The 102,472-nt window shown below is 58.9% G+C and overlaps 2 protein-coding genes and 1 long non-coding RNA gene across 7 annotated transcripts; 1 reads left to right on the top strand and 2 right to left on the bottom strand.

The window, feature by feature from the left end:
- Window positions 1–3,253: 3,253 nt before the first annotated feature.
- Nacc2 (NACC family member 2) lies at window positions 3,254–71,750 on the bottom strand. 4 transcript variants are annotated; one of them, XM_063244172.1, is made up of 6 exons: window positions 70,444–71,750; window positions 31,559–32,505; window positions 10,502–10,666; window positions 9,304–9,409; window positions 8,823–8,920; window positions 3,254–7,832 (listed from the first exon to the last, which is right to left on the bottom strand). In XM_063244172.1, exons 1-6 carry the CDS (start codon window positions 70,986–70,988, stop codon window positions 7,318–7,320), a joined length of 2,376 nt encoding a protein of 791 aa, XP_063100242.1. In that variant the 5' UTR covers window positions 70,989–71,750; the 3' UTR covers window positions 3,254–7,317. The 4 variants fall into 4 exon arrangements, with proteins under 4 accessions (XP_063100242.1, XP_003473164.1, XP_063100243.1 ...); XM_003473116.5 differs by lacking the exon at window positions 70,444–71,750 and adding an exon at window positions 54,881–55,015; XM_063244173.1 differs by lacking the exon at window positions 70,444–71,750 and adding an exon at window positions 48,725–49,370.
- LOC134474986 (uncharacterized) lies at window positions 53,751–67,225 on the top strand. The gene is made up of 3 exons (XR_010045965.1): window positions 53,751–54,046; window positions 56,201–56,342; window positions 59,463–67,225. It is a non-coding gene; the product is annotated as an uncharacterized LOC134474986 (long non-coding RNA).
- Tmem250 (transmembrane protein 250) lies at window positions 67,234–70,631 on the bottom strand. 2 transcript variants are annotated; one of them, XM_063244174.1, is made up of 3 exons: window positions 70,444–70,583; window positions 69,592–69,669; window positions 67,234–69,287 (listed from the first exon to the last, which is right to left on the bottom strand). In XM_063244174.1, exon 3 carries the CDS (start codon window positions 69,235–69,237, stop codon window positions 68,743–68,745), a length of 495 nt encoding a protein of 164 aa, XP_063100244.1. In that variant the 5' UTR covers window positions 69,238–69,287; window positions 69,592–69,669; window positions 70,444–70,583; the 3' UTR covers window positions 67,234–68,742. The 2 variants fall into 2 exon arrangements, with proteins under 2 accessions (XP_063100244.1, XP_005005156.1); XM_005005099.4 differs by lacking the exon at window positions 69,592–69,669 and having other exon boundaries at window positions 70,444–70,631.
- Window positions 71,751–102,472: the final 30,722 nt, after the last annotated feature.

Here is a 102,472-nt window from a genome sequence, read left to right on the forward strand (position 1 = left end):
TGAAGACGGCTGCGAGGCTTCGGTATCCAGTACCCAGAGACTCGGGACCCCCGAGTTCACCTTTCTCACTGTGCTGTCCACACCCTCACCCATGCGGCCCCTGTGCACACGTCTACACCCTACAAGGTTGCAGCTCGGTATGCCCTCTGGAGGACCCTGGCCCGGGCTGCTGGGTCTCACAAAGAACACAGAATGACAGAAGAGTGCAGAGCCCTGGGCCCACCCCTGCCCTTCAGAACCAGATATGCATCCTAGCAGGGTGTGCAGTGTTGGCAATCAGTGATCTGAACTTGGGGAAACTGAGGCATGGAGCCAGGCAGGCTCACGAAGAGCCAGCATCACGAAGGTGCTCCAGGGTCATCTGGGTGCTGCCTCTGCACACTCTCCCGGTGATTCCGGTGACAGTGGTGCATCCAGGAGATTGAGTGTGGCCTGCAGGATGTGAGGCTCCCTGTTCTGGGGAAGAAGGCACAAGCCCAGGCCACCACTGCCACCTCCCCTGGCTTCAGACCCAGCATAAGGTGAGGCTGACAACCCCAGCCCTCCTGCTGCCCAAATGTGGGTTCTTCTGTGTGCTGTGGGCCAGGAAGACTGGGAGTTGTCTAACACAAGTTGTCCTGGGGTGCAACTTTTGGGAAGCAGACCATGTAGGGAAAGAGGCTCCTCTGCAGCGTGGGGAGCGAAGATCCCTGGTGTCGCCCTGGCACAACTGGCGTCTCCAGCACTCCTTGTAGCCAGCTGGGTCATGCGCCACACACAGGGGAAGTGGGGGGGAGGTGCTGGGGACAAAGACCAGGACAGGGGGAGATGGAGGCTGAGGTCTGGGGCGTGCCCTGGGACCTCTCTCCCAGGCGGGGCCTTCACCTGCATGCTTGAGGGATGTCTGCCCTCTGTGCCCCACTGGGCCAAGGGAAGTGGACCTGGGCTGTCCCCCTGCCCCCAGTTGCCATGGTGGATACACAGAAGGGGCACAGACAGACGTCTCCTCCTTCGATCACTGCTGTCCCACATTACCTGATGGACCAGGATAGAGACAGGCACAGCCCTGCCTGCTCAGCTGCCCCTTCTGGAACTCTCTACAGCAAAGGCAGCATGGCCCATCCCCCATCCATGCCTGGAGCTGTCTGCCAGTGAGGCCCCAGGAGACTGGGACCAGCTCTCAAGGCCATATCTCTGCTCTAGGGGTGCTGGCATCCCCACTGTCTCTGCCTGAGTGCCCCCTAAGATCCCAAACTGTCACCTGCAGCTAAGCCCCTGGAAAGGAGGCTGGGGACACTATGCTGAGGGACCCTGGACCACCCAGAGTGGCCTCTCAGACAGCTGGGTCCTGCAGGGCTAGGAGGACCCCACCACAAAGACCCCCAGGGGAAGGCAGACCCCAGTTCCAGGTCTACACCCCAGGTGGCTGCATGCTTTGAATTTCCCATGCCGCTATCCCAGGCCCCTTCTGTCCCCTCTCAGGTACTTAAGGATGCCAGACTTAGGGAGTGTAATGGCTTGGGCCCCTGTGGGCAGGGACTAAGCTGCTCCAGACCCTCTTATTCTCTGAGGGCTGCAGCCCACCAGACTCAGGGTCCACCACCTGCCACCCCCTCCCACCGTCCTGGCTGGGGTAGGACAGTGGTTCCCGGGCCCTGAGATCTGGGCCTGCAGGCAGAGTGGACAAGGCAGGCTCCTACTGCCACCCCAACCCCCTCACCTCCAGTGGTCCCTCAGTGGCCTGTGACCACTCACCTGGCCTCCCAAAGGGAGGACGTGAGGCAGGGCGGATGGGCCCTGCCCCTCGCTCAGCTCTGCCTCTCCCTAGGAGGGCTCAGGCTCATCAGTGTGGATTCTCTGTCTCCTGGGTGGGTGAGGAGCTGTGGCCGAGGGTGGAACCTGAGGGAGGGGCCACCAGCAGGATGACCTGCTCTGTGGGGCCACACTGGGCTCCGTTCCAGAGGCTCTGAGCCCCTAGGTCCTGCTGATTGCCCCCCTCCCAGCAACCAGGGTGAAGGGCAGGAGGCGTTGTGTCCACAGTCAGACTGAGGGAAGAGGTGGGCACAGAGCTTGGGTGGCAACTGTCAGCACCCATTTCTGCAAAGCCAGGAAGACTGGGAGCTTGTTTAGGGTGGGCCAAGTGGTTCCAGAGCTGGGATTCCTGGGTCCCAGCTGAGATACCCTCAGACTGGCCCTACCCCCAGTTACCTGGGCCTCAGCTGTCCTGGCTGCCGGGGGCTTGGAACCCACCAGGGTGGGGTCTCCCGAGCTCCCTGCCTGCTGGGTGAGGGTTAGAGCCCACCTGGCCCAGTGAGATACGCCTGTGTGGGCAGCCTAATAGGACATGGATGCACTCACCTGAGCCCTGGGGCTGGGTAGAGGACAGGCAGGCTTGGGGGTGCCATTGGCACCCAGGACTTGGCTTTCTGGGTAGAGACACTGTGATGTTGGAGTCCTATAGGGGGGGGGGCTCAGGTGACCCTGTCCCAGCATCTCTGTTCTCTTGGGGCAGGGTCATGCAACGCAGAGGCCCTGAGCTGAAACATCTCTCCTCTGCCCCAAGTGTCTGCAGTGTGGGCTCCTGCTCCAGTGGACCCTCTCCTGGGGACCCAAAGCATGCCACCTCCCTGGGGATGGGAAATGGCTCTGGGAGGGCTCAGGACAGTGGCAGAAAGGACCTGGACCCAGCCCCAGCCCCAGGCCTCAGGCCCCAGGTCCCAGGCCCCAGGCCCCAGGCCCCAGGCCCCAGGCCCCAGGCGGGTGATATCCAAAGTGCAAGAAGCCCAGGACCTACGGCGAGACCTAAGCCTAGAGACCTAGCTCCAGGCTCTGAGGACTCTCTGGAGAGACAGAGTGGGCACCAGCCTGGCCTTGGGGCTTGGTCACACCAGGAAGGCTCTGCCCACCTCAAGGAGTCCCCCTCCACCTGGGGTGGCAGGGCAGCCAGAGGATGGCACTGTCTTACTTTATAGACAGTACAACCATGAGCCCCTGGCGTCCCTGGGGGCCATGGGCACACCCCCAGAGCCTCCCACCCACCTGTCTGCTTCCCCTGTGGTCACTAGGGAGAGGTCAGACAGCCTTGGACCCCAGTCAGATCCCTCTGTCTGAGCCAGCCTGGGGATGGCCCTTTCTTGCCCCTGAAGGGCTGCAGCGGCCTGGATCCCAAAACAGGGACCCTCTGGCATGCGTGGCCACAGGCGCTACCACCCAGTCCGTCTTTGACTTCTGCACATTCTCCCTGGCCTCACTGGCCAAGCAAAGCCCAGAACCATGGGTTTGAACTGACTTTATTATTTTGTAAATGTGAATTTTACAAAGCGCTTTACAATTAACGGTGACATCTTTGCCCGGCAGTCATGGCCTTCCACCTTCCCCTGATTGCACGCACATGCGGTGCTCATTTAGTTACTGATACAATGTTGTCAGCCATGGCTACAAAGTTAACAGTCTGGTCACTACGATAACAGCACAGAAAGGGAGGAGGAAGGACACAGGAAGGACAAAACAAAGGCTTCCTCCTCCTCAAAGGAAAATGAAAAGCCAGCATCCTTAGTGGCTGAACCTAAGTCAGTGGTTCTGTGAAGCCCTCCTTACAGCACAGGAACATCTCCTTTATTAACTTATTTTTTAACAGTCGTGAGTTACAGTACTGCTCTAACCCCTAACAGATCCTGTAAAACAACCATCTCCTTTTTAAGTCTCCGCTCCAAACATCCTGTCGGGAGGATGAATGTTCTATTTGCACCCAGAGCCATCTGAATGTTCAAGTCAAAAATATTTATACATTTTATACTTAGTTCTGGATACTTTTTTTGTCTGCTAAAAATAGTATTGCAAGTTTTGGCTTCTTCTGACATAAAAATCACAATCGTGTGCAAAATACTAACGGAGGAGGCAACTGATCAGAACACAGGCAGGCTGTCCAATTGAAGGCTTTAGATCCTACATCAGCTCCCATTTCTTTTCTTTACTCAACAGAACAAAACAAAACGAAACAAATAAAAGCAAAACACCTTTGCCATTTGAAAACCATCTGGAGGTGCACGCCCGCACCTCAGAGCCGGCCCCACGGCTGAGCCGCTGCGGTGCCACTGAAGCGGTAAAGTGAGGCGGCCGCGCGCTCCCAACGGCAGAGGACGGCAGACAGGCGTCTTCTGAGAGCTAGCGGCCCTGCCCACTCCCACAGAGACCTGCGTGGGAAGGGACCCGACAGGACACGGCAGGGCGGGGCTTGCAGTGCCAGCTGCTAAGTGAGTAACCTCAGCCACACCAAAGTCCCCTCCAGGGGATGCCCGACCGCAACAGCCAACTGCTTTCAGGTCTGCCGGTCCGCTGACTCTACACACAAACACTGTGGAGAGCTGGCAGGGAGGAAGGGCAGGACCACCCAGCCTGTCTCCCCGGCCCCCCACCCAGCAGCCACCCAGTGTGGCACACCTGAGTGAAGCCCTGCCGCTGCCTCGAACAGCTGCATCCACATTCAGGGGCAACGTGAGACACCAAGTCAGATGCAAACTGAAGCAATCACGAAGAACATGGGTCCGCAGACCCGGAGCAGGAAACAACAGAATTCAAGTACCGAGGCGCGCCAGCCAGGCAGGCAGACGGCCCCACGGAGCTCACAGTATCTGTCCCGTCTCTGGTCCCTTCCTCTGGACCTTTTGCACTTGTCCCAGCTGCCTCCTGGGCCACCCCTCTGGGAGGGAGGGGAAGGGAAGGCGGGACCGTGGCTGGACCCCAGGCCGGCACCCGCCTCAGCAGCTCCAACTCAGTCAGTCCAACTGTCCTCCCGGAAAGGCGCCAATATAACTTAGCTCTATAATAGACTCTATATGTTTATGCGTATTGCTAGTAGTCAAGCTTAGGAACAGGGGTGCAGGCATCTCTGAATACTGAGTGGCTCGCCTCTTGCCTACAGGGTCTGGGTGAGTTGGGTCACACTGGTGGGACAGGACGCCCGATTCTGGAATTAGTCATCTTGTAAACAAAGGAGGGGGGAAGGTCTGGGGTTCTTAATTGGTTTCCCTTGGGAAAAATGATCAAAAGATGCTAAGGCACTCTGGAAGGCCCCCGAGCCCAGGCCTGCTGCTCGCTGCCCACCTGCCTGCCTGCCGCCCCGCGGTACATTCAGGCTGTGGAGGGGGCACCCGGCAGGTACAATCATTGGCCATGCACGTCTGTGAACGCTCCCACCATGTCCACACGGGACACATTAGTGCAAAACGCTTGGCCTGGCCCGCCCAGGGCGCAGGGAGAGCCCAGAACCCATTCACATTGAAGTACTATTACTTAGTTTCACTTATAGTTCCTGCCTTCCTTACCCAGAACAACAAAACAGACGGCGATTATAATCGGCTGAGGGACGGGGTTGCCGGGACATTGTGCTAGCCCGAGCAGCGGGCACCCTCCCTGTGCTGGCCCAGGGTGTGGCCATGTCCACTGCGGAGTGGAGGCGGGGACAGAGCCCTCCTGTCAACAGCAGGAACAGATGGCCCCCTCTCCCAAAAGTCCCCAGGGATGGTCAAATTAAAGTGCACATTCAGGTGGGAGCTGGGGGCAGATGAAGGAAAACTCCAGAGGGCCGGGGTGCAGCTGGCCCTCAACCGCCATCTCCTCTGCCACCCCAGGTCCCTCCAGCATGGGCAAGGTGCAGTCCAGGTCCCCAGAGGCCCTGGGGACTCCAACCCAGCTGTGTTCCAGATGGGAAGGGGCAGCCCTGGGCTGGGGCTCCAGGCCTGGGCAGGAACTGTGAGTTTCTGCATCACCCACCACCCCAGGAATGCAGGCTCCTCGCGTCTCCCTAGGCTTGGGCCCCAAGGGCAGCAGGGAGGCCAGGTCTCTTTCTAGTACATCCCTAGTCACTGCCCATAGCCCCTACTCCCTCCAAAGCCACCAGAGCTTTCTGGGGAGCAGTCCCAGCCTCCCCAGGTCTCTCCACTGGGGAGGGCAGTGCCCACAGCAATGGGGAGCTAAGTGGGGGGCCTAAACCACACCCCGGCCCTTGCTGCAGACTGAAACCCAGCCCCCAACTGTACACATAGGAGGGGGCACCAGGAGCAAGCTCAGGGTGGAAGGAGGAACAGGAAACAGCAGATCCATCAGTTCTTGGAAGGGGGTCGTCCCTGGCCATACCAGGAGCTCTGCTGGGCTCTGCAGGCAGAGAGTCCTCAGGCAAGGGCTCAAGAAGGGACACTGGGGCAGGTGCCCAGGAGCACACTCCATCCCCTGCCCCTCGCTGCGTGCAAACTAAGCTTCTGATTCACAGTAAGCACTCCGGCTTCAAGCTGGCTGGAGGCCCCCATGGGACCTCCTCCTGTACCCCCACTGCCCCAACCAAGGCCTGAGCCTGCTGCCTGGCCTCTGTAGCCCCGGGCACCACAAAGGTGGCACAATGGGTCCAATATCACCAAGGGTGCTGCCCCATAGGGACTCCAGCCCTTGAGCTTAGCCTGTGTGAATCCCAGATGCATACCCTGGAGCCCCTTGGCCTCCAGGGGGAGGTGAGCAGGCCTGGCCCAAGGAGGGGTTTGCACTTGCCCCTGACCTGTGGTAGGCTGGGGATGGGACATCAGCCCCTCCCCAGTTTTTTGCTCTGTTGGGTCTAATAGTTTCCAAATCATATATGAAATAGATCTGAACCAAACAAAAACACCAAACAAGCAAAATCCCAGAGTGGCTGGGGCGTCAGAGGGGGGCCGCAGCTGTGCAGGACCCTCAGTGGCCTGGGTGGGGAGCTGTGGGCAAGTGGGGCCTCCGGGGGTGCTGAAGGGCTGCAGCACAGAGGGCTGGGGCGGAGCAAGGACGCTGCTGTGGGGAGAACACGCTGTCCTTCCTCCACCCTGTGCCATCACTGGTCCATGCCCACATACACGCACACACGCGTGCACACACTCACACACACATGCACGCTCATCCACGCAGATGGCATCTCAGGAAGAAGGAAAAGAGGATTTGGCCCTGGAGACCCTGCGCTGCCCCACGCTAAGAAATGGAGTGTCACCGCAGCTCCAGTTGCTGTCCCCTCCTCTTCCGGGTCAGGCAGAGCAGGAAGCTTGGGTGAGGTGGAGCAGGGCCAGGCAAGGGCAGGAGGCCTCCTGACCACCCTGGGCAGGAGGGAGCCCCAGCTCGTGCTCCCGGCGCGGTGGCCAGTGGTGACAGCCTAGCTGTTTACAGTATAGTGCATTTTCCTTCATCCGTTTTAAATACAGGCAGAATAAAATCACATTTTTGTCAGGCAGCAGTAGCAGTTCAGTAGGTAAGTGGCTTGATCACATTTGTTTGTATTAGTAATGCATGCAAGCAGCTTAGTACTTGTCCTCAGGGCCAGGCGCCCTCTTACAAAGTCCCCGCGTAGGCACCCTCGGGCCTCCTGCTGGCGGGGGTGCTGGCCGGTGTCTGGGGCCTGCTGGAGCTGGCGCTGCCCTGCTCAAAGGGCTGCGAGGGGCTCTGGCCATCAGTGGCCAGCGGCTCGGGGGCGGCCACCTCCTGGATGACCGACCCAGCTCCGTTGGCTTCCTCGCTGGCGTCAAAGGCAGGGTTGGCAGCGGCGCTCAGATCCACGCTCACCGCATCAGTTCTCAGGGCCACGATGGTGGCTGCGTCACTCCGCCGCTCCGTGAAGAGGCGCTGCTCAAACACCTGTGCGGCGGCAGGTGGGAACTCGGGGTCGAGAGGCAGGCTGGTGGCCGGGGCGCCCATGACGGTACGGTACATCTCCACACCCTCGGGCAGCATGGACTTGATCTTGGGCAGCCAGCGCTTGCGGACACGGCGGGCATTGGTGCACATGTCCGCAGCGATCACATTCATCTCGCTCTCCTTGAAGCTGGGGGCGAAGTTCTGACAGTACACTGCAGGGTGCGGCAGGGGCAGGGGCCCTGGTGAGCCTCACAGGACGGGACAGGATGGGCAGCCCAGGGGTCTGTGCCGTCTCCGTCCCGCTGCCTCTGGGGTCTACCCACTGCCTTTAGGGTCTACAGGGCCTCCCTCTAGGGTGCTCCTGATCCCCACTGCTCAGCCCCAGGGACCCTTCCCTGAGCTTTGGGGGTCTCTGGGCCTTCCACCCTGCCCCATGAGCTGACCGGAGAGTCCCCTTGAGGGGAGAATGAAGAGGAGTCAGCTTGTCCCAGGTCTGGGGAGCAGGAGGTGGCAGGCAAAGCCACCAATTTAAAAACCCTCCTTTCTCCCCAGGGACAGAGGCTGGGTCCAGGTCCCCTGTCACCACTGCACCAGGAGCAGCCACCACCCCAGTAGCCTCTCTAGTAGCATCCACACACCTCTCATCCCACATCTTCCTGGCCCGTTGTCACCCTGTGCCATGCGCCTGTAATTACGGACTGTCAAGGGCCCCTCTGCTACAAACAGGATTGGCCTTACCAGGGATCTTTTTAAAACGAGAAAATAAGGGTGTCTTTTGTGCAGATGTGCTCGGCCAGGCCACCCTGGAGAGTGGGCAGTGGTGGCTCTGTCCGCTACAGGGCCGTGGAGCTGAGGATGGCGGTGACCACTGAGACAGACTGGGCCCCACCACCCACCCTGGAGTGGGAGACAGGAGCCGGCCGAGCAGATGGCAAAGACTCAAAATAACCTCAACATGTAAATAAGGGGTTTTGTTCAAAAAGGAAAATTAGATCTATTTCACATATTAAAATAGTTTCGCAGCTGAATTCATCACACTTGGAATCCTACCAAGGACGTGAGCACCAGAGACCGGCTGGGCGATGTTCTTTTCCTCTCTGCTACCGGGGCTGACCTGGGGACCCCCTCACACCTTCCTCCAGCCAGAATCTGAACCCCCAGGGGCTCCCGAGACCCCCATACCCAGGACCCTGGCCACTCACGTTTCACAGCGTTCAGGACGCGGCTGTCCAGCGGCTTGCGGCTCGGGTCGCTGGTGGATGAGCGAATGCCAGTGCCACAGCTGTTAGCCAGCGTGTTCCTGTGGGGCGCAGAGGACAGAGCACAGTGACACCAGGGGCTGTGTGACCCAGAGCCGGACTGCCCCAAGGGCCCATTGAGTCAGGACCACAGCAGGGAACAGGCAGCTGCCCTCCACGGCTCTGGACAGGGTCCCCGCTCTCCAGCACAGGGCTAAGATGCTGACCCGGCCATCTGGAGCCCCATCTAAGGGGCCTCGACGCCTGAGCCAGCTCCATCGACAGGCAGAGGCTGCATTGACTCAGTGAGCTGGCCCTCCCCAGACCAGGTCACCTCCCTGGAGCGGCCCTTCAATCCTTGCACCAACAGGCTGCGTGGAAAGGTTGGGAGAGCAGAGCCCGACAGCCCTCGGGAGCAGCCTGTATCAGCCTAACCCCCACCTACCTGTCAAAGAAGGTGGCCAGGAGCCTCCGCAGCAGGACCTTGTGCTTCACCCCCGCACAGAGGTGGCAATTCATGAGCTGGCCGCGGGTGATGTAGACCCCAGAGCCTGCAGCCGGCAAACAGCAACGTGAGTCCCTGGGCCCAACACCTGGCGTGCAGGGTCCCACTGTGACCAGCAGTCTCACCCAGCCTGATGGTCCCTGCCTGCACCTGGGGTTCCTACCTTTCATGTGTGTCCCAAGCTCCTACCTTCTTTGCAGATTCCACAGAGCCTTGGAGGAGTGAGGTACATGATGGCAGGGCCCAGGGTCCACCCCACCACTGACCACCCCTGGCCATGTCCAGAGGAGACCCTGTCCCAGGCAGAGTGACACAGAGACCATGCAGTGCCACTGAGCCTGCAGAGACCCAGCTCTGCCTTGGGCACGTCACCAGAGGGTGGGCAGACGAGGGGCAGGGTGATGGGACTGGACTCGCCAGGAAGAGCAGGAGCTCTGGAAAGACCAGGGAGAAACCTCCAGGGTCACCCGAGCCTTGGCACTGCTGGAACCTTCCCTGACCTGTCTGGATCTTTCTTGGATCTGAGGGCGTGAGGATCGACTGTCTGGGAAAGCAGGGCAGTCATGTCCTTCCTCTGGGGGCCTGCTATCCTCTGGAGATGCCCGGCCTGCAGGCCTCAGGGCTGGCTCTGTCACCTAACGCTGCAGCCAAGGGCATGGCTTCCAGGGCCCCTGAGGCACCTGAGGACCCCTGTTCCCTGGCCTAGAGCAGCCACAACCAGCAGGGGCGGGGCTCAGGACCTCTGAGGCTCACAGCAGTGGACCTTGGGTGCGTGGGTGCAGCTCCCCAGGGCAGGCGGCCAGGGTGCCCAAGGTAGGACCCCAGTGCTTGAGGCTGTGCCCTGGGTACCCTGCCTACATGTGGACCTTTCTTCACAAACCATGGGACGAAACAGCCCCGTGGGCCGGCAGTGCCATAAACTTTGATTAAAAATTTACAGAGTGCTGTGGGGCTAGAGAAACAAGTATTTTCGCCCAGGCACCGGCGCAAGTGGGCTTGTGGGTGACGGTGTCACTGTTCTCACAGAAGGACACTGGGCAGGGAACTGCAGCCTGAGGCCATACCTGCCACCCTCTGAGAAGACAAGTTTGGGGCCTCTCTCTACATTATGTCTTCGTAAACACAGGGCGGGACTCACCTGCCACCAGCTCCAGTTTCTCCCCAGGGTCGCCCTCGGAGTAGAGCTTGGGGTGGCAGCGGTAGCCAATCTGGCTGATGAGGCTGGCGGGCAGCGCTACGAGGTCACGGCGGATGAGGACGCAGGAGCGACTCTCCAGAGGCACTGGCTCTGGCTTCTCTTGCACTGCAGCACATGACCAAGCGTTAGGGGCCACCCATCCCTGCCCGCCATAATCATGTATTTTCGTTTTCTTTTATTTGCAGCAGGAAGATTGAACCCAGGGCCCTCACACTGAGCCACACCTCCAGCCCTTTTTAGAAATCTTTTGAGATAGGGTCTTGCTAAGCCAGTGACTTAGCTCAAGCCTATGACCCTCCTGCTTCAGCCTCCCAGAGTGCTGAGACTGTAGGCATGCATCAAAACACCCTGCTCTGTAATGCTCCTGAGGCCCAGGACAGGCCCGCTCTATGGTAGCATGGTAGCCTCTCAAATCACCCTGTCCACGTCCCCCGCTGGCCTTGTCCTATCGCACAGCAGGTGGCAGTGAGGGCACCCACCGAGGCCCAGCAGCATACTGCTGAGAGTGGCAGGAGCCAGGAACAGGAGGTGCAACAGCCAGGTGGGTGGCATGGTGGCCGGAGACAGGGAAAGGGGGTCCCCAGGACAGGCAGAGCCATGGCTCTGCTGCTGGGAAACTGCCTTGAGAGTGGAGGTGGCAGGCTGGGTGGGGTGGGCCAGGTGGGGCTGGCACTGCCACCTGGGAGCCAGGTTACCTAGCTCCCGAAAGGCAGGGCAGCTCCAGGTAAGGGATGGGACCTCAGCCAGAGGAGGACACAACTCTGGGCCCAGGGTGGCCTAGCATGGAAACCGCTCTGTAAATATTTGTCAACAGCAGAGCCCAGCAGGGAGGGCACCATGGGTGACCCCAGCCTCCTGCTCTTACCGACATCCTAGATGCACCTGGACTGGACTGGATGGGCACAGAGACCCCCACCTCCGCTCTGCATGCTGTGCTCTGCACTGCCTGGCTGGGGGCCTGGATGTGCTGCAGCCCCTGAACCTGACCAACCCATTCTGGCTGGGTCCCCAGCAGGCTGCCATAGCCAGTATGGGGCCCTTGGGTCCCCACCGGCACGCACATCTCTCTTGTATTCCCCAGACACACAGGGGCAGCAGCCCCACACCCTGCTCTCACAGCTACCACAGCCACTACAGCCACCAGGCGGGCACTGCTGACCCTAAGGCTTGGGGTGCCCACATGGCACCCCCACACATACACATGGGGCACAATGCCACTTGAGGTTCCAGAGTCCCCAGGCTGGGGAAGGTCGTTGGGTCACCCAGGTGCAGGTCCTGCCCAGGGAGGGTGGGACCAGCTTACAGGATATGGTAGGTACTTGGACCCCCAGAACCCAGGGATCCTGCAGCTCCGAGTCCAGTGGGCCTCACCTTAGGAAGGCTCTGGATAGCTCAGGGGGCTGCTGTGGCGGAACAGGGTCCCCAGGGGGCAGATACCAGAGTGAGACTGGAGGGCCAACATCTGGATCATGAGGCACCTCACACAAGCCCAGCCCCAGGGAGTCACAGCTCCAGGACCCCCAGTCTCCAGGGACCCTCCAGCCTTTGAGCCCAGACTGCTCAGGGGGTGGGGGGCATCCGCAGCGGCAGACAGCAGCAGTGCAGCTATGACCTTCAACGGGTGCTGCTGGGCTTGGGCGGGAGGTCGCTCCGAATCCCAGGTGCAGACAGAGGCCAGGAGGTGGTGGCTACAGGACAAATGAAGGACGGGGGAAGAGTGGGGGGCAGAGCCACAGAGGAGGGGGCCTTTAAAGCCTGGAATTACTGGACTCGGGGAACACAGAAAACAATCTGATCAGATGATATTTTAAACATAATTACGCCCCCCGCCCCCAGCCTGCTGTGATTACACAGGCGCCGTGGCATTTACATAAAGAGTGTTCACCAACAGAAATAATTCCCCATCCACAACCACCTCGGCGCGAGATGTTTTTCCCAACAGCAGAAGTTGTTTGCGCTCCACGTGTACCCCCACCACAGCCCAGCCCAGCTCCCGGAGAGCAGAAACCGTCAGCATCAGAACCTGAAAAAGCCTCGGCTATTTCTGCCTTGCCGAGTGCTGGGTGCTGCAGCTAAAAATACCCCGGGCAGGGCAAAGCTGCTCAGCTGAGAGGTGCTCCCAACTCTGCAGCCAGCTCCCAGCTCTCCTGGGCCCCCAAACCGCCCGCCAGGGGCTGCCAGAGCAGGCAGCGGCTCCCATGGATGTGACGCCCAAGGACAGGCATAAGACAGGCTGGCCCTGGTCCACAAGGTGGCAAGCAACCCCACAGTCACAATGAGGTGCCCCCTGGATCCCCACAGCCTCCGGTCGCCCCGGGCCACCTGCTGTCAGCAGCCCCATCCATGAGACTCAGCTCCCAGGACATCAGGCAGGGAGGGCAGCTCACAGAGCAAAGGTGGCAGCCACCATCCACAAAGTGGGGTCAGCCTTACATCGTGGAAGGTCCAGCTGTGGCTCATAGAGGCACACAGGGCACCCACTATAGAGATCACAGGCGAACACAATGAAAACCAGAGTCAGGGGACAGAAGATGGACCCTCAGGGCTCCTGACCTGGGGACCCAGCAGGGAGGATGCTGGGCCTTCAGGGCCCACCTAGGTGGTAGATGCTGTAGGCAAACACTCGAGAAGGACTCGAACCTGAGACACTGAACTGAGCAAGCCAGCCAGCCTGATGCAGGGGGCAAACCTTGCAGACTCCACCTTGGGGGCTCCTGGGGCCATCAAACTAGAGAGAAGGGAAAAGCGGTACGGGGCTGGGGAGAGGGACCGCCTCAGGGGAGTTGATGGTGAGGGTGGGGACAGCTACACGCCCTTTACTGCTGGATGGAAACAGGTTTGAAGTCATTCTGTGCTGTGCAATAAAAACATGTTTGAAAAAAGAAGTCAAGGTGCAGCTCCATGGGAGAAGGGGTGCACAGCACACAGCAGGCTCTGGAAGGACGTGAGGTGCAGGTATGGACAGGACAGGCGGGACGGACCAGGCTCATCCCTGACCTCTGCTCCTGGTCCCCAGCTGGAGCACTGCGGAGCTCTGGACCCTCTCAGAGCACAGCTGGGGAAAGCAGGAGGCCCCAGTCAGGAGCCCGAAGCTGCTCCAGTGCAGGAGAGTCCCAGGTCCCAGCCAGGTAGCATTGCGGGGCAGCCCCCACCCATGGCCTCACACTGCGGGAGTAGCTGCAGAGGGTGGCAGCCTCCCTGAGGGACAGGAAGGGGTCGCTGGCTCCACAGTGGAGCCTGCTGTCCCTGCCAATGCAGTCACAAAGGAGCGTCTTGTCCCTAACCACAGGCAGGAACATGGCACGAGCCCAGGTTAGCAGGACACCACTGGCCAGGGCACTCGGATGCTAAGGTTCCCATGGAGCCGTAGTGATCAGAACCAGATGCCAGACACAGCAACAGTGTGGCAGAGGCTCAGGGAGACCTGCACAAGGGCATGGCCCGGGAAAAGGGGCCTGGCCTCCACGCAAAGCACGCACTCTTGGGAGAAAGGGTCAAGCTTAGATGTGGATGTGCACCCCAAAGCAAAGGCTCTAAAATGTTACACCGGTCATCCCAGCACTCTGAGAAGCTGAAGCAGGAGGATCACAAGTAAGCCCAGCCCTGGCAACTTAGTAACTCCACCAGACCTTGTCTGCAAATGAAAAAATCAGAAAAGGGTGGCCGTGCTCAGTGAAAAGGCCCTGGGTTCAGCTTCCAGTATTGAAAAGAGAGAAAGGGAGGGGGAGGCCTGTCACCTCAGCCAAGGAGGCCGAGGCAGGAAGGTAGCTCATTTGAGTTCTACATGGGCTTCTTAGTGAGTCTCCTGTCTTCCAAACAACACACCCGTGTGTGCAGAAGAGCTGGGGCTGCCACCTGGGGCAAAGGTCCTGAGTTCGAGTCCTAGTACTGAAAGAAAACAGAAGATGTGCCACCTAATTACCACTTTGAGACAAGTGAACAGACACCCATGGAGAAGTCGCAGGGTGTGGGGATAATTGGACCCAAGCCCACCCACACAGTGGTTGGGGCAGACACAGAGCAGGGGACAGGGAACCCCTATGGTGGGGCAGAAGGCTGAGCCTGTGGGGGGAGCAAGTAGGTCCTCACAAAGGCAGGCACACGCTGGGCACTGGAGCCACCACCGTGCGCCACCATGTGTGAAAGTGGGAGAGGAGCCCCTACAGCTCTGGGCCATACACAGAGGTCCCAGCACTACTCACCGTGTGCCCCCCACCCCAGCCTCCTCCTCACGGCTCAGGAGCTCAGATTCGAGATTTGCTGGGGGCCCGAGTGAGCAGCCCGCTCCCCGAGATGACAGGCAAGGATGGGGAGCAGGTCAGCAGCTGCCAGGGTCTGGGGTTGCACACAGGGCCCCGGCAGTGACTGGTCAGTCACCTGTCCCCAGGGCAGCCTGTGCTGCTCAGCTCAGCAGATGCACATCCAGCCGAGGACTGGGGCGCACACCTCACCACCCCCACCCGTTACCCAGCGACTTAGCCTGCTTTGTCCTGTGCCTCCTGATGGCTGTCAAAGTCACCTCATGTGACAAGGGCATCAGCAAGGCCACTGAAGCTTCGGGACATCCCTGCTCTGGGGGCGCTGCCCCCAAATGTGGTCCTAGTCCCGGTCTCCCTATTGTCCGGGGCTAGGCGTCCCGGACCTGGGCAGGATCCTCACTCAGTGCCCCAAGGAGGAAGCCGTGCACCTGTCAAAATGCAGACAGCCATGTGTACTAAGGGACAGAAACACCACTGGGGACTACACCGTGACACAGAAGTTGCCATGGCCATTTCATGGGCACCCAGCTGAGGGGAAACGCATCTCAGATGGAGCAAAACTGGGTGCACTGGGCACGACAAGCTTGGGCAGGCGACTGGGAGGCTGCAGTGCGGAAGTAGAGCCAGAGCTCCACACAAGTATCCCAGCCACTGCAGGCATCACGTTTAGGAGCAAGGGGTGTGGGGCCCCCCCAAGTTCCCTGAGAGCTGGTGCCAGGGTCCCACATGTGACCTAGGTTTCTCTGCAGCAGCCCACCTGCTCTCATCCTCCGACCACGATGCCTGTCCTGGCAGAGGCCTGGCCCCCAGTGCGGCTGCTGTGTCCCATGCATCTCTCGTCCTTGACTGGACTCTGTCCCAGCTACTGCTTTCATCCCAGCCTTCCTGCCTGGAATTTCCAGGGCCAGTCCCCCAGCATCCTGGTGACGCATGGGCAATGCCACTGTCACAGAGACTAGATGCAGCCTCCTTCTCCAGCTGTGGGCATGGTTAGCAATGCCAGGGGCCCTGGAGGCTGTGATGGCCCCAGGACACCAAGAGCCAGGGACAGGACATGGGCACAAGCACAGTGGGGATGGAGACAGGTTTCCAGGAATGGTATTTATCTCTGAGCTGCTCAGCACTCATGAGACCCTGGAGATAGCACTGTGGCAGCACAGAGTGGCCTCTCCAAAACAAGGGACCCTGGAGCCAGGACAGGACGGGGAGGCCCCGACAGGGATTTTCCCTGGGGAACCACAGAACACCAAGCAACACGCACCCAGGGCAAGATGAGAAAGGCCAAGAACCAGAGCAGTCAGTCTAAGTTTCGGGGTCTCCCACCTCAGAGACAAACCGCGTTTCGGGACCAGAGCCTGCAGCTGCCCCAGGGTCGCTCTCCCTGCTGACCGACCCTGACTACAGGACAGGGGACTGACCCAGGGCCTCTACACAGTGCCATACCCCAGCCCTTTTAACTTAACTTAATTTCTTTTTCCTGAGATACAGTCTCACTGGGTCACCAACTTTCCTGGGCTGGCCTCCAACATGTGATCCTCCTGCCTCAGCCTTCTGGAGTGCTAGGATTATAGGTCTGCACCCCAGCCCCCAGCTACACTACAGACTTTTAAGGAACAGCTCCCCGAGCCTGTTTAGCACTTATCAAATGTTTTCAAACGATGCCCAGCATCGATAAAATAATGCCAGAAGCACCAGGGAGCAGCCTTAAATGACAAAAATGAAAAAAAACCTAATTTACAAAAAGACATTAGATATGGACCCACAGACCAAATGATAAAAAACCAATTTACAAAAAGACATTAGATCAGACAATTAACAGACGCCAACTCTAAAATAACTGCCCAGAACATGTGCGGGAAATGTAGGTAACAAGACAGAGAACCCCCCAGGAAGCCAGAATCCATACACAAGCCCAGAGCTGGGACTCAGATGGTACAGTAACTGAGATGAGGACTCTGAAGAGTGGTTTGGGGAGAAATTAGCAGAGTAAATGAGAAGATTTGTGAACTGGAAATTAATTCAGGACAAAATATCCAGATGGAAGCAGAAAAAGGAAGAAAAGAAAAATGAAAGGGGCCAGGGAAGCGGGGCTTGGAGCAGGTGTGGAGCTGGGGACAGGGAGGGACCCGGCGTGGTAGGGGGACTGAGCACCCCAGCCACCAGGACCCGCAGCCCTGGGAGGGAAGGGTTCTCAGACAGGCAGACAAATGCGCAGATGAGTCCAAACACAGCCCCTCGGCCAGCGAGAAGCTCGGGATCACTGACGGCAGTAGAATGAAAGCCTGCTGCACAGTGGCGGCCCAGGCCCAGTCAAAGCCCCAACGCAAGGTCCTGTGGGGTGCAGCCTGGCATCGCTCACCCCCAAACCCACGGTAGGAGAACTCCTAACTGCAGAGGGAAAAGAACCCCACGGAAGAGCGAGGGACAAACAGCAAAGTGTGAAGTCGAGTGACTGGCACCCGGGACAGGAACGCCGGCTCGGCTTCCACAGAACAGACCAGGAATCAGGTCACCACTCTGACACACGGATCAGTGGATGCAATCCCCACGCCCTTCCGAGTCCCAACATCCCAGAACCTAAAAAATTCCTAAAATCCATGTGGATCCAGGGGAGGTGGTGAGAGTGGGGGGGAGGCCGCCCCACCCCAGACTTCAAACTGTGTCAGAGCTGCAGTGGCAAAATGGCCAGGGATGGCGCCAGCACAGGACAGAGATGCAAATCAGCAGGACAGGGTAAGGAGGCAGGAAGCACACACACGTGTCCGCCCGTCCTCTTTCTGAACAGCCCTTGGCAGCATGGGCAGCAACAAGAGCCAATGAAGGGACCTGCCGGGTTACAGCTTCTGGACAGCACAGGAAACCACCAAGAGTACAGAGGCAACCCGCAGGGCAGAGAGAGACAGAGACAGAACAGGCCAGGCACTACGGTGGTCCCAGCACTCAGGAGGCAGAAGCAGGAGCACAGCTTGAGCCCTGGGCTCGATTCATCAAGAGATAAACAGGAGGAACCGAAGTTGAAAACAGAAGATGGAAAGTGACCCACGCACTCCCACCCGGCCACGGGGGCACTGAGGCCAGAAGCACTGGCGGAGCTCTAGCGGCTACGTAAGGTCACCTAAAGGGCGTTGCTCCACAGCGCATTGCAGAGGTTCCCGCTGACCCACAGGAGGGCAGCAGAGGGCAGCTCTGCGCAGGTGTGGCTCTGCCCAGGTGTGGCTCTGCCCAGGTGTGGCTCTGCCCAGGTGTGGCTCTGCTCAGGTGTGGCTCACCCACCTTGGCCATCATGGTCTGCTACACAGACTCCACCTGGGCATGACTGAGCAGCATAGAGAACCTGTCAGGGCTGAGGAAGGTGCCTGCCTAGAGTGCGTGAGGTCCCAGTGCTGGGGAGCACTGCTGTACATTTACAGGCATGTGCACACCGCTGGCCAGGGAAATCGATGGTGTCAAAACCTATCTTGGGCCAGGGATTAGCCCTGTCGAGCATGAGGTCGTGAGTTTGATCCCCAGTACAAAAAGATGTATAGCTCAAAAACAAGAAAAACAAAACAAAACTGCGAAACTGCAAAACTGGAAGAGAACAGCAAGCCAACCTCAAAGAAAATAAGAACCAAAACATACACAAATAGCTACGAGAAAAGCCCAAACCTGGCTCTGGGAAAACATTTCACATAATGGAAATTCTCTGGGAATCTGAAGAGAGAAAAGCTGCTCGTGAAGGAGGACACCCAGCGGTGTGCAGATGCAGCTGCCCTGACAGACCACAAGGGACAAAGTCTGGCTGCTTGGGCACCGTGGTCTCTGTCACTTGTCCTTGTGCTTCGCTTTTTTCCTCCCCTAAAGTTGTTTTCTTCTTATTTTTTTGAGACAGGGTCTCATTCTGTAGCCCAGGCTGGCCTTGAACTCACAGTGATCCTCCTGCCTCAGCCTCCCGAGTGCGGGGATTATAGGTGTGCACCACTGCATTGAGTCAAAGCTCCAGACTCCATCATTGGCCCGTGGGTCAGGAGAACACAGTGTGCGGAAGCCACACCACGGTCCCTGTCATAGATGCTAAGATCACAAGTGCACACCACAGCAGAAAACGCTTGTGGAAAAAACACAGGTTTGTAAAACTGACCCAAGAAGAACCGGAAATTCTGGCCTGGTGCTGTCCCCATAAAGGAATCACAGTGACCGTCCCGAGAGACCCCCAGAGCCACACACAGCCAGCATCCAACTTGTGGACGACCCGCCCTGGGATGTGGTCAGCACGTCCCACGCAGCGAGTCTTCCTCATCTGTGACATGCAGCGTGTGCCGCTTTTGCCTCCCCCTAGCACCCCCACTCCATGCCAGCTCTGCTCCTCTTCTGCCCCAGACACCCCAGCTCTGAGCACTGAACCCTGTACACTACCCAGCGGTGGACACCAAACCGCTCCCACGATCTGCAGCCTCCAGGAATGCTAGGAAGGCAAGGTCTGGCAGCCACATCTGGGAAATTCGTGATTCCAACATTCAAAAGTCAGGACTTACTGGGCAAACCTTCTGACCACTACTAAAAACTTCTTCAAAGAAGAGAAATCCTGCCTGGTTCACGAGGCCAGAGAGCCCAGCCAAGGAGTCGGAAGGTACCACCCCCCACCTGTGGCCCCCAAACCCTGAAGACCCCTGCAAACAGGACAGAACTGGTGTGGGTGGCTCTGGCCCTGCTCTGAACTCCGTCCAGACCACACTGTGTGTGCCACAGCTGCTGCTGGGCAGGCACCCCTGCTCAGGCCCCAGTGCCCCTGAGCAGCACCTCTGGAATTGGGGCTCCGGGCACAGGCCAGCCTGAGAGGGGGTTCCAATCCGAACCTGAGGCAAGCAGGCTACCGCCCAACCGCTGTCAAATTTATCCAGGACACAGTGTTCAGTACCACTAGGCAACCATGGAGTGTAGGAAGAAACCCACAGGACCACGGCAGACATGGCCCACGCACCCTGAGGACCTTTCTGTCCACGGACACCACCACAAGGATCAAGGTTCCTTCCAGCCACGCTAGCTTTGCAACACACAGCTGCATTTGGAGAAAAAATATCCACCAGAATTTAGCTTCTTTATCCCGACATGGTGGTACACACCTGTAACCCCAGCACCAGGGAGGCTGAGGCAGGAGGATGGCTGTAAATCTGAGCCACTGCCTCAAACAAAAAAACAAAACTCAGCTTATTTACTGGGAAAAAGAACCTAATAATTTAGGAAAGGAATGACCCTTCCTCCATGTGATACCTGCATCACGGGGCCAGTAAAGTAGCTCAGTGGCACAGTGCCTGCCTGGAGAGCATAAGGTCCCGAGTTCGATTCCCAGTACAAAAAATAACATAAAATAATTAAATCCCGATAAGGCCTGGGGTAAATGCCTGATGGACTTCAAAAGATCAAATGCTTTTCCTGAGTTTGAGAAAGAGGCAAGGTTGGACATGAAGCAAAAAAGGAAATAAATCGGTTAAGGTTAGAAATAAAATTGTCACAGAAGGAACAATCCTAAACATGAAAGAGCCAGGAGAACCCACAGGTAAATTACTAAAATGAATCAGTACGTTTGGGAAGGCGACAAGATGGTAAGATGATCCAGTTCGGTTCCCTGTGACACTGTTGGTGACTTGTTGGATAACTGCTGTATAACTAACGCTGGACAAACGTGCAGGAGTAAATCTAGCTAACAGCCTGCAGCGAGCTGCGAATGTCACCAAGAGAAAGAGCCGACGGTGTGAGATGCAGCTTACCAGGACACACCAGCTGCAAGACCCTGATCCTGACCCCGGCAGGTGCATGCGTGACGAGGTGGTAAGGCCAAGGCAAGGCAGGGAGGAGCCCCGGGAGCCCCCCAGTGGAGTGGGGAGTGCAGGGCTCAGGGCACTCAGAGAGGTCGCGCTCTCTGCAGGTGATGGGCAGGTGGCAGGAAAGCAGAGTGCAGAGTGCCCTGGGCCCCGCACCACCACACTGGCATCATCCTGGATGCCCTGGGGCCTGAAACGCTGTCAGAGGGCAGCAGAGTCAGAATCTTCCCGCTGAGGAGGGAGTGGGCGAGAAGACCCAGGTGCCAGCTCCCTTGGGACCCTGCTGGGACGCACCTGCTCTTTTCTTCGGAACACAGTCTCCTGGTGCTTCCCTAACTGCCTTCAAAGTCCAAGCCCGAGCGATCCTCCTGCCTCAGCCTCCCGAATGGCTCAGACCACAGCAGCACCACCATGCCCAGATCATAGTTTGTTAATATATAAACTGTGGGCTCTGACTGCTGCAGGATTCTAAGACAAAGGCAGCTTGTATCCAAGCACACGCACCACCGAGAATGCGTTTGCCCAGGGGACCCCATCTGGATGTGTGGCTCAGCGCTGGGCACTTGCCTGGCACACACGGGGTTCAGGCTTGAACCCCAGCATCACCAAAACATAAAAATGAGGAGCATAAAATCAATCCTCCTCCTGCTGAAGGAAAAGGCATGATTCCCAGGCAGGGGAACAGAAAGGGTGGCAGCGCTGGAGTCCTTCTGCTGATGCGGCAGTAAGAAAATGCTTTCAAAAGAACCAGAAAACCTCCCCATGCTTGGTAAATAAATCAGTGGTAGACAGGGATTAAAAGAAATCTGCAGGCAGCCTCGGTGTGGGTGAATGGCCACCAAAGACTGCAGGCTCAGGCACGAAGCGTAGGGCTCCTGTGGCTCTGCCAGGGACCCAACCCTGATCCTCATCACATCACCAATGCGACACCACCAATACCCAGCCCAGGGGACCACAGCGACCCCAGTGGTCCTGCAGACAAGGTCTTCCACAGGGTCAGCACCTGGAACCGCAGGACCCAGAGCTACCTGGAAACTCGAGTTACAATAACAGGTGGGGAGGAAACAGCCGGGCTCTGGGATGACTGGAGACACACAGACCGCAGACTGAGGAGGAGAGAGACCCTTGGGTCCCACCGGACCTGAGTGCTTTTCGGCAGAGGCCACTCCTGCCCAGGGCTCTGCATGCAGTTTGCTCGCAAAAGCTTTAGAAAGTGCTGTGTGCAAGAGAAGGCCAGCCAAGGAGAGTGTGGCACTCACTCAGTGGACGTGGCAACACCTGCCTCTGCAACTTTGCCTTTTTTTTTTGAGACAGCCTCATCAGGTTGCCCAGGCTAACCCTCCTGCCTCGGCCTTGCCAGTACTGGGGATACAGGTAGGCACTGTACACTGTGCCCAGCTGTTTGTCCTGCAACTTTCCCTTAGTTTAAAATGACTTAAAAATAAAATGCGTTTTTTTCCTAAATACACAGGAGGACGTCACAGTATTCTTGAAGTGAGAAAGGATTTCTTTAAATAGAATACAGAAGCTGCTATTGAATTTTAAAAATAAACTTTACATCACAATTATACTTAAGGGGCAGGGAGGTAGCTCAGGGGCAGGGCATGTGCCTGGCACACACAGAAGTCTGGGTTCCATTACCGACACCAAAAAGATGAAAAGATCAGATTAAGAAAATGAAAAGTTGTGGAGCCAGAGGATTCAGAGCAGGCGGAGGTGTTCACAGCCTGGAAAGACAGGCGGCTCTTCCCAAAAAGTGGGCACTTCCCTTGGAGGACATCCGAAGACCAAGCACCTGTACAAGGATGCTCCGCACCATCACGTCAGCAAAGGTCTTAACATCTCACAAGCCCAGCGTCTGCTTATAAAGACCAGGTGTGGTGGCTCATGCCTGTAATCCCAGCACTCGGGAGGCTGAGGCAGGAAGATCGTTGTGAGTTCGAGACCAGCCTGGGCTACAAAGTGAGCTCAAGGCCAGCCTGAACTGCATAGCGAGACCCTGTCTCAAATACACACACACACACACACACACACACACACACACACACACAAAAAAAAAGGAGCAGGCCGTGGGGCGTGGAGGCACACGCCTGCGATCCCAGCACACAGGAGGCTGAGGCAGGAGGATTGCAGTGAGTTCCAGGCCAGGCTGGGCTGCGCAGGGAGTCCAAGACCAGTCTGAACTGCACAGCAAGACCCTGTCTCAAAAATGAAGTAAAAAAGAAATAAAATAAAAACAATCAGGAAGAGGACCATGAAAGTCAGCCTAGGAGGGGACGCAGTTTGCACAAACAGACCAAGCAGCAGCAAAGTGAGGGCATTCAAGACAGAGCCTGGAGGACCACATACAGGACAGGACCCCAGGGGGCAGTGGAAAGCACACAGAGGTGGACCTGTAGGAAGCAAGCACCCGAACACTGAGGAACACAGGACCTAGTGAGGGTGAAGAGGGGGCAGAGGCTCACGGTGAGTAACCAGCAGGGCAGTCACAGCGTGGCTGCCATCCACCTGTCTGTCAATCCAGGGAGACACACAGCAGCCTGAAGAGACAGAGGAGGAGCAGGGCCAAGGACTGGGGCCTCCAAGTGACCCAGCAGACAAGTGAACATAGTGTCACTGCCCCCAAAACAGGAAGGGGTGCTGACTCCACATCCAGTAAAAACATCCCTCGAACCCCAAGGCAACAGCAAACAGCGTGAGGATCACAGGTGGCCTCAGCAGCACATGCGGGGTGTCCAGCGAGGTTTCATGAAGAGGTGCCGGGAACACATTTTCCAACTTTTCTATCGCAACTTCTTCACAAAGGATGATGGGAAATTCCCAGGTGGAAAGAAAATGACCCCAGTGGAAAATCCACTGCCTACTGAGGACCCCGTGGGGCGCGGAGGATGCAGGAACATGGGCGGGCATTTTTTCTCATTTTTAAAAGAACTTTATTCATTCAGACAAACTCCTTAAAACAGAGAGTGAAAAGTCCAAAAAAGTCTCCAACTCCCCAGTTTGAACCTGACACAAAAATCAACTCAATGGGGCTGGGGGTTTAGCTCAGCGGCATAAGTGCCTGCCTTGCAGGTGTGTGGTCGTGAGTTTTATCCCCGTTACCGATAAAAAAGAAAAAGAAAAAAAAAATTGAACTCAAGGGACAGTGAAATACAGCTCTGAGGTACAGCACCTGCCTGGCAAGCACGAAGTCGTGAGTTCGATTCCCAGTACCGAAAACCAAAGTCAACTCAAAACGGGGCCACAGACAGATTGCAAACCTGATGCTGGGAAGAGGCAGACCCAGGGTGGCAAACACACGCGAGAGAGTTTGGTCAGACATCAGAGAAACAAACCAAAACCACAACCAACCGGCCCAGCAGAGCCACTCTGAGAAGAAAAAGGTGATGCATGAAGGCCCTGGGCTGCGTCTGTCCAGGCAACAGAAGGAAATGCTGTAAGCGAATGTTCCCGGTGGCTCAATGTGTAATCACCAAACTCTGCACCCTCCACTGGGCTGGGACACACACACCATCCAGAGGGGCCACTCACAGGACGAAGGGGAACATGGGACGAAAGAGACCAGAGTATGCTGAGGCTGAGGGAGCACAGGCCCGAAACAGCCCTGTGAGGGCAGAGGTGGCAGCCGGGACCCTGAAGTTTGGGGAGAGAGTGATGGCTGGGACGTGGTGAACGGCTCCTGGAGTGCCATGCAGTGAGACGCCTGTCTCAGGTACTCTCCCTCTGCTGACATCCAACGTCAAAGCAGGAAAGGTTTACTTAGCTCACCGTCTGTAGAGTTTCGGTTCATTATCACCTGGCTCCCGATCAGGGTGACATGGCAGAGGAGAAACAGCTCATGGCAGGCAGAAGGCAGCAAAGCAAGGAAAAGGGACCAGCAACCAGAGAGAAAGCAGCACCCTTTCTGTCTCTTGTATTTTAACCAGGCCACTGAGGCAGGCAGCACTCACACCCTTCGTCCCAGGGCCCTTGGTCCTAGCCCTGCACCATTAATGTATCCCCTTTGTGACAGTTACACACGCTGGATCCGCCCCCCCCACACACACACAAAGCCCCACCTGTGAGCACATGAGGCCTTGGGGGACCCCAGACACAGCCACCACAGAGGCTTGTGCACCACATGGGCTCCAAAAATTGGAATAACGTGATTCAGGCAAAGCACAGTAATACACGGTGAGGCTCATCACCTGTGAGGCCAAACTGAGGATGTCAGCCCGAGGACCACAGACTACCGGGGCCAGCAAAGGTGCACGCAGAGCCCCAAGCAGGAGCCAGGGAAGACGAGACCGGAGCCCAGCAGCACAGAAAGACAACTGGACACATGGCCCGGAAACACACAGCCCTATCAGCACTGTCCACAGGACGGACGCCTAGCACATGGGTGGTGGGAGACAAAGGGTGACAAGAGCAGCAGCAGGACAGGCGGGGAGAGGGCAGGTGGGGACAGGGCAGGCAGGTGATGACCAAAGAGGCTGCAGCAGCCCGGGTGGGTGGGTGGACGCATGCTTAGTCAGCACTGAGCAGGGTCCAGCCCACTGGGAGGGGGAAAGTGGGGAGGGGAGGGATGGGGAGGAGAGAGAGGGCAGCCGGCAGGCTAGGCTCCGAGATGCATAAATTTCGTAAAACACACAAATTACCATGACTGGAACAAGATGAAAGAGAGAGGCTGAGTAGCACTATATCTAAGTAATATTGGTAATTAAAGTAAATTGTAGTTGGTAATAATACTGGTAATTAAATTGGAAATTAAAAACCTTCCCACAATTAACAACCGCCAACTCCAGGCTCAAGTGGCTCCACTGGTAAACCAATTCCTTCACACTTGGGCTCCACGAGCAAGCCGGGGATGGGGTGCACGAGGCCCGGGGAACCCCGGAAACACAACAGGAACACGACGGGCAGCGCAGGCATTGACAACCTCCAGCCGACACTAGTGAATCAGACCCACGAGGTGGGGAACGCCCGCTGTGCAGACCACAGAGCCCCAGCAAAGCCAGATGGGGAGCGGGGTGCAGGGTGCGGAGGGCAGCAACGCCAGGGCCACAGCTGCATCGTACCCGGTGCTAAGGGTCTCTGTGCCCAAGCCTGAGGCCCAGCTCGCCTGCTCCTGCCGCCCCATCTGACCCAGAGCAGAGGCCCGGAAGTGACAGGACAAGGCTGGAAAGGAACCTGAGGAGCTGTCAGCACTGGCACGAAACCCAGAGGGGATAGGGACAATTCCGAGGGACAGCGCGAGGTCCACACAGCCAGCAGGAGCAAAATAGACGGTGAATGGTTTGGAGGTTTTGGCGGGGAGGATTTGGAAACAGGGCCTCACTACATAGTTCAGGCTGGTTCTGAACTCATGGCACTCCTCCTCCCTCAGCCTCCCGAGTGCTGACATTACCGGCATGAGCTACCACACCTGGCAGTTTACTATGGAAGAGACACTTTGCCACGGATCCCCTCACTTCTAACATGCTTAGCCTGGTGTCCGCACACTTCCCAAAGCAGCTCTGGAGTCCCTCTTCCCGGGCGTCTGCCGGGCAGGCAGGAGTGCTACTGCCCAGCGCCACCCAGCAGAAATGCAGCTCTTGAGCCACAGCGCACTTGACTCTTGAGCCTCATCCGCCTGCCATCGGTCGGGACACCAAGGGACTCTGTCTCCTCCCCAAAGTCACAATGACCAAGAAGGGAAACACTTGGAACCCACTCAGGACTCTGGGCGACTGGGACCTCAGGAAAGAGACTCCAGTGCTGCTGCAGGGAGCGGAAGGACCTTGGGGTTTACAGCAACGCTTCCCACCAGAGCATTCTCGGGAGTTTCCAGCTGCACCCACTCTCATGGCAGCCCTGGCACCCGGGTGCCGATGGTACGCACAGGGAGGGCTGATCACCTGGTGAGGCAGGGTGGGACAGGAGAGGAGGGGACATCAGCACTGTGCCCCGGGGTCCCATGGCTGGTCAGACTCCCAGCAGCCCGGGGTCTTCAGCCCGACACACTGCGCTGCTAGGTGACGTGGGATGTCATCCACGCTCCAGAATTTTACCCAGCAAGAAAGAAACAGTGCGTGGTTTCACCTTTCAACACTGTGATGCCACACCTGCAGCCCAGCACCACATTCCGCTGGCCCCAGCCCAGATCTGGCCACTAGTGGGAGGAGGGTGGGAATGGGGTCTCCTTGAAAGGTGACAAAAATGTTCTAATTGGACCCTGGTGACCCTGCACAGCTGTGAGCACAGGAGAACCGAAACTGCAGCATGCTATATGTGTGATGTGTGGTGTATGACACCTGTAGGCTCTGTCTCCGTGTAGCTGTGACACGTGACACGTATGAACGACATTACCCATTGAAAATGGGGAACCACCTGATGGGGGGTGCCGAGTCAAAGGGGCAAATCCAGCGCTACCCTGACGGACACCCCTGGGACCGGCCACCCAGTGGCAAGGACCTGGACAGAGGGGACACATGGGGCAGAGCAGAACCCAGACATCGCCATGGAAATGGATTCAGCATAGGCCATGGGCCAAAACCTAAGATCAAGGCACAGTCTGGGAGAGGAAGGCGCACAGGGCTTCAGACCTGGCCGAGAGAGCCCGGCAATGACACAAAACACCTACTGACTGCTCTCTGTCCAGATCTAAGACCTCTGGCCTTTGAAAGACACCACCAAGATCACACAAACCAGGTCATTCCATTAGGGACTTGTTTACAAATTAGCAAACTCAAACCCTTTCAAAAGAAACAAAAACCGGGCAAGAATATCTAAAGAGTCGGGCATGGTGGTACACGTCTATAATCCCAGCACTTGGGACACTGAGGCAGGAGGATCGCCACAAGCTCAGTCCAAGGCTGGCCTGGACTACACAGCGAGACCCCCGTCTCAAAAAACAAAAAGGATATTTGAAGAAAGCGTCACATTAGTTACTAACACAGGAAAAGACCATTCACAGATGAGCGCCAGGAAACAAAGCAGAAATCTAAGGCGGAACTGCACCTCCTGCACCACAGAGGAGCGGATGGAGTCGGCAGCAGTGACCACAGCGTGGCCAGGACGCCCAACGGCAGGCAGAGTCGGTCCACCTCTGTGCAGACGCATAGTAGACAGAAGTGAAAGGTGCCAGTGGACAGGGCCACTCCAGTGCCGGCACCAAGGCAGAGACCCAACCCACGGTGACCTGCCAGGAAACAGCCAGGGTCTGACACTGCATCTGTCATGGTGTGGTCCATCCACACCCAGGAGAATGCACAGCGTGGCCGGGAAGGACACCGCCCGTGGACGAACCCGGATCACAGAAGTGGCAGCAGACGGACTCCACGCGAAATGGCCCCAGTCGCCACGATGCTACCGTGAGTGGCTGGAGGCGGGCCTGAGGACAAGGCAGGGACACCTAGGCAGTACCAGGCTTGTCCCTACTGCAGCGCCCATCCTGACTGCTTCTAGCTTCCTGGCCTGCGCCTCCCATGGTGCTGGGGGGCTGCAGATGGCACCTGGCAAGAGGGGGCTGAGGTAGGCGAGGCTGGTGCACAGTGGGCACCCCTACCACGGTGCTGGAGAAGCCCCACTCTGAACACACACCTTACAGTCCACACCCAGGGCTGGTGACCTGCAGGCAAGGAAATGTCCCCGGGGTAACAGTGCCACAGGTCATCAGATCTCAACACAACCCTGGGCAGAGGGAGTTGGGTGCATGGGAGATGCATGGGAGCTGGGGAGGGGCAGGACCTGCAGGCCAGCCCAGGGCCACCCCGAGGGGCCATGGCCAGGGTCTGAGGGACCCTCGGGGCAGCTACGCAGTGCTGTGAAACAGGCAAGTAACCGCCACCTCCTCCAGCCAGCTGGCTGTGATGCAGGGTGTGGCCAGGCAGAAGGGGGAGCCACCACCCTGCAGTTTCACCCACCTGGGCTTGGGGCTCTTTGTGGGCCCCAGGTGTGGACGGTGGTAGCAAGGAAGGGACTGCATCCCCAGCTCCCCAAGCCCAGCTCCCTTCCCCCTCTCAGGGAAACCTGACAGTAGCCTGAGCTCTGAGTGCAGTCAGGAGTGGCCTCCAACCCGTGACCCGCCCACTGGTCAGTCAGGGGACCCTCCTGGACCCAGCTGCTCTATGCCAGGAGCGTGGGGAGCTGCCAGCAAGACCATTCCAAATAGAACCCTGCTGGCCACACAGCAGGGACAGCTCTTGTGTGGGAAGGGGCCACACCCAGGTGACCGCACAGGTGTCACCAGAAAGGACAGGCCGGGGAAGCACTGGCCGCTGTCTCCCTCTGGAATTCTGGGGCCACACAGTCTCAGCTCAGGGAGCAGAGCCAGGACATCAGGCACTGCGAGCTGGGACTGCTCTGCACACTGTCGGTCCAGCATTCGTGCACTGCACAGCAGGATGAGGCCACACACAGACCCTGAGTGGTCCTAACTTCCCCTAAGTCATAGCCAGTTCCAAGCTGGACACTGAGCTTGCAGGACAGCTGGAGGGAGACGTGCAAGGGGCAGAGGCAGAACTAGGATTGAAAGCCCCAAGCACAGGTGTGGGAAGGTGTCCAGGTGTGGCTGGCAGGGACGTGGACGTCCAGGCCCTGGAGACCCAGACCCAATGCTGCCGTTTCTGGAGGGAGCCAGCACTGGCCACACTGCCTCACCAGGGAAAAGCAGAGAAGGACGTCTGCGACCTCACTGCCCCTGTCTGGCGCCAGCCCCTGCAGCTGAGCACTGTCCCTGACTGGGGTGTCAGAGGGGCTACAGAGGTCCAACATCCATCTCAGGATGCCATGTCCTGATGGGTGTGTGATACATGTGTGCAATGTGTATTCACACGATGGTTGACCCCCAGGAAGAGCTCACTGGCAGCAGCCCGGAAGCTCTGGGCACCTTGGTGTCTGATGCCCATGATGCAACCCCAGCTATCTGTTCCTGAGATGCCCCCATCCTGTGCCCTGTGTGGGTGGGGACAGTGGAGGCCTCAGCAGAGGCACCAGGGTGACCCCCAGGGAGCCTCCTCACTCCAGTGGCAACACTGCCTCGGCCTCAGAGTCCTCTGGGGGAGAATAGGGCGAATCAAGGCACTAGCAGCACCAAGGTGAGATGAGAGCTAAGGAGGCAGAAAAGGAGATGCAAAGGCCTCGTGAGGCGGGCCAAGGCTATCGCCTTCACCTGCACACAGTGGGGCCTCTTGATGCCCTGGACACACCATCCACGGCACCCAGCAAGCACAGCTGCCTCGGATCACCACACCCAGGGTACCATGGGTGCTGGACGTAGACGCTAGGCCCTGCTGGCCAACGTCTCGGCTTACAGGTAGAAAATCGAGGCTGAAGGAGCAGGTACTACTCACAAGGGCCCCTGGGAGCTCCCCAGATCAGAGCTCAGAGACAGACAGGGGAGCCAGGGTACAGGAGCCAGCCTGGGGGCCAGGGCCGAGGACACGCTCTGCCCTGCTGGGCCTCCCCTTCCCCCAGCATACTCAGAGATGCCAGCGACGTCACTGCCAATAACCCAGATCTGAACCAAGAAATCTCACACCCTGCTCTGCCCCACTTACAGCTTGGTGACAAGAAGGGCTGGGGTGAGAGGAGTCGCCGGCCGGCACTGAATGTGTGGGGCAGAGCCAGGCCTCCAGATCTCTAATACCCACCTCGCATGCACATGGGTGAGGCTATGCCACCCACTCCTCTGGAAACCCACAGAGGCGCCCGGCAGGAATCCAGCTGACCAGAAACTGAGAACACGGGCATTGTGTGGAACCCCGACCTCTCACTCCGGCAGTGTCCACCATGCCCTGGGACAGGGCTGATCCAGAATATGACTGTCCGGTCCCCAGCCCAGACCCGACTCTGCAGGCACCCACCCATCCACAGCTACCACGGAGCTACCACGGAGGTCCTTAGGGATCCCAGGACACCCAGCGGCCAAGATCTGTAGCCCATAGAACCCCGAGCGCTGTGGTCTCAGGAGGAAGCTCTCGGCCTTCCTCTTCCTCCTGGGGTCCACAGGACCTGAGTGTGTGTCCACCATATCCAGGCCATCTCAGGAAGATGCCAGCCCCAACCCCGGCATAGGAAGAAAACAGCTCAGCCCAGCCTGAGGGCCACAGCCTCCCGTGCCACAGAATCCAAGCAACACCCAACATCCCCTTAAATCCTGCGGTAAAGCAGCCCAGGGGCATGGAGCAGGGCTGGTAGCTTCTCCACAGGCTCTAAGCGGCATAGGGTAGCCAGGGAGAAGCCTAGACCCTGCCACTCAGCCGTGGCCAATGCTCTAGAGGTGCCCATCAGTGCCAAGGCCCAGGCTGCGTGGGAGCTCCTACTGCCTCAGGTGGGGTGGGGCATCCCAGGAGGGTATGCGGACACATAGGGGCATGCCACACTGCACCTTTGTGTCCTCCAGAACAGTGCAGCCAGGGAGCTACTAGCAAGCAGAGTGAACCTAACAGTCTCCAGGGCAGCGTGCGACAGCCAGCACCTCAAACTAGGGCACCTTGGGCTTCTCGGTTCCGAAGGGGCACAGCCTCCTCAGCAAAGCAGAACCAGGGGCGCCCTCAGTGCCCAGCACCATCTGCCTGCCTGTCAGTGCCAGGCCCAGGGAGGCGGGCGCAGGGGAGTCTTGGCCCCAGGAAGATACCCAAGTTAGGACCTGGAGGGGACCAGGAATCTGAGGCTGAAGGTGGAGAGAGAGGCGGGAGATGCAGGGTCCTGAGCAACTCACACAGGGACACTCTGGCCTCAAGCAGCCAGTGGCTAGTCTGCAAACCTGACGACCACTGAGATGTCAGACAGGGTTCCCTGGCACGAGTGCCTGCAGCTGACAGAAGCCGGTCAGCCTCTCACACACACACACACACACACACACACACACACACACACACAAACACACAGCGTCCTGGCTCCTCCATGGTGGGACTCCTCCTGCCCGCCCTGGGGACGCCCTGCCCGCCATGCCCACCGTGGCCGGTGCATTGTACCTGCATAGTTGCCCATGGCCTTGATGTACATCTGGCCGTACTGCTCCTCCACCATGGTGTCGTAGGCCTCGTCGTCCTCCTCATCCTCCTCGTTGTGGTAGGATGTGGGGCTGTCGGTGGCAGGCAGGCTGCTGGCCCCTGGACTGGTCCGCTCCCCTTGGGAGTAGGGCACCTGCTGGATGCTGGGGATGAGGGTGGCCAGGTTGGGCACCCCATAGTAGGAGACACGGGGCAGCTTGAGCGGGGCTGCATTGGCAGCCACCGTGGCCCCCGAAGCCATGGCCATGCCGTCCCGGGGTCCCATCTCCAGTGGGCGCTTGGGGGCCAGCCCTGGGCCGGCGGCTGGCGGCAGCTCCATAGCTTCATGCTTCACACGGGTCAGCAGCGGGATGGGCACAGAAGGGGACACGACGTAGGGCGCGGTGGCGGCGGCAGCCGGCTGCAGCTGGTTGCAGGGGCTCTGGGGCTCGGAGCTGGCATCCTCCATGACGGCCGTCTGGGAGTCGCAGTGGGGCGAGCTCACCTTGAACATGAGGTCAGTGCCGCGCTCCACGATGTGCTGGATCTGCAGGAAGCCGGCCGTGTACATGACAACGAGCTGCTCACTGGCCGCCATGGTGAGCTTGCCCGTGTAGCAGAAGGACAGGATCTGCTGGAAGCAGGCAGGCGGCACAGTGCCCGGCAACTCGAACGCACTCTTGCTGTTGCCGCTGAACAGGTCACGGAAGTACAGGCTGCTGGCGGCCAGCACGGCCCGGTGCGCCTTGAAGGCCTGGCCCTTGACCACGATGGACACATCGCAATAGAGGCCCAGCAGCCGCTGCTCGTTCAGGCAGCCCAGCACGGTGTTCCCGAAGTTGGGGATCTCAATGTGCAGCATCTGAGACATGGCGGGCAGCGAGGCAGGCGGGCTAGACGCGGCGCGGGGCAGCCCAAGCGGGGCACATCTGCGAGGGAACAGAGTGGTCAGTCCCAGCCCACGCTCACCCACCTCAGGCCCAAGCCGCCCCCAACCCCTGCAAAGGGCAGAGAAGATATATTCTCCTCCTGCAATGGGGTCCCACATCAGACTCGGACTGGGGGGCCAGCTGGAGGCTCACTTGCCATCTGGCAGACCCCGGCTCTGCAGAAGGCACAAGACAGAGGCCTGGACATGCAGGGTCACAGGGAGGAAACAGGAGGGCAGCTCAAGTGACCTGGGGAGGGGCCAGGGCTGCAGCCAGCAGAGTTGCAGCAACTCCTCTCCAATGGAAAAGAGAAAAAGTTCAAGGCTGTCGAGGAGCCTCTGCTGCAGGGCCATCAGGGGCCATCCCGGTCCTCTGGAGGGGTTGCACTTCCAGTTTGCCTCCCCTCATCCTCCTGAGCCGCCTGACTCGGGACCTGGGGGGCTGCCCCTCCCTGCCTCTATTCCCTGCCCAGGGAGGGGCTGGGGCCAAGAGAGGCAGAGGTTGCAGGGACCCGTGGCCAACCCTTCACTCCTTTACCATGGCAGAGAGGCTCCGGGTGTGCAGTGCCCCCCAGGCTGGCCACTCCTGTTCCCAGCAGGAGCGACCCCAACCCAAGTCCCCAGCAAGCAGCCGGCAGGGAGCAGCGCTGGGCAGCTGGAGTTGGAGCCTGCTGCAGCCCGGTGCAGGGGCGTCTGCCCTCCCTCCCTGCCAACCTCCCACCGACCCGTCCCAGCCCAGGTAACCGAGGGGTCTCAGAGGGCGCCCCATGCACCCGGAGGTGGGGCGGGCAGCCACTGTTTATCAGGCGACAGTGTGAAGAAGAGGGCGGGGGCTGGCCAGAGAAGGCGCTAGCCCAACTCTGCAGGGGCCGCACAAAGGGCCGCTGTGTCCCGCAGGAGGAAAGTGTGGGTGGCCGCAGAGGCGCCGGCAGCCCAGGGGAGGAGGGCGGAGCCACCCGTGCGGGAGCCGGGCAGGTGGGCACCATGCTGAGGAGGCCCGCAGTGCCCATGCTGCGGACAAGTTGCTTGCCTGACCAGGGTAGGGAGGGGGGAGGCATGAAGGAGGACCTACCTTTAGCCGCTGCAGCCGCTCAGCCTGGCCGGCAGGCTCCCCACACGCCCGCCCGCCTGCCCGCCAGCCGTTCCCGGAATGCAGCAATGGAGCCGGAGCCCTGGGGCGGGGAGGGCGCGGGAGCTGGGGGGAGCTGGGTGCCCAGCTCGCGGCCGCAGCTCAGCTGCACCCAGGCCGGCGCTCCCGGGCAGCGCGCAGCATCTCAATGAGGCGGCCGGATGCGGACGAACACTCGGGCAGCTCCGGGAATGAATAGCTGCCTTTGATTCGGGAGCTGAAGTAAATGCCAGCTCCCAGCCCCGGCTTTAAAAACAGTGGCGCGTTGGTGCCAGAGGAATGCGCGGCCCCGGGTGTTGGTGCAAGACAGACTTTCGATGACTCATACAATGCAAACAAAGATGGCAGAAACACTGTACTGTACGCGGGGACGCTTGGCAGTGCCTCGGCAACTCCGCAGCCTGGAAATTTATAGTGCAGTTTTGCATATGAATTACCCAGTAAACTGTCTCCCGCCACCCAGTGCAGCCCGGTGTCAAAGCATTTAAACTATTCCAAACAGTCTGCAGGGCTGGCGGCTGCGCAGCCTCAACTCTTCCGGGGCTGCGGGAGGCTGGGCAAGGGGGCTGCATGGAGGGGGCACAGCTCGGTGAGAAAGGGGAGCAGCCACACCAGGGAGGGCGGAGGGGGGCAGGAAGGGGAGCACGTGTCCCCTGTCCATCACAGTCACAGTGGGGACAGCAGGCCGGCCGGTCCCGCCTCATGCCCCCATGCCCACCTGGCTCTGGGAGAAATGATCGCCCTGGCCCACATTCCTGGTCCCCAAGAGGAGGTGGACACCTGTATGCCCTGTGTCCTCAGGAACATCTGGCCGCCTTGGCCATTGGCTCTGTGTTGAAACTCTGCAGGGCCCACGCCCAGGGCCCCTGGTGCCCTTCTGGAGGGAGGGGATGGCCAGCAGTGCTGGGTCACATGGCCTGGGCTGCCTCAGTTTCCCTGTCTGACCACCAGATGTGACCCCTCAAAAGGAACACATTCCAGTCTGACATGTGACACTGTGGGCTCAAGGCTGGCAGGACGGGTAGCATGTCGGCCCTCACTCTAGTCCCTCCAGCCACTCAGGGCCCCATTTGCACCACAGGCTCTGCTCCAAGCCAGACATGGCTGAGCACGAGGCCCTCGGTGCTTTCTCTGCCTTCCAAGGCTGGGACACATGGATGACGTACGGGGACTGGAACAGGTGTGCGTGGAGTCGCCCGTACTCCACTGCTCGATGGAGACTTTGGGCTCAGCCAGCCAAGACCTCCCTGGAGCAGACCTTCCACTCCAGGTCCCTCTCAGCGCCAAGGCCAGGGCTCACCAGGGCAGGGCGGCCAACTAACTCTTGCTGGGGATGGTTGGGGGCTCAGTGCTGCCCAGTGATACCGTACAAGGACCCCCAAAGTCTGTAGACCATTTCACCCACCAGCAGGGCCTCCCAGGAGCCTCTGGCCTCTGCAGGGGGGTGGTAGGGACCCCAGGCCAAGGCCGTGACATGAGGTCCTTTGTACCAGAGCGGGGGGGGGGCTCCTCTGTGTGCAAGGGACCAGCTTATGCCCAGTGGATGCAGACACAGCCAGAGTTGGGGTGGGCCTGGGTCAGCCACTGGGCACACAATGGCCACAGGGCAGTGCTGGCTGGACCTACCGTGACCAGACAGGCAGATCTATGCTCACACCTCAGGGACCTGTGCCCCACGGTCCCGGCTTCCCCAGAGAATGGACCATTGTCCCCAGGAGATGACCAGGCTGCCCGGCTCCCCAGGGACCTAGGATAACTGGCGCTTCTGCAGCGCTGTCCCCAGGCCACCTGTGCTGGCAAGGATGCTGCCCGCGCCCGGCCACTGAGGACCGGACAGGAGCTGGTTTCAGGTTGCTTTCTTAGAAGCCTTGGTGGGGCAAGAACAAAGCTGAACTTTACAGAAAAGAATCAAGCAGGCTTGGCTGGGCTGCCCAGGCTGGGAAAGCAGGGCCCTTGGGACTGGTCCTGGTGCTGCAGCCGCCAGGTGGGGTCTGCGGCTCTGAGGTCCCTCACTGCTCCCTGCATGTGGCATTCACCACACTCCATGTGTGACCAGCACTCTCCTGTGACCCAGTTTCCCCTCCTCCTTGAGTCCCAAGCAAGGCCCTGTACTGGTTCCTCTCCACAATGAGACTCAGGCTTTGGGGAGTTTCAGAGGGAGTCTGAGACCTCAGTTTACCCCAGTTGTCTCGACAGCCACTGTACCGAGGACCCACCCGCTCCCAGTGCCCTTCAGAATGGAACCCACTTTGGGAAACCCATGAAAATAATCCAAATCCTTGAAAGTCCAGAGTCCATGGCAGCCAGCTTTGGGGTTCCCTCACCCCATAGGCACACACACAAAGGAAAAACTGGGTGACAGGAGGGTGGGGTCTCTGCATATAATTCCCAGGGAAAGCTGGGGTCTGAAGGGCCTGTGTGTGAGGGGGGCCAGGCCAGGAGTGGGGTCCCCCACACTGCAGAGCTAGGGCAGTGCCCACAACAGGGATACCCTACAGAGCTGTCCATAGGCAGGGTTCGAACAAGGACACAGATGCCCAGGCCTGGCTGCATGAGGCCCACAGACACCCACCTGCTGATCCCAGAGCCACCCCGGTACCCTGCTCTCCACGCCACCATGAAACTGAAGGGGCTCCTTCCACGGAATGCTGCCAGTGGGGAGAGGAAGGCGAGATCAATGAAATTAAATAAAATTACTTTGCAGGATTTAATTTCACCCACCTAATAAGAGGGTCTGGACCTCAGCAAGCGCAGCAGCACAGCCAGGAAGGCAGGCAGGGGGCTGCCTGGGTACCAGAAAAGTTTTACAGGGAGGGGGAGCCCCTCAGGCCCCAGGGCTCTGCCCCTGGGGAGGAAAACAGCCTGGAGTGCAAGGGACACTCCAGGTTCAAGGTGGCACCACCCGGGCTCGTCATCGAGTCAGAAGCTGCATCCAGCTCGCATCACAGCAGCAACCCCAGACAGGGGGAAAGCACAAGGATGGCAGTGCCCAAGCTGACCCCAGCTGTGGCCGGGTGTGCCCTGGTCCCCAGGAACTGGGCAGTGCAAGGTTAGGCCCCAGGGTTTGCACTGAACTTTGAAGCCACCCTGGGCTTCACTGCTAATGTGGGCCTGAGTACCACCTGCAGCCTCCCCCGGCGCATTGTACTGACCCCAGGTTCTCCAGCATCACATCACGAGACCCAAAGGGAGTACCTGCGCAGCCCATGTCTCCACCTGGGGCACCCAGCAGGGCCCTGGTCACAGACTCCTCAGTCCCCCACTAGATGTAGGGAAGCGGCCTGACCCATGGGGTGGGGGTCTCCACACTGCTGCCACAGCCCCACTGGGAGCAGGAGGACGGCCTGGCAGAGGTTCCCATCCTGCTGGGCCCAGCGGCCCCACTCGACGCAAGCCTGGACAGCAGCAGCCACAAAGCCGGTTTTAGCTACACCAACAAACGTTTGCCTGGATGCTCATGCGCTCGGGTTTTCTTTTCTTTTTTCTTTTTTTTTCTCTCCCCAGAAGGAGAGGGCATCGTGCCAGAATCTGCGAACTCAGAATTCTGCTTATCAGTCTCCCCCCTCCCAGGTTCCCAGAGAGAACACAGGTGGGGGAGGGGTACAAGCACACAGCATGGGTGGATGTCAGGGTCCCCCACTCAGCAACACTTGGCACCCAGGGTGCTCCTTGCAGTGAGGGCCACCCCACACCGGCTCCCAGGGAACCATCCCAGCAGGTGGCACCTGCAGGCATGGCACGAGCTGCCCCCATGACAGGCCGAACCCCTTGTCACACCTATGGCTCTGAGTGGGTCCACCAGCCCCCACCCCGCCCTACCCACCAAGCTCTGGAAAGGCTCTGCAGGCCCCAAAGGCCTCAGTGAGGTTAGAGCAGAGCGGCTTCTCCCTCCTCACCAGTATTTGTAATTTAAATAACAGGAGCTTGAAGAGTGTCTCCCTCGGGCACCACTTAATAACTCAAAAAGCCAGCGCCAGCCCCGCCTGCTGCACCAAGGCCCCTCCACCCGCCTTGGTCAGGTGGGGTCTCCCTGCTCCAGCCTGGACATCAGACACCACCACCGGGACACCGGACAGCAGCTTGTGAAAGGGCTAGGACCGGGTGGGCAGCTGACCAGGCGGCCTGCCTTCTATGGGCCCAGAGCTGCTGGGGCCTCAGCACGGGGGCCTGTGGGATAGCGGCCGCACAGCATGGCAGGAGGCAGGGGGGTGGTGTCCAGCACGTGCTGGGCCGTGGGTCGACTGGCTCTTGGCAGACAGCACTTCCCAGCACACCCATCTTTAATATTCACAGCGCTCCTCATCTGCATACCATGCCATAAATAGTCAGAGGCGAGGTAAGACACAAAGATCCCCTGCATTCCTAATTATGCTTAAAAACCTAATGTAAATCAGAGCGACACAGAAGTACCAAATCAGCGGCAGGTGGGGGCGACAGGGCAAGAAGAGGCCGCGTGCAGGGGTTACCCCCACCTCAGGCCCCGCCTCCGTGCCCTTGGTGAGGTGGCCAAGGGGACCCCAGCCTGTGATCTTGGACCCAACCCAGCTATGTGCTCCTGAGTGGGAGCCCATGAGGGCAGGGTGGAGCGCACACTGCAGGGCCCGATTCCTGACCCCGGGCAGCCCCAACCCATTCGGTGCCAGGCCCACTGGCTCAGGGGAAACAACAGGGACCTGTGGGCAGTGGCAATCAGGCCCAGGTCCTTGCACCTCAATTTTCAGATCCAGGCTGCTCGAGTGCCAGGACTTGACCACAAACTGCGAGACTCAATTCCCCAACCCCTACCCCACAGCACAGGCCATGGATAGCACTGGATACCTGAGTCAGCTCTGGCTGTGGGGACCACAGGACGGAAGGAACAAGAAGGGGAAGAGGTCAGACAGCACAGCCCAACCTGGGGTCTGCACAGTAGCACATGATACAAGGCCCTGGATGGCACAAAACACACTGCAGGGTGGGAGGTGCCCTGCTGGGGCTCCAGGGACCCCCAGTCCAGCTAACACCCAGAGAGCCCCATGCCAGGGCCAGGTAAGGGCAGCTCTGGCGCAGAGCTCACTCCAGAGCCAGGCCCAGGTGGAGCAGGAATCGAGGACACCCTGGGCCACCCCAGAAGGGGCAGAGACACATGGCTGTTCCAAGGGGCTGCAGTGACCCCCAGGCTGCCCTCCAGACCTCACATCATATGACCAGGAGACATGTGACAGGGGCAGCCTCAGACATAGCCCGGTCCTGAGTTCCCAGGGGAGTCCCCTCACAAATTGCACCCAACCCCGTGCCTGCTTTCCTGGGCACTCAGCAAGCATCCCAGGTCCAATCCTGGCACGGCCAAGACCCAGCCTCACTTCCCGGCCAGGGAGGTGCAGCATCTGCCCTTCTTAGGCCATGGGTAGGCTCTTGAGGCCCTGTCAGAGGCGCTGGCCCTGGTGACCCAGGGGCTGCCCACTTGCCGACAGGGAGGAAGGTGGGGAGACTCCTGCTGCCCGCATCTGCCCTGGCAACACGCCCAGAACTATTTTTAAACCCATTTACTAGAAATCCCACAAATTAAAGGAAATATGGATAATGTAGCAGAATGCTGGGGCCAAATAAATGCTGCACATAATCATTCTGGGGCTCCAGCATGGGCAGCTCAGCCACAGCCCAGCCTCCCGGGCTCTCACGACACCCAGGAATCCGGTGCGAGGGAAGCTGGGATCACAGCGGGTGTCCGGGGTTGTGCATGGCTCTGAACCCACAGGAGTGTCCAAGGTAATCAGGAGCACGAGAAATAACGACCATCAGTGTGGCGTCCACTTTTACAACCTGCCCGGCCTGGTGATTCCAAGGGCACTCAGCAGGGCCCAACAGCTCTCTCTGAAAGCAGGGCTGACCTGCAGCTCAGGCCCTGGCCAAGGCTACACTGGGGCAAGTCCCAGCCCAGGAAGGACGGCCACAGCCCCATTGGCTCAGGCAGGGCTGGCCCAGGCCCTCCTAGCCACCCATGGGTCTCACATCCAGGAGGCAGCTACCACCCCTGCACCCCACACAAACCAGAGTGCCAGTGGGTATTGGGTGCTGACACCAGGAGGCCTTGTGTGGGATCCCCAAGAATCAGACCCAAAGCTGGCTGTGGGGGCACATGCTGGTAATCCCAGGACTCTGGGAGGCTGAGGCAGGAAGATCACAAACTCAAGCCCAGTCCTAGTAACTTAGTGATTTGGCGAGACTTTGTCTCAAATAAAAAATAAACACAGGGCTGGGGCTACAGCCACTAGGTACAAGGGCTTTGTGCTTAAAACTTAATACTACAACGGACAAAACGAGTGGCCCAAAACAAGAGAGCAGAGGGAGTGTCTGTCCTGTCACCAGACACCTTGCCAGGGCTCCATAGTGCAAGGGAGGGCAGAAAGACAGACAGACAAGAGGTCATTCTCAGGCAGAAGGTGTAGAGGGCATGCTAGGTGGGCACTGTGTCCTGGAGGCCCTCAGAGCCCAGCAGTCCTGCCTGTCCTACCAAGCCCCGTGCCACCAGACCCCTGTGGGTCCCTGGCAGCCCCTCAGCCTGCACCCTCCTCTGCGCTCTGGACACCCCACAGCCAGCCAGCCTTGACGCTGGTCCCTCAGGCTGCATATGACCCTGGCCCACATCATAGTGTGAGGACAAGGGTCCCCAGCCCAGGACAGAGCCGAGACAAGGAACAAAACAGGACCCGGCCAGCCACCTCTGTGCCAGGGACCAAGGCCCAGCAGGGCACCTCCAGGCCAGCCTGCTCTCAACCAGGGCCACAGGAGGTCCTAAGCCACCTCCTGGGAGGAGGGAGGGAGGAGGACTGGCTGGGGTGACGGACAGGGAACTGTACCCTAGGCTCAGGCACATCCCAGGTGGCACCAGTGTACCTGACCCAGGCCTGACACAGCAGGGACAGAACAGAGAGGCCCGCTGGCTCGGGACGGGCAGGCAGGACAAGATGGGGTACACGGATCAGTGGAAAGGCACTCAGCTCCCAGGCAGCCCTCAGCTGGCCGTTTACCCAGGTTCTCTCAACCCATCACAGGCACCTCCACCTTTGTCCAACGAAACACGGAGATGTCCTTCATGGGGAAGATCATCCTGAGGGGACATGCTGGCCACCAGACCCTCACCCAGCCTCACTCTTGGGGAAAATCCGCTGTGTCCTGCCTCTACCCCCACACTGGGCACAGCTGCTGGTGCCCATCCTGTCACTCCAAGTTGGGTACACATGCTCAGGTCACCCTTCTGTCTGCAGTGCGGGCCTCATGCACCCCAAACAGTACACCACTAAGCTGCACCCAAGGCATCTTCCCTTCTTCCCCCACCAGATGCAGTCTCCATATGCTGCCAGACGGTTCTGGAACTCCTGAGTACAAGGGATCCTCCTGCCTCAGACTCCCGAAGTGCTGGGACTACGCCTGGGCACCCCATGCTCAGGGCTCCTGTTAACTTTCTAAACAGTCCACTCGGACAGGACACCCACAGGGGTGCAGCTGGCTGAACCCCAGCTCCTTGCTGGTCACAGTCATCAGTAGACTTTGGCTGTCACTGGCCTTCTGTGTCTCTGTTGTCCCCGCCCTAGCCTCTGTGCAGAGGCCAAGGCCGTCTGTCTCTCCACACCTGGCGTGCTCAAGGTCTGGGCTGTGTCCCTCTCCCCTCTTCCATTCAGGCTGGAGTGAGTGGCTGCCAGGCCCCTGTGAGCTAACAACTGTGCCTATACGGTGGCCAGGCTTGTGCAAACCTTGAGGGCGATGTGGGGAGACCCAGTCCTGACCACAGGGGCCACCCACTCCTGCACTGATGGGGCTAGAGAACCCCCATTCCCCTCCCACCTGCACTGGGTCTCCCGCCCCCGAAGGTGGGCTCCTCCCCACAGAGGGGTTTTTGCTCACTTAGACCTCAAAACCCCTTAATGGGCTGCTGGCTGGATGACAGATAAGACAAGGCTTTTAGACTGACTCTGAAATTCCCAGAACAAAGACACACCAGACTTCTGCTCAAACGGCTGGCGTTAGGGCAGGTGGTAACCACCGGCTCCAGCAGCGTTCATATGCATTAACACTCATCCCTGCGCTCTGGAAACACAGTCTAGCTCTGAGCAGCTCATCACAAAGTGAGCCAGGCCCATGTTCTACCCTCCTCACAGTTACACGGAAAGCTAAGGCAGGAGGGTCCTTGGGTGAGCCCAGAATTCGAGGCCAGCCCGAGCAGCACAGTGGTCCTTCTCCAAACAGGACAAAGCACTTGGGCCAAGAAAAGTGCTCTGGGCTCGGCCTCTCCCCTCCTGGAAAGCACAGTCACTCCAATGATATGAGGAGCCCCTGTCCTCCACCCCATCATGGTTCTGTCCCACACTGGCTGGAGGGGCCGGAGGGCATCGGTCAAGGGCAGGAAGAAGAAGCAGACAGCAAGAAGGAAACAGGGTCTGCGAGTCAAGCCAGCCCTACACAGAGACAGCGCCAAGGAGCCCACAAGAGATAGATGGTGGAAACCACCAACCCCAGGACTCAAGACGACACGCAGAAGCCATGTGGGACCAACCAGGGCGGGACAGAGCCAAACCAAGATTCCCGATCTCCGCCCAAAAAGCACCCAGCCCTGGGGTCAAACGCAGCACAGCAGCCACCTGAAATCTAAACCTAGGAAACCTCAGGCTTTTGTGAGATTAAATGAAAGATCCAAACAGATAGAAGTGCACAGTGGCGTCAGGGCTGTCTCCACCCTGGGGTCCCCCCACCTATCCTCCCCAAAGCTTATACGCCTGTACCTGGGGATCTCGGGGTGGCAGGATCTGCAGCTGTGACCCGGAAGCGGGGGTAGTGACTGGATTCTCTCACTGTATCCCAGCTAGGCCTGGGCGAGCAGTGGGAGGCACCACCCAAAGACTGGAGCCTGAGGAGCGTGAAGGTGCAGGGAAGCTGTCCACCCCAAGAACTGCCCCTGCTGCCATGCTGCCCACCCTGAAGCCGGATGACTGAAACCCTTCCTGGAATGGGCGGGTGCCACCGGCACTCCGTCTCAGCACTCTGTCTCAGCAGAGAGAGGGAAACCAAAGGCACATGGCATTCAGGGGCAGGAGCGCCCTAAACACTCCTCACATGGACAACAGACTTGGGGCGGGGCCACCACAACCCCAGCTGGCTTCTCACAGAAAGGGACACTCATGCCCACCCTCAGGCAGGCAGAGACACTGGGCTCTAGGATGGCTCCGCCAACCCCAGAGAGAGCAAAGCTGGAACATCCGGGGCTCCTGATTGCAAAATTACTATTGCTGCCAGGACAGTGGAGTCCAGACGCAAAGACCCGGATCAATGGGCTGCAGTGAGGAGTCTTAAATAAACTCTGTCCACAGTCAGCTGAAGCACAAGACACCTGGGCCATCGCAGGAGGCAAGCATTGTCCTCTCCTGATGCCCACTGGGCCACATGGGCACCCACACAGCACACAATAGCCCCACCACACAGTCTGCCTGGTGGGAATGAAATTATCAAACTGTTACAGGAAAACACAAGATAAACCTCTATGCCAGAGCTAAGCAATGGGTCCTTAGATACCAAAACCCAAAAGCACAAGAAAAAAAGAGCATCATTAGCTATAATCCCAGCACTCAGGAGGCTGAGGCAGGAGGACCATTTCGAGTTAGAGACCAGCTGGGCTACAATGTAAGCTCAAGGCCAGCCTGAACTGCATAGTGAGACCCTGTCTCAAAACAATAAAAACAACTAAAAAAAAATCTAGCAGCTAAACAATAAAAATATAAGCAGTCCAGTTTAAAACTGAGCAAACCATCTAGAGAGACATTCCTCCAAACATGTAATTCAAATGCCCAATGTGCACATGAAAAAATACTATCCTTGGGCACCAGGAAAACTGCAGCTGGCACCAAAATAAGTGGCTGAGGGTGCAGCTGAGCAGTAGAGTACACGCCTCACACGTACCAGGCCCCAGTTCCAGCCCGGACATAGGACGGTGGGAGGCAGGGAGAGGTCCGGGTCAAGCGGGCAGATAAGGACACAGCACTGGTTGAAACGTGAAGCTGGAACTTGGGCTGCCCAGGACAGGTGATTTACAGACATACAGAAGATCGCTGGCCCCCCAGAACCAGAAGTGGGGTTCAGAGGAGCAGAGGGAAGGGTGGCTGCTGCTAGATGGAATTTTCTGTGGAGTGATAGGAATGTTTTCAAATTGATCGTGGTGACAGCTGAGCAGCACCGAATATGCTAACACCCCCGAGCTGTACAGCGCGTGAATTACGACCCTAGGGGCACACTGCATGGTATGCTGTTTCCAAAAGGAAAAAAACACCCGTAAATCAAAAGGAAATTTTCAAAAATTCAAGTGGCCCACAGGAAGGCAGCAAAAATAAAAACCGAAAAGAGAACAAATCAAATTTTAAAAAAAGAAGGCAGGCTTCATCCCAGCCCCATCCCAGGAGTGCAAACGAACAGAGGGGCTAGCCAGTGCAGGCCAGGGCATCCAGCTGCACAGGACTGTGGGCTGTACTGCAGGAGACTGGGTGCAATGGAACCACAATATCCACAGCTCACAAAATCCACGACTCATGCTCCTGCCTGAGAAGCAATGAGAAACAAGTTATGTGAAAAGGCAAAGCGTCAATGGCTAAGACAACCAGAAAGAGAATTAAACAGTGGGCTGGGGCTTAGCGCAGCAGCACAAGTGCCTACCTGACCAGGTCATAAGTTCGATCACTGGTTCAAAAAGAAAAAAAAAAAAAGAAAAGAATCAAACAGGAGTCAGGGTGGGGCAGAACCCAGGGAACCCTGCAGGCTGGGCCAACATCCGCTGACTGACTCTCCCCAAGGCAGCAGCGGCTTCGCAGCAGGTGGCCCCGTGGCAGCTGTCCACCGCAGGTGACACACGGCTGGCCACACACCACAAAGGCAGTCGTTGGAACGGACCAAGATGCTAAATGGAAATCAGGAAAATACTAAGCTGCGGAATTTCCACTGGGGAAAAGCAGCCGTGGACAGGGCACCCAGACCGAGAGTGCCACGACCACACCTACCAGGCTGCGCAGGCTCACCACTGGCTGGCAGCACAGTCACAAGAACAGGGTGGAGCACCCCAGAGCAGGCAGGGGCACCAAGGCCCACCGCAGGCCTGTCCCAGCCATTACACAAGGGTTGCAAGAACATCACAAAGACCCTGTCTGTACCCAGCTTCGGGGAGGCAGATCTACCCCGAGGCTGAGGGGCTGCTCGGGGTGTTAGCCGGGCAGGCACCAGGCCCTGGGTTCTCTGTGAAATGAGAAGGTAAAAGGAATGAACACTTATGCCGGGTGCATGCATGTAAGTGGCTCGTAACTATGAGCACGGCACTCGGAAGGCTGAGGCAGGAGGATCACCAGGAGTTTGAAGTCAGCCTGGGTTACATAGTGAGGTCAAGGCCAGCCTGCATGGCATAGAGAGACCCAGTTCCAAGGTTAAATAAAACCTTTACCCTCTTAGAGCGCACCCCACTCCTTTTTGTGGCTAAATAATATTCCATATAGGGACCTAACCACAATGTGTGTCGAATCATTCACCCTGAGGTACTCAGGGCAACGCATGGATCTACAGTTACATGCAAAACGTCTAAAGAAACCAAAGGTAACTGTGCTGATCTGTGATGTGTCAATTTGAACCTTCCCCTAGTTTAACAGCCAACAGCAAGAGCAGTACCAACCAATGGGCGCTGTTGGAATCTGGAAGGATAGGAGCAGGCCACCGCTCACTACATGTGACCTTCTCTTTGGTAGCCCTGGGGACGAGACCCAGAGTGCGCCAGCCCGTGTATTTATTTTAGATAGGTTCCCACTAAGTCATTCTAGTCTCAAGCTTGGGAGCCTCCTGCCTCAGTCTGCCAGAGTGCTGGGGTCACAGCTGTATACCCCATACCCGGCACATTGCTGTGCTAAAGGTGCTCTTGGCTGTGTTTGAACACCTGCATCTGTGCACCAGCAGGATGCGAACAGCTGGTCTCAGGAGCCCACGTGTGCCTGGGGGGGGGGGGGCAGGGCGGGAAAGCTAGTGTCACACCCCGACCTGCCCCAGGCTCTCACAGCTAAAAACTCCAGTGCTCCTGAAGCAGGTCAGTTTCCTGCAGAGCTGTTTCTACAAGTGGTCCAAGATGGACATGCAGGGAGCTGACTCCAATCCACCACCTGGGCTCACATCACCAACGCACTGGGGGCCTCAAGTGGCACCTGGGACCTGGAAAGTGCACGGCCCACAGCTTGGCCCTCGGGCACCTGCGGCCAGCTCAGTCACAGGCTTCCTCCCGGAAGTGGTGACAGCACAGCTTTAGGCTCCAGGCCTCCGAGCCAGGCGCCCTCAGAGCTGGCTGCCCCACATACACACTCTGAGACTGAGACCGGGGCCAGGCACAGAGGCTCTGGGAAGACATCACTTCCCTTAGACGAGGCAAAATGCTCTGAACAGTGACTTCTTGTGTCTCCATGTGTGGCCAGAGTAGTGGCCAGGGCCTCAATGGGGCAGCTGGCCCATGTGCTGCTGGTCAGCAATACACACACCCACAGCCTGACCCTGAGCCTCCTCACAGTGCACATGGGGCCCGGGCCCCACTGGCACCTGTGCATGAGTGACAAGGACCGGAACCCAGACCACGTGTCCCTGGAGTCAGCACTCACAGGACCAGCAGGGACAGAGGCACTGTGGAAACTCTGAGCGGGTGCGGTCCCTAAGGAGCTGTCCACACCTGCGAGGGTCCCCTCCCTGCCCAGACGGGACCCCAGGGGACAGTGCTCCCAGCCACAGGCAGGACATGGAGACATGGGGACAGTCACAAGCTCTGGCCCCGCAGTCCCAGCACACAGCCCCACACCTGGCCTCCCCGCCTCATCTGGGGACCCCAAGAGCACAGGGGAGCCGCAGGGCACCTTGGGCAGGAGCACCTGTCCCCTGGGGGTGGACCGAATGCTGCAGCCGCCGCACCTCTGTGATTCCCTAACGGTTCCCAAGAGAGCGCTGAAGGTAAATATGTTAATTTGACTTCAATCATGGCTTTTTTTAAAGCACTCACTATATTAGTGTAGGGCACAGAGCCTGAACCGCTCAGGTGTGCGCACCTGCCCGCCGCTGGAGAGATCACAAGCTCCCGCTGAGGCTTCAGGGGTCAACAGGGAGAGATGGCACCAGCCTGGGGCCCCAGCTGGGGGGGGGGGTGCTGATAGGATTCCCACCAGGCCTGCCTGGTACCACAGGCGGGGCTGCAAGCAGCATCTCCAGACCACCAGGTGGGGCCCTCCTCAGAGCACCAAGCTCCAGACCAAGGGCCAGGTGGGCGGATCCTCAGGGCCAAAGCCCCACCCCCTCCAGAGGAGGCCGCCAATGGCCCAGGGACAAGGACCAGAAGCTCAGCCCACTCAGACAGTAAAAAGCAACCTGGCTCTCAGCCAAGCTTGGAAGCCATCCCAGAGGCCACCAAGAGCTGGGACGCCCCCCTCAGCACCCAGCCACTGCCACCCTGCCCTGCCCTGGCTGTCAGTACAGGTGCTAGGTGGGAGCAAGGAGCAGGGTCTAAGGTCCCCCACCCCCATTCTGCACAGGGGACAGAATCCTGCACAGGTTACCGGAATCCGAGGCTCAGAGGATGTGAGAGCGGCTGAGAGTCACCCAGAGAGAGCCATGCAGGCTGGGCCCACCCTCCTGCCCATCCCGCTCCTCACCCTACAGAGATGGGCTGCTCCCTTCAGTGGGCCTCAGAAATGGGCACTGCAGCACTAAAGATGGGCCCTGCCATGGGGATCCTGAGGCCGGGTGCTGGGGGGGGAGCCCCTGCTGCAGGCAGAGGGAGACCCCATGCCACAGGGCCAGTACAGAACCCAGGGCGGCCACTGCCCTGTAAAGACCAACACTCAACCAAGGGGTCCCCAGATGTAGGAACCACACCAGGGACCATGGATGCCCTCCACATCAGTGCCTGTCCCTCTGGGGCCCCCCAGGGCATCTGGAACCCCACAGAGAACCCCAGAAGCCCTCAGAGCGGCCCTACAGTAGGACCTTCAAAGCGCCAGCCCTGTCCCACAGTGCCAGGCTCCCACCCCACAGCCCCCAGAACTGAGGCCACCAGGACACCTTGGACACACACCTGCTTCCAGGTGCGCTTCAGGGAAAGGAGACGCAGACCACCGGACCCTGCCTGCTTTGGGGGCCACAGGCCTGGGCCAGCAGACCCCTGACGCCTCCCACCCCAACCAGGGAGTGTCACCTGGGCTGCAGGCTGAGGCTGCTGGGCCTCCACCTCAGACCACAGCTTGGTTAGTGTCTGGGTTATCTTCACAAAGCTATTTTCTAGTGTTGGAGACTGCTATGCTGCCCAGGCTCGCCTTAAACTCCTGAGGCTCATGTGACCTCCCTGCCTCAGCCTCCTGAGTACAGGGGCCACAGGCACAGCCATGGTGCCTAGCAGCACCCATATTTGCACGTGGGGTCTCTGCAGATGTGGTTAATCTGGCTGTGGTGGGTGCCTGCTAGGTTTAGGCTGGGCCCTTGTACCCCTGAGTGCAACACAGGAGATGGGCCTGGTGGCATCTGGGTCCTGGGACAGAGTCTCTTGTGTGAGATGCTTCCTGCTCATCACTGTCACTGACAGGAGGGGACTTGAGATGCGGGCACATGTGCAACCACACACGGCCTGCACACCTGCAGACCCACCACAACACGTATGTGCCACCAAGCAAGCCACAGATGGGGCATTCAGCCAAAGCGGGCTGGGTGCAGAGGCCAAGGCAGGCAAGGGACCACCCAGGCTCAGGCAGCAGAGGAGGCACAACCCACCCAACGGGGAGGAGGAAGCTGAGTACTAGCGGTATGTCTCATACCAGCACCTGGGAGGCTGAGGCAGGAGGACCACAAGTTCAACCCAGCCTGAGCAACTCGCCAAGACTTGGCCTCTAAGTAACAAACAAGAAAAAGCTGGAGACGCAGCTCAGTGCAAAGGCCCTGTGTTCAATCCTAGTGCCACATACAGATGAACCTGGAAGACATCAAGCCATGGGAAACCAGCCAGGCACAAAGCCCACCCTGGGTTCAGCACCCGTACCCTGAAGATCTCACACAACCTGATACTGCCACGCACCCTGAGTAGCAAACACCACACTGGCGTTGGCCGGAAGGGTCCCAGTCAAAGCACGGAGCCCCTGAAACGATTCTGCCAGCTCCTCCAGGTTGCGGTGACATCCTGGGGTGACAGTGGCTTTCAGGGAGCACAGGCTGTCACAGTGACCGGTGGCCCCAGCCCGAGGGACAGGTAGAGCACCGCAGGGCAACTTTCTCCCTGGAAAGCGTGACTACTGGTGCAGGAAACTGCCCTTCGAGCCGCCTGGGCGGCTTTTGTGCTTTTCTCAGCACTGAGTGGAAGTCACACCTGTCACAGCCGCTCGCTCCGCTCGACCCAGCACAGCTGGGAGAGACCTGGGCAGACTCCCCCGCCCACACACCTCACCTGAGCCCCTGAAACTGCCTGAGCCGGCTCTGGAGCCTCAGGTGTCCATGGCTTGGGACCCCCCCACCAAGGGGCTCCTAGAGCTGCCTGTTCTGACAGTGGACAGGTTACACACTGACCAGTTCCCTGCTGGCCACGCAGCCCAGGGCTTCCTATGACCCATGGCTATTGCTTTCCAGGTTGCTTCCTGTGATGGGGACACGCTGCTAAACTGGGTTACGATAATTAACACAATCCCGCCTCTCCGTCCCAAAACTTACATAAGCCAGTGGCCCCGTTTCCCACCATTACCCCCTCTCCCCACTCTGCTCCCCAGGAGGGGCCGCCCTCTATGGCACACCACCCCCACCAGGCCTGGCCGGAGCAGGGGAGCCACAGGGTCTCCCAAATTTCACCCTCTCAGACAGGCTGGGCCTCAGAGAACAGGGTCACTGCAGCCGCCACCAGTCCAGGATCCAGAGCTGGGGTCGCCCTGAATTGGGGCACAGGTGTCCTTGTGGGAAGGGGGATGTGGTTGGGGTGCAGCTCAGCATCAAGGGAAGGCTTAGGGAGCGCAGGGCCTGGGCTCTGTCTCCAGCACTAAGGACAGAAAAGAGGAGGAGAACTGGATGCAGACAGGAAGGGGACAGAGACCACCTGGGGTCACAGGCAGAGGCTGGCGGGCATGGATGGGGCCGCCTAGTGCTCCAGGACTGTCAGAGCTGCTGTCCGAGACGGGTTCGCACAGAGCCCCTAAGGTACAGCCCTGCAGGCCCCGCACTGCAGGAAAAAGTGGACTTGGCGAGTTTCCATACTACTCCTTGCTTGGTTTTTAGCCCAAGCCCTGGCAGCCAGCTCTCCAGGGTGAGTCCACCTGCCCTCCTCAATACCCAGGGCAGGACAGCACCTTGAGGTGCCTCCTTCCACATCTGCTAACTCCATGAGGTCCAGGGATGGGCACAGGAGACCACACTGGCCCTGGTGTGTCTGCTCCACTGCAATGGTGGTGACCATGTTTGGGGACCTTCGTAGACACAACTCCCAAGCCACAACTTCCTTCCAGTACTTGGGTTGGGCATTTTTGCCCCAAACTTGCCCTGTGTGGCGATGCTAGAGGAGCAATTGAAAGGAAGCCCTGGGGCAAGGGTTGCTGTGGGAACTGGCTCTCTGCCCAACCCAACCACACCCGACCCAACCCGTGCCCTGGCAGTACTGCCTGTGCCCCTGTGCCACCCACTGGGCTCAAGCTGAACCCACTCTTCCAGCAGCTACCTGGCCCCGGGAGCGACCAAGCCCGGTGCCCAGTGCGCAGGTGATGCCCACATACTAGGCTGGTCCCTCAAACACTTGGGGCTGGTGTGCACCCACTTGCAGCCAGGGCCATCATGACCAGAGGCATGACTGTCACCCCACACCACGGGGTGAGCCCTGCCTGCTGCCCCACAGTCTCCAGAGCCTAGGTCTTCAGATGGGGACCCAGGCTCGGCCCCAAGGACCCACAGGTCCCCAGCCCCAGCGAGTCGGCAGCCCCACCCTGGAGGATCCCAGAGGCAGGCAATTTGCATAATGTCCTCTGCAAGTTAATATCGGGCTCCGATAACGATCTCGCAGCGCGCAGGGCGCTAGGGCACTGTTACAACACTAAGTAATCATATTTTAAATTATGTTTCCCTTTATAGAAAGGTGTTGCAGAAACACAGACGCGAAGCCGAAGCCGTCTGCTGCAGCCACTGCCAACCACCTGACCAGCTGCTGGCACCTCCACTGCACCGGTGGCCGGGCCACCCCGCTCTGGGCCACTGCTCAGCACAGCACACCACCCTCAGGAACCTCACAGAGCACCCACCACCCCAGGGAAGGAGGGCCAATCAGGCCTCAGCCCAGGCTCACCCACAAACCCAGCGCCCACCAGGGGCCAGGTGAGCACACAGACCCAACACAGGGGCCCCTGACAACTGGGAACCCCACAGGCCTGGCTCCCTGGCCTCCACAGGTCAGAGGCAGGTTCAGGTCTCCAGCTGCATGCACCTCACCCATCTCAAGTCTTCCTGGCTGTAGCTCCTTCCTGGAGTTCCCCTGTCTGACACAACCTGCAGCCATGAGCCTGGAGGGACCCACACCCCACCCAGGATGGGGGACCCCGGTGCCCTGGCCAGCCCTGAGAGCCAGGTCTACAGACCCGCTGTCCTATTGGCCTTTCTCTGCCTTAGGAGCCAGGGCCAACCACTCAACCTCTATTTTCTTAAGAGCTTTTTTCTTTTTTATAAAAAAAAAAAAAATCCAATTATAGCACAAATCCCTCAGCAGGGGTCAGTGTGGAATAAGAATCGCCGACGTTAATGGACAGGCAGGATGAACATGAAGGGTCCAGCAGTTGTACGATGCAGCTTTCATTAACATTTTAATTGTAATGTATCTTTTTAATCTTCTCTCACCCTAATGGCTTTATATCAAAAAAAGAAAGAAAAAACTGCTGACAACAACAAAAAGTATCAATATACAGAATCTGACCACGGATGGACGCAGGGACCAAGAGGAGCAGGGGGAGCAGAGTGCCCCCTCCCCAGCACAAGGACAGGCAGGCGCCCGGGGGCCACCCCAAAACAGGACGGGGCGGGAAGTGAGAGGGCGCAGGGAGTGGGCAGGGCCCTCTGCCAGGGCTGTGGTAGGTGGGTAAGAGGAGGTGCTGGAGGCCATGCACAAGGGCCCCTCCTGGCTGCTGGAGGCGGGGACCCCACACTCCGTGGTCTCCGGGGGCCGAGGGCTGGGATGCTGATGGCCTGGCCTGACAGCAGCCATCCAGCCGGACACCTGGGCAGGGCCAGACACATACCGGCCTCTCATTCGTACAAGTGGAGATTTACAAAGTGTCCTTGGGACTCTCCTGAGAGTCCAGGAGATTTTTATTTTCAATCAATAATCATTCCTTGAGGCCTGGCTCTGCCGGATGGGATCCAAAGCTTGGCTCCAGGTCTGGCCACCCTGCAGGCTGCCACCCATCCTCCCCGGAGGCCAGAAAGCCCACCCCTACCCCACCCTGGCCAGCCCACCCCGTGTGAAGCCAGCTGCAGGCCGCTGCTCACCCCGGTGACTATATATGGGCACTTTTAGGCCCCTCAGTCTGGGCCCAGCCCTGCTTCTCAGGCACAGGGGCAGGCACTGGGCGGGCCTGGAGCTGGCGGCCCGTCCATGGCTATGTGCCCTGCTGGATGCCAGGGCCCAAGCAGAAGGGGAACAGAGCAGCCTTCCCACCAGGGCCTGGACCACCTCTAGGGAACAGAAGGCCTCCCCTTGAAGGGTTAGGTGCTGCCATGGACTCAGGGGCTAGCACCCCAACAGCACAGTCCCGCTGGGGCCCCACTTACTACAGCCACTGCAGACGCCCCACTACAGCAGGAGAGGGGGCACTGCCAATGGTCATTCAGCCCAGGAGAACACAACCCTGCTCCCGGCAGCTTAGCCTCCAGCTCCCTTGATCACGCTGGGTGCCCACAGCAGCCTGTGAGCTAACATCTTTCAGACCAGGAGGGTGCATGCTTGGAGGTCCACACCCCACAGGAAAAGGGTAGGACATCCCCAGCCACACACAGCTCTCTATTTGTCCCTCTGCCCACAGCCTGGAGAGCCCTGCACTCAGGTGCCACCTTCAGCCCCAAACTGGTGCCTGGGGGCAGATGAAGCCACAGCTGAGATAGCTCCAAGCAACCCAGTGGCTGCAGGTGACCCAGGATCCATGGCCAGTTGCAGAGCATACTTTGCAAATGACCTCATGGAGAGCTGGCCCAGAGAGCAAGAATTTGCTAAAAAGGAAACAGAGGTCGCCTGGGTCCCTGTTCCATCCCCTGCCACCTCCCTGGGTGTCTGTCCCAGCCTCCTCTTCAGTTAAGGGGAAGGAAACCCGAAGGCTTGGGGTGTGGTGTGGTGGTACCCAGGGCAGGACTGCTCACCCAGGCAGAGCGCACAGCGCCTGGAGAGGGACCGCTGTCCCTGCATGCCTGCCCCATACCAGGAATGTGCCTTGGTGGCGCCTGGCCCCGGGCCCCACCTTCGAGACTGTGGACCTCGGAAACCCACCATGACGCCATGGTGGGACCCCAGGAAGGTCCAGGCTGGGGAGCAGAGCTGGGACGGGGACTCCAGGGAGTGCAAGACAGAAGAGCCACTGGGGTGGAAGGATGGGGATAGGGCCGTGGCTGCAGGTGGTGGCAGGGCTGGTGGGTCAGAGGCCAGGGCACACCCGGTAAGCACGACATGTTGGTGCTTCCATCTCACACATCCTGGACCCAGGACCAAGCCAGAGATGATACCCCTCCCTGTCACCTGGTCGCCAATCAGGTGTGGACCCCCAGCCCAGGCTCAGGACCATTCTCCTTCAAGGGATAATATGGGCTCCATTCCAGGCCAAGAGAACAGAGGTTTGGAGAGTTTTGTCAAAAGTCTCAAACCTCTCACCAGCATGGCGGAGCGGGGCGTCCAAAACTCGACCGATTCCCAGTCCCTGGAGGGGCAGCTAGGTCCCAGGATCCAGGGTGAGGCCTGGGCTCCATGGACGCCTCCTCCCGGCCCATGCCCAGCATGCCCAGCCCTGAGTGTGACACCCAGGCGCTCCCTGGCCCCCGAGAGGTGACAAGTGATAGCTTGTTCCACTTTCTGTGCTAATTCCACCCAGCTGGCTGCGAGGGCAGGGCAGCTGCCGGCTGTCTCGTTTCCCTCACTTGGGCTCTGGCCGCACAGCCTGGATGCAGGAGGAATGCCCTGGGGGCCCCCAGGCCATGCCGCAGGGTCTCCAGACAGCAGGGGGCCACCATCAAGGAGCAAGGTGTTCCAGGCACTCAGGAAGCCTGCCGGACACAGGTGGGGCAGTACATTGGCTACCATACCACAGCAGTGACCCCTCCTGTCCCAGGAGGCCCTGCAGAGCTCCCTGGAAACCCCACCGAGCTGAGGAGCAGAGCAAGAGTCCCCAGGAGCTCACGGGTGAGAGAGCAAGGGGAACACAGGAAGGGGACCAAGGGGTCAAGGAGGATCAGGAGGAAGGGCGGGGCCAGCCCAGGATGGCAGCCCGTGGGGTGGGAGCTAGGGTTAGGGGGCATTGCCCACCTGGCCTTAGGGCTGCTCAGCCCAGCCCCTGCCCTTCCTGGCACTGGACAACTCAGCACAGCACCCACAGCGGGGGCGCCCATGGGGCCAGCTCGGAGATGCTAACAAATGTGCAAGGCCCAGGCGGCTAGGGTGCTGGCCCAGTTCCCAGAGGGGAGCAGCTCACCCCCTTCTAGCATATTTGGCTGCAGAGGGGCTGTGGGGGTCCCGCACCCCAAGAGAGCCGGGAGGAGAAATCAGGACCCCGCGGCCCGGCCTAAGCACAGCGTCCTGGCCACCTGGAGTGCCCAGGACTTCAACTCCAGCGGAGACGCTGACGCCGCCGCCGGGCCAGCCGGGGTCCGGGGTCCTCTGGGGATTGCGGTCCCGAGAAGGGAGGGGCAGGAGGGAGGGACAGGAGCGGTGACCGCGCCCCAAGGAGGGCCCGGGCCGAGGGGAGGGGGAGAGGAGAGGGAAGGGTCCGCCGCGGGGTTGGGGATGGGGTCCCGTCCCGGGCAGGCCGCGGGCGATCTCGAGGGTCCCCCAGAAAGCGGGGTCCCCGAGACGCGCCTCCCCCCGGGCCCTGAGCCCCGATGGGTCCGGCGTCTCCGGCCCAGGACGGCCGCACCCCGCGGCGGCGGCGTCCGGTTGCGCGGGGCGGGCACTGCGGCAGGCGCGGCGGCCAAGTTGGCGGCCCGGCCCGGGAGTTGCGGAAGTGCGGCGGGGCGGTACCTGCGGCGCCGGCCGGTCCCGCGGCGCTGCGGCTCCGCTCGGCCCCGACTCCTCGACCTCGCACCGGGCACCCGCGGCGGGCGGGCGGGGCGGCGGGGCGGCGCCGCGGGCCGTTTAAAGGGACAGCACGCCCGCCGCGCGCGCGCACTCGCCACCCGGTGGCCGGGCCGGGCCGGGCCGGGCCGGGTTGGGCCTGGCGGGACTGGGCGGGGCGCGGAGTGGGCGGGGCAGGGGGCCGAATCGAGAGGGCACCCCCTCCCCGCGGGACCCGAACTGCCGGCTGCGGGCGGCTCATGTTGCCTTCAGGCCCAGTGTGATCCAGGTGCTGACAGCGCCAGGCACCGTGCACCTCCCAGGGGCTCCGGGGCCGTCATGGTGGCCAGGGCACTGGGTTCCAAATAAGCACAAAACTAAAGCCACCTGCGAGCACAGGGGCCCAAAAGTCCTACAGTTGCCCTGCCAGCCTGCAGCCCCAGGAGGGACAGGTCAGGACAGGCCACATGCCCCGGGGTCCTCTCAGGAATTGGGGTAGCAGCAGGTCAGAGGGCATGAGCAAGGTCACCTGGAGAGGGAGGTGGGGCAGGCACAGTGAGCAAGGGGGTTGGGGCAGGTGAGCAGACGCTGGACCCGGACAGTGTGCCCAAGCTCAGTCCGGGTCCCTGGTCCCTGGTGGCCCTGGCCTGAGCTCCAGCGGGCTCTGCAGCTCTGCCTCCAGAAACCCAGTGGGCAGCCTGTGCTGCAGGGGAGGTGGAGACACTGGCCTCAGGCTGAGGCCACCTGCTCCCACAGGTGGAGGAAAGCTCCGAGGGGATGGGCCAGCACAGGTGCCCTTGGGGTTCAAAGCCAGAGGGCTGTCCATGCAGCCTCCCTCTCACCTCCACTGGGCCCCTGGGAAGAGGATCTCAGCTACTCCCCTGCTTCTATCAGGAGGCCAGGCCGGGCAGATAGCTACATGGACCCAGAACCAGTGAGACTGAGCAGGGCCCAACCAACTCCTGGCACATCTGGTTGCTTTTATTTTTACATTTTGTGTGTGTGTGTCAGAAATCAAACTCACGACCTTGTGCTTGCCAGGCAGGCACTTATGCCACTGAGCCGAATCGCGGCCTGTTACTTTTATTTTCTAAATACTAAAGAAATTCTTCTTTTTCTTTTTTTTTTTTTTTTTTTTAAGACAGGGTCTAGCTATGCAGGCCTTAAGTTCTGTGTAGCCAGGCTGACCTCAAACTCACAGCGATCCTCCTGCGTCAGCCTCCCGAGGGTAGGGATACAGACGTGCACCACCACACCCAGATCTTTTCTTTTTTAATGCTGGGCCAGGATGAACCCAAGGCCTGGGGCTGGCAGATGGAGCTGCACCCCCAGCCCCAGATTCTTCCTCCACGAAGGACACTCGGAAGCTCTGAAAATGTTTCCAAAGACAACAGTTCCAGAAAGCTGTTCCCAAGGACACTCAAGCCGGGTATGCATCGGGTGTCTGTGGTCTTGGCCCTAGGTGTGAGCATTCTCAGCGCGCACGGGATCTACTGCATCCCAGGCCAGGCTCTGGGGGCTGAGCCTGGGCACAGGACCTCCTTAATCTTTGCGAGGACTTCAGGTCCTGAGCTCCTTTGTTCCTGCTTTCCAGGTGGGATGAGGTGGGGGAACTCATGAGTTTTGGAAGCAGAACGGTGAGGCTGGCTCCCTGGGCAATGAAGCAGCCACCGGGGAAGGGACTGGAACTGGCTACGGCCTTCAGGGCCCCTCTTCCACCTGCTGGACAGGGCCGAGCACCACTCCTAGGTCCCACCCTTGCCCCGCCTGCATGAGGCTGAGGGTTCTATCTTCAGCATTGCAGAAACCAGAAAAGGACAGAGCAGCCACTGAGGCTCAGGAGCCTTCCCTGGCTAACAGCCAGTCCAGCCCACCCTCCAGCCCAGGCCGGAGCCCCTTTATCCAGCCTGGAAGAGAAGAGGAGGTCACCAGGAACCCCTGCAAACAAGCAGAGGTGGGGTCCAGAGATGGGGCCTGAGTGTGGGGCTGTGGGGCTTGGTGCCCAGCGCTGGAGGAGGCTTACACCTGAGCGGAGCCCGAGCACCCCAGCATTCCTCTCTACTGCCTGAGCCAATCTCCATGGGTGCTGCCACTGCCTCCCAGTCCAGTCACTGACCCCAGTCCTGCCCCCTCCATCTGGGGGCTGCTTCTCCCCTCTGCACTGCACCTGCACCCCACGGGCTTCTGCCTGAACCCGAGGCCCTGTACTCTGCTGCACACAGTCCCATGCAGCCAGGTGACCTTGAGGCGGACCTGGGCCAGCTCCTTGGCTGCTCCCACCTCCAAAGGTGAGATTGGGGCGTCCCTGCTCCTCCTCCAGAGGGCCTCAGTTGGTTCTCTCCACAGCAGGGAAACTGTGCTCGCCCAGCCCCGCGCAGGGCCTCTGGCTCCCATCCAAGGGGTCCTTGTTGGCCCAGTAAAAACACCTACCCCACCAGATGTAGTGACTTAGGGGAACAAAACTCCCACCTACTAGATGTCTGGTACGAGTTCGTGTTCTCTAAAATCGAAGAATGAATTTTAGGAAAAACAATGGTTAAGGGCAGAATATATTTATTGGAAGAAAGAAGTCTTCTGTCTGAGAGAGAAAGAAGGACTTCTGAGTGGGCTGCCATGGACTCTGTCTTTTCCAGGGACTTTTATAGAGCAAAACCATGAGGTTAAGGGCATCCAAGGAGGGGAAAACAAGCAGGGCATGAGGTGGGACAGAACTGTTATCAACCAATAAGATTAATTGCTCAGGTAAAATTGATTAAATCAGGGGCAGATGGGGAAGCAAGTCACATAACAGGCTTAAAGGGCAGTGACTCTTCGTATAGGGGCTGGGGCGGTGCTCCTGGCTTCCTCAAGGTGACCCACACCTACTTAGAATATCAATCCCTGATGCTTATACTGAGGGTGTGGTTGCATTTGTTTTGTCTTTTATCTTGAGCTCTGGCCCCAAGCAGAGGTGCCTGTTTCCTCTAGGTTGCACTCCCCTGGCCTTCTGCACTCCCTACAATATTTCTAACTAACTCAGCTGCCTATAACAATAGTGACCCATGCTTGTGATTCCAGCTACTCTGGAGGCTGAGGTAGGAGGATTCCAAGTCTGAAGCCAGGCTGGGGTGTGTGTAACTCAGTGGTAGACACTTTGCCTGGTACATGGCCACAAGTTCCATCCCCAATAACAAAAAACAAAACAAAAAAAAACCAAACACCTGCCCATACTGGGAAGGATGGAGACATGGTTCCTGCTCCCAGGAGGCTGAGGCAGAGCTGCTGCTAAGGCCCCAGCCGCACGGCACCCCGGTCTCCTGTCCTGGGCAGCCACTCTGGGCCTGGGCTCGAGGAAGCCCTGAGACGGGCTGATGACAATGCCACACTGAAGGCTCAGGACCAGCAGGGATACGGACTCAGCTCCTTCTCTGCCTCTGCCACCCTAAGGTGACATCCACATCTCGGGACCTGCTGTCTTGCAGCGTCGGCTCTGTGGCATTGGGCACAGGGACTGGGACCTCTCCCCATCCCCCATTCCACTGGGCCCCACAAGGACAAACACCAGCTCCCCTCCAGCACTGCTACAGCCACTGGACGCCTGAGACCCTGTACTATGTCAGCCAGCGAGTGCCAGTGTCCATGTCCCTTCCTGTGGGGCCCTCTGTGCCTGAGGCCAGGCCGAGATGGTTACAGTGCCCCTCCTGCCATTTAAGCACTGGGCTTGGTGCCCACTGCTCAGCGGCTGGCCTGGTACAGGGGGAAATGGCCTTTCTGCAGTGCCTGGGGCACAGGTGGCCCCACAGAGCCAGTGAGGATGGACACATGACACCCTCCTGCCAGTGACAGACCACCTGTGTGCCACCCTGCCCTGTTCCCCCCACTTTCTGGCTGTCACCCAGGTGAATGGCTGGGAACCCCAGCCAAGCTGCCCCGCTGTCTCAGGCCCAGTCAGGAGAGTGGGCCAGTCTCGAGTGCCAAGACCCTGTGGCCCAGGTATGGCGGGGCCATGTGCTGCAGGGCAACCTGTGGCTGTGGCCAGCAGGGAGGCCATCACTGCACAGAAGGAGAAAGGAAGATGAGGACCGCCCCCCCATCTGGCCGGTCTCCTGTGGAGCCATAGCCAGAACCTGCTGCTGTCCACAGCCTGCTGCCTGGCTGGGAGCCAGCTGTACACCTGGAGGTGTGGGTGAGCGAATGCCCAGAGGGGACAGGTGTAGCCACACAGCACCTCCCTTGGACGCAGGCGCCACCTCCAGCACGGCCCTTTCGGGATGAGCAGGGCCTGGGCCTGGTGCATGACTCAGATTCGGACCCGGATGCCCAGTGCTCTGTCCTGGCGGGGAGACAGACCTGGGAGAAACTGCCAAGGCTGCCGTTGCAGCACAGGCCTGGCCTCGCAGCACTCCTGGCCGAGGCAGGAGGGTTCCAAGTTTGACCCGAGCCTGGGCAAATCAGTGCCTTAGCAAGGCTTTGTCACAGAACTTTCACAAATGATTATTTAAAAGGAGCTGGGGACGTAGCCCAGTGCCCAGGTTCAATCCCCACTACAGGAAAAATTTTAAAAACGCAGGCAGCCTGTGATGTACATGCCCAGCTCGGGCAAGGCTGGGAAAGGAGAAAACACTGGAGCCACTGCCCAACAAGGACCTGGAGGACCTGGAGAACCTGGAACCCTGTGTGGCACAGCAGCCCCTCACACAGAGCAGATTGACATGCAGCTGGAGCCCCGAGGTGGGTGTGCACCCTGGACTGGGGGGCGGGTGAGGTGCTGTACACAGCTGCCCACAGCAGGGACATCGAGTGCTTAGTGGGGTCTGGGCACTGCTCAGGGAGACCAGCCGGACATGGGACAGTGGCTGTGGATGCCGCCTACGCAAGCCCCAGAGGGTTTCCAGGGCCAGAGTGTCCGTCAGAAGGGGCACACACTCAGGCCAGGCTGGGTACTGCTACGCTGTGGGCAGTGGCTCTGTGCCACAGGACTATGTGCCTGGAGGTGGCCGCGCTGGTGCCAGGTATGTAATGTTTCACTGCCATGCGGGCCCCTGCAGCCTGGATAGAGACACAGGCACCAGCTGGGGCCCCTGGGAGGACAGCAAGCTGTGGGTCCCTGTGTATCTTTCTGGGGTCCACAGGGGTGGGGACAGCTGAGAGGGGACCTGGAGTGGGGCTGGCAGGCAGGGCTGGGGGACATTGGTGCTCTGGGTGGCAGCTGGCCAGGGGCTGGCCCTCAGAGAGGAAGGAAGAGCAGAATACTGCTGCCCAAGTCTCAAGTGTCCAGGGCCCAGCTGACAGGATGGGTGCCCATGACAGGGGCAGTCTTGATGCTGAGGTTCTGGGGGACTAGCATCACCTCGGTCACCACTGCCCCAGATCCAGCTCCCAAAGGCCCTCGGCTGGTCTGAACCTCTTGGTGCCTGGCCAAGCTACTGACCGCTTCCTTCTGGGCAATTTCCATGCCCACAACGTGCCGGTCCCACATGGATGTCCCTGCCTCAGTGGCCGGTACTCTCCCTCCCCTGTACCCTCCCTCCCTCTCCTGTACCCCCTGCACCCCGTGAACAGAGCTCTGGAAACCCCAGCCTCACAGGCCTGTGCTGACCATGGCACACAGCAGCACGCTGGAGTCTGGGAGGTGCCCTGGGCACTGTAGGCTCCCTGCTGGATATCAGCTGTGGCACTGGGCCAAGGGGCACAGGGAGGCTGCTGAAGGCCCTGCAGACCTGGCCCCAAGGAGTGCAGCCATGGGCAGGAGTTGGGCCCTGTGCTGCTCTTCTTGCTGTCACCAGCACAGGACCCAGGTCCCTGTGCACCCGTGGGTCCTGTCAGGCCCTGGTCCCGGGAGGAAGCAAGGCTATGGTTCTTGAGGGTATGGTGGGGCTAAAAAACTTCCCCAGGGCATGGCAGGATGGACAAGGGACAGTAGCCAACAGGGTGACCAGAGGCACCAGGAGAACAACACAGAGACCAGAGATAAGAGGGACAGGCCGACCTGACCTCGGAGTGCCCCTGACCCACCCCGCCCCGCCCTGCTGTGGAGGTGGTGGCACCTGCCAGGGCTCAGGAGCAGATAGCCCAGGACTGTGAGCAGGAAGACTCACCCAGGGAAAGGGGCCTGGTGTGGAGCCCGGAGCACATCTCAGGGTGCCCTGGGGCTGAGGGGTCACAGGGCTGGGGACATCACTAGGGACACAGACACCACGTCCAGGATAGTGGTGTGGGCCGGGCAGTCACCAGCACCACCTGCCTGGACTCTGGGCCAGGGCCACTGTGCTGCCATGGGAACAGAGCCCCGAGGGGAGGAACAGCTGTGTCTACCGCTCTAGGACTCCATCCTACCTGGCGCTCAAGGTGACATGTGGAAGGAACCAGCTCTCCCGCTCACCCTGCAAGCCAGGGCTCCTATGGGGTACATGAGCAGGTGCACCCCAACACAGCCCCAGAGAGGCTGGGAGGTCTTTGGATGCTTTTATACACAGCTGAAGGACAGATGGGCATCGGGGGACACTGCCGACCCTGTAAACTGCTGCACTTCCCGCCCTGGGCAGAAATGCTCCTTTTTATTGTTGATTCACTGCACAAGGACCAGGGCGGGCTGTCCACCTGGTCAGCTCCTGCCCATCTGTTCAAGCATAGGTGCCTGGTACTAGTACTGCCCAGCTGTCAAGGGGGCCCTGGGGCTCAGGGGCTAGGGGCCCGGGGGCACAGGCATGGAGCGAGGGTCCCTCACCACCCACTCTGGCTCATAGATCCCCCTAGGCAGCTAGGTCCCCCTGGCCCTCTCCTCCTGCCTCAGCTGTAACCAAAGGGTAGAGTCTGAGGTCAGCACTGGGAGCCCTGCTGCCATGGTGGTCCTTGTTCCACCCTCCGCCCCCAGGCGAGAGCTGGGTGTACACTGCCACAGGCTCAGCCAGAGCCCAGGTCTGCCATGAACAGAAGGCCACAGAGCCTGGTTCAGAGGGAGGTGGCAGCGCACACGTGAGCTGCAGCCATTGGTGGGTGCCTCACCAGGCAAGCCTGGGCCCCTTTCGCAGAAGAAACTGGGTGAGTATTTTGGTTTTCTGAGAACATCTGCAGAGCCTGTGACTTCCCTGGCTGGGAACTAGGGCAGCACTGTTTTGGTCTCTGCTCGCTTCCCCGTTCAGATCGGACACTCATCTTCTTCCTCTTTTGTCCTAAATTTCACTCTGCTGTTCAGTGCAGCTGTGCAGCAGCTGCTGAGGTCTCCTCCTCCTGAAAAGGCTGAGGGTCACCGGCTGCTGCAGTTTACTTCCTCCCAGAGAGAGCACGGAGGCTCAGCCGCGTCCTGTCCAGGTGGACACCCAGTGAGAGGGACTTTCTGGCAGTGTCCGTGGCTCGGGAACATGGGTGAGACAAGGGAAAGGACCTCGGGACGAGTGCTGGGGCCTCCTTTCCCAGAAAGGCAAGCGGCATGCCAGGCTCCGGGGCCAGCAGGGAGGCACCTTTGCACCACACTAGACGTCCTGGAGTGGAACTGCCCATGGAACATCCCACCACCAATGCCTGGGGAGGGGTGATCAGCAGCTCCGCCCTACTGGGCCTACAGCCCAGCCTGGTACCTTCCCCGAGAGCCTGGCAGTGCTGCCGGGAGGAATGGAGGTGCTGGTCCTTGGTCTCCACCAGCCCTGGGCACTGGACATGCAGGGAGCCTCTCCTCACCCCAGTCCCAGACACGCCCCGTGTCCAACTGCAGCTCTGCCTGAGCCGCGGGTGCAGGCCTGCCTCCCTTCCCTGCTGTCCACTGGGCAGGCTGGCCCCAGGCTGGCCTCACCATCATCAGCCTGGCTGCAGGCTCTGGAAGGCAATGTTGGCCCTTGCTTTTGGAGAGTGATATGGTGCCCCCAGCCCCCTTCTGGCTTGGACAACACAAAAGCAGAAACAGGACTGTGAACAGTGTGTGACCACACACACCACACGATTTGCACACACTCACACGCACACACACAGGTGCTGGGATGAGGGTCACCCTGGCCACAGCCCCCTGAGTCACACCATGAGCAGCAGCCGGTGCCGGGCCAGCTGGGGACGCACCATTGAGGGAGATAATGGTGCATGTACATTAGGACGCCCGGTGCATTAGGGAGCCGAGAGGCAGGGTTAGCGCAGCACGATTTGCAAAACACACAAATAATTCATGTTGCCATGACGTCATGGCGCTGTTGTCAGTAATGAATTCACACAACACCGGGTTTACATCACATGGCTCCCACCTGGGCCAGGAGTGGGCAGTCACTGGCACAGAGACCCCGGGGCTTGAGGGAGCCTGGCCAGGTCCCAGCAATTTCTCAAGAGAGGCATTCACTCCTGTCAGGAGAGCAGCTGGCTGCCAGAGTGGGCTGGTCAGGGAGGGTCAGAGGGTACTGAGCCCAGGGACAGAGCCCAAGGTGACATGGGCTCCCTGCAGCACTATCCACGGCCCCCAGTCACCCAGAGTCTGGCTGGCCAGGGCCCAAGTGCTGGTCTTGTTGCCAAGCCTTGAAGACCAGTCCTTGGTGCCAGACCTCAGAAGGGCAAAGGTCACCCTTCGTGGGTATCCGATGCAAAACCGGAACCGGAACCTCTTCTGAGTCCGCCAGCTGGAGCCACATTCCTGCATCCCAGACTGAGGGCCATCTGTCACTGGCATCAGTCATCTGTCTGGAGGGGGCAGACCCCCAGCTAGAGTGGCACTGATGCAGCCATGCCTGCCTTGCTGGGCTGAGTCCATCCCCTGCTGCCACAAAGCAGGTCCAGCGTCTCCCAGGGTCATGCCGGCCGGCCAGCCTGGACTTAATCAATCTGTGTATGAATATTCATATGGCATGCAGCAGGAGAGCATTCATTTCTGAGAAAGCAGGAAGAACACAGTCCTCGTTTGAGGAATGAGCGTCCATTCTCGGCTGACTCGCTGGGCTCCATGTTGGGTGCCCAGGGCAGAACCTCACCCTCTGCCTATGACAGCTTTAGCCTCCTGCTTCCTCTGCAGCAGTGCCCTGACCTTAGAGCCACCTTTGCCCGCCATCTCCTTCCTCAAGCCTCCGGCCTGCTCTTCCTCTACCTTTCCCACAGGGCTTCAGCACCCACAGGTCCCTTGGCCTTCCCACACCTTTGGAGACCCCAAGGACACTGCCTTGGCTTGTGAAGCAGCCTATGGAGCTGACCTTTCCTGTCCCAGGGCCCCACCGGTTCCCTTGCTGCATCCAGGTAGCATCAACCCTGCCCACGGCCAGACAAGGCCACATGGCCAGGCACTGGGAGATCAGCATCTCTGGCTGCCTGTGCACAGGAGTCCACAGCCCCTAACCCTGGGCCAATGGTGTGATCAGCATGGGACATGGCCAAGCTGGCCCTCACGGATGTCACTCCCCAACTCTGGTCAGGACGGCAGGTGGCCACAGCTGGTCGAGACAGAGATGGGCACACGCACAATCTCTGCCTGGCCTGGGGCTACCGGGAGACTCTAGCTGAGGTGTTGTGGGGGTGAGGTGGGCAGCCACCGGCTGTGGCTCAGGACTCAACCATGTTTGGGGGGGGCCGAGGGCAGCCAGAGCTCAGGCTGCAACAGTGGCATTGCCCACCCCATGTCCGCCTTAACCGAGGCTGCTCTCCTGCCTGCCAGGCTCGTTTGCCACCCAGCCCCAGGCGCGGTGCAGACTGCACACCTCGAGCCACACTACCCTGCAAGGCCCCGGGTGATACAGCTGCCAGCAGCCTGGGCACGCTGCCCAGCTGGGCGGGGGAGGGGCTGCCTGAGTGCTGAATCAGCTGCTCCCTCCCTGCTCTGCTCCTGCCTGCAGCGGCTGGGCAGTGAGGATGCTGCTGGGTGGGGGTGGCTCCCCCTTTTGGGAACTATGGGAGCCGAGCCAGGCTGCTGGGGATTTCTGGAAAGTGGGTCCTGCCGTGCTCTGGCTGGAAATGCTGCTTCTCCAGAATGGTGTGGGCCCAAGGTTGGGTGAGGATCCTCCCTGGGCAGGCCTGGGTGGAGAGGGACCCTTCTCGCAAAAATCCCAAAAAGGGAGAGGGGCGGGGTGCACTGGTGCTGCAGAGCCTGCAGGCCCCCCCCCACACCTTGCAAGCGCTGAGTCAGCACTAGGAGGTGCCCCGCACCCTCATGCTGCATGGCAGGGACGGGGCCTTACCAAGGTCAGGGAGCCTGGGCACCACGCCAGGCTCTGGTCGCTGGCCTCACTGGCCTTCCCAGGGGGGCTATCAGACCCCTCCCCCTGGCCTTTGCCCTGCCACCCCTTCCCCTTGGCTGCCATTGAGCAGCAAGGGCACGGCCTGTCAGAGTGCCTGTGTATGCACATGTATGTGTGCTTTGGGTCTGGCCCCTGTGGCCACCTTTCTACCTGGTGCCCAGAGCAGGTGGCAGCCTGGCATCCTTCTTGGCTTCACTCGCCCTCTGCTGACTCCAGCTTTCCCTTCACCAGTGGAGACCTGCACCCTCTTGGGGCCCTGCCAGAGGGATGCCCTGTGTGGTGGGTCGCTCCATGAAGCCAGCACCAAGTGGCCCCTCCCTGTGTGACTCTTCCATTGGCTCTGCCCTGGGACACCCCCAGGGCTCCCACTTCTCCCCAACCCTCCCCCACTGCCACCCTTCCCCACTCTCCAGGAGGCTGGCTGAGTGCCCGGCTCAGCTCCTAAACCCCCCTGCCTTACCCACCACAGCTGCCCAGCCTGTCCCCTGGGGTCCTCCTCCTTCCCTTCCCAGCATGCGCTGGGTGGCTGGCAGCCCCACTCTCCCCACTGCACTCCCTCGGCTTGGCCCTGGAAGTCGCCTGCGGCATCACTGGGCCTTTACCTACCTCTCTGGCAGCCTGGCTGGTGGGGGTGAGGTCAGCTGAGTGAACAGCCACTAGGTCAGGGTCTCTGCGTGCTGCCTCTGGGGCAGCTCCCTACAGCATGGCTGCCCAGCAGGCCTCAGCTCCTCCTGGCCTCAGCTCCTCTGAGTCCTCCAGAAGGTTCTAAGAGCCACAGGCTGGCCACCAAGTGGGCATTAGAGTGGTGTGGCCTGCTGCGGCACAGCTGTACCTGGGTCTCTGTGCCACCCAGATACCGAAGCCCCAACCACTACCTCCAGCACCACCCAAAAGAGTGCCAGACTTCAGGCAAAGAGTCCAGGCCATCTCCAAGCATCCCTGGCACAGCTCCACGTGTCATCTGGCCTTGGGAGAACAGCGCAATGACCAGAACGCACTTCCAGTTACGGTGCAGAGAGAGGCAGCCCTATAGGCCCAAGCCCTGGGGTGGCCTCCCTGCCACTGAAGGCCATATCATGCCACCCTCATCCAAACCCAGCCGCAGGAGGTGCCTTGTCTGGGACCTTGGTCCCCCTGGGTCTGGCTGGACACAGCTACATGCTCTAGGGACAGTGTGGACATGCATCAGCGCAGAGGTGGCTGGACAGGGAGCAGCGACAGCACGCCAGCCCATAGGCAGCCTGACAGCAGAGGGCCTGGGTCTACTCCTCAGCCTTGTAAACAACGCAAACAACAGAGGATGCTGCAGATCTGGGAAGATGAGGCAGGCCCCAGGGTGCTCCTGGGAGGTGGGCATCCCCTGGGGCACAGCCACCGTCACACAGGCAGGCTGCAGTCTGTACATGGGCAGGGTCACTGAGCTGCCACCTCAGGGCCTTCTTCCCCTGGCTGACAGCAGCACTTGCCAGCCTTAGTCCTGGTCCCTTCTCAGTGCCTGGCTGCCCAGAGCAGAGGCTCAGTTCCGACTCATCAGAACATCCGAAGGGCTGGGACAGAGCCCAGGGTGCAGCCCAGATCTAGTGGACTGGAGTTTGTAGCCAGCACCACACCCGCGGACCCAGAGGATAAACAGACCTATAGAGTTCAGTTTTACCCAAGACCAGCAGCAATGGCTAGGCAGCATCGTGGCACTGTGACAGATCTGCGTTTCTTCTCAGCGACTTTTTCTGGCTGAAACTATCATTTGTGTTGTGTCCCTAGAGGTCTCTGTGAAAGAGGAGACACGGGAACTGCCCTGCGCAGGAGCCAGAGGGGGAAGGAGCTGCCTCAGGAGGAGCCCGCTGTGTACACAGGTGCTGCCCTAGCTCCCAACCGCCCCTGGTTAACCGGGAACATGCCTGTGGTTCTCTTTCATCGCTAGGTGCCCCTGCTGTCCCTGACAAAAAGGTACTGAAAACAAGCTGGCAGCCATGGCCCTGGTCCCCCAGGGGCCACAGGCCCGCAGGTCTCCCCCTCCAATACTGTGATTGGCTGCTTTTAAGAAACATCCCAACTTTGTGGAGAAAAACAGGTTTCTGTAGCTTTTTTGGTTGGTGATTATACCCTTAAAGGAGTACAGATTGTAAACTGCAAGTAATCACTGGGTCAACGTATTAAAAAAATAGGTTTAATGCAGGTATTTCATCTCATAAAGAATTCAACAGGCACTCGGGACACGGGCAGCTGGGTGTGCAGCATGGCAAGGTCCTTGTCCACGTTTGAGGTGGCCCACCCCTCCCACCACTGGTGCCTGGCGCCCCTGCTGTCACCCACCTAAGGGGGCTCTCTGGTAGCTCTGAGCAACCAGTCAATTAATGCAAAACAAAGCTGCTTTGAGGGAAGAGCGGGAATTAGTGCAAAAGATTCTCTGCAGCGACAAGCGGGGGTCCACTGGGGAGCTCCTTGCCTGCCCCTCCTGGGGGAAACCAGACAGACCCTCTGCAACAGGACCTCCCACTGGGAGAAGCCAAGCGGAAAGGGAGGAGTGGTTACAGCCAGGCAGGGTTTGCCATCCTGCCTGCTCTGGAGTTTTCTAGGTTTCTCTTCGGTGGGTAAATTTGTCCTCATAGATCCCTTGCCTCTAGTCTGCCTGGCAGGGCAGGGTTAAAGGGGCCACTGCCCATGCCCTGGCGTCGAGTAACAATCTGGGGCGAAGCAAGGCTTGGCCAACTTGCCATTCTTGGGACTGACCTGGTGTTCTCACTCTGGTGTCACCACTCTGAGCTCTCCCCAACCGGTAAGCTGTGCTGGCCACCACAGCTCGGGATCCCAGTCCTTACCGGCTGGTGAGCGGGTCCCTACCCAGGATGCTCTGGCAGTGGACAGAGAACGGCAGTCCTCCCAGAAGTCCACTGCACATGTACCTGGCAGGCCCCTTTAGCGTATGCCTAGGCCTACCAGGTTGGGCCTAGTTGGACCCTTGACATCATTCAAGACAGGTGGGATCACCCTGGATCCTCAAACAGGGAGACTGGAACCACCCACCAGTGAGAAAGAGGGGGCTCCCAGGAAGCCCACATGTGCAGACTTACAGTGCAGGCCTGACTCCAGGCGAAGGTGATAGAGCTGCTTGGGTGGGGCTGGCACCTGACTCCCTCATCCCCCTGGGCTGGCCCTGCAGGTTCCTGCAGCAGCAAACTGCAGTGGCCCTGAGGCCCAGCCTGGGGTTCAGGAGCCACACGGCCCCCCAGGGAGACAGACAAAGGAGGGTGGTCTGTGCCTGGGCCAGACACCATGTGGCAGTGCAGTGTCACTAGTGGAGCCTGACCATCCCTGAGGCTGTGGCTGAGATCAGGGGTGCACAGGAAGGGGTATGCATTGAAGGGACCCCTGCAGATCTATTCCTGTACCTCTCCTTGTCCATGGTCTCAAAACACAGACTGGACAGAAGAGCCACCCTAAAGGACAACAGAACAGTGCAATGCAGAGGAGAAGAGGCCAGGGAGGCGGTGGCTGGGGGAGGGTGGACAGACAGGCGGTGTAGTCTCAGCCCTTTTTGCTCCTGGGAGGGAGTGTGTGCTGCAGACCTGCTTGCTGGATGGGGCAGACACTGACCCCAACAGAAGAGCTGCGGCTGGACAGAGCCGAATAAGCCCGGCACCGGGCCAAGGCACCTCACATGTCCACAAAGACCATGAAGCACCAGCCCAGGCCCCCAACCAGTAGCATGGTCACATGGATGCCATAGATGAGCAGCTCATTCATCAGGCGGAAGTCCACACGCCGGCGGCCCAGCAGCAGCAGCAGCACGGACAGCTTCAGCTGGAAGCGCAGCAGCACACGCACGCCCAGGTACTGCAGGCAGAAGAGCGCAGCCAGCGCACCCCAGAGCGCCGCGGTGAACAGACTGCAGCTGAAGTACAGCAGGAAGCGGATGAAGCCGTACAGCCAGCGCGTCTTCACGTACACATCAAAGTTGTTGTACTTGGTGCGTACCAGGTGGGAGGCACGCACAGGCCCGCAGGCGGCGTGCAGGCAGGTAGTGTGCGGGCCATGGAAGGAGCGCACCCGCCTCGGGATGGGCATCACCGGCATTGGACCCGGTGGCAGCAAGGGCACTAGCTCACAGTGGCTGTGCAGTGTCCTGGCGGCGATCAGCGTAGGTGTCATGGGCGCCTAGGCCTGGGAGATTGCAGCTGGGGCTTGGGGCAAGTGTCGGCCTGTGGGGAGGGGCAAGGAGAGGGCCAGGTCAGTCCCAATGCACCATGAGGGCAACCTTCCCACAGCAGGGGCCCGGGACGAGGGGTGGGAGGTGCAAACCAGGCTCGGCAGTTCCAAACCCTCCCAGGGATGCTTACAGGGGACCCCCAAGGTGAAAGCCACAAGTTTCATGGTGCTGGGGGTGAGGGCAGCTGGGACAGGGGCCCCATGGTCAGCAGCACTGACCTCCTGGGGGCAGTCAATGTCCAAACCAACTAGGTTTCAAGAAGCAGTACTGCCATTAGCAGACTCTTCCCTGCTCACCCTTGGAGTTCTGACTGTGCTCATGGCTGTCCAAGACACTCGGGTTTTATCCAGGGACAACAGTGTTTGAAGGACACCCTATAAAGAACCAGGACTGAAAGGAGTGGCAGGTGGTGGCCTGAAGCCTGGTGCTGCCATTTCCTAGGCATGACCTTGGGCGGGTTGCCTGGTCCCTCCCTGACTGCTCCTGCTCGGTACAAAACACTACACTCCCGAGTCTGCCTGCAGGGGGAACACCTGCAGGGGTGCCATGGCAAGACACAGAGTTGGGTCTCAGGGGCAGGCAGCCTGCCACAGGACCTCAGCAGAGCCTTCAGACTCAACCACTTAAGACAAAACAGCACACAGCATCTGTTTTCACCGGCGTGCCATCTACAGCTAGTCAAAGCGATGTGGAGATGGAAACAAACGAGAACGTTCAGCGTTAATGAGATAGGGACACGAAAGCTGGTAACAGCGCTGGGGGTTATGGCCCAGCGGTCTGGCCGTCAGATGGACTTTGGTCCAGCTCCCCCTCCCGGCCGAGGTCTGAGCAAATGGCGGCGCGAGGCGGCGGCGGCGTGGGCAGAGCCCACAGCGCGCATCGCGGACGCTGGGAAGCTGGGGTCGCCCGGCAGCTGGGATCGCCAGTAGGGTGCTGCTCCAGCGCGGCGACAGGTGCTCTAGAGGTCAGCGCTGGGGCCGCGTGCCCGCCCCGGCGCGCGACAGAACCCTCGGCCGCCGTTCCCGACCCCGCGTTCCTGGCCACCTGCCCCGAGCGCCTGCAGCGCCACTTCCGGGTGCCGCGCGGCCCGTTGCCCTGGAGACCGCCCCGGGCCCGCAGCCGCCCCCGCCCGCCAAACCGCCGCTCACCCGCTGCCTTCTCTGCGGCGGAGCCGGCGTCCCGGACCACGCGACAGGCCAGCAGCGCTGGGGACCGGGCTTGAGGGCGCCCCTGTCCCCTGGGGTTCCGAGAGCGGGGCGGCCGCATGCTGTTCAGGGATTGGGGCGACGGCGCGGCCCTTCACGCACCCCTGACTGGGGCGGCTTGAAGGAAAGGCTGCGCCCAGGGCAAGCTGCCGGAGGCGTTTGGCCCAGCATGGGAGCCGTAGCGCCGTCCCTCTGCGGCCACCGTAGAGCGGACTTACTCCCCCTCTGCCCCCGCTCCACCGCGGAGTCCACAGCGCTTGTCTCGGGCCCGAGCGGAACGTCCTGGAAGTTGACGCTGCTGTGGGGGCGCGCGCGTGCGCGCGCCTCGAACGTCCCGTGACGTCATCGCTCACTGACCTCGCGGGCTCAGCCTCTTGTTCTATGCGGGCGCAGGGGGGCACTAGCGCGAACCCAGGGAGCCCCGCTTCTGCGCACTCGTCGCCGAGCCCGCCCCACCTCCGCGTGCGGAAGTACTTGTGCCGGTCCATGAGCGGGCCCTAGAGTTTCTCCAGCCCCGAACGCTGGACTCTGGTCCCTGCACGCCACAGTTCTGCCACCTGGAGCTGGGGCCTTGCCAACCCCAGGAGAGGCGGGCAGGGCGGGGGAGGCTGTGCCCAGCCAGGACTCTGCGTCCTCCTCTTCGGGGTGGATGCGCACGTGTGAACGCCGCAGCAGCGAGGAGCGTCCCCCCCTCTGCGATCTCGGTCGCTGTGTCCCCGAGTCCCTCTCGTGGGGCTGAGTCAGCGGCACTCGCCGGGGTGGGGACTGTACGGAGCAGGTGGCATTTGTCGGGACTGCAAACTGACAGTCGCCTGGCGCCACCTGCAGAGACAGTCTATGCTGTGCCAAAGACTAGGGGCACTGGCTGGCGCCCTGGAGAGGCCTCTGTATGTCCGGGAGCAGAATTGCTCTAAATCTGACCCAGGGGTCCACCAAGCTGACAGCACCTTCTGCCCGGCCAGCCCAAGAACCACTGCTCACCTGGCCTTTGTCCCGTGTGGAGAGAACACAGCCCGGCCTCCGCTGTGAGCAGCTTTGCACCCACCCCATCCACCTACCCGCGTTGTCTAGGGAGTGCAGGACTGACTGCCGGGTCCGGTCAAGGCTTTTTCTTTCTTCTATGCTAGGTGACAGACACACTGCCACTGAGCTGCATCCAAGCCCCCCACGGTCATTTGTGAACTGACTTGTCCTTGGGGAACCCAAGTGTGACTTTAGACTCAGGGACACCCCCACTGTACCCCACCCCCGACTATGGCTGTCTCAGGGCCTGTGATGAGCCAGCAAGTGGGACAAGGCACAGGGAGCCCAGTCCTGGGCCTTTGTGTGCGATCACTGTGCCTCTCCTCCCTGCCAAGGGAGAGACCAGCCCACGGCCCTCCTCCTGCTCTCATCACCTTTGTGGCTGCTGGAGCCACAGAATGAGGCCTGAGAGATGCCACCATGCTGTTTCTCAGGGCAGTACCCACGTTGGCCTTCTGGACATTGCCTCTTGGTGCCCAGTGCCATACAGTGTATAGGAAACTTCAAGGGCAGCCACATGCAGACTCCTGTGGACACTCTCCCAGCCAGGAAGTAAAGAAGCCTTGAATTGAAGGGTGCCTCCCGGGCAGGAAAGGAGAGAGAACCCCTGTGGGGGCCTGAGGATATGCTGCCATTTGTGCCCCCATGTGTGGGCATCTGTAGAATAGTTTGGATGGGAAGAGAAATGATTTTTAATCTCCAGTCTTGACTCTGATTGTACAATGAACGAAGCCAGAGCCTCTGGCAGCTGGTGTGTGTGCCACCTCCCTGCCCAGCAGGTACCAGTAGTGGTCGGGTACACTGCAGGCCCGTGCACACTGCCATGATGGCTGATTCCCTGTGCCCCTTGGTGACAGAACCCCAGCCTGCAGGCATGGCAGCATGGCCTGCTGTGAGATCCTGGGTCTCCAGTCCCCACAGAGAGTCTTCCTAACCCCAGGGAGGTGCCCTTCTGTATGTCCCAGGCCAGGCCTGGAGTTCACTAGTGGACATCACAGGTGGCATTGTGGAGAGCAGCTGAGAGTGGGTGCTCAGATCCAGAGGCCTGCACTCCTGGCTATGGGCAGAGTCTCAGTCCATCAGGCCATTTCTCTTCTGCAAGGCAGGGTCAGGATGCACAGGCCTGGGGGAGGGGCTGCAGAACTCACATGGATGGTACAGGAGAAGCTGGGGGAGGTGTAGAACTGCCCAGGTGGCCTCCCACTGTGCCTGCTCCAGGATGTCCCTTGCATACTGCCCAGGGTCAACCTGTGTGGTAGAGAAACAGAATGACCTCATGCTAGGTCATAAAACACCTTGTGGCTTCTGCCTCCTACGTCTGGGCTCTGTTACAGATGTCAAGTAAGCCCATGATGGCTGCCACGTTGGGAGGACATGCAGGGGGCCCAAGGAGTGATGAGCCGAATGGGAAGTGGGGTCCCTAGTCCCATCCAGGTCTTCACAGGACCACTGCTCAGAACAGACGCAGACCAGATGCCTAGTGGCTGCAGCTCCTGACCCAGAACCAGAATGCAAAAGGGCTTATGGCCTGAGTTGTGTTCCCAAGTTCATGTGAGGACTCTCCACCCCCTAGGACCTCAGTGGTGACTGGGATTGGAGAAGAGTCTTTAAATTTTAATGTAGCTGGGCTGGGGATTTAGCTTAGTGGCATAAGAGCCTGCCCTGGCAAGTGCAAAGTCGTAAGTTCGATCCCCAGTACCAAAAAAAGAAAAATTTTAATGTAGCTGGGGATTTAGCTCAGAAGCATAAGCCCCTGTCTGGCAAGCTCCAGGTTGTGAGTTTGATCCTGGGTACAAAAAAAAAAAAAAAAAGTAAAATGGAGTAACTGGAATGGGCCTGAACCCAGCACAGCTGGACATTAGGACACAGGCACAGGGGATGGCCATGTGAGGACTTGGGAAGGATGGTATCTCCCAGCTGAGGAGAGGCTTGGGAGGAGCTGACCCTGCATTCCCTGACCTCAGCCTGAGACCTCCAGGACTGAGAGGAAGTGACCACAACCCCATTGCATGTGGCACCCTGCTGTAGCCATCCAAGCAGGTTGATGCCGGTGCAGTTGCTGCCTTCTGGGGTGGTGAAATTCACTGAGCAGGTGATCACACGTGTGTGGGGCAGTCCTTGGGGTGTGGTGTATGCTGGTACCCAGGAGGACCAGTCTCCACAGCCTGTGCTGCTCCTGTCCCCCTGCAGGGGCTCAGAGTGGGCAGTCACTGGCTCAAGGTCAATGTCATCCCGGTTGTAAGGGGCTGGGACCTGGAGCAGGGTCCTCTGTGCCTTGCCAGCCTGAACACAAGCCAGGGAGATGGGCACCATCCAGCCCTGCCTCTCCCCCCATGTCCTCTCCGGCCCACGCTCACTCTCCCTGTCTTTCTGCTGCTCCATCACTCCTGGGCTGCTCTTTCCTTGTCCCTGTCTCTGCTCTGAAGCTCCCAGGGCAGAGCTGCCGCTGTTTTCTGCCATGCCAGCACCCACTGGGTGGTGGTTACATTGCTGCCTCCTGCTGAGTGCTCCTCTGGTGGCCCAAGGGCTTTGGAGCTTCCAGCCTCAGCCTGGGGCAGACTCAGCCCACAGGAGGGACAGGCATCAGGGACCCACCGGGGGCACAGTCCCTACCTCCTCTCCCAGCAGCAAGAGGCAGCGCTCAGGTTGGGATCAGGGACTACACCTCCCCAGGCTCGGGTGCGGCTTGGCAGTGAGCACCTGCCGAGCCTGCTCACAGCCCTGGAGACTGACATGACAGCCTGTGTGTGCTGCCGCAGAAGCTGCCATGGATGAATGCCTTGTCGCAAATCGAAAGTTCCCACTGCCACCAGGGTGGGCCACACACTAGGCTGGTAGCCAGAGACCCGGGAAGGAGTGGCCACTTGCCCATATTGGTGGCAGCCACAGTCCTTCAGGGCAGCAGGCTCTAGGTGCTCAGTGGCCCCACCCTCCTGAAACCCGGACCCAGACCATGCAGGGCACCTGCAGGCTGTGTCCAAGGTCAGGGCTCATCCCAGGGTGGCCCCAGCCCAGGCCTGGGTGGCCTTCTCTCCAGACCAATCTCACAAAGAGTCTCCTGTGTTGATGGAACAGTGTGGTGCTGACGGCGGCGAGGATTTGTAGCCAGCCAAGTGTCACCCTGAACGCAGGCGATTTCCAGGGCTCCCAGGGAAGCAGGGGGCGGTGATGCTTTATGGCAGACTTGGAAGATAAACACATGCATTCATATGTCACTTGTTGCCATATAAATGCTCACTTGTAGTTCTTTCAAAACTTTTAATGAATTGCATGCATTCTGGGAGATTTATAGGGTGCCCGGGACGGCTCAAAATGTTACTTCCAACATATTTGTCACTTTAGCAACTGCACCCAAAAAACCTGGGAGACACTGCACTAGAAAATCAATCATAGACGGACGCATCTTCAGAGAGGGTTATTTTGGTCGCTGATGGTTGATGGCCCCCCCAGTGCAGGATTTAAAGTTAAATTATGCAAAATCAAAAACACACCTTATAATACTTAATCAGACATGCATAAAACTGTCAAGTCTAAATAAATTCTCTCAATTAACTCGCTTGAGATTGTGATTGCATTTGCTAATTCAATCAGCCCTAGAGTAATCTGGAGGTGGGGTTGATGAATTCCTTAGAATGTGAGCCCCAGTGGGGCTGGGCCAGGTCCCCAGGCAAGGGCAGCAGTCTGTGGACATTGGAGCCTCAGAAAACTGTGCTCTTTTCTTTCCTTTTTTCTGTTTCTGTTTTTGTTTTCCCTTTTGCAGTGCTGGGGCTGGAACCTGTGCCTCAGATAGGCAAGCACTGTGGCCCCAAGACTCACCTTTTTCCACTTGGGAATTGGTTCCATCTCTGCCTCATGGAGACAGAAGTTCTGGCCAGACCCACGCCCACTTCCCTCCAGCACTGACCCCGGATGGACACAGAGAGCCACTGGCAGCAGGTGCAGTGTACGGTGCTTGGTCCCAGGGGATCCTCCCTCCTGGCCTTTTCCAGGGACGGCCAGTGGGAAACAGCCCGGAAGGGCTCTGCTGCCCCCATCCCTGTCTTCCTCCCCGTGCTGCTGGGCCAGTGAGGGTTTGTATTTTTGGGGAGGCACAGGCAGGGGGTGACTAGGGATGGGCACTGCACCTGGGCCTGGAGTGGGTGGAGCACGCCTCAAAGGCAGAGCCAGGGCCGGGGACATAGCTCAGTGTACAGCACCTGCCTGGCAAGTGCAAGGTACTGAGTTCTACCCCCAATTCCAAAGAGCAAAGGTGAAGCCTAGAGCCACGGCTCCCTGCAGACACCCAGCCACCAGGCTCTGATGCTGAGCTCTGCCCACAGCTGCCACAGAGATGGCTGTATCCAAGGGGCCACCCCACCCCAGACAGCCACATCCAGGGGCAGGCTAAGCCAGGGCAGGTGGTCCTATCTTTGTAAAGCTCAATGATTCCAGCCAAAGGCACATCTGGTTACCTCGTCATTCTGGGCTGAGACGAGAGATGGGCAGTGGGGACAGAGGGGCCAGAGGGGGACCAAAGGGCACTCATGCCGACCTCACCAGAACTGTGCAGGAGTCTTTGCCCCAAGACTGCAGCCCAGGTCTCGGGGTCCCCATCTCAGGGCCCCACTCGGGACCCCATGTCATCCCCAAGGCCCCTTGTGCACACTGGGGAGATCTCTGGAGCACTGGCAGGCACCACACCTTGGCGCCCCCACCACCCTAAGTGGACACTGGGCGGGAAGGTAGTGGTGCCTGCCTGGCCATTGTACTTACTTACCTAGGCCGGGTGGCTATAATGAGCATGTCCACATCTGTGAGCCCTTCCTGAACTGGACACTAAACACCACATCATGTCCAGCACATAGGTGCCTGGCCAGCCACCCTGTCATGCTCCACTGGCCAGACACCAGAGCAGACAGCCAGCCCAGGTCCTTGTGAATAACACCGAGAGGAATGCTCTGCCTGTCTCGGGATGGAGATACTGCTGTGCACCAACTGCCAAACCCTGCTGCCCACGGTGCCAAGGCCACCCTGGCCAGCAGCCAGCCAGGCTCCTGGCCTAAGGTCCTCCTGCAGCCCTCCCTGGGGACAGACAATTCCCCATCAGGGACTGCAGTCCCTGCTGGCTGTCTCCAAAGCAAGCAGGAAACAGCACCCAAGGTCTCCTTGGGCAGCACAGACTCCACTGCATCCCATGATGCCTGCCTACAGTACTGCCAGCCACAGTGGGGCCCAGAAGTCTCTGGAAGGGATGCCTGCCTCTGTCCAGGGAGCTGCCGAGCCCAGGCCTTCCTGGGACTCAGAGGGTGATGTCCCCAGAGGTGGAGTAGCAATGCCACATGCAGACTGGAATGACTACAGGCAGCACTTGTGTCCACTGCAGTTAACCAGAACAGGATCAGGGGTGGGTGGAGCCCAAAGACAGGTTGCCCAATGAAAGAAGCTGAACACAGAGGACAAATCTAGCCAGGCGAAGTGGCACATGCCTTCAATCCCAGCTACTCAGGAGGCTGAGGCAGGAGGCTCTGAAGTTCAAGGCCAGCCTGGAAAACAACAGACAAAAGGCCAGGTGCTGCATGGTTCCAGTTATCTGAGACCCTCAGAGCCATCACCTCCAGAGGGGCAGGTAGTGGGGGTGGTGCCTTCTAGGTGTAGCTGGAGGCCAGTGTGGCTCCTCCATGTGACTTCTCGTGAAACAGCAACCTCCAAGGAGATGCAGGTCCCCCCGCCAGAGTACCTCTGTGCTCCTCCTGAGTCCCTGATGGACCAGGAGGACAGCTCCCTGGACAATGGTTCCAAATGACTTTCCAGCAAGTCGTTCAAAGCTTAGTCCCGTGTCCTTGTGTAAACTTGCTACTGTGGTTTGTTACTATGTCTATTTGATTTCATAACTTAAGAGGTCTGTCCAAAAATAAAAACTTCAGCCGGGTATGGTAGTGCACTTGGGAGGCTGAGGTAGGAGGATCATTGTGAGTTCAGGACTGGCCTGGGCTACCAAGTGAGTTACAGTGAACTGTGCAGTGAGACCCTGTCTCAAAAACTTAATTAATACTTCCAGGAGAACATGGCAGATAGATAGCAGCAGCTATGGAGGGAGATACCCCCCTTAAAATCCAGGAATGGTGCGGTACGAGAAGTCCTAAGCAAGGAGAGATACACCCTGACGACCCAGGAATGAACTAAGCTAAGAGAAACCAACTAGAAATCCAATCCTGGTGCTATAACAGGAACAGATAAAATCTCAGTGTGGGAAGCTAGAACCCGCCCCACTGGAAGCCGTGATTTCAATTTCCTGCTGCCGCTGCTGCGTCCAAATCTGCAGGACACGGAGAGAGACGCAGGAAAGCTCCGAGAGTGGGAATCTGCAAATGGAGTTGAGAGCAGGACTAGCAGGGAGCCCTACATCGACTTGTGGTGAGTGTGCGTTATGGGGACCCTTTCATAGAATAGAAGGCTCCAGCAAAGGATATAACTGGAACCAGGCAGACTTGCCGGAATAGGATGCTGCAGTGACATTAGCCGCATATTCCACTCTCAAGCGGGATTGGTGGGGAGTGCCTGGCTTGCGTGATGCCGCTAAGATCCAGTCGGCTAGCCCAAACCAGGTCCCAGTGCCTGGAGGAGCACCCTAGTGGTGAAGCCTTCGGTAGGTTGACCTGGAGGGGCGGGCCCAGCAGAGGCTGCCAAGGTTTGTGTCTCCCTAGTACACTGCAGTGGGTGGGAACACCTAGCCTGCACAATTCAAACAAACTGTAACCGACAAAGAGAAAAAAAAATTGGGCCTCCTACATTCGCTTGTATGGAAGGAACAAAAAGTATGGGAAGAGGAAGCAACAAGAAAGGGTCCTTGGGGCTGGATTTAGCTCAGCGGCATAAAGCGCCTGCCTTGCAAGCAGGCAGTTGTGAGTTCGATCCCTGGTACCGATAAAAAGGAAAAAGATAAAAGAAAGAAAGAAAGAAAGAAAGGGTCCTCAGTCCCCAATCCTGAGAACAATGATCCAGGAAAGGGAAACGCAAAGGAAGACAGAAAACATGCAATATCAGACACAGCACCAATAGACATAAAGCAATATCTCCAGAGCCTCATAGACGAGTTTAAAAATGAAGTATTTAATGAAATAAAGCAAGATATAAGTAGAATAGTTAGAGAAATGCTAAGCAACGCCCAAGAAAAAACAGATGGTGGAATGGAAGAACAGAAAAAAAAGAGGGAAATTGTTTGATAGAGAAAATAGAGAAAACATAGAATACGTGAAGCAGGTTCAAAGAGATTACCAGGAAACTAAAAACTCTATCAAAAGCTGGCATAACAGCTTGAAAGAAACTAAGGATAGATTATCTGAACTAGAGGCCAGATTTGTAATATGGGAGCATGAAATGAAAAACTTCTTAAAAATAACAAGGAAACAAACAGCAATAATACAAAGGCTAGAAGATGATAAGAGGATCTATAACTTAAGAATTAAGAACATAAAAGAAGAAGTAGGGACACAAACAAATGGACTACAAAAGCTATTCACAGAAATAATCCAAGAGAATTTTCCTAACTTAGCAAAAGGTAAAGATACCCAGATGTATGAAGCATACAGGACCCCAGCCACCTACAACCCAAACAGAGCTACACCCAGGCATATAATAATCAAAATTCCAGAAATCCAATATAAGAACAGAATATTAAAAGCCGTCAGAAACAAGAAACAGATCACTTACAAGGGAACACCCATCAGAATTACAGCAGACTTCTTGGCACAAACCATCAAATCACGAAGAGCGTGGGGGGAAATAATTCAAGCTTTGAAAGATAACAACCTTCAGCCAAGATTGATATATCCTGCACAACTGTCCCTAGAAATTGATGGAAAAGAGCTGGGTGTGGTGGTTCATGTCTGTAATCCCAGCACTTGGAAGGCTGAGGCAGGAGGATCATTTCGAGTTCAAGGCCAGCGTGGGCTACAAAGTGAGCTAAAGGCCAGCCTGAACTGCATAGCGAGACCCTGTCTCATAAAGACAAAACAAAAAAGAAATTGTTGGAAAAACAAGGTGCTTCCAGGATAAAGAGGAACTAAGGGAATTTGCAACCACCAATTCAACTCTACAGAGAATACTGCAGGAAATTCTAAAAAAGGAAAATACCAAGACTTCAGAAACAGTGGCAGAGAGGCCACAATGAATGGAGCAGAAAGCGAAATGAAGAAGACAAACTGACAACAAACGACATAAAAAGAGCTCAACAGAAATGAGGCAGAGAAGATTGGATGGTAGGAACAGCTATTTTAGAGAAAACAAGACATCATAATAGTGCTGATTTAGTATCATCTTGCTTTGAAGTCCATCAAGCTTTCATTCTTCTGTCTCCATCAGTCTTAACAGGTTGTATCTTATTGGATTTTATTATATGTGATAATATAAGCAAAAACTTTTATAGACAAGATTATACAGAAATCATTGTTCATTTTCTTTTCTTTTTTTTTTTTTTTTTTTGTCTTTTTCATTTTTATCGGTACCAGGGATCGAACTCATGACTGCCTGCTTACAAAGCAGGCGCTTATGCCACTGAGCTCAGGCGCTTATGCTGCTGAGCTAAATCCCCAGTCCCCCATTGTTCATTTTCTGATAGTTGGTTCTAAATACCCTGTAATACTGTCATTCTCTTGAATGGTTTTACATTGTCTTGATATGTTTGGTGCTACAGTATACGAAGTTATACTCAAAGATTTCAAGGACAGAGACACTATGGTAACTACTTTTATGTCAGGATATCTTGTGGTGAAACACTATTTTGCTTAAATGGTTATGCTTTGACCTGTGCTGGTTTGTTGTTATGCCCTCTTTTATCTCAATCTCCTTTTTTTAAAAAAATTATTTACTTTTTTATTTTTATCTTTTTAATTAAAGGAAAAATAAAAAAGCAGGATACATTGTAGTAACCCACTTTGATTTCCTATTAACTTGATTTGAAACCCTGTATAGCCCTCACCATCTTGCTTTGACTGATTTTCCCCTCTTCTGCTTTGCTTGATAGTACCAAGTTCGAAAGTATAGGCAAAACTGTGAAGACAATAAGATTCATTATGATGCCCATCCCGGTTGACTATTATCTTCTTTTAAAGTCCTGTAGTGTCTCCAGTGTTTTGGTTTTATTCTTTACTGTTTTGTTCAATTTTATTATAACTGATGATATAGGCAATTCTTTTTAAGATAGCAAGAGGCAGTATGGTAACCATTGTTGAACACCTAGTATTTTGTTTTTACATTATCTATTATGTCCATCCTTTTGATTTGACTGACTCTGTTCTGTTACGGCACATTTGGTTTTACTCTCTTCAAAAAAAAAAAGTATTAAAAACTGTGGGAGTAATAAAACCCAAAATGTGTAATTGTCATTGTACAAAAAAAAAGAAGAAAGTGCTCTAAAGAATATAACTGCATATATATTTAAGTGTATAAGATAGATAACCATATTACTGAGTTTTGTTGGATCATTGAACAAAACTATTTCCAGTCTTACTGTTTGAAAGTCCACTTTATATGCTTTAATTTTGTAACTTGAACAACTATTTCTAAGATAACAATATGTAATCTATTAACTAGTGATTTCCTACTGTTTATGTTTTCTGAAATTCTGAAAAAGAAAATTTTTTTCTTTTTCTCCTTAAATTAAAAAAAAATCTATTAAAAAACTTAATTAATTAAATTGCCAGATGGAAAATCAAGTGTCATAGCAGAATCTCACTTCCCCTCCCTCGCTGTGCTGAGGATACCTGTCCTTGCTTGCTCAGGGTAGGTGCTTACCTCCCCCTCTCTCTTTATCCATCCCCTCTCTCTCCCTCTCTTGCTGGCTCCCTTGCTCCCCATCTCTCTGATAATGGCACACACCACTGTGGGTCCACAGTGGCTGTCGCCACCCCCGCCCACAGAGCTCCAACCACCACCGTCCCAGAACGTACCCCTGCAAGGAAGACCCCAATGCCTGGCTCCTAGCTTCCTTTTCTGCCCCTCCCCAGCCCTGCCCCATGTGTCCAGCCCTTGAGCTCCGGGTCCTCACTGAGCAAGCGCAGCTGCCTGGCCATCCCTGGTGGGGGACAGAACAGAGGGACCCTGCGTCACCACCCCCCACCATAGAAGCAGTGAGCCGTGCTCCTTGAGTGCTGGTCTGTGCTGTGTCCCCTGGGGACCCTTTCCTGTCCCCTGCCCCCAGCGATGAGCTCTGTGGGGCAGGGCCTGAACCCTGAGCTGAGGACACCACAGTGGCCAGGAATCCCGGAGTGGAGCTCCTGACAGTGGGGTCGACCAGGCGGTCCTGGAGCCTTGACTCAGCCCATAGGCAGCCAGGTCTTTCCCAGGACCCCCAGCTACACACCACCTCTCCTTGCGGAGCGCAGAGCTGCCAGCAGGGAGCGCGCCTGGCCTGCGAAGGCCGAGCGGGGCGCAGCGATCGCCAAGGCGCGGGGTGACCGGGGCGCGCTCACCCTGGCTCAGGTTTCGCCTCCGTGCACCCCGGTTCACCCCACGCCATCGGGCTCACCCGGCGCACCCGGCGTCACCCCGGCCCTCGCTCTCTGGGCTGCTCCCGTGCACTGTGACCGCGTGTGCCGCGGCGCGCGGAGTGGGTCCTCGGTGCTTCCTGGCGGGCCGGGCCCTGCGCCGGAGCCTCGGCGACTCCGGAGCTGCCGGGGGGGGGGGGGGGGGGCGCGCTTCCCGGTGCATTGCGAGGCGGGACGCCCAGTTTTGCGTGTGGGCGAGACTCTGTGCCGCGACTCCGCGCGTGGCCTCTCCTTCGCCCGGGGGTCGTGTCCCCAAATTGTGTCCCCTCTTTCCCTGCTTCTCCTCGCTGCCCCTCTCCCCAGCCCAGGGCTCGGAGCGGCAGGAAAGGGGTGCGCGCAGCTGCGGCTGCAGGTGCTCCCCGCTGGCGGCACCAGGGGGCGGCAACGCTCTTTTCCGGACTCTCGGTCCTCCCCCAGGTGCACAGGTGGGGTGAAGGTGGGGACGCAGGGCTGTGGGGTGCACGGTCTCTCCCTGCCCTGTGTCCTGCAGGGACCACGCTTGCTTGCGGCGGGGCGGGGCACGCAGTACCGGGGACGTCGCCCACTCGGCCTTGGGCACAGCGCCGTGCAGGGACCCGCTCCCGAGGAGGTGAGGGCTCAGTCCTGGTGCAGCTAAGGCTGGGATGGGGCAGGGGCGCAGGACCTGTACGCCAGGACGCAGGCCCACAGCCAAGAGAGGGAGGCCAGGTGCCAGTGGGTTGGAGGTGGGCAGCAGCTTGCGTGTGGGCTTTGGGGCACCTCTCTGCAGAAACTCCTGGCTGGTGGGGGCTGTGGGTATAAGGGTCTCCCACAGGGCCTGGAGCACTGAGCGGGACCTGCTGTTCGCCTGCCAGGACAGATGGGCCGCCAGCCCACAGGTGCCACCCTCTAACAGCTGCCAGGGGTCTTAGCTGCCTCCAGCACAGACCCCAAGCAAACTGGTGCCCCGAAGACCCCAGCACAGGACCGGGCCCAGAGGCTGTCCCTGTGCACACCGAGCCTCTCCCTGCAGGCTGCCGCGGCCTCATTGGGACTCTGCTCTCCATGGCGCTCCCTGCAAAGCCCTGGGCTCGCTGCCCTGGCCGCCACCCTGCCCTCCTCTCAAGGTCAGGAAGGAAAGGGGCCCAGCTACTGAGGCTGCGGGGGCTGTGACCCAGGGAGGGAAATTAGGAAGTCTTTCCCAAGCGTCCCCTCTCTGTGACCACTCTGTCCAGCCTCAGGTGCCAGCTGGGGAGGTGACCGGCTGAGGAAGACCCGGCTGCAGAGGGCACGCAGTGAGGAGTTGGGGGCACAGGGCACTTGGGCATGGGGTCTGCACCTCTGTGTTTGCCTGTGGCCTGGGCCAGTCCTGGTCCTCTTCCTCCACAGACAGCCCTGCCTCAGCCTGCCTGGGCCCCTGTGTCTTCCGTGCAGGGGGTTCTCCAGCTTGGGGTAGCCCTGGGGACCTGGGGGTTCCTGGAAAGACAGTTTTGATGAATCTGGGGGTTCAGAAGATGATTCCAACAAAAGAATTTCAGTGATGATAATGCCTAAGTCATGCCCTTGAAACAGAGGAGGGGTTTCGGTTTTAGACTCATTTTAGCTCCTTCTTGCAGGATGCTCCTCGAGGCTTGAAGTTTGGGTCTGGCCTCCCTCTCACTGCCATCCCCTGGAATTGAACCCAGGGAGTTCCAGGTAATGTCCTTTTTATTTTTATTTTTATTTTTATCTTATTTTTATTCTCACAGTGCTGGGCATTAAACTCCAGGCCTTCTCACAGAGCTACATCCCCCAACCTTTTTTCTATTTTTATTCTGAGACAGAGTTCTTTTTTATTTTATTTTATTTTTTAACTTTTTATCGGTACTGGGGATCGAACTCACGACCGCCTGCTTGCAAGGCAGGTGCTTATGCCACTGAGCTAAATCCCCAGCCCCTGAGACAGAGTTCTTGCTAAACCACCAAATTGCCCAGGCTGAGCTGAACTTGGGATCCTCCTGCCTCAGCCTCACTCAATGTGCCTGGCTCATTTCTTTTATTTTGAGGTAGGATCTCACTGTTTCCCAAGCCATCCTTGAACATGCCTTTCTCCTGCCTCAGCCTCCCTAGTAAATAGGGTTACAGGTGTGCAGCACCACACCTGGGCATTCTGTTGGCAAATGGACAGGGAAGAGTGTCCCTCATTTTGACACTCTATAAATTAGTTCCACTACCCTAAACATCTCCATGCTCCCTGTTCACTCCCTACTTTGCTCAGTTTCTTTTTGTGGGGGGAGGGGGGAGCTGAGACAGAATCTCACTATGCAGCTCAGGCTGGCCTTAAACTCCATATGTTGCCCAGGCCTAAATTTCACAGCAATTTGCCTGCCTCAGCCCCCCCAGTGCTGGGATTACAGGTATGCCAGCATGCCTGGCTTTTGGGAGCCGTTAAAGCTAGAAATTGACCGCATGTGCAGGGCTGTGGCATGGCCAGGGCATGGCCATCCTCAAAACAGAGCGCCCCGGTCAGCCAGGTGAAGAAGTTGCTTCAGCCCAGGAAAACACCGAGCCCCTAGGCAATCCAAGCAATGGGCTGCTGGGCAGCAGGGTTGAAACTGACATCCTCCTGCGTGTATAAATAAAGGTGCCTCAGGGGCAGAGCAGTTCCTTCCCTCCCATCAGGAGGGTAAAGGCTCCACCTGGCCCCAGCTTCCTCTCTTTCTTAGTTTCTCATCCTCTCAGGGTCCTTCACCCCAGGAACCTCAAGGGCCACTTGAGTGGTGGCACCCCACTGGTGTCACGTTTGAAAGTTGGGTTCTCCTGGGGCTCTGGCCAGGCTGGGAGTGGGTTCTCATGGTTCCAGCAGGGAGACTCGGGTTTATGCCCGCAGGACCGGCAACTACCCGAGCATGGGGCTGCCTCAGAGCTCAGCCATGTCCTGCATGTGGCTGGGGACAGCTATGCTGGGTTGCTGCAGTCAGGTACAGAGTTTAGGGAGATTCCCAGAGGCCCACATGGGCTTGGGGCCCACGGTGGCCTGAGAGGGCGAGGTGTGTCCCTTGGGGCTGCGACAGGGCTCGGGCAGCTGCTCAAGGGTCCCTGCCCCCTGCTGTGTAGTCCCCAAACTCAGGGCCAGAGACTCCGGCCAAAGGAGTCGGTGGGTGCCTCAGACACAGACAGCACTGCCTCTCCAGGCAGGAAGTGACCAGGCCTTGGGGCCATCAGGACATGGATGCTGGGGGATGCTGGGGCCCACGTGAGTCACCCCCTGCCCCTGTGGCCATTTATCTGCATGGCCTAGGGCCCACAGGGACATGGCTGGCAGGGTCTCCAGTGTGGCCGGCCCAGAGGTCCAGGCCTCCCAGCCAGGGGCAGGGCCACGGCAGCCAAACAGAGCTCCAGTACCACCAAGGATGGCCCTTGCCCAGAACCAGGGACGTGGGGCCTGACGTGGGCAGCAGAGTGGCAGAGCTCCTGGATGGCATTGGCACCTCAGGTTATTTATGAACTCATCTATTTGCTGGGACAAGCTTCCCTGTACTCGGTTGCCATGGTAGCCTTAAACCCAGTGTCTTATTAAGTCTGCATGTTATGAAATAAATATACAGCAGACAATTGAGGTGAAGGTTCTGTGTTTTTATTACACATTTTGTTCTTACGCCAGGGTGGGATGCTCCGGCTGACTTCCCTCTTCCTACCCTGGCTGCACATCCATCAGGCCAGGCCAGGGCACTGGAGCTGGGCGCTGGGGAGGGGAGGAGGTCACTTGGGGCCTGGTAGACCTTGGGGCCTCAGCCCTGCTGTGGGCAGCAAGGGGTTCCCAGGGTTTTTGGGGACTTTGGGAGTAGGTGGGGCGGGGTGAGGACCTAAGGGGACAGGTGTACTGTCCCTCGGGGTAGGGAGGAGGTTGGGCTGCAGGGTTCTCGGCGTCATCCTGGCCCTCTTCCCATGCCACCTCAGGGAGGCCACTTCCATGTCTGACTGGTGCAGCTTCGGAGTCCCCACAGTGACCAGGACCCACAGGCCTGCTCACTGCCCAGCTCAGAGCAAATCCTACCCTGCGGCTCCAGCTCCTCACCACATGCCCTCTGCAGCCTGGTCCTCCATGGTCTGTCACCTCCCCAGCTGGCACTTGGGGCTAGGCGGAGGGTGGTCAGAAAGAGAGGACACTTGGGAAAGGTTCTTCCCAGTCTCCCTCTCTGGGTCCCAGCCCTGGCAGCCTCAGTGGGCTGGGCCCTTTCTTCCTGACCTTGGACGAGCAGGAGGAGGGCAAGGTGGCAGCCAGCGTAGCTGGCCCTGGGCTCTGCAGGGAGTGCCAGGGAGAGCAGAGTCCCAATGAGGCCACGGCCACCTGTAGGCAGAGGCTCGGTGTGCACAGGGACAGCCCCTGGGCCTGGTCTTGTGCTGGGGTCTCCGGGCCCTGGTTTGCTTGGGGTCTGGGCCGGAGGCAGCCAGGACCCCTGACAGCCATCAGCAGGCCACACTTGCGGACTGGCGGCCCATTGATCCCGGCAGACCGCCAGTGGTTCGCTCAGCACTGCGGCCCCCAGGGCCTGATCAGGGCATTGACAGAGTTGTGCTCTTGCCATTTAATTAAGCTTAGTTTAATTAAAAACCTGGAGTTCTTTATTAGACTGGGTAATTGATTTAATTTTCCGTGGGATTCAAGCGCCAAACATCCCTATGGCAGGAGCTTCTGAATCCCACAGCAGAAGGAGAAGCTGCCTGCACTGGTGGGGTCTGCTGTCCCCCTGGGGCCACCACATCCTCAGCCACCACCTGGCCCTGAGCAGGGAAACCAGTGGGCAAGGGGCCAGGCCTGGCTGGCCCTGCCATAGTAGGCTGGGGGTGCTACAGGCCCCTACAGTCGCCCCAGGAAGGATGGTGACCTGGGCCCTGTCTCTGTGGGGATCAGGGCAGGAATGGAAGGACTTGGGAAATCCATTCTCCAGCTTAATTTTTTTCTTTTTGGTTTGTTCATTTTGATCCCAGGCTGGCCTTGAGCTTGCAGCAGTCCTCCTGCCTCAGCCTCCCAAGTGCTAAGATTACGTAATTGGCAGAGGCTTATTTTTCTAGAAGTGTGATTCTGTCCAGCTGCCTTGGGAATGAGGGAGCCTCAAGCCTGAGGGCAGGGGCCCAGCCAAGGTGGTTACCTTGCTCCAGCCAGGGCCCCAGCTCCACAGCACGGGAGGTGGTCCGAGAGGCAGTGGCCACATTGGGCCCCATAACTCTGAGTATCTGCCCAGTAGTGGAAGTCCCCAGCCACCTGCAGTCATGGCGCTGGGAGAGCTTTGTGGGCAGGGCACCCCATTCCTGATGGCTGGGGGGACTTGGATGCACTCCTTTCTACCAAGGCACCTAGAACCAGGGAACCTCCGCGGGCCTAGAGCCTCCTGGGCCAACCTCAGAGCAGCTTTCGGAAGCACGGATTCATCCTCAGAGGGTGGGGAATGCTGGCAGAGCCACCCCCACTCTATTGGAGGGGTAAGGACCAGGGCTACAGTTTGGGTCCGAAGGTGGAAGGACAAACAACCACACTGACAAAGGACATAGCACTGACTCACACAGGTCCGTGGCTGGACGGTGCTGAAGCCGGGCACGAAGTCCGATGCCCCGTGCTGCCTCTGTGGAGTTGTCCTGGCAAAGGCTCCCAGGCTCAGCTTGAGGGCAACAGGCAGGGGAGGTGGCAGCCTGCTCCCCCTTGACCCACCTGCGCCTCCCATGGTACCTCGCCAGGGATGCACCCAGGATGAGTGCCAAGGAGCCAGGTGTCCCAGGACCGAAGCAAACTGGCACGGAAAATGGATCCTTCACATGTGAGGAGCTTGCAGAGGTCACCTCATGGAGCCAGGGTCCCTCTGTCCCCAACCCAGCCCCTGATGGCTTGGGGGACCTTGCATGGGCACCCACAGCCCTATCTTTCTGCCACCAGCTGAAGGCTCCTCCACTGTACAGCAGGGCCAGGCACTGTCCTCCTCCCTCCCTCCGTCCCTCTCTCTCCCCCTTCCTCCTTGTTTCTGTGGTACCCAGGGCACCTTCACACTGAGCTAATCCCCCGCCTTTCACCTTTCTTGCCTCTTTCTTTTCTTTTCTTTCTTGTTTTTGAGGCAGAGCCATGTTAAATTTCCAAGCCTGGCTTGAACTGGCGATCCTCCTGCCTCAGCCTCCTAGAATGCTGGGATTTTCCCCTCCCTCCTTCCCTTCCTTATGTCTTTCTACAGTACTGAGAATTAAACCCAGAGCCTCACATCACCTAAGCAAGTGCTCTACCACAGCCATATCTCCAGTCCTTGCTAAATTTATTTCCAGTCCCATTAAGTTGCTCAGGCTGACTTCAGGCCTTTGATCCTCCTGCCTCAGCCTCCCCGGTAGCTGGGACTGCAGGTGTACACCATTGCGCCCTGCTGGGGATTCTCTTCAGTGATGAAAGCGCTCCAAGCAGGTGCACACACCTGTGGAGTTGTGCGCTTTGCCTGGGTAGCTTGCGTGGGGTGTGATTGCATCTTCTGCTGCTTTTTGAATTTTCAGTGCTGAGTGTCAAACATGCTGGGCATGCGCTCTGCCACTGCACGCCCCCCCCCCCCCCCGCCCACCGTAAACCGTGTCTCAATCAGGGTCACACAGGAAAGCGAGGCTGCTGGGTGCTGTGGCAGAGGCCGAGGTCCCAGCTACTTGGGGAGCTTGGCAGGAGGGTTAGAAGTTTGAAAACAGCCTGGGGAACTTAGTGAGACCCCGAATCACAACTTTCACGGTTTTGAGAGTTTGGGGATGTAACTCAGTGCTCACCGCTTGGCATGAGTCGAGCCTGGGCTCAGTCCCCAGAACGCCGAGAACAAACATCGCCACATGAGGAGGCCCGGCCGTCCCTTCCTTCCTGGCCAGGCCCTGTTAGCTGAGCCCCAGGTGGCTTCCTCCTCCTCCACGAGCCTCCCTGGCACAGACACACAGTGTCCTGTGTCCCCATGTGGGATTAGGGCGAGCCTGCCACCTCTCAGAGGACACCAGGGAGGTGCCAGGCAGACAGGCACCCAGGTGGGACGCTAGAGACCCCAAGCAGGGCTCCTCCTGGCCCTGCGCAGCAGCCGTGCTGGCTCTGTCTACAATGTTTCCTGGGACTCTGGGTTCAGCCAGGAGTCCCCCCCCCCCGCCCAGGTCCCTCAGCCCTGCTGTAGCTCCCCCCACCTTTCCATTCTAATGGGCCTGGCCTGCGGGGGCCCCGTGCCTATTGACTTTCTCTGTTTTACTGGTTTAAGTTAATGACTAGAAACCCCAAACAAATAAAATTTCCTTTAAAAACTCTGGGAGATCAATACACAAGGGCTGGAATTACTATTTTGTGGGCCAGAGGGATGGTGCCTGGGGCTGCTGGGCACCACTGCCACTCAGGGCCTGAGGTCCCCTGGGGGGCTGCAGGGGGCTTTATGGGGAGGGAGGCTATTTAGGAGGCTGTAAAAGTGGGAAATTCAGAGCATATTGTCCGTCTGCTGCCCTGCGTTTCCCCGCCCCCACAAGGGGCTCTGGGGCAGCTGGGGGCTCCAAGGTAGTCATGGCCTGGCCAGGTGGCAGAGGCCCTGGCTCAGAGGCTCGCTTGGCCAAGATGGACTAGCCTGGGTGACCCTGCAGTAGGCGATCAGCCATGCTCCTGGTAACCCCAGCTGTGTGCAGGTACTGATGGTGCAGCTTGGGGCCCAACAAGTGCCCAGACCCCAGCCTGGTCGGCCATGAAGTCTGAACCCCCAGGTGACCAGATGGTCACAGCCCTGCAGCCCCTGGGACCCTACTTGGGGCCCAGATGCCTTTTTGATCCACAAGTGTTGGGGAGGCTGAAAGGCAAGCCCATCTTGTAAAAGGGGAAACTGAGGCAGGGCCCTGCATGCGAAGTCTCAGCTTCCTCTTCTAGGAAATTTGGACCAGGTCCCTTCCAGGGCTTAGGTTGGGGTGGGGCTACCAGGGATGGCATAGGGGAGCAGGGGAGGAGGAGGGCAGCCAGGGCAGGGAGGGTAGAGCGGTCTCTTCCACCTCCAGGGCTGGCACACCTGGGTGGAGGAAGGACCAGCAAGATGCCCTGTGCTCCAGTGCACACAAGCCAGGCCCTTTGGCCTCCAGCTGAGGCCCAGAGGCATCGACCGGGCTCCAGATCTGAGTCACAGTAGGGAGGGACGTGGGGAGGGTCCTAGTCACAGCCACTGGGGAGAGTTTTGAAGCTGCCCTCTGTGTCCAGTGTGTCAGCTGCAGGGCCGTCAGAAGCTGGGCAAGGTGGTGCTGGATGTCTGAGGGGTACAGTCCCCACCCAGGAGCCCTGAGTGCTGCAGGGTGGGGTCCTGCCAATCTGTTTTTACCCCACTTCCCATCCCAGCCCATCCTCTGGGCAGCCATGTGACTCAGATGGAGTGTAAGTTCCCCTCGGGGACGTGGTCAGCCTTTGTAGGGTGCCCTGGAGCTCTTTCTACACCATGGATGGAACTCAGCATGAGGCCTCCGCTCTGACCAGGCCTCAAGGAGGACATCTACCCCAGGGTCCCAGGGGTCTGGCCATCTCTCTTGGCCAGGCCTGTGAATACCTCCCACAGCTGTAAGGCCCCCATAGAGAGCGCAGCTTCTACAGCTGGGTGTGCAACCTGGCGTGCCCTCCTTCCCTGGCCCCGAGGTGGGGTTCTGCCAGTGCCGCAAGCAGCCCTTCGGACCCCAGGGCCATCTTCTGGAAAGGCCTGCACAGGTGTGTGCATCTGTGTCCTTTTTGCGGTGTGCAGTCAGGCTTGGAGTCTGCATGCTGGCGTGTGATTTGTATATGTGCACAGCCTGCTGTGTGCAAACCACGCTTGTGCTGCAGGGTGTGTGTGCACACAAGCGTGTTCCCACGAGTGTGTGGCCAGCCCCGACCTGCAGGAGTGGCTGGGGGACTCACTCCCTGCAGATGCCTCCACCTGTGCCTCCCTCTGCCCGCCAGGCGGGGCTCCTCAGAGGCTGCCGGCTGGGTGAAGGCCTCCCCACCTGCCAGATGCTCCCCAGCCCCATTGTGGAGCGTGGCCATCAATTATTGAGGGCAGAGAGCTCCCTCTCTGGTGAAAAAGCGGTGCCTGGGAGCACCGGAGTGGTCAGGTTACCTGGTCCGCAGGTGCCAGGGCAGGCGGGAGCGGCTGGCCTGCGTCCCCCAGGGCAGAGCCAGGGCAGGTCCTGCGCCGGAAGCCCCTCTGTGCCCTCCCAGCCCACATGTCGGTGAGGAACAGGGACTGAGGAGAGACTGCATCCTGCCTGACGTTCCTCCCTCTGCCCGGGTGGCCAGTGCTCCCCTGGGACCACTCCAGACCTTGCGATTAGTCAGTGAGCTTTGGCCCTGGCCAGTGGCAGGCTTGGCTCCCTTGTTGGGGAGAGCACACAGATCCTTCTGGGGTCCCATCACCTCCAGCAGGCCTGGGAAGAGAGGCCCCACTGCCCCAGCTTCAGTGGGCATGGTGGGCACCAGAGGGTGCTGGGCATGCAGACTGAGGCCAGCAGGAGCTAAGGCAAAGCTGCCCCAGTGTGGCCAGAGCAGGGCCAGAGTCCCACTCCAAGCTGCCAGTATGGGCCACTTCTGCTCACTCGTGCCAGCCCCCAGTGACTGGTCCTGCCCTAGCTCCAGACTAGGTGTGGTGACCCCATCCAGGCCATGGACTCAAGCTCCCAGGGGCCACCCCAGAGCCTCGGGTCGGGTGTGGGAGGGAGGGGGGCTGTCTGGGCTCCAAGGTGCACACTGGCATGGAGACCACCCACGCTGGCCCCGCCTGTGGCAGGCAGGGCAAGGAGGAAGGGCCAAAGGACACGTGTCCCTACAGCAAGTGTCTGGTGTCAAGACACCAGATCAGCCGTCCCAGCCTCTCCAAGTTGCCTGAATTATGCAGGAGGCTGGGCCACCAGTGCAGCAGATGGCAGCCCACGCTGTAACTGGAGCCGGGCGGGCGGGGACGCCCCTCCTCCTGCTGCTCTCCCAGGGGCCCTGGACTCACATGGGGAACCCCTCCTGGCTCAGGGATTCCACTGCAAGGGACAAAGGGCTGCATAATCAGGGTCCCAGGGACAGCCCCCTGAACTGTTCTTTCACTCTTGGAGTCCCAGATGGCTGCCGTGTCCTCCAGCGGCTCCTTTCCCTGTCCTTGCTGTGTCCTGCCTGTCGACACTAGTGCTCAGAGGGCAGGGACCTTGCTCAGCTGGGAAGCGGTCATGGGACAGCCGGGGCTTTAAGTCTGTGCCTTGCTCTGCAATGCCGGTCGAGAGTCGGTGACACTCTGCCAGGTGCACGGCTCAAGGCATGTCCTCGGGGTGCTCCAGTGAGGCCACCCCTTGGCAGTGGCCTCCATTAGATGGGGTGGGGAGAGCACACAGGGCCTCACCCAGTCTCAGGGTGGGCAGCAACAGCCACTTCACACCCAGGGACTAGAGTGGGGCAGAGATGGGGAGCACTCAGCCCCCAACACTGACGCCCCCTCGGGGGCTCTCTGGTTCCTGAATTTCCTGGAATGGCAGCCCGACTGGTTCTGTATTTCCAGGATATGGCTTCGGCCCTGCCACTCTGCTCTGGCTTCCTCCAGAGGGAAGGAAGGAAAGACCTGGCTGAAACGCAAGGATCCCCTCCTCCCCCTGCCCCTGCAGCGGGTCTCCCCTGGGCGGGGCAGGCGCTGCATGCGTGAATCCAAACAGTGATTTATTTCAGAATTAAGTGTATTACACCCAGAACTCGCCAGTTCTGAACCGCCCCCCCCCCACCTTACGCACGTGTGGCCTGGCCGATTCAATCTATTATGCAGCAGAGCTCTGATTGTCTGGAATGAATCAGTTTAATCAGGGTGAGAATCGGGGTCATAATTAACACCCCAGCCTCAAGTCCAGGGCGGGGGACAGGCTTCCTGCCCATACCCTCCAGGGTATGGGGACCCCCAGGCACAGCCCTGCATCCACTGCCCCATGGAGGGAGCTTGGGCGCTTCCTCCCATGAGAAAGGGCCCTGGGGGAGCCCAAGGGCCCAGAGTCCCTGGAGAATCAAGGGTGGCCTGGAGATGGGGTGGACACAGGATGTGACTGGGCCTTACTCACACCAAGCCTACACTGGGCAAAAAGGACAGGCCAGCAGCGGAAGGAAGGAAGGCCGAGGACTTTGTCCAGTGGGGGGGTGGCCTTGGTGCTGGCTGTTGGCCATTGGGGAGCAGGCGGCTGTTAGAGCCAGGGCCCTGGGATGGGAAGCGCCAGGGCTGTGTGCTCTGGGACAGAGTCGGGCCTGCAACTGGGTCCCTGGGCCGCACAGGGACTGGGCTCTTTCCTCTGCTGGGACGAGTGGCCGCCATTCAGGCCCCAGCACCATCCACTGCCCATCATGGGGCAGGTCTTGTGGCCTGCCAGCTGGGGCCGCAGGGTGGCCTGACCTGTCCTGTCCCAGGTGGCCCCAGTGGCTGCTGGGAGAGGCTGGCTGTACCCTTGGGGGCCACCCTGTCCCTGTGACTTCTGCCCCAGGCAAAGCTGTTGCTCTGGGTAAGCCCTCATGGCTGGGGTCACCATGTATGTCCCTGGGTTGGGCTGGCACTGGGGGGCAGCTCAGGCAGGAGGACCCCAGCCTAAACCCCACTCTGGGCTGTTCCTAGGCTCCTATAGGCCCCTCTCACTCCCTGAACCCCCTGGACCATGGGGGACTAGAGTGCCAGAGTTCCTGGACAAATGATGAATGACCTGGACAGCTGGGGTTCAGGGGTTCACGTAGACCCCACCCAGCAAGAGGGAGAAGGGGCCACCTGCAGAGCCTCAGCCTGAGGGTGTCAGAGTCTGGGGTCCCAACCTATAGTCAGTCTGAGCAAGAGACTGGGGCCCTGGCGTGTGTATGCAGGGTGCAGGGCTGGACCCTCCAAGGCCACAGGACCCAGAGGGTCCAGAAGGCACCCCAGCCCTCCATGTCCTCTGGAAGTCCTCAAGGTCAGGGCCGTCCCCATAGGAGGCAGCGGGGAGGGGTCTGTGCCCGAGGGCATGGCCGTGGGGAGCCCAGGGGCAGCCCAGTAACCTGCCTCCCTTTTAATTTCAGGCCCTGGGTGGACAAGGAGAATCAATCCTGCTGACCCTTTTCGAGCTGTCCCATTTGCATGCTTAGGAGGCAGTGGCCATAGGGCGGGGAGGCCGGGCTGATTGAAGCCAGCAGAGGCCACAGAGGAAATTGGATTTCCAGGTTCCGGCTGGTGGCGTGCACTGCACTGTGGCCTCACAGTGGCCCTCGAAGGGGTGGCCAGGTGCCTGCACAAGGTCACCTCTTCCCTGGGCTCTGCTACTGGGTCCAGCTCCAGTTTCTTCTGACCCTCTGGCTGGCGGTGTGCTGTGAAGGTGGCAGTGCCGGGTGTCACAGTCCCCAGGCCACCCAGACAGCCTGGGGACTGAGCCACCCCCAAACTCACCTGGAGCCTCCAGGTGCTGCCCACACCTTAGCTGGAGCTGGGGATCAAGAAGGAGCCACAGAGCTGCCCGGCCCACCCAGTGCCACCACAGGGCTCAGGGCATGACCACCCTGGCCTTGGAATTGGGGTCTCAGGCAGGGCTCAGATGCAGGAAGCCCAAAGGGAGGGCTGGGCAGGTGCCCGCAGAGAGAGCGTCAGCCTGGGGCAGTGTGGACCTGCATTGTCCTGCACCCCGGAGCCAGGGCTCATCTGGGCTGTACTCCTGGAGAGCTGGCAAGAGTGAAGGGGTCCCCTGACCACAGCAAGGTGGCTGAGGCACAGATGTCCTCAGGGAGCCCCTCGTGGACTCCCTCCCACCTCCCCTGCTCTGCACAGATCGGCCCCTCAGTCTGTCTCCCCCTCCCTCAGCTGGCCCACTTCGGGGTCTGGCACCAGGGACTCCAGGATGTGGGGCTGTGAGCCGCTGTCCTCCTCGGCAGTGTCCACCCTCATCTGTGAGTGGCCACAGCTCAGAGCCCCTTGTAGCTGACCCGGCCTCCAGGCCATGCTGGTGTGTCCCCAGCCCTGCGTGGGACCAGCAGAATCCATTTAAGAGGGCCCCGTGTGGGTTGGGCTGGGGGACCCAAGGGTGCTCTCTGGACCTGAGCAGGAGAGTAGGGGATGGGGCTGGGGGAGAAGAGGAGGTGCCAATGTCACCCTACTTCCTGGCAGCGTTCTCCGGGGTGTGCTCTGCAGGCTGGGCTCTGCCCTTCATGTACGGAGGCTCCCCAAAGCTGTGGGTGCTTCATTCCACAGTCGGGGTGTTGAGGGCACCCCCACCCTGTCCCTGGGGCAGCATCGCCCGACAGATGGCTGGGCTGAGGTGCCAGGTCCCTGAGCCTCAGCACCACAGGGCCCCAGGGAGCCGGGGGCGTCCTCCTAGTGACAGCAGAGAAGCCAGATTAAAAGCGCGGAGGCGACCTCAGCGAGTGGAGGTCGATAAATCTCAGGGCCGCCCGCCCCATGCTGCAATCTGTCCAGCGGCCTCTCCCGGCCCCGCAGCTCCCCATTGCCTGGGGGGGGGGCCACAAATCACTGTGACACACCAATCACCAGGCCTGCAATTTTACACACGGGGCGCTTAAAGGATGTGTGCGAGGTCACTGCAGAATAAATCTCCCCAAACCTCCCGGCCGCGCCCCTCTGGCCAGGCCAGGGTCCAGCTCCGGTCCCTGCTGGACTGACAGAGGAGACCTCGGAGCAGAAGAGAGAAAGAGGGAGAGAGGATCCCTGGTCCCCTGGGAGGGCCCCTCCACCAGCCAGCGCGGTGTCAGGCCCTCGGGCAGGGCCCAACCAACTCACTGTGGAGGGAGGAAGATAGCTTTGTAAAATAATTCATCGGAAACTTAAAACACTCAGACACCAAGAAATTGCAAATGGGGAAATATGATGGATTGTGGGCTGAAAGAAGGCGACTTCTACAGGCAAAATTGATCCCCTGGAAAATGTTTTTGTCTGCTATGAAAAATGGGTGATATCTTGCCGGGTCTCGAGAGCTATAATCCCGAAAATAATTTGCTTTTGATTCCCTCTCAGCCTCCACGTTCTTCCTGTTCTCCCCAAGTGGGCATGGGGTGGGGGCCCCCTTGTACCCCAGTGAGAGGGAGGGGACACCTCCGACTGCCAGTCGTTTCTCTGGCTCTGGAGCTGAGTCCTGGCGGCTCCACACTGTCACCACAGGGTTCCTGGCCGGCTGAGACTCCACTGAGGCTGCAGTGCCAGCTTTCTCCTGGTCCCCAGCAGCCTACAGAGCCTCTCGGAGGGTCTCATGGTCAGCTTCACCAGCACACCTTAAATATGTTAGAAAGCAGCCACAGAAACCTTCCACGTCTCCCCCAAAAAGCAGGCACAGTGGGGTGGGCTGTCACAGGTTTGTTGATTGACTTAACTTTCCTTGGACCCCTCCAGCAGATCTGCCTGCTCCCCAATACTGTGGAGACCCCCCTCTGCCCAGAGGTTGTAGTCAGCTACAGAGTATATGTGTATGCTGGTGAGGGGCCAGATGGCCTCCCCTGTCTTCCTAGGGCCACCTGGGTTGCCTCGTGCCATGATGACGGTCCCCGCCTCAGGACCACAGCCGGTCCAGAGCCCAGGTCCCCAGCACACGGGAAGGCACACAGGTGTTGGGAAGCAGGAGCACCATCAGGACAACCGGGGTCACCCCCATGCTGGGCCCCGGGGCACCTGTGCTGGCTCTGGAGAAGTGGTGAGGTCCCCCAGGAGCATCCCCCACCCCCTGCAGAGGCCGTGGCTGGTGGTGCTCTTGAGGAAGCCTGTGGAGGTCAAGCTGGGCTGGCCACGGGGCACTCCTGTGACGCATTCTGCCAGTGTCCACACTGCACGCCACCTTGATGTGGCCTTGGAAGATCCTGCGTGAGCAACTCGACCCCCAGAGCTCAGAGCAGGCAACCCTAGAGGCCGGCACAGAGGAGCCGAGCAACAGCAAGGAGAGAGAGGCTAGGCTGAGGCAAGGTGGTGCCAGGCCATGGAGCGGGGATGGGTGCTGTGTACAGAGGCTGCGGGATTAGGGTTTGGGTAACCCTGTGGTCCCCAGTTGGCCTGAGCCTGGGCACAGCACGGGCACAGCTACACACAGAAAGGAGGAGCCAGGAGTCACCCAAATCGTGTCCAGTCTGGACAGGAGGCTGAGGCAGCACCCCGCTAATTCTGTGAGACAGACTGAAATCCACCAGGCGCCTCATTTCAATACACAGCAGGAATCAGTGGGGACCCCTCACCAGCCCTTCCTTGTGGGTGTCAGGGAGGGGAGGTTTATGGGGATCCAGCGCAACTGATCTGCTCCTGAGACTCTGACTGCTGTGTGCCCTGCACTCGTGTGTCCACGTCCCGCACCGGGCCCGGCCGTCCACACAACGTGGTGAGTCTTGCGGTGTGGCTCCCTCAACTCTGATCCCTGGAGGTATGGTCCCCTGAGTTGGGCCGTGGAGGAACCTCTGAGAGGGGGGCCCCCGGCTCTGAGGCTGGGTGACCTGGGAGCGTGGAGCTCAAGGGAAGGGCTAGCCCTGAGCAGGTACAGCAGTAATTGGGGCTCACAGTGCCGGCTCCGTGATTATTTTACTTTTCTTAAGGTGCTGTGAACCCAGGGCCTCACGTGTCTGCTAGGCGAAGGCTTCGTCTCTGGCTCTGCTTCAAGATTTTAAAGATTTTTCCTTAAAAAAAAAAAAATAGCTTTATCAAGCCAGGCATGGTGGCATGCCTGTAATCCCAGCTGGGGAGGCTGAGGCAGGAGGATTGCCTTAAATTTGAGGCCAGCCTGGGCTCCATAAAGAGACCGTGTTTTAGAAAACCAAAACCAAGTCAAACCAAAAACTCTGTGTCAAGAAAGGTATAGTTCTTGTATTATACAAGTCACCTGTTTATTTACTTAAAAGAAATAGTCTCACCACCTGAGTTTAAGTGATCCTCCTGCCTCAGCCTCCCCAGTGCTGGGATTACAGGCGTGTGCTCCCATGTCTGGCTTATTTTATTTTAGCTTGAAGGCCTGCTGACAAGTAATTATTTCAGCTTCCACAGGTCGGGGAGATTTTGTATCACTTTATAATTGAAAGCAGTCCCTAGGGACAGTTTTTCCTTGCCTTTTTATTTCAGACTGAAGGTGGGGGGGCCTGGCTGCCCCTGACTCCAGGGCTCCCGGTAGAAGTTTGCTTTCTTAGTTCCTCTGCTTGTGAGCAGTTCTTTCCTGCCGGTTGCATTTATTTACTTTCACTCATTTTTTTGCAGAGCTAGGGATCAAAGCCGGGCCCTGGTGTGTGCCAGGCAGGCACTGGGTCCCGGGCCACCTTTTCCTCTGTTGTTGACTCCATGCAGTTCAGTTTCCGTCCCTGGGATTCTGGCTCCAGTCTCTACTCAGTTGCCTTCTGACACCCAGGGCTGACAGTGACCCTGTCTGTACCCAGGCGCTGGGTATTTTAAATTCCTGGAGATGCTCTTGAGTTGAACTCCTAGGATGCGGAGCCTCTGGGGCCTGATTTAAGAATTTTGTGTGTCCATCGCTGGAACCCGAACCCCTTCGGCTGGGGTCTAGTTTTGCCCACACTGGGCAGCAGCCTCCTGAGCACAGCTGCTCAGGGCGCATCGTCATGGGTTTCGCACAGGTGGGGACCCTGTGCCTCCGCCTGCTATAGCTGGCAGACTCGGGGTGCTCCCTCCTCCTTCAGTCTGCTGAATTCCCTGACTGTGTGTCCTCCTGGGTCCCCACCTATAGGGCTTGTGACCCCCAGGACCACCTGGTCCCCAGGACCGTCCTGGGCCGCCTGGCTCCCGTCTATAACACTGGCTTAGTGGCGCCCCTGTTCTTTATGACTGAGAGCAAAGCTGACCCCATGGTGGTGGGGGGATAGTGAGGAAGCGGCATCCAGGGTCCCCTTGGACACCACTTCCTGTCCTCGGCAGCTGTGAGGGTGTCTGGGCTGATGTGAACTGTGAACTGACCCTGGAAGGTGACTGGACACTCAAGGGTGTTGGCACTGCCAGCATCCAGGGCCCCTGGGGCTCAACCACCCCCATACCCCATGGGATGAGCCCAGGTCAGGCTGGACTGTGCCAGATGGCCAGAAAAGGAGTGAATGCTGTCTCCATCAGCCTGGCGTGCTCACCTCAGAGCCCAGAGGGGCTGGAGGCTCCCACATCCCCAACACCTAGGCAGGGACAACAGGAACCTCAGAAGTCCAATCAGCTTGGGGGACCCCACCCCAGTTGGCTACACAGCCTGGGGGCCAGGAGGGGCCAAGAGGGGCCTGGCTGGGGCATAGCGTGGGTGGTTCATTTCCTCCCAGACCCTTCCAGGCCCAGCAGAGGTTTCTGGGGTCCCGGTATCCAGAGGTTCTCAAAGGGATTCCACCAAAGGGGGGGCGGGCACAGGGTCAGGAGTGTGGGTAGGGGAGGACGGCGTTGTGGCGGGGACAGGGGACAGGGTGCCAGCCCTGCAGTGACAGAGGTCAGACAGAGGGGGCTGGGCTTGGGATCGCTGCCACCCTCCCCCGTCCTTCCTGCCCCACTGTGACCTTTGACCCCGGGGTGAACCCCGTGGAACCTAGGTGGAGGGCCGAGGGAGAGGGGCTTCCAGGCGTGGGCACGCTCTTCCCTCGCACTGGCTGCGGGGCAGGCCGGGTGTCCGGGTGGGTGCGGCCGGGGCTGATGGATTCGGTGCCGCCCTGGCCCTGTTGCGGCACTGGCGGGGCTGCACTTGGCCTCGATTGCTCCCCGGGGGGCCCGATCGATGGCGCCTGCGCTCGCCGCTGCAGCTGTGATGAATGACCCGGATTGATTTTCACTTAATTGACAATTTGGTGGACCTGTTTGCAGACTCGCAGGTTGGGCGGAAGGCGGCGAGCTCGGGTGAAGTGGGTGCCGCCCACCCAGGGAGGCAGCCAGGGGGCAGTAGAGGCCACCGGCCGGGGCGCAGCGGTGCTGGGCAGGGGTCGGGTCGCGCGCTGGTGGGGGACGCCCAGGCTGCGCCCGCCCAGCTGCCTGCGCCCGGCTGCTGCCTGGCAGAGCCGCCCTCTCTGAGCCACTCTGTCTCCAGCCCCTGCCCCGCACCAATGCGGTGGTCCCTCCGCACCCGCTTCCCAGGCTCCCAGGCGCTGCCTCCTCAGCGCAGGTCCCGCCCTCTGTAAAACCCTCTCCCCATGCTGGCTCAGGCCAGCTCGCCCAGCATCAGGACCTTGGCACCTGCCATGGCCTCTGGTGACTCTACTAGGTCACAAAGCCTCAATTTAAATAACTCCACAGGCCAAGTGTGGTACAACGTGGAGTCCTGGTCTCCCAGGAATTGAGATGGGAGGATCATCTGAGCTCAGGAATTTGAGGCTAGCCTAGACAACATAACACCTGTCTCTTAAAAAGAAAAATTAAACCAGATGTGGTGGTATATGTCAGTAATTCTGGCCCTCTGGGAGGCTGAAGCAGGAGGATCTCAAATTTGAGCCCAGTTTGGACAACTTGGAAAGCCCCTGGCACCAAAAATGTTGTTGGGGGTGAGCTGAGCATGCAGCTCTGTATGATGGCTCTGGCTCCAACCTCCCATACCATCAAAAAGAATTTTTTAATAATTAAAAAAAGTGCCTCACATCCAGAGTGAGGCCTTTCCCGAGCACCAGGCTCCCTCCTTGCTGTCTCCTGTAGGTGCTTGTTTATCATGCCTAAGAGGTCAGGAGGGCCATGGCCCCAGCTGGACGCTGCCATGGTGGTGAGTTGGGTCACCGGCCCTGAGTGTGCCGCGCCCCAGGCCCTGCTGCCCTGGAGGGAGGAGGCTGTGCCCTTAGGCCAGTGGGGGCTGTAAAGAGACCCGTAATCCCGGCAGGGCTCCAGACAAAAGCACAAATTGAGTTGCAGGAAGGCAGAGGGGGCTCCGGGGCTAGAATTCACCCCTGCGGGCAAACAAAAGCTCTGGCTTTCCTGTCCCACTCGGGTTTGATTTCCGCACGGTGCAACTTGATGCCCCCAGGAGCCCGTGGCAGGGTCACCCCTCCCTGCCCACTGGAGCTGGGGCCAGGGCTTGGCAGCAAGGCTCCTGCCAAGACGCACAGGCTGAAACCTTGTGGCCCCAACATGTACATGGCCCTGGACCCTGAGCCTCCAGGCTGTTGGAGGAGATTGGGAGCCCAGATCCAGGGCTGGGGGGTCATGGCCCAGGAGACAGCTGGACCGCCTGGGTACCCACCTGCCCTCAGCCACTGTGTGAGCCCGAGGGGCTGATTCCCACCCGTGGAGAGCAACGGTGTAGCTGCACAGGGGCAGGGGCCAGTGACCGAGCTGGACTTGACCTGTGTGCAAGTGGCCCAGTGCGCACAGAAGCCACTGCCTCTGGGCAGCGGCCCCCTGATGTCCCCACACTTGTGCACAGCAGCCCAGGCACCAACCAGAGCCAACACAGGCACTGCTGAGAACCCCATGGGCAGCCACAGTGCACCAGCTCGGTTCCCAAAGCCACAGTGTTGGCAACAACTGGGCCCAGGGGTCACAGCCAGAGACGGCACCACAAGTCCACGGTGCAAGAGCTGGGAGGCCTGGCAGGGTCCCAAGTCCAGGCCCCACATGGCCGTCAGGACAGTGGTGTTACCCCTGCCTTCCATGAGCCGGCTTGCGAGGGGGGGGGCCTCTCCCCAAGGAGGAGCCTGAGTGAGTGGCCCTGCAGCTGGTGGTGCCTGCAGGATGCACCCAGAACAGAGATCGAGCCCCACTGGGCAGCAATCTCTCTGGATTGACTCAGTGAATGCCCTGGTGGCCCACCCCCATGAGCACAGTGACCATGAGAGAGCCCCAGGAGATCCAGGAGGGAGACTGCCGCAGACACAGCAGACAGCCCTGAGGAAAAGGAGGCAGAGCCACAGCCATGGGCTCTGCAGCCACCTGCACCCCAAGGACCATGCTGGGGGATGCTTCAGGGCAGTTCCAGGACACTCAAAACAGACCCAGGGTGGACCCTGCAGGCCAAGGTCTCTTTTTCCCTGCAGTCCGTATCCCTCTGTATGTCCCCTGAGTGAGTGGCTCCAGTGGGGACAGGCATGAGCAAGGCCCAAACTGGGGCAGCTAGGGGAAGGGAAAAGGGTGGGGCAGAGGAGGTAGCAGGTGCAAAGGTCCTGGGGCTTGAGACTCCAAAAGAAGCAGAATCAGGTTGGGGTGCCTGGAGGGGCTGGGGCAGGATTTGGGTACATAGTGAACTGGAAAGGGTGGTTCAAGGCTGCTGTTGGCTGGAAGGTAAAGGTGTGGATGGATGTTATGCAGCTGGGGGCCCCTCTGGATGTGCTCCCTGCTGCTGGAAAGCCCCTTCCCAGGCTGGAGGAGAGTCGGAACCCCAACCCTCACAGCTCCTCCCTTCCCTCCCAGGGGACCAAGGTTCGGCATTGGGTGGCCTGGACCAACCTCCCCACACCAAGGCTCTCCCACCCAAGTTGACCCAGGATGGCCCCCACCTCCCCCACCCCCAACCATAGAGAATCAATGCATGGGACTTCTAGGGGTCCTGGGAGGGGCTCCCCAGTGCAATCAGCCGAAAAAGCCCCAGAGCTTTGGAGCTGACCGATT

This window comes from Cavia porcellus, unplaced genomic scaffold (genome assembly GCF_034190915.1).
Source record: "Cavia porcellus strain 051 isolate PalLab524CR breed Dunkin Hartley unplaced genomic scaffold, mCavPor4.1 scaffold_49, whole genome shotgun sequence".
Lineage (NCBI taxonomy): Eukaryota > Metazoa > Chordata > Mammalia > Rodentia > Caviidae > Cavia > Cavia porcellus.

Excerpts from the sequence above, each read along its gene's own strand:
- Nacc2 (XM_063244172.1), bottom strand. The coding sequence starts at position 70,988 with ATGGACCGGCACAAGTACTTCCGCACGCGGAGGTGGGGCGGGCTCGGC. Across the intron at positions 32,506-70,443 it reads CGCCGCAGAGAAGGCAGCGG|ATGTGCCCCGCTTGGGCTGC; the intron begins GTGAGCGGCGGT and ends GTTCCCTCGCAG. Across the intron at positions 7,833-8,822 it reads CGTCCTGAACGCTGTGAAAC|TGTACTGTCAGAACTTCGCC; the intron begins GTGAGTGGCCAG and ends CGCACCCTGCAG.
- Tmem250 (XM_005005099.4), bottom strand. The coding sequence starts at position 69,237 with ATGACACCTACGCTGATCGCCGCCAGGACACTGCACAGCCACTGTGAG.